The sequence below is a fragment of the Meles meles genome, chromosome X, assembly GCF_922984935.1.
Source record: "Meles meles chromosome X, mMelMel3.1 paternal haplotype, whole genome shotgun sequence".
NCBI classification, from domain to species: Eukaryota; Metazoa; Chordata; class Mammalia; order Carnivora; family Mustelidae; genus Meles; species Meles meles.
In genome coordinates this window covers 88,982,865-89,104,760 of record NC_060087.1, presented here as the reverse complement: position 1 = coordinate 89,104,760, position 121,896 = coordinate 88,982,865, and the positions used below count along the sequence as shown (strand labels likewise).

The 121,896-nt window shown below is 35.2% G+C and overlaps 1 protein-coding gene and 2 pseudogenes across 2 annotated transcripts; 1 reads left to right on the top strand and 2 right to left on the bottom strand.

Moving 5' to 3' along the window:
- Positions 1-612: 612 nt before the first annotated feature.
- RADX (RPA1 related single stranded DNA binding protein, X-linked) lies at positions 613-76,091 on the bottom strand. 2 transcript variants are annotated; one of them, XM_045996260.1, is made up of 14 exons: positions 75,346-76,091; positions 66,374-66,516; positions 65,038-65,230; positions 55,967-56,075; positions 55,681-55,772; positions 55,439-55,573; positions 52,412-52,516; positions 51,142-51,306; positions 49,504-49,664; positions 48,504-48,682; positions 46,070-46,110; positions 16,358-16,648; positions 7,714-7,881; positions 613-1,895 (listed from the first exon to the last, which is right to left on the bottom strand). In XM_045996260.1, exons 1-14 carry the CDS (start codon positions 75,986-75,988, stop codon positions 1,765-1,767), a joined length of 2,556 nt encoding a protein of 851 aa, XP_045852216.1. In that variant the 5' UTR covers positions 75,989-76,091; the 3' UTR covers positions 613-1,764. The 2 variants fall into 2 exon arrangements, with proteins under 2 accessions (XP_045852216.1, XP_045852217.1); XM_045996261.1 differs by having other exon boundaries at positions 55,451-55,573.
- On the top strand, positions 57,746-59,128 carry LOC123935225 (annotated as a pseudogene).
- A 13,308-nt stretch (positions 76,092-89,399) lies between the features above and the next one.
- LOC123935310 lies at positions 89,400-89,688 on the bottom strand (annotated as a pseudogene).
- Positions 89,689-121,896: the final 32,208 nt, after the last annotated feature.

Here is a 121,896-nt window from a genome sequence, read left to right as displayed (position 1 = left end):
ATAACATTTCACAATTTATTAATTGATCCCTTAATTTGAAGGTGACATCATGGTAATATATTTGTGTGGTTTTGGAATTAATGAACACGTTTTCACTTGAAGGTAAGTTCTCGTGATGGTAGTTTGGTATTTTTCTTAGGAAATGCTACCATAACTATCCCATTCTACAACAACCAAAAATGTGGACACAGACGTGTAACTCCAAATTTAGATAGAAATGCTTCTAGAATATAAAATAAATTACCAGGGAAGTTGTTTTTAAAGATCCTAAATTTTCAAAAAATTTTCATATTTCTTATTCAATATGAGAACAGAAATTACACCCATTAAGGTGTGTAGCTTTGAAATCTCAGCCTGAGGTTTTTCGTCAATAGACATGTAAGTATTAATTTTTCCCTTCCACAACATTTGCATGTCAGTAAAATTGAATTGCCTTTTAAAGTTTATGATAGTTTAATAGAGAAACCCAGATTCCATTTGATAAAAAAGTCTTTATCCCACATGGAAGAATTGTATTGGTTCATTTAACAAGTATATGTAGTCTATTATAGGCCAAAAAATATGGAAGAGGGATATCAAATACATTAAAAATGAGACAAGAGACCAAAAAAGTTATTGTGTTTTAACTTTAATAATACACTCAAAATTTTAACACAAGAATTCACTATTTTAATTAACATTTAAACACAATTATAAGGAACAAAATGCTGAATGCCTTGATGGACAAAGTACAGCATCTGTCTTTAGATTCACAAGCTGCCCAAAACATTTAAAATATATAACATATGAAGTCACAGAACCAGAGGGCTAGAAGAAAACCCCACAAGGTAATTGCTTATCTAGATTGATTGATCTTGACACTGAATACTTTTTAACTCATGTGATGGTCATTTTGGTCATGTAACTAACCACGTAACTGTCAACCACAGGGCTTTGCAAATGTGGAATGGTGATTTACAGTTAAAATGAAGTATAATAGATAACCAGAATAAAATCCCCATAGTCACTGTTTTATATTTTCAATATGCACACTTTAAATGTTAATATGAGATAAAACTTCACTATTTAAACTCACATTACATGTACCAAAACTACAAATGAATACAGCAAAAGTGGAAACCCACTGTAGCCTCTGGCTTTTAAGCTCACACACTGGTCAAAACACTTAGAAATTTGAAGGATAAAAGTCACAATAAAGAGTGAAAAGCCTTAAGACAATTTAACACACTCATTGTACAGCTGACCACACTAAGGACCAAAGCAACTGGATCATAACAATCCATTTTTGAAAATGACAGTAACCTTCACAATCATGAGAAATGCAGGTTGACCACTTTAGGAGAATTTAATCTTCAAATTAGCAATTCAGAATTTCCCACTATAGGTGAATAAAAGTGGAAGGATGTTAAATATTCACGAGAAGTTAACTCTTAAAAGTCAGGATGCCTTAGGCTGAGGCTTGAAAATAAAAGCACTTCACAAATAGAATAGTGAACACAAATCATTACAAGTCAAGATAATAGTTATATAGAAGTAAGGTAAATTTTCTTGATACACAAAAATTGTTTTGATGAACTTTTCAGTAATGAATTTAAAATGAACTGCATTAGCTTCAAACACAAGATGAATATAAACTACTTAATAACTTTAGAGCTTATGTAATATTCTTGCCGAAAAACAATCGCTGAAATTACCAACGAAATGAGAGAATATCTTTAAAGCAGTGCCTTCCTTATAACCTGTAATCATTTCACTTGCCAATTTTTAAGAATTAGTAGTTGGAATATAAATCCTGTGCAGGTAGACTTCTACTTTATTGTTACCCAAATTACAGATATCCAAGATACCGACGATATGCACTCTATCCAGTCTACTGGCAGCTTTTATAATATCACCTAAAAATAAAAAGCAGATGGTAAGTATTGTAAAATAGTTAAATATTTACTTGGATTTAGTACCACATAAGCTTACTTTTTTTCTTGTAACATTAACAAATGTCCCTCATCTTCCCTCCAATTTGTCACATATTCATCAAAGTTACATTATGGTAACTTCTGCACATAACAATGAATATATCACACACTATATATATACTACTATTAATGTCAAGATACGGGCTGGTATTCCAAAGCCATATTTAGTTATTGTTACTTTCCAAATCTTTTTGGTGGACTAAAGTAAGTGTATATTTTTTCAGGGTTATTTATATGGTACCAAGTAAGCAACTTACTGTTTACACTTCAAGGGAGCACAAAAATAATTTTTTCTATTTAGAATTTAATTATGAATTCTTTACAAAACTTAATAGATGTAAAGCAAACTATATGTAATTGAAGTTTTTTTAAAAGGATATTTCCTCTGAGACAGCTTTATTAACTAAGACTTAGCTTTGGATACTCTCAAGAAGCTCTACCAAAAATGGATCAGGCAAAGGACATTACTGTATATGGTGGAGTAGGCAGTTTCAGAGCTGCGTCCCTCCACTAAAGCAACTTATGGGCTGACAAAAACTCTCAGATCAACTTCTGCAGAACTCTGGCATCTATACAAGAACTTAAAATAATCAGGAGAAAGATTAACAGAGAAAGAGCTGCCGCACTGTGGTAAGAACGTGCTGAGGTGCTTTAAATTGCCCATGTACTCCCTGTATCAGCAGCAGCCAGGAAGACGGCAGCTCACACTCCTGGTGTAGGCTGTTAGTACCAGATGGTGCAATGCAGAACTTACTGTCAAAGACGTGGTTTTGAGTTTGGACCAACTGGGCAATTCCCTCAAGGGCAGATGCAAAAGCTTGCTTTCATTTCACCTGATTTGGGGTATTCCCACAACTGGGGTAGCTTCCCCAGTGGCTTTTGTTGAAAGCATATGGAGGCAAAAACATTAGCCAGAACAGCTGGGGCAAAGTATAAAGTTGGGATAAGCAACAGATCAAAAAGCCTGAGGAGGAAATGGTGGGGAAAAGACACATGTGGGGGAATAAGGGCTTTTTAAAACCTTCTGTGTACACTGGGGCCTCAAGAAGGCTACATGTATGCCCAGCGCTGGATGCATACTGAGAAAAGGCCTGAGGAAAAACCCAAATATTCACCTCTGGCTGACCATCAGGCTCTGCAGAGCAGGAACTGAAAGCTAAGGCAGGGCTGTAAATAGCCTGGATAAGCACTGAACACAGATCCAATGGCAAAAACTGGAGATCATTTTTGTCCCTGTTTTCTTTTTCTCTCCTCCAAATGTTTAAAGAAACTCTTCCAAAGCACTAACTGACCACTACTGAGCTTACGGATCACAGACTTCAATGGCTACACATGACAAAGACTTCATTTTAAGTACGAGAAAATGAAAACGTTACGCAGAGCCACATGGCTTTGGAATATCAGTCTATATTTTGACATTAGTAGTAGCATCTGTGTGATATTTTCAAACAGTATTGTGCAACCATCACTGCTATCCATTTTCAGAACTTTTCATCATCCCAAACAGAAATTCACATACCTTTAAAATCCTAACTCCCCATTAGTTACCTCTGCTTTACTTTCTGTCTCTATGAATTTGGCCTCAAGACATGTGCTCTTAACCTTCATAGGCTGTAAAGCTGTACCTAAAAGCCAGTGGTGGATCTAGGTTTTGTGGGGCCTGAAGGGCATACTGTTTGTTTGTTTATTTATTAAGACTTTTTTTTTTTTTTGGAGGGTTGGGAGAGAGCACACAGGGAGTGTGAGAGGAAGGCTCCCCACTGAGCCGGGAGCCCAATTTGGGGCTTGACTCTGACCCTGGGATCACGATCTGAGTTGAAGGCAGATGCTCAATCCACTGAGCCACCCAGGTGCCCCAAGGGCATACTATTTAGAATCCCCTTTTATACATAACAATACTGAAGCAAGTGAGGGCTTCTCAAGCTTAGTCTTTGTTAACTTCATTATTAAAGCCACCACTGTTAGATATGTCACAAAATCTGATGAATGATTTACAAATGCGCAAATTCACTAATGCACAATGAATATAATAATGACAAATATAGAAAATAAATATATAACTTTCTTCTACTTTGAATGGGATGAACTTTAATCTAGATGCTTTGGAAAGATTTCAAGATCTTTAGCTTTGATGTTAACAGCAACAACCCAAACCTTAATAATTCGAATTGTTATCATATATTGACTTTTATAAATAATGATTAACAGAGTGGCTGAAACATAAAGTATAAGTAAATCCACTGTTTGGGTAAGTGACTCTGCCTACTTGTGTTAATGCTTTGAGCAAATGACGACCTCTCAAACTACTCATCTGGTACTACATTAGAGAATGTGCAGATTAAACACTCAGGATATAGGGCACCTAGAATGGTGGCTGACACAAAGCTCAGGTATTAGCAAACAATCATTTTCTACTTAAGAAAACCTAATATGAAAAAAAAGAGAAAACCTAGTATGAAATTAGGATGTTATTTACATCACATAGGGATTCTCTTAGAAGCACCTTAGAATGAGCTTCTCTACATTTCTCTTTAAATTGTTAGACTTGTGTATAAAAACTGTACTTTTTGGGGCGCCTGGGTGGCTCAGTGGGTTAAGCCTCTGCCTTCAACTCAGGTCATCATCCCAGGGTCCTGGGATGGAGCCCCGCATCAGGCTCTCTGCTCCGCAGGGAGCCTGCTTCCTCCTCTCTCCCTGCCTGCCTCTCTGCCTACTTGTGATTTCTCTCTGTCAAATAAATAAAATATTAAAAAAAAAAGATGAAACAACCTCCCAGCTCAAATTTAAAAAAAAAAAACACAAAAAACAAAACTGTACTTTTTTTGAAACATCACAGATGCACACAGTGAGGGTGACTTCTTTTGCCATCAGTCTGCCAAAGAGTAACAAAAACAACAATACCTAGCATTTCTAAAGGTGTGAGTAAAGTGTGATTCTTGCTTTTGGTAAAAGTGTAAATCAGTATAAACTTTTTGGATGACAATGTGACAGTATCTGCCAAAATTTTAAATGCCTACATATTTGAGTCAGTGACTACTTTTCTAAGAATTCATCTTACAGATATGTGTATAAGTGCAAAAAATATGTATATACACACAGATAGATAGATAGATACTCATCGTGGTACTCTTTGCTGAGAGCCAAAATATTTGAAAATAATCTCAACACCAATCACTAGGGGACTGAGTAAATAATTTTGGTACATACACATAATTAAATATTTATAGGTATTAAAATGAATGAAGCAGCTCTCTATATACTAACATGAAATCTATTCAAGATATGTTGTCAAGAGGAAAAAGGTGGTTATGGAACTATATGTTTACTATAATTCCATGTATGTGTATTTCTTTAAGACTGTGTGTGTGTGTATGTGGGTGACCAAGTGAGATTTATTCCCAGTTGCAAGGGTGGTTTAATATTTGCAAATCAATCAACATGATAAATCACATCAATAAAAGAAAGGCTAAAAACCATATGATCACTTCAATAGACAAAGCATACGATCACTTCAATAGACACAGGTAAAGCACTTGATAAAGTTCAACATCCATAGATGATGAAAAACCTCTGCAAAGTAGTTCTAGAGAGAACATACTTCAACATAATAAATGCCATACATGGAAAACCCACAGCTAACATCATCCTAAATGGGAAAAAACTGAGAGTTTTTTCCCCTAAGGTCAGGAACACGATGAGGATGTCTACTCTCATCACTTTTATTCAGTATAGTCCTGGAAGTCCTAGCTACAGCAATCAGACAACAAAAAAGAACAAATGCCATCCAAATTGGTAAAGAAGAAGTAAACCATTCAGTATTTGTAGACGACATGAAAGACTCCACCAAAAAACTGCTAGAACTGATTAAAAAAATTCACTAAAGTCATAGGGTACAAAATAAACATACAGAAATCAGTTGCATTTCTATACAGTAATAATGAAAACAGCAGAAAAATAAATTAAAAAGACAACCCCATCACAACTGTAACCAAAATAATAAGATACCCAGGAATAAATCTCACCAAAGAGGTGAAAGATGTGTACTCTGAAAACTCTAAAACATTGATGAAAGAAATTGAAGATGACATAAAGAAATGGAAATACATTCCATACGCATGGGTTGGAAGAAAAAATACTGCTAAAATGCCTGTACTACCCAACGCAATCTACAGATCTTATGCAATCCTTATCAAAAATACCAACAGCATTTTTCACAGAACTAGATGAAACAATCCTAAAGTTTATATGGAACTTCAAAAGATCCAAAATAGCTGAAGCAATCTTGAAAAAGCAGAGCTGGAGGCATCACATCCTGGACTTTGAGTTATATCACAAAGTTATAGTAATCAAAACAGTATGGTACTAGCATAAAAACACACATAAATCAATGGACCAGAATAGAAACCCCAGAAATGGACTCACAATTATATGATCAATTGATCTTCAACATAGCAGGAAAGAATATACAATGGGAAAAAAATATCTTCAACAAATGGTTTGGGACATATTCTGCTTGAAACAAATCACCTTGCTTTTGATTACTACGTCACTTTTCTAGTGGTTCTTGCCCTTCATGTCTCAAATATTAACTGATTGGGCAGTATGATACTAGATTTTTTCAGGTGACCATGTTAGTTGTTTTGGAGAACAACTGGCATTAGCAACTGAGAATTTTGCCTTAATATTTCATACCAATAATAACATATACACATAGCAGAAGAAATGTGATGAAAGTAGATGTTGCATGCCGTAAGAAAATAAATACACAAATATTTAAACTATATATTAGGGCACTAATTAAGAAATCTGGACTTCCTGGAAGTGAAAAGAGCTGTAATGTAGAAAGTAATACTGCAAAGTCAACTACTATATCATCTCTAAAATAAACTGTGGTAAAAATAAAAGTCTCATAAAACAAGAGATTCAAGCTTAGTTTGCAGTACCCATTCCTGCCAAAAGTTACTTCATCATCAGGCACAATTCATAAGACTTGTTTAAAAACAATATGCACTCAAGAGTTTCATCAGCTTATAAAGACCCACCACAAAATCCCAAGATAATAAAGGCTGTCTTAAAAGCTCTTTTAAATGTAATATCCTTCTAAGCTCAATGAGAACTGCTAGAAACTTTACTACCCGCTCAGGAAATAGAGATGACAACAGGAAGTAGATAATTATAACTGGATACATAATTTTACAGGAATATAGAAATAATTTAGAGTTCAGTAAATTATGTAGCAGCCTAAACAATTAGTCGGTTGAAGTGTTTCACTATTGGGATTACATGAACTCCTAGCTGTCCTCAAGGAATTTATTGCATAGCACTTGAATAACTAAACATTTATAAAAGAAAACAACCATACTGTACTATGCTGTGGAGGTCTTAAAATTTCAGGCAATTGTAAGATGAAAGGACAGATCATTTCGCCTTAGTTAAAAGGAGAGAATTGAATTGGCACTGCTCCATGTTATACTACTTAAATCTAATGAATACTTACATTTAGAAATATATTATAAGAGAACATTTTTAATGTCTGCCTGGAATCAAAACCATTAATTTGTCCAATTTTATTTAAAAATATATTCTCATATATAAATCTTGGGGCACATTTACCAAACGCCCCTTTAAATTATATTGAATGTTAAAACTAGAACCATTTATATAATCACATCTTAAGATTAGAAGTGTTTACGATATTAATTTTATCTTCTGAGTGAAAGGAATACTGAAATTATCTTACTTGCAAGTGCTCTTGAACCTGCCAATGTGTCATTTGCTGTATCCGCCTGCGGATACACACAGCTGTAATTCATGCAGGTTAGTAATGTGTCGATTTGGGATGTTCGGAGATCTTCTGGACAATACATGGGCAGGAATGCAACATCAATTGCGATCTCATGGTTCAGACCTATATAGAAAAACCACAACTTGTTAAACGTGGGTTAGTCCAGGAAGGTAACGAGGCCAGGTTTGCTGGTTTGATCCTGACATATGCCAAATAGTTTCACGCATATAAATGCATGGTTTCAAAGCCAGGAACTAAACTCTTTGCTGTGCAAAACTTTATGAATACATGCAACTGGTTAAAGAGGAGGCACTTTACTGCAGTCTGTCACCACTCCTGGAAATAACAATCCAAAATGTTTTATCAAAAACCAAAAAAAGCCCACAAAAAATCATAACCTCCCCCAAATCCCAAAGTGTTTTACTTACTGATAGATGATTTAAATTTTAATATCCAGAGGATGACCTGGACACATAAATGAAGACATGTAGAATATTTTCTTGGTCATTATGTCAGGGGCCGTTACAGAATAGAATAATTCAGAGATAACTATTGTTCCCTTTATGCCATTTGGACTTAAGGATGTATGACTCAAGCAAAGCCAGGGATGGTAGTAACAAGGTCCCATCTGTCCTTAATTATACAATACAAACGTCATTTACTTGCCATTAGGGCTATAAAAGTTGCAGCAGAAAAGGGGCTATGGGGGGGCAACGAAGTAAATCCTGACCTGTGACTGTCATCTCTTTGTATGGATTAATGTCTACTAGGGTGGATATAAAAGACTTCTTAGGGGTGCCTAGAAGGCTCAGTCGGTTAAGTGTCTGACTCCTGATTTCAGTTCAGGTCATGATTTCTGGGTCCTGAGATTGAGCCCTGCATTGGGCTCTGCACTCAGTGGGGAGTTGGCTTGAGGATTCTTTCCCTCTGCCCTTTCCCCTGTTTTTGCATGCTTTCTCACTAAAAACAAAACAAAACAAAACAAAACAAAAACCTTTCTTTTAAAGACTTTTTAGAGGCAAGGCTTTGAGCTGTGTACAAAAGGTTGAATAGCATTTAAATAAACAAGAGAGAAGTTATTTCTGGCAGGGCAGGGAGTAGCCAAAATTATAGATCATAGTAAGGAGACCATCTTGACTGAAGGAAGGGCAAACACACAGAACATAGCTTGAACTCCATGAATTCTACCCAGTCACCCCAAACATAACCCTGGAGGTTATCCTTAACTCCTTCCTTTTGTTCTTCCCTGATACACAAGTTTTATAGATTCTATGACCTTATTATCTCCTCTACTCATCGCTATAGTGATTCTTAACTACTGGGCATGGGTCAGTGATAGGTAAACAAACTCCTTCCTGTTAAACTGCAAACTGATCCAGAAACACAAGGGCATTTTTTTTGCCCTTTAAAAAAATATTTTATTTATTTATTTGACAGGGAGATAGAGCCAGAGAGCACAAGTGGAGAGAATGGCAGAGGGAGAGGGAGAAGACTTCCCACTGGGCAGGGATACTGCTACATCCCAGGCCCCTGGGATCATAACCTGAGCCAAAGGCAGACGCTTAACCATCTGAGCTACCCAGACGCACTATATTTTTTTGTTTTTTATGGGCAAGCGACACTAAATCTCCACAGCTTTAAGTTAACATACAACTAAGAGCTCTTTAAAGGTTTTAAGGATTACTAAAATTTGGTATTCATAAACTGTTAATAGTTATGACACCCAGAATTTACTGAGGATTTCAATTCAGTATAAGAAGTGTAATTATCCCATAACTCTAAGCAATGTTGCAAAGCTCAAATAGAAGTACACATGCTGGTATCTTATTTCCTTGATTCTAAGACCAAATTTAACTCTAAGATATACCATCAACTTAATAATAGTTTTAATAAGAAGGAAACTCTGCATTAAGAGTATCCATTGACTGTAAGATGCATTCCAACTCGCAAGTATAAAAAAAAGAATGGGCTTAGAATTGAGAAAATATCAGAAGTTGGAAACCCTGATATTCTCAGAAATGTAGTTTTATTATCTGTGTGTCATTGATACTATTTTGAATTATTTTCTACATTATAAAATACAGCAAATTTAGCTTCATCATTACTCATGAAATTTGTCCTGAGCTCTTTGGTTAAAACTAGAATTCCGGGTACAAATGTATAAGTAAACAGGCCTCAGAGCCTCCATACTTGCTGTTTCTGTGCCTAGAATATTCTTTCCTCAGATAACCAGATTGTTCTTTCACCCCCATCAGGATTCTGTGAAATGTTACTTTTACATTTGTGAAATGTTAACCCTAACCCTGACCACTCTATTAAAATGTAATCCTTTCCCCAGGGGTACAGGTCTGTGAATCGCCAGGTTTACACACTTCACAGCACTCACCATAGCACATACCCTCCCCAATGTCCATAACCCGTTCCCCCTCTCCCAACCCCAACTCCCCCCAGCAACCCCCAGTTTGTTTTGTGAGATTAAGAGTCATTTATGGTTTGTCTCCCTCCCAATCCCATCTTGTTTCATTTATTCTTGGGTCAGGGGTGGGAGGTTGGGGGAACAGGTGGTGGGTAATAGGGAGGGCACGTTTTTCATGGAGCACTGGGTGTTGTGCAAAAATAATGAATACTGTTACGCTGAAAAAATAAATAAATTTAAAAACGAAAAAACAAAACAAAACAAAAAAAAATGTAATCCTATCCAGGGCGCCTGGGTGCCTCAGCTGGTTAAGCATCTGATTCTTGATTTTGGCTCAGATTATGATCTCAGGGTTGTGAGATTGTGTCCCAAACCAGGCTCCACACTGGGCATGAAGCCTGCTTAAGACTCTTTCTCTTCCTCTCTCTCTGCACCCCCTCAAAAAAGATAAAATGTAATCTTTTCCTACTACCTTATACTCAAACCCCTTTCTAGCATTTATCACCATCTCTTTTATCAGCAAGCTCTTTTTTTTTAAAGATTTTATTTATTTGACAGAGAGAATCACAAGTAGGCAGAGAGGCAGGCAGAGAGAGAGAGGGAAGCAGGCTCCCTGCTGAGCAGAGAGCCCGATGCAGAACTCGATCCCAGGACCCTGAGATCATGACCTGAGCCGAAGGCAGCGGCTTAACCCACTGAGCCACACAGGCACCCTCAGCAAGCTCTTTTATTTGTTGTGCTCACTCATGTAACCTTGTAACCTCAGGACTTAGAACAGTGCTGGGCACACATTAGATGCTCAGTAAGTATTTGTTAAATTGAGAAAATGAAAAAAAAAATTGAGCAAATGAATGTACATGTATGTATTTTTTACCTATAGTTTTCAAATACAAGACTTTAAGACACTTGTATTAAGTTTTCAAAAATGAATTCATCCGTATTCTTGTTACCAATGGAGATGAACACAAATATCCTTCTTACAGTGTGCATACATTTGTATTTCAATGGTGATTTCCTGTTTATGTGTTATTTCAGTAAGTAACTTACATTTTACTGTCTAGGTAAATGTGATCATGTAACTGGACTATATCCAAAATTAGAGGAAAATATAAAATCAACCAAGTTAGTTCTTATTATTCTTTTGTAGTGTGTGTTATATGCAATTTATATATCTTCTTCCTCAATTCTTTGTGACCACTAAATTTCTTTTCCGACAAAAAGTGTGAAAGTGTGTGTGTGTGTGTGTGTAGGCTCATGTGTGCATACACATGCACACGTTTGAGGGGAGACAATTTATAATCCTGGCACCTAGCATAATGCTTGCAATATACCATATTTTACTTACTCTAAGATGCCACTAAGAAAAATGCTACCAAGTGAACAAAGGCATGACTTCAATTGTAAGATGCATACCGATTTTTCAAAGAGGTTAAAATATGGGGGAAACGGGTGTCTTATGGTGATGAAATCTGATAGTAGGTACTTCGGGTTTCATACATTATAATTACTTTCTTTTTTTTTTAAAGATTTATTTATTTATTTGACAGACAGAGATTACAAGTAGGCAGAGAGGCAGGCAGAGAGAGAGGAGGAAGCAGTCTCCCTGCCGAGCAGAGAGCCCGATGCAGGGCTAGATCCCAGGACCCTGGAATCACGACCGGAGCCGAAGGCAGAGGCTTTAACCCACTGAACCACTCAGGCACCCCACATTATAATTACTTTCATTATGCAATGAAATTAGGGACAGAATTAAGGGTGGCAACAGTAACGTAGCTCTGGAACCCATATAATCCAGCATACTGCTCTACTGAGATATAAGAGTGGAGAAGCATCTCAGTGGGATAGGATATCCTGAGGATGTCATCAGTGAGGTAACCAACAGTGAGAAAACTCAGTGCTACTCAGTTAATGGTTCTGATAGGCTTCAGAAAGGAAGGAGGCATACTTTATGGGTAAAAATAATTGGCCCTGAGCCCGCAGCTAGTACCAAGGAGGGAAGGAGTTATGTTGGCCCGCTTGGTTGCTTTAATAGAAGAAAAAAGTCAAGGTAAGTAAATCCTTATTATTTCAATATAACCACAGCATATTAAATTGTTTTGATGTTATAATTAATGCTATTAAATTTTAAATTATCTTTTAGATGCATTTTACAAAAAAGGAAAAGAACAACCCATATAAAAATTGGGGTGTTTCTCTTGACTTGCATGAGACAAAGCAGATGACCTACAGAGGTTTACAAAAGACTGGCTGAATTATGATACTTATTGCCTAAGTCAAATGCAAACTGAAGAGAGGACTCTTAAGCTTTGATTGGCTCACAGGATTTCATGGTTAACTAAATCAGTGTTAGCAGAGCCAATGATATACTGATGCCATCTAGGAGTCTAATCTAGGTTTTGAAAACTGTTTTCTTATATTTAAAGGGGGAATAACTTAAAATCAGGAGAGACTGACCAATAGATTTCGTAACTGGGCCTAAAGGCCCTGAAAATTTAGTTTGTTACTTCATTCCAGTATCTTCTTTTTGGAATGTGTGTTATTTCATAATAAACAAAGGACTGAGGTTTTAGTGCTTACTAAAAATATCTATTTATTTGAGACAAATAAGATGGTATGGCAAGGATTTTAATATAAGAATCAGCATTTCTGGAATAGGTTTCTGATGTTGCAACAGTACCCTGCTGTTGTTGGGAGCTATTAGAATTGTATGTAGGAAGATTAATAATTCCATTCAATGTTCTCAATAATGATTCATCCCAGACCAGTCAGAGTTAATGCTTGTAACAGAGTTGTGGTATGGATAACCTTTTTAGCTCCCAGAATAAGACACTTCAAAATTACTGAGTCCTTCAGAGATCAGCAAGATACTGCAGAGGGATAATTAATCACTGGAAGATAGAAACAATGTAGGTGGACAATCTTCATGTCGGAAGAATTTTAAATATCATGTAGATTTACCTGTCTGGATTGGTTTAGCTAGTTTTATCTAAAAACAGAGGTCTAGAACAGGGGTCAGCAAACTATGACCTGGGGGGTTTAAATCTAGCTTGTACCTGGTTTTGTACAACCTGTAAGCTAAGAATATATTTTTTTTACAACTTAAATGGTTGAAAAAAAATCAAATGAATATTTTGTGATATGTTAAAATTATAAGCAATTAAAATTTCAGTGTCTATAAATAAAGTTTTATCCAAACACAGCCATACACATTCATTTATATATTGTCTATGGCTGCTTTCACACTAAAACAGGAGAACTGAGTAGTTGGGACAGATACTGTATGGCCTGCAAAGCCTCAAACATTTACTACTTGGCTCTTTACAGAACAAGTATACCCCCATGCACTGAACACATATAAGGTCATCTTTTAGTTTTAGGATTATATCTTTTAACAAATAGTACCATATTAAGAGATGTAATCGTTTCTTTTGAGTTCATTGCTCACACCATGCTTACGATGGTTTGCCCATTGTCTGGTCTCATAATACAACTTAGGTTTCATATTTTCACAAAAGGTATAATAAATTCACCACTTTCACATCTGATATTCACCACTTATTTTAACCAAAATCTGAGAATATCTGGGGCACCAGGGTGGCTCATTTGGTTGTGTCTGCCTATGCCTCAGGTCATGATCCCAGGGTCCTGGGATTGAGCCCCAAGTTGGGCTCCCTGCTCTGCAGGGAGCTTGCTTCTCTCCCTCTCCCTCTGATCCCCACTTGTGCTTGCTCTCTCTCTGTAGTGTTCTCTCTCTCTCAAATAAATAAATAAAATCTTTTTAAAAATCCCAAATCTGAGAATATCTATACTTCAAGTCCTATTAAGAGAGCAGTATTTCTCAATCTTAATTCTACTCCTGCATACCAGACAAGCAGGACATTGTCTTGTCATTGGCTCTGGTGTAGCAGTAAGTCTCCCTTAGGAGGTAAGGGACATTGAACAGGCTGCTTCTCTGCAGTGTACCAAAATTTTAAGGAGTGTGGGAAGGCCTCCCTTGGATGATTTTGATAGGTTACCTCTTCCCATCAAGGTTCTATAAGAATCAGTGGATCAGCACTAGGTGTTATATAAATGATGATTTGCTGGATTCTACTCCTGAAACTAATATCACACTATATGTTAACTAAAATTTAAATAAAAACTTGAAATATTAAAAAAATGAATCAATGGATCAGTACCATTTATTTTAGTTCTCTAGGTTTCATTTATGTATTAAAAGTTAGCCATTAGAGAGCTAAGTATATGGATTTTATGATAATTAAGGTGAAAATATACTCCTTTACAGAAATGTTACTAAGCTTTGACTAATTATTATATTGATTATATATTATAAGCTTGATGGAAGAATCAGTTACCTGAAGAACATTTCTGTATCTTTAAAAAAGAAAACTATAGATGAAAATATAAAACTACTGTTATTCTATCTTATTTATACAACAACTTCATATGGTAAAATCTGACTTGAGTTTTAATAAAGGAAAAAATAATAGGTTTTCTATATATGAGTGTTTGTTTCCTCTGTAATAGGAGACATGATTTATAATCATGGCCTTGGTTCTACCTAGCCAGGGTATAGGACTAGATGATATCCAAACTTCTTTTAACTTTAAAATTGAATACCTCATCAGGAAGAAAATCCCTTTCTTTCTTCCTGCCAGAAAGTTGACCAAAAATTACCGCCAACTGGTAACTTAGTTATTTGCAAGTATCTAGTAATACGTACTTTTTCTGTTTCCTTTTAAATGTTCTCTTTTGTTTTATCCATCTGTGATTTATTTTTCACTGTCTTTTATCCCTGTAAAACACCTTAAGTCCTTGAAAACAGGTGGGACATAAAACAGCATAATTCTAGTGTGGACTAGAGCTGATTGGATGGAATGACACATTTCACATTGGATTCTTGCTTTTAAGTGATGTAAAGAGACCAAGTAATGCAGTCTAGTAAACAGAAGCATTTGAAACAGGTCTGATATGTCTAACAGAGTCAGGAGAAATTAATACCTTTTGTAGATTGTACACATACACACAATTAAACATATATACGTATGTGTGAGGAGGCAGAGAAGACGGAATGGGAGAGAGTAAAAATGAAAAAGGAATCCTGATAAAAGTCAAGGTAATTCATTCTAGTACTGTAGATGTAAAACTCTATGAAATGTACTTTTTTCAGCCATTAAATCTATTTGCTAATGACTTTTCCTCATTTTTTAATTTTAAGGTAACAAGACCTTCCTTTAAGATACAAATACAAATAAACATTTTCTTTGACTCTGAGAATAGCTTTTTGGCTGAGTTTTTTATTTTAGAATTAGTTTTTTGATGTGTATGTCTTTCATTCTTTGGAAAGAAACATAAAATTAAATATAAGTTTAAAAATGTCTTGACTTTTTAAAAGTTTTTATTTCAATTCCACTAAGTTAACATACAGTGTAATATTAGTTTCAGGTGTACAACATAGTACTTCAGCACTTTCATACATCACCCTGTGCTCATCACAACAAGTGCACTCCTTAATCCCCATCACCTAGTTCACCCATCCCTCACCCCTCTTTCCTCTGGTAACCCTCAGTTTGTTCTCTTAAAAAAATGTGTTGACTTTTAAATTTCTGTAAGTTCCATGGCTACTTCTCAGGTTTGAATAACCTGAGAACATCCGTTTATTTTCCCTTATAGACCAGGGAAGTTTTTAGCTTCTTTCTGTTACAACCTGAGTTAGTTGAGAATTTCATTTTTTTCAGGGACTAAACAGAACTCTGTTTATAGAAGTTTCTCTCAATTGGTGCCCCTTTTCTCTTTAACATACAATTTACCTTTCAATGGTTCAGATACACTGAGAAAGAGGCAGAGTACCTGAGCAAGAAAGTGGTGGCTAAAGAAAACAAAATTCGTTTTAGAAGTAGTCAGGTAGTCAGGGGTGAGGAAACTTCTGTTGGTTCCCATTCTTCTCTGCCCAAATACTTTCCTAGGACTTGCCAATGTTTAAAAGCCCACAATTAGAGCTTAATGTATTCCAGAATTAGCGCTCCATGCCTCCATTTGTTTGAGCTAAACAGGAACTCTCCTTGGACTTTTTTTTTCTTTTTTTTTGGAGGGGGAGCTTATTTTTTTCCAAGCAAAATAGTATCATCTATATTAAAAATATATTAAATTAATGATATTCAAAGAAAAGAACACTTTGCTTACCTAGGATGGTTACTTCAAAATGTCCAAGGCTTAGGGCACTCTTAAAGTCCTCAAGGTTTGGGGGCCTTCCCTCTGGTGGTACGTACTTTGCAGGCTGAGAATTAAACTGCTCAATAAGAAACTTTCTCTGCTCAAAAATAAATCTTCGTGGAATACTTTCAGGATAAACATGGCTGTAATTCAGGTGATCAACTAAGCCAAACTTTTTCTCTTTCCACAGCTGACTTTCCCACCTTTCGGTTATAGTTCTTTTGGCTTTTCCTGCGGTACTGGTGCTTGCGCTTTCTTGACCTATTAAAGAAAAATGAGATAGATACAATGGACTTGCAAACTAATCAAATTAAATCACTCAGTACAAAAAAGTACAGATTAATGAGGAATAGTTTAATTAACTTTAAAAATCAAATAACCACATATAAAATGTAAATTGAATGTCCAAAAGATAATTCTTATTAAAGAGAAGAGAGAACTAAATTCATTTCAAAATAAATTTTCCTTCAAAATATTAAAAACTGATAGTTTTTCTCTGTTGCTGGAGTTATGAAGATTTGTAATTACTTTCCTTACATGTTTTCTGTATTTTCTAAACTCTCTTAAATAAGCATATTTTAGGGCGCCTGGGTGGCTCAGTGGGTTAAGCCGCTGCCTTCGGCTCAGGTCATGATCTCGGGGTCCTGGGATCAAGTCCCACATAGGGCTCTCTGCTCAGAGGGGAGCCTGCTTCCCTCTCTCTCTCTCTCTGCCTGCCTCTCTATCTACTTGTGATCTGTCTCTGTCAAATAAATGTTTAAAAAAAAAAAAAGCATATTTTATATTCAATGACAAATTCAAGTTAAGTCCAATTCATAATTGTTAGAGATGTGACCACCACTCACTATTGGTGGAATTTAAGCTTCAAATAAAATTTGTTAATCTTTGCTAAAAGGAGCCTGAACAGACACAAAATACAGTCTTCTTCATGGATATAATTCTCCTTCAAGAAAATCACTTATTATATATGATACTCCTTTCTGATCTAAATAACATGGAAGACAAAGAGGGAACTAAACTCAGATGAAAAATCCTTTCAGTTCTTAATTGTTTTCTATCATCAAGTCAATTTATCACTTATGTACAGTTTATATAACACATTTAGTTTCTAAGGCAGAATATAATTTCTCCCCTACACATCATGACATTCATTCATTCTTTCTTTCATTCAACAAATAATTAGTGAGTACTTCTTATATATATTCCAGATACTGTGCTAAAGAATTTGGTAAAATAATATTTTAATTGAATAATACACCCTGGGAGCTGAAGGCACATGACATAATCAGAAAAAATAGATATTGGAAACAGACTCTCATGTTGTCAGTTCTGCTAGCTGAGACAAGCTGACAGCAACTCCCTTCCAGAATTTACCAAGGCTGCTGAATTGCTTCCTTGCAGGTGGCCCATGCCTTGGTGCTCATTATTATCCTCCGTTAAAGAACCATGCTAGCACTGAAGGGGGTTTCAATAGCAAAGTTTCAATGTGGTTGATACATAACTTCTGCTTTTGAAATATGCCCTATTCTCACACCACTTTTTTTTAAACCTCCCCAGAGACGTACTAAAAATTTCTTATGGGGTAAAGTTCTAGACTGAGTTGTAAATGAAGATAAAGAAGTTGAATACACATTTCTCACTCTCCAAGAATTCAAACCTCTGCAATATTATAAGAGTTTAATTCAAAATTCAGCTGATGAACACACTTAATCTCCTATAATAATGCTTGATAACAAAAAGGATAAAAAAGGTAATCGCACATGAAAAAGAATGGAATTAATAAAAGCCAAGAGAAAAACCCAGTTAACAGGATTAAACTGAGAACTGTAGAATGATTTAAACTTTTTTATTTTCTAAAATAGGCTTCCGTTCCCCAAGCTGATGAAAGTACATAATTAGAACAAGTAGCTATCACAATGACTCAAGTTATAGTGAACATTTCTGACTTATTCTAAAATATAGCATGCAAAAAAACAAGTTATAATCTATTCCAATTTTTAAAAATTAAATAATCACATCTACCTTACAGGAAAAAAAATCTTATGACTGACCCCGTCAGGAATAAGTCAGAATATTTGTTATGTTTTGTTTGAGTACTGGTATCAAGGACGAGCAAGGTATAAATTTTTATCTGAAAAATTACTCTGAATATTCTGCTTTCTTTTTTATTTTAGTAACTTGGGACTGTAAGTACCTACCCTGATTATATGTTCACAATTATTACGAATGGGCATGATCTCAATACAAGAGATACTGTCAGTCACTGCTTGTGAATGGCAAGATTTTAAAGGCAATAATTAGGAGAAAAAATACATCTAGAATTCGCATTTTTCTAAAAATATGATGGAAAATTATGAACTGGAATTCTTTTATTTTTAGTTTGAATACTACTAAAATTACCATGTGTAACACATTATGTTTTTAAGCCTAATACACAACAAAGATACAGGTTAATTACCTAACAAAATTATGTTTTTGCATATATATGTGTACATATATATATATATATACACACACACACATATATACATGATTATATGTTATAATCATAACTTATTTTAATGATTCATTTTACCCTAATTTCTGGTGAGAGTAGACTTAGGTTTTAGTGGAGAAAATTTTAGTAGAAGACCACATTAAAGTTGTGAGGTTAAAAAACCCCCCAACATATTATAAACATATGTATGTAAGCATGGTGATTTTGTTTCTTCACAAAATCTACTCCGAGCATTTTATTATACAGATAAAAATGATGTGTAGGGATGTATGGAGGCATTTAGGAGGGTGAGGAGCTATTTTCTTTGCCTCTTCCCCGCTTACATCAACTAACTTCAACTTGGTGTAAGAGCTATAAGGCTAGAAAAGAACAGGGTATTTTTTCATTCAGTAGCAAGTATAAAATAGACTTTTTAAAAAAATGTGTAAGTCAGAGGCTACCTGTAATGTTTTGTGATCTCAGTAATACTGTTACTGTCATACTCAACAGTGAAAAATTGAAAGCATTTTCTCTAAGAACAGGAACAAGACAGGATATCCTCTCTCACCACTTTTCTTCAATAGAATATTGGGAGTCTTAACCACAGCAATAAGGCAAGAAAAAAAAGTCACCTAAATTGGAAGGGAAGAAATAAAACTGCCACCATTTGCAGATGATGTAATATATACATTCCTAAAGTCTGCACCAAAAAAACCCACAAAAAACAAAAAAACCCACAAAAAACAAAAACCAGTTAGAACTACAGAACAAATTCAGTAAAGATGAAGGATACAAAACCAATATACAGAAATGTGTGGTATTTCCATACACTAGTAACTATCAGAAATAGAAATTAAGAAAGCCATCTCATTTACAATTGCACCAAAAGGAAAAAAAAAAACACCTAAAAATCAATTTAACCATGGTAGTGAAAGACCTTTACTATAAGACACTGATGAAAGAAACTGAAGATGACACAAACAAATGGAAAGATAGTCTCTGTTCATAGACTGGAAAAATATTGTTAAAATGTCCATACTACTCAAAGCAATCTACAGATTCAATGCAATCCCCATCAAAATTCTAAGGCATTTCCCACAGAGCTAGAACAAGTACTTCTAAAATTTGTATGGAACAACTAAAGATCCTAAATAGCCAGTGTAATCTTTAGAGAGATAAACAAAGCTGAAGGTATCATACTGGCAGATTTCAAACTATAGTACAAAGCTTATAGTAATCAAAACGGTATGGTACTGGCATAAAAACAGACACACAGATCAATGGAAGAGAACTGGGTGCCCAGAAAGAAACCCACATATATACGGACAATTAATTTATGGCAAAGGAGCCAAGAGCATACATTGGAGAAAGGACAGTTGTTTCAATAAGCGGTGCTGAGAAAACTGGATAGCCCCATGGAAAAGATGAAACTAGACTGCTAACTTACACCATACAGAAAAATTAACTCAAAATGCATCCAAGATTTGAATGTAAGACCTGAAACCATAAAATTCCTAGAATAAAACATAGGCAATAAGCTCCTAAGGCACTAAGACATCAGTCTTAGAGACGTGTTTCTATATCTGATTCCAAAGTCAAGGGAAGCAAAAGAAAAAGAAATAAATGGGATTACATCCTACTAAAAAAAGTTTTGCACAGCAAAGTAAACCATCATCAAAACAAAAGGGCAAACTACTCAACGGGAGGAGATATTTGCATATATCTGATGAGGAATTAATATCTAAAATACAGAAAGAACTCATACAACTCAACAATAAAAATAAAACTGATTTAAAAGGGGCAGAAGATCTGAATAGACACTTTCTCAAAGAAGACATACAGATGGCCAATAGGCACATGAAAACAAGTTCAAACCACTAATTACTAGGAAAATACAAATCAAAACCACAACAAAATATCACCTCAAACCTGTGGAATGGATATTATAACAAAGACAAGAGATAAATATTGGAGAAGGTGTGGAGAGAAAGGAACCCTCACATACTGTTGATGGAAATGTAAATTAGTGTAGCTGCTAGGAAAACAACATGGAGCCTTTAAAAAAATTAAGAATAGATTTATCATACTGATCTAGCTGCTCCACTTCTGGATATTTATCCAAAGACTACAACACCACTAATTTGAAAAGATATATACATCCTTATCTTCATTGTCACATCATTCGCAGTAGCTCCAATAAACATCTTAGAACATGTCTCCTTGTGTACTCAACACATAGGTCAGAGGGTATAACATATTTGGTATTGTCAAATTACTTTCAAAAGTAGTAGTACAACATTTATATGAGAAAGGGGAGCATGACTCATTTTCTTTGAAATACACACATATCTGCTTATATTATAAAACAAACAATGGAAAAATACATTATAGAATGAATTAAAAAGTTACCTACAGTGGGTGAGAAGGAATCAGGTGCAGGGAACAGGGATAAAAGATAAACTTTTTTTTTTATAAACTTCTTTAAATATATATTCTTTTTCTATATTTGACTACTGAACTATGAAAATAATTTAGAAAATTAAGTATTTATTTAAAGAAATCAATCTTTAAACATCGAAATAAAAGACATGAACCTAAATTTCTATCTACTTGATAGTATACCCATATAGAGAGAAATATCACAAGTGGCTTTAAAGAATAATAATTCATGAATCCCTAGTTGGCATATTCAAAGACAAAATAATCGCAAAACAAACAAAACAAAACTTAAATTTTTCTAGTAAAATTGTTGTTACAAATGTTGAGTTGATTATTCTGGAACTATTTTTATATGTGGTGAGTGAAAGCAAATAAACTACTATGTTTAATATTCTGATTCTATCATCTCCAGGGTCTTCAGAGCCAGGATTCTTGCAATGGAAAGAAGCTTCTTCTATCTTTATCACCTAAGACAAAATTCTGCAGTTGTGAATTTGAATTGAAAGTATAAAAATGAAATCATGACATATTTTGTTTTAACTAAGCAACCAACCAGTCAGCTGAGTACATTTTCAAATTCTGTCCACTGCAAAGGCTTCAAAATAATAACTAGACCAATACCAATCAACACTCATAATGCATAATCTGTAGTCTTTAGATACCAGAGCTCTGTGGAAAAATAGCTGATTCTATGCCTGGAGCAGAAAATGTTCACAATGAACGTGGATATACTTTGTCAAACCAGTTATCAAAAAGCTATTAAAACAATTAGAGTCATATCAAAAGGACTCATAAGCAAATTTTAAGAGTTTCCTACTAGCCAAAGACAAAATAGCATGACCAGCAATGAGTATGGTAATTGCAACAGAAAGACACACATCAAATATATTTAAATCTATGAGTTCATAGCATTATTAAAAATACCAACAACAGGGGCACCTGTGTGGCTCAGTGGGTTAAGCCTCTGCCTTTCGCTCAGGTCATGATCCCAGCGTCCTGGGATCGAGCCCCGCATCGGGCTCTCTGCTTGGCGGGGAGCCTGCTTCCTTCTCTCTCTCTCTCTATGCCTGCCTCTCTCCCTACTTGTGATCTCTATCTGTCAAATAAATAAATAAAATCTTAAAAAAAAAATACCAACAACAAAAAACGAATAGGTGATCTTTGGAACATTCTAGGGATCCAACCCATTACTTTGAAAATTGATAAAGAGAAAGAATCAAGCATCTATCCTGCCTTTCCTCAATGAACTGTACATCTTAGTAACCAAATAATAAATTAGAAGTTTTTCCTTATAAGGCTATTTCAGTTACTAAATGAAGAAGGAGTGACAGAATTAGGTTATGACCATTTTACAGCCTCTTATGAATTAATGGACCTCAGCATTTATTATCAGCAGGCACTAACAATATCAAGAAACAACAAAACTTTATGAGTTGAGGAAAATGGCAGAGTAGGCAGCTCAAAGCTTCCATTCCCCCCGCCCCGGAACATTAAAAAGTATGTAGAAACTGTCAGAAATTACGTTGTCAGAAATTTAGAAAACAATCAAAGTTTACAGCAACAAAGTGAATGCCAAATCAAGAAAAAGTTCACCTTCAGGGTGCCAGAGTGGCTCAGTCAATTAAGCATCTGCCTTTAGCTCAGGCCAGGATCTCAGGGTCCTGAGATTGAACCTCCCATCTGGCTCCCTGCTCTGCAGGAAGTCTGCTTTTCCCTCTCCCTCTGACCTTCCACCCAATTGTTTTATCTCTCTCAAATAAATAAATAAAATCTTTTAAAAAAGAAAAAGATCACCTAAAAATATTAGGAAAACTTTGTGGCAATTTTACTTGCCTTTGTCCCACCCTCTCCCCAGCAGGGTAGGATTCCTGAAGAAGGAAACCTGCATTTCCCTAGTATGGGACCCTGGTACAAGATTCTAGAGGAAGCAGAACAGATATTATTCACAAATTATTGTGTTGTTCTGTTCTAACATGTCTGGAAGATTTCTGAAGGACTAATACAAGACTTCTGTCTCTGTTTCACCTAATCTGGAACTCAAGCAGGCTGGAATAGCAGCGGTCATTGCTAGAAAACATTAGAATGTAGACAGAGAACCCACAGACACCTGGGGCAGAAGATTACAGTTGAGACCCTAAGGCCAGAGAGGAAAAAGCCAGGGACAACATTTTTGTTGGGAAATTGGTGTATTCAAAAGCATTCCTGTATCTTGGGTAATTTAGAAAGGCAAGTGCACATTCAGGTTAAGATGCATATGCAAAAAAGACCTCAAAATGGATGAAAGACCTCAATGTGAGATAAGAATCCATCAAAATCCTAGAGGACAACATTGGCAATAACTTCTTCGACATCGGCTACATCAACTTCTTTCAAGACACATCTCCAAAGGCAAGGAAAACAAAAGCGAAAATGGGACTTTGTCAAGATGAAAACCTTCTACACAGCAAAGGAAACAGTCAACAAAACAAAGAAGCAACCCACGGAATGGGAGAAGATATTTACAAATGACACTACAGACAAAGGGCTGATAGCCAAGATCTATAAATACCTTCTCAAACTCAATACCCAAAAAACAAATAATCAAGTCAAAAAATGGGCAGAAGACATGAGCAGACACTTCTCCAAAGAAGTCATACAAATGGCTAACAGATACATGAAAAAGTGTTCATCATTAGCCTTCAGGGAAATTCAAATCAAAACCACATTGAGATACCACCTTACACCAGTTAGAATGGCAAAAATCGACAAGGCAGGAAACAACAAGTGTTGAAGAACACGTGGAGAAAAGGGAACCCTTGTTTACTGTTGGTGGGAATGCAAGTTTGTGCAGTCACTTTGGAAAACAGTGTGGAAGTTCCTCAAAAAATAAAAAATAGAGCTACCCTATGACCTAGCAGTTGCAGTACTGGGTATTTACCCCCAATATACAGATGTAGTGAAAAGAAGGGCGATATGCACCCCAAAGTTCATGGCAGCAGTGTCCAAAATATCCAAAATGTGGAAAGAGTTGAGATGCCCTTCAACAGACGAATGGATAGAGAAGATGTGGTCCATATATGCAATGGAATATTACTCAGCCATCAGAAAGGATGAATACTCAGCTTTTGCATCAACATAGGTGGGACTGGAAGAGATTATTCTAAGTGAAATAAGTCAATCAGAGAAAGTCAATTATCATGTGGTTTCACTTATTTGTGGAACATAAGGAATAGCATGGAGAATATTAGGAGAAGGAAGGGAAACATGAAAGGGGGAATCAAAAGGGGGGGGAACCATGAGAGACTATGGACTCCAAGAAACAAACTGAGGGATTCAGAGGGGAAGGGATTGGGGGGTGGGTTAGCCTGGTGATGGATATTAAGGAGGGCATGTATTGCATGGAGCACTGGGTATTATAGGCAAACAATGACTCATGGAACACTACATCAAAAACTAATGATATACTGTATGGTGACTAATATAACATAATACAAAAATTTAAAAAAATGTGTAAGCCAAGGATTCTATATCCAACAAAACTGTCCTTCAAAAATGAAAGAGAAATTAAGGCATTAGAAAATTAACAAAAGCTGGAGGACCTACCCCACAAAAAATGCTAACAGGAGTCCTTCAGGTTGACATGAAAGGACACTAGGCAGTAACTTGAAGCTTTATTTAGAAATAAAAATCTCTACTAAAAGTAACTACACGGGCAAATATAAAAGCCAGTATAATTGTATTTTTAGTTTGTAGCTCCACTTTTTTTTTACATAAAAACAAACATCTATAAAACAAAATATAATTATAAATCATGTTATAGAGCATACAATGTATACAGATGTAATCTGTGATAACAAGAACATAAATGGGGAGGATGTGAGAGCTGTATAGGAACACAATTTTTATAGCTTTTGAACTTACATTGACATCAATTCAAACTACATTGTTATAAATTTAGAATATAAAATTTCACCCCCATGGCAACCATAAGTAAAATATCTAAAATATATATAGAAAACAAAATGTGAAGGAAGTCAAACCAAGTCGCTATAAAAAAAATCTACTCAACATAAAAGAAGGCAGTAATAGAGGAAATGAGGGGCAAAACAGTATAAGAGAAACTGAAAACAACATATGGCACAAACATGTCCTTTTGTATCAAAAATTACATTAAATTCTATAAATGCAGAGACTGGAAAGTGGAAAAAAACACAGGCAAAGAGATGCTGCCTATAAGAGACTCAATTTAGCTTCCAGCACACTAATAAACTGAAAGCAAAGGAGTAGAAAACACTATTTTATGCAAATCGTAACCAAAGGGGAGCTGAGATGGCCATAATATCGGACAAACTAAAATTAGAATAAAAAAAACTGTTACAAGAGAAAAGGGGGAACATTATTTGTTGATAGGAGTCAATTTATCAAAAAGATATAACTATAAATTAATATGCACCTAAAAACACAGTCCCAAAGTATATGGAAAAGAACTTTTACAGAATTGAAGGAAGAAATAGTTCTACAATAATAGTGGGTGACTTTGGTACAGCACTTTGAGTAATGGAAGAATATCTACAGAGAAGGTGAATAAGGAAAGACAGGTACAGACAACACTATAAAACAACTGGAACATGTATGGAACACTTTACCCAACAACAATGGAATATACATTCTTATCAAAAAAACACATGAAACATCTCCAGGATAAACCATGTATAAGGCCACAAAACATGTCTCAATAAATTTATAAAGATTGAAATTATACAAAATATCTTGTTTATTTTCATTTTTTTCAGATTTATTGAGGCAGAAGACTAAATTTGTATATATTTACAGTGTACAATATGATAGTTTGATATAAGTATACACTGTGAAATGAATACCACAAGCAAGCTAATTAACATTCATTTCTTCACAGTTACCTATTTTGTTGTAACACTGAAAGTCTACTCTTAGCAAATTTAAAGTACTAAATATAGTATTGTAAACTATAGCCATTATGCTGTACATTAGATTCCCTAGAACTTAATCATTTTATAACTTAAAGCTTGTATTTATTGACCAACTTCTCTCCATTTCACACAGCCCTCAGCTCTTGGCAACTTCTGATCGCTCAGGTTTTCTGAGTTCTACTTGTTTAGATTCCACATATAAGTAAGATCATACAATCTTTGGGTTTCTATGTGTGGATTATTTCACTTAGCACAATGTCCTCCAGGTTTATCTGCATTGTCAAAATGGCAAAATTTCCTTCTACTTTATGGCTGAATGCTATTCCATTACATATAGATAGATAGAGATATCATATTTATTTTAAAGATTTTACTTATTTATTTGACAGACAGAGATCACAAGCAGGTGGAAAGGTAGGCAGAGCGAGAGAGAGGGGAAGCAGGCTCCCCACTGAGCAGAGAGCCTGATGCGGGGCTCGATCCCAAGACCCCGAGATCATGACCTGAGCCGAAGGCAGAGGCTTAACCCACTGAGCCACACAGGTGCCCCAGAGAGAGATCATATTTTTTTATCCATTCATCAGGCAATGAAAAAGAAAGTTGTTACCATTACAAGCTGCTGTGATAATGCTGTAATGAATACGGTAGTACAGATACAGCTGTGATACTGTTTTTATTCCCTTTGGATATATACTAGAATTAAGGTTTCTGAAGTGTATGGTAGGTTGATCTATGTTCAGTTTACTAAAAGACTTGCATATGCATACTGTTTTTCAAATAGCCATATAAATGTACAATTTACATTCCCACCAACAGCACAAAATTTCCTTTTCTCCATACCCTTACCAACACTTACAAAGTATCTTCTATGACCACAATGGAATGAAACTACAATAGTTTAAGGAAAACAGAAGAATTACCAAATATGTGGAAATTAAACAATACCCTCGTGTGTGTGTGTGTGTGTGTGTGTGTGTGTGTGTGTGTGTACACAGTCTGGGCTGACCACCATTATGGCTCTAACGCCTGACTAGAAAATGGGCAGTAGTTGCAGAGAAAACCTACATTAAATGTGGATTTCTTTAAATAATACACTTAAGCAACTATTAGGTCAAGAAAAAAATCACAAAGGAAATTAAAACTACCTGGAGATGAGTGAAAACAAAAATATAACATAAAACTTACAGAATGCAGTGAAAATGCTATCAGAGGGAAATTTATAGCTGAAATAGGAGAATTAAAAAAGAAGATCAAAAAAAAAAAAAAAAGAAGAAGACCTCAATTCAACTACCTAACATTATACTTTAAGGAATAAGAAACATAGAAAATTAAAGTCAAAGTTAAAAGAAGGAAATAATGATGCTTAAAGCAGAAATGAAATGGAGGATAGAAAAATAATAGAATCTATGAAACCAAAATTCTTCATTTGAAAGATCAACAGAATTATTCTTTACCTAGACTGACTCCCTAAAGAAGAGAGAAAACACAAATAATTAACATCAGAAATGAAAATGGGATTTATTACAGAAACAGAAAGTATTAGAATACTATGAGCAGTTCATATGCTAACAAATTAGATAACCTAGATGAAATAGAGAAATTCCTAGAAATAAATTGCCTAAACTCGCTCAAGAAGAAATAGAAAATCTCCAGAGATCTATAACAAGAGATTGAATGGGTATTCAAAAATCTTCCAAACAAGAGAAGACCAACATCAGATGGCTTCAACGGTGAATTCTATCAAATATTTAAAGAATTAATGCCAACCCATCTCAAAAATCTTCCAAAAAATAGAAGATGATAGAATAGAATACTTCCTAACTCATTTTATGAGGGCAGTATTATCCTGATATCAGTATTACCCTGATACCAAGGTCAGATAAAAAAAATCACTAGAAAAGGAAATGGCAGACTAACATATCTTAATAATATAGATGCATAAATACTCAACAAAATCCTAGCAAACCAATTTCAATAATTTCTTAAAAAGATTATACACCATGACCCAGTATGATCTAGCCAAGAAATGGAAGGTAGTTCAACAAAAAAAGATCAGTAAATATAATACATCACATCAATAGAATGAAGGTAGTACCACATAATCATCTTATCTGGTACCAAAAAAGGCATCTAAGAGCTTGAGTTGGAAGGTACATGTGGGAGGAGCACATTCCCTAGCTGAATGGGCATTGTGTTCCAGAATGGCTTAGATTATCAGAAATAAGAACACTATTAACTAGAAGCTAATAATTAATAAACCAGAAAGGTTTCTGATAAATTCTGCGAAGACATAAATTCCAGAAAGGAGAAAGAAGATGGCAGCAGAGTTGTAGGACCCTACGCATATCTTGTTCCATGAACACAACTACATAACCATGAAATTATCCTAAATACCCCATAAATAGACCTGAAGACTGACAGAACAAACTCCACAACTAATGGGAGAAAAGAAGCCACACCAAAGATGGAGCAGGAGACATGACTGGCTTTGGTAATGTACAGAAGGCAGAAATTTAGACAAAATGCCAAGATGGAGGAATCTTGTTCCAAATGATGGAACAAGGTAAGGCCATGGCCCGAGGTCTAAGTGAAACAGATATAAGTAACATGCCTGATGGAAAATTTAATGCAACAATCATAAGGATATCCACTGGGCTTGAGAAAAGACTAGAAGATGTCAGTGATATCCTTACTACAGAGAAAGAAACAGTTAAAAAAGAATCAGTCTGAGATGAAGAATAAATTAAATGAGATTGAAAATAGGCTTGATGCAATGAGCATTAGGCTGGAAGAAACAGAGGAATGAATTAGTGACCTAGAAGACAAAAAATGGAAACCAATGAAGCTGAAAAAGAGGGAGAAAGAAGAATAATGCAACAAGAGAACAGACTTAGGGAACTTAGTGACTCCATAAAACATAGTAACATTTGTGTTATATGTGTCACAGAAGAAGAAGAGAGAGAAAAGGGGGAAGAAAATTTATTTCAAGAATAGCTGAAACTTCCCTAATCTGGAGAAGGAAACAGACATCCAGATCCAGGAAGTACAACACCACCCATCAAAATCAATAAAAGCAGGCCAACACTAAGACATATTGTAATTAAGCTGGCAAAACAGAGTGAGACAGAAAAAATCTTAAAAGCAGCAAGACAAAAGAAGTCCTTAACTTAAAAGGGAAAACTCACAAGGCTAGCTGGAGATTTCTCAATAGAAACTTGGCAAAACAGAAGGGAGTGGCATAATATATTCAAAGTACTGAATAGGAAAAATCTGCAGCCAAGACTACTCTATTCAGCAAGGCTATAATTCAGAATAGGAGAAATAAAGAGTTTCCCATACAAACAAAAACTAAAGGAGTTTGTGAGCACTAAACCAGCCCTTCAAGAATACTAAAGGGTACTCTGAGTAGAAGGGAAAGACCAAAAGTGACAAAGACAAGAAAGGAACAGAGAAAATCTCCACGAACAATGACAAAACAAGTAATAAAATGGCACTAAATACATATCTGTCAATAATTACTCTGAATATAAAAGAGCTAAATGCTCTAATCAAAAGATATGGGTGTCAGAATATATTAAAAAAAAAAAGACCCACCTATATGCTGTCTATAAGAGACTCATTTTAGTCCTAAATACAGCTGCAAATTGAAAGTGAAGATATGGAGAAATATTTATCATGCAAATGAGTATCAAAAGAAAGTCAGAGTAGCAATATGTATCTTGGAAAGTCTTTAAACCAAAGACTGCAACATGAAATGAAGAAGGGCAGCATACATAATAAAAGGGACAATACAATAAGAAGATATAACAATTCTAAATATTTATGCACCCAACATGGGAGCACTGAAATATATAAAACAATTAAAAATAAAGGAGCTAATTGATAATAATATGATTATAGTAGGGGCCTTTAATACCTCACTTATACCAATGGACAGATTATCTAAACAGAAAATCAACAAGGAAACAGTGGCTTAGAATGACACACTGGACTTAACAGATATATTCAGAACATTCCATATTAAAATAGCAGAATATACATTCTGTTCAAGTGCACATGGGTCGTTCTCCATAATAGATCACATATTAGGTCATAAATCAGGCCTCAAAAAGTAGAAAAAGACTGAAATCATACCATGCATCTTTTCTGACCACAACATTATGAAACAAGAAGTCAACCACAAGAAAAAATTTGGAAAGACCGCAAATACATGGAGGTTAAATAGCATGCTATTAAACAATAAATGGGTAACCAGGAAATCAGAAAACAAATTTAAAAATACAGGGAAACAAATAAAAATTAAAACCCAATGGTCCAAATCCTTTAGGACGCAGCAAAAGCTGTCCCAAGAGGGAACTTACAGCAATACAGGCTTACCTCAAGAACCAAGAAAAATCTCAAATAAACAACTGAGACTTACACCTAAAGGAGCTAGGAAAAAAAAAACAACAAATTGAGCCTAAAGCCAGAGAAGGAAGGATATATAACCTTTATTATATAAAGGTTAGAGCAGAAATAAATGATACAGAATCTAAAAAAAAAAAAAACAACTAAGAGAACAGATCAGTGAAACCAGGAGTTGGTTTATTGAAAAAGTAATAAACCTCTAGCCATACTTATCAAAAAGAAAAGAGAAAGGACCCAAATAAAATCATAAAAAAACAGAGAAGAAATGAAAACCAATTCCACAGAAATATAAACAATTATGAGAATATTATGAAAAACTATATGCTATGAAAGAATTTGAAGAGGACACAAAGAAATGGGAAGATATTACATACTCATGGATTGGAAGAACAAATATTGTTAAAATGTCTATACTACCCAAAGCAATTGAGAGATTTAATTCAATCTGTATCAAAATACCAACAGCATTTTTCACAGAAATAGAATAAACAATCCCAAAATTTGTGTGGAATCACAAAAGACTTTGGATAGCCTAAGCAACTCTGAAAAAGAAAAAAAAGCTGGAGGCACACAATTCCAGACCTCAAGTTATATGACAAAGTTGTAGTGATCAAAATAGTATGGTATGAGCACAAAAATAGAAACATAGATTGATGGAACAAAATAGAAAACCCAGACAGGAACCCATAACTACATGGTCAATTAATCTTTGACAAAACAGGAAAGACTATCCAATGGGAAAAAGACAGTCTCTTCAACAAATAGTGTTGGGGAAACTGGACAAGGAACATGCAAAAGAATAAAACTGGACTACTTTCTTATACCATAACAAAAATAAACTAAAAATGGATTAAAGATCTAAATATGAGATCTGTAACCATAAAAATCCTAGAGGAGAACACAGGCAGCAGCCTCTTGACCCCAGCTGTTGCAACTTCTTACTAGACACATTGCTGGAAGCAAGGGAAACAAAAGCAAGAATAAACAATTGGGACTATGTCAAAATTAAAAGCTTCTGCACCATGAAGGAAAGAACCAACAAAACTAAAAGGCAACTTATGGAATGGAAGAAGATATTTGCAAATGACATGTCTGATAAATGATTAGTAACCAAAATATATAAAGAACTTATACAACTCAACAACTAGAAAATGAATAATCCAATTAAAAATGGGCAAAGACATGAATAGACATTTTTCCAAAGAAGACATAAAGATGGCCAACAGACATGAAAAGATGCTCAGCATCACTCATCACTGGGGAATTAGATATTAAAATTATAATGTGATATCACCTCATACCTATAGGAATGACTAAAATCAATTACAGAAGAAACAACAGATCTTGGTGAGGATGTAGAGAAAGGGGAACCCTGTTATGCTGTTGGTGGGAATGCAAACTGGTACAGCCCCTGTGGAAAATAGTATGGAGTTTCCTCAAAGAGTTAAAAATAGAACTATCCTATAACCCAACAATTGCACTACTAGGTATTTACTCAAAGAATATAAAAATACTAATTGAAAGGGATATATGTACCCTGATGTTTATAGTGGCATTATCCATAATATCCAAATTATGGGAGCAGCCCAAGTGCCCACCCACTGATGAAGGCATAAGGAAGATGTGGCACGTGCATGTGTGGGTGTGCACCCATGTGCGCGTGCTCACAAACACAATGGAATATTACTTAGCCATAAAAAAGGAATGAACTCTTGCCATTTGCAATGACATGGATGGAGCTAGAGAGTATTATCCTAAGCAAAATTAGTCAGAGAAATATAAATACCATATGATTTCACTCATATGTGGAATTTAAGAAACCAAACAAATGAGCAAATGGGAAAAAAGCGAGTGAGAGGCAAACCATGAAAGAGACTCTTAAGTATAGAGAACAAACTGATGGCTATTTGAGGGGAGGGGAGGGGTGGGAATGGGTGAAATAAGACAGGGGTTAAAAATTGCTCATATTGTAATGAGCACCATGTGTTTTATGGAAGTGCTGAATCACTGTTCTGTACACCGAAACTATTATTACGTTGTATGTTAACTTACTGGAACTTAAGTAAAAACTTTAAAAAAAGGCATCTGACAAAATCTAGCACCTGTTCATCATTTAAAAAAAACTCAGAAAACTAGCAGTAGATGGGAATTTCCTCAGTATGAAAATAGGCTTTTATAAAAACTGCACAGGTAAAATAATACTCAATGATAAAGTACTGAAAGCTTTCCTCCTAAGTACAGAAACAAGATAGGGATGTCCACTTTCACCACTGCTATTCATCATTGTAGTGGAAGTTCTATTCAAATAAATTAGATAAAAAAAGAAATAAAGGGGCGCCTGGGTGGCTCAGTGGGTTAAAGCCTCTGCCTTCGGCTCAGGTCATGATCCCAGGGTCCTGGGATTAAGCCCCGCATCGGGCTCTCTGCTCAGCAAGCAGCCTGCTTTCCTTTCTCTCTGCCTGCCTCTCTGCCTACTTGTAATCTCTCTCTGTCAGATAAACATTTAAAAAAAAAAGAAATAAAATCAATTCATATTAAAAAGGAAGAAATAAAATGACCTCTGTATGCATACGACATAATCCCATGTATACAAAATCTGCAAGAATCTGCAGGAAAGCAACTAGAGCTAATAAACCAGATCATAATATTTGTACATTACAAGATCAACACACACAAGTTAGATGAGATTCTATAAACCAACAATAAATAATCTGAATAGGAAAGTAAGAAAGCAATTCCAATATAATAGTAACTAAAAAAAAAAAAAAAGAATAAAATACCTAGGAATAAATTTGAGCAATAAGGTAAAAGACGTCTGTACTAAAGACTACAAAAAAAAAAAAAAAAAAAAAGACTACAAAACATCGATGAAATAAAATTAAGAATACCTAAACAAAAAGAAAGACATCACTATTCATGGACTGGAAACCTTAATATTATTACTTGATCAATATTATCTAAAGCAGTCTACATATTCAATTCAATCCCTATCAAAATTTCAAGGGCCTATTTTGCAGAAATGTTAAAAACTGGTCCATAAATTCATATGTAATTATAAGGAGTCCTGAATGCTAAAACAATCTTGAGTAAAAATAACGAAGTTGAAGGGCTCACATATCCCAATTTCAAAACTTAGTACAAAGCTACAGTAATCAAAATAATGTGATCCTGGCTGGCATAGAGACAGACATATAGACCAATAGAATAGAACTGAGAGTCTAGAAAAAAACACATACAATCTATGGCCATTTGATTTTCAAAAAGGGTATCAAGTCAATTCAATGTGGGAAAGAATTGTCTTTTCTATAAGTGGGATGGTGACAACTGAATTTCCACATACCAAAGAATAAAGCTGGACCCCTATTCCATAGCATATAGAAAATTAACTCAAAACAAAATATTTAGGTTATGTTCCTACATTTAGGACTAACAACCTAAATATATGAACTAAAACTATAAAACATATAGAAGTAAACAGGAGTAAATCTTCATGATCTTGGATTTGACAATGGAATATTAGATATAACACTAAAATCATGAGATTGAAACAAATATTTACTAAAGTATTGATAAAGTATGTAAAAAAAGAAAAATTAATAAATTACACTTCATTAAAATAAGCAAAAGTAAACGAAGAAGGATGTATTTTACCTTGTTGATGAGTTGGACTTTATTTTACAGATGGTAGGATGTTCATGAAATGTTTTAAGCAAGAAATATGAACTGGTTTTTAGTGTTTTGAAAAGATAGCTTTGGTGCCAGTGTAGAGGATGGATTTAAATGCTTCTTCTTATTACCGAAGTCTAGGAATTTTTATTCTGTCACTATTTTATTGTTTAATTGTCATAAGTAAACATTGATATGTGTAAAAAAACCCATTTGTGCATCACAGGACATTATCAGGGAAGTGAAAATAAAACATAAAATAGAAGAAAACATTTGCAAATCATATATCTGAGGATTTAATATGCAGAATAAAAAAACCCAAATCCAACAGCAAAAAGGCAAACAACTCAATTAAAAAACTAGCAAAGGAAGCCAATGTACATCTCTTCAATGAAGACATAAAAATGCCTAAAAAGCCCTTGAAAAGATGCTTAACATTGTTAGATATCAGTGAAATACAAATCAGAATCACAATGATATTTCAATTCTCACTAACCAGAATGGCTATGAGAGAGAGAGAGAGAGAGAGAAAAGAAAATAAATTCTGGAAAGGATTTAGAGAAATTAGAGCCCTCATACATTCTTTTTTTTTTAAAGATTTTATTTATTTATTTCACAGAGAGAGACAGTGAGAGAGGGAACACAAGCAGAGGGAGTAGGAGAGGGACAAGCAGGCTTCCCTTGGAGCAGAGAGCCCGATGGGGGCTTGATCCCAGGACTCGGGAGGGATCATGACCTGAGCTGAAAGCAGACGCTTAACGACTGAGCCACCCAGGTGCCCCACCCTCATACATTCTTTTTTTTTTTTTAAAGATTTTTTAAATTTATTTATTTGACAGAGAGAGATCACAAGTAGATAGAGAGGCAGGCAGAGAGAGAGAGAGAGGGAAGCAGGCTCCCTGCTGAGCAGAGAGCCCGATGCGGGACTCGATCCCAGGACCCCGAGATCATGACCTGAGCCGAAGGCAGCGGCTTAACCCACTGAGCCACCCAGGCGCCCACCCTCATACATTCTTAATAGGAATGTAAAATGCTGCAGCTCCTATGGAAAATAGTTTGGCAGCTCCTCAAAATTTAACAATTATCATAGGACCCAGCAATTCTACTTCTAGGTATATGCTCAAAAGAATCGGAAACAGGGACCCAAACAAATACCTGTTCAATGTTCATAGCAGCATTATTCACAGTAGTTAAAAGTGGAAACAACTCCAGGTTCCGTCAACAGATAAATGGATTAACAAAACGTGGCGTGTGTGTGTGTGTGTGTGTGTGTGTGTGTGTGTGTGTGTAAATATTATTCAGCCATAAAAAGGAATGAAGTGCTGATACACACTAAAACATGCATGAACCTTGAAAACATGCTAAGTGAAATAAGTAGACACAAAGAACAAATATTGTAGAAGATGTGGCACATATATACAATGAAATATTACTCAGCCATCAGAAAGGATGAAATATTGCCAGTTGCAATGACATGGATGGAGCTAGAGTATATAATGCTAAATGAAATAAGTTAGAGAAAGACAAATACCTTATGATCTTACTCATATGTGGAATTTAAGAAACAAAACAGATGAACATATTGGAGGGGGAAAAAGGAGAGAGGGAAACAAACCATAAGAGACTCTTAATGATAGAGAACAAACTGAGGATTGATGGAGGGAAGTGGGTAGGGGATGGGCTGGATGGTGATGGGTATTAAAGAGGGCATTTGTTGTGATGAGCAATGGGTGTTGTATGTAAGTGATGAATCACTGAATTCTACACCTGAAACCAATATTGCACTGTATGTTAACTAAAATGTAATAAAATTTTTAAAAAGAGAATCTGTAAGAGATTTATCAGTCACTTGCAATAGGAGTACTTTATTTGGGTCCTAATTCAAATAAATGAAAAAAAGTTTTTAATGACATTTATGAGCCCACTGGAAATTAGAACGGTAGATGGATATTTTATATTAAGAAATTCTGTCAATTTTTTAAGGTATGATAATGATATTGTGACCATATTAAAATAGTTCTTATCTTTTAAAGATATGCACTAAAATTTGTACAGATGAAGTGATATACTATGTGTTCAAGTAACATGGGATGAATAGGTGTTAAGTACAGATAAAGCAAGATTGGTGAAGAGTTGATAACTACTGGGAACTGGGTGAGGGATAACGTGTGTATTATCCATGTGGTTTTCAATGTAAGAATTTCCTTCATACTGTATTTTGCCCACCAAATTATTATGAAGAATTTCATATTTACAACAAAATTGAAATAATTTTACAAGAACACTATGTATCCATTATTTAGTTTCTCCCATTTTAATGCACCGACTATGTTTATCTCTATCCATCCATTAATCCACCTTATTTATATTCTTTTCAAATAAATTGCAGGCTTCTGTTTCTTTTCTGATAAGTGGTTCAGCATACATATCATTACCCAATTTAATATTTATTTAAAATATTTTCATATAAATTAACAATGAAATGCACAAATCTTAATTATGTGCATTTGACAAATATATATACACTCAGGTAACCAAAACCTCTCTCAAGATATAGAGCATTTCCATTACCCAATATTTTCTTTGTGCCCCTTCCCAGTCAATCCCCATACATCACTTCAACCTCTGTACTAAGGCAACTACTGTTCTGATCTACCACAGATTAGTTTTTCTTGTTCTGGATCTTAATATAAATGAATTCATACAGTATGTACTCTTTTGTGCAATGTTTCTTTAATCTTCATAATATTTTAGAGTTTCATCTACCCTGTTACATGTGTCAATAGTTGGTTCCTTTTTATTGGGGGACAGTATTCTACTGCATGAGTATACCACAGTGTGTTTATTCGTTCTCCCATTGATGAAGAACTGGGCTATTTCCAGTTTGGGCTATTGTAAGTAATCTACTATTAATATTTTTAATAAGCATTTTGTGAATATAGGGTTTTTATGTCTCTTGGAGTGAAATTTCTACGTCCAAAGATAGATATATGTTTTGCTTTTTAGTGCCAGCCACAACTTTGTACAATAAGATTGTATCATTTTACATTCACACTGTTGGTGTATAAGACTTCTTGTTGCTCCACATCCTCACAAACATTTGCTGTTATCAGATTTTGAATGTTAGCCATTCTGGTGGGCATGTAGTAGTATCTTACTGTGGTACTAATTTGAATTTTCCTGATGACTAATATTGTTGAATACATTTTCATATCCTTTCTGGCTATTCATAAATCTGTTTTGTAAATCATCTGCTAAAATCTTTTGTTCTTGTTTAATTGTGTTAGTTTGCATTTTTAATTATGCATATTAACAGTTCATTATGTCTTGCACACCAGTCTTTTGTCAGGTATATATTCTGACAATATTTACTCTCCACCCTCAGCTAGTCTATAAATTTTCTTTTTTTCCGTTTCTACTTTTTAATATTTTATTTTATATTTAAATAAAATTTATATATATTTAACATTTATAACATAATGATTTGATATACATATACACAATAATATGAGTGATTACTATATAATAAATGTGTCATCTCCTCACATACATGACAGGTACCTGAAATCTACTCTTAGTATATTTCTAGTATTCAGTATAGTATTAATGACAGTTATGCTATACATGAGATCTTTAGACTTACTCATCCTCCATAAATACAACATTATACTCTTTGACGGACATCTCCCCGTTTCCCCCACATCCCTACCCCTGGTAAACACCATTCTTCTCTCTGCCTGTATGAGTCTGACATTTTTAAGTTCTGTATATAAGTGAGATCATGTAGTATTTATCTTTTTTTTTAATTTTTTATTTATTTGACAGAGAGAAATCACAACTAGGCAGAGAGGCAGGCAGAGAGAGAGGAGGAAGCAGGCTCCCTGCGGAACAGAGAGCCCGATGTGAGGCTCGATCCCAGGACCCTGGGATCATGACCTGAGCCGAAAGGCAGAGGCTTTAACCCACTGAGCCACCCAGGCGCCCCCATGTAGTATTTATCTTAACCATGTGTTTCTGATGCTTTGACATCTGGGGCTTTGCTAACCCTGGACAGATAGCCCTTCCCAGGGCTAGCCAATTTTTAGAGACAGTAAACAACTTGCCTTGGAGCCTCACCTTTCATATGCAAACCAACTAACCCAGAGCCCACACCCCAACCACCTTTGTAAAAGGGCTCTCATATTTTAAGCCACTAATCCCCTATCCTAATCACCCAGGACAGGGACCAGACAACTAGGGTCAGTCTTTACACCCCAGAGCCTGCTGAAATTATTGAAACTAGTCAATCCTAAATCTGCTCATCTGCCTTGCTTGCTTGTGCTCACAGAAGCCACAATAAAGGCTCATGCCCTTGTTTTCCTGTCACTCTGCCTCCTGACTGACCCTGGTGCTTCCCATGGCATTGTGTGCTCCCTTCTCTTGGGATCTGGGAATATAATGACTATTTTTTCAATGGCAGTTGCCTTCTTATCTGATGGACTTGCCATACCTATATAAAAATAAAACTTATATTTTAAAATGAGGGTTCATTGTGCTATTCTGTTCACTTCTGTATATATGTGAAATTTTTAATAAGAATCTCTTAGTTAATGACATTGCTGCTATGAGCTGAATTTTATTATACCAAATTTATATTTTGAATCTTTAACCCCCAGTCCCTTACATTGTAACTGTATAAAGAAAATAGAGATTTTAAAGAGGTGATTAATTTAAAATGAAGCTGATAGTGTGGGCCCTACTAATTTGAATGATATTCTTAGGAGAAAATTTGGATAAACAGTGACATCAGGGATGTGTACACACGGAGAAACAAACAGGTCAGTACACAACACAAAAAATGGCCATCTAAAAGCCATGGTGTGAGGCCTCAGGAGAAGGCCTAACACCTTGGTCTTGGACTTGTAACCTTCCGAACTGTGAAAAATAAGTAAATTTCTTTTGTTTAAGCTACCCACTTCATGCCATTTTATGGCAGCCCTGGCAAACATAACAACTGCCTACCCCAACTAGAATACCAAGTCCATTAAATTAAGACAAGGAGTCGGTAAATGAGGCATCCTTGACTCTACTCATTTCCAGTTTTAACCAATACCTAGATATGATTGATTGTATTTTCAATTTTTTCTCTCATCTCTTCCTCTTCTCTTTTTCATTACCACTGTTCCATTCCTGGTCTTTATCATCATTCATTGGTGTCTTTGACCCTAGAGTTGTTTTCCCTAAGTCTGTCCTCCTGATGGCTATCAAAGTAAGCTATTAAAATGTAAATTAAATTATGCCACACCACTACTTAATATCTTCCAAAGTCTCTCCCTTAATGTCTAGAGAATAAAGTCCAAGGTTCTTCATATGGCATACCAGGTCCTCCATTAACGTCGATCTTTAACATTTCTTCAATCATTAGACTACTTCCTGCCTTACACTTTATACACCTCAACAGTTAGTGGTTACTTGAGATTTCCATGAAATGTCTTGTCTTTGTACCTGTGCTACATACCTGTGTTGTAGGCTTATATACGCTTAGCTAATTTGACAAAACTCTATTCATCTTTTAAGAATTAGTTCAGCTATTATCTGTACACTGTAGTGTTTTAAACCTACCTTTTACTTCCTCTAGACAGAAAAATTGGAAAAATACATAGAATACTATAGTAAATACCAGTACATCCAATACCTAGAAATACACATTTTCAGACTTATATTTTACCATCTTTGCTTCAAATATTTTAATGTTTTAAATTTTGTTATTGTGGAAGTTTTAAAATACTGAAACTAGATAGGAGAGTACAATGAATCCCCCTGTATCTATCATCCAGTTTTAACATTTATCACCACATGGCCAATATTCTTTCATGTATATACTATGCTACTCCCATCTCTACTGCTCTATTTTAAAGCCAATCTTTGAGATATCATTCCACCTATAGATAATTCAATGCGTATCTTTAAAAGATAAGGACTTTTAAAAAAGATTTTATTTATTTATTTATTTGACACACAGAAAGAAAGAGACAGAGAGGGAACATAAGCAGGGGGAGTGGGAGAGGGAGAAGCAGGCTTCCTGCTCAGCGGGAGCAGGGTTCAGTCCCAGGACCCTGGGATCATAACCTAAGCTGAAGGCAGATGCTTAACCATCTGAGCCACCCAGATGTCCCTATTGTGTAAATCTTTTAAAAGAACCAACTTTTTTCTGCTATTGTCTTTGTTATTTTATATTTCACTAATTTATTTTTAATTTTATTTTCATATTTTATTGAATCTAAAATGCTGTAGGGGCGCCAGGCTAGCTCAGTTAGAAGAGCATGCAACTTGACCTTGCTGTTGTGAGTTTGAGCCCCATGTTTGGCGTGGAGATTTCATAAAAATGAAATCTTTAAAAATAAAATAAAATGCTACAAATTGTAAAACAACATTATTTCATGTGCTACTAGGAAAAAAAAGTACTTTGCCAATGAAATCATGATGTATAATTCATTTTGGAATGTGCATCCCAATTTCAGAGATGTTAAAATATGCAAAAATGGATATCTAGGAATTGATGACATACAGAATTTCCTACCATCTATTTCAGTTTGCTTTTCTTCATTAGATTCTTTTAAACTTACTGAGACTTGTTTTATGACCACAATATAGTTCATCTTGGTAAATGTTCTATGTGTATTTGGAAATAATATGTATTATGCCATTGTTAGGTAGAGTGTTTTGTATTTATTAATTAGCTCAAGTTGGTTAATAGTGTTAATGTATTCTATATTCTTACTGATTTACTGCCTCGTTTTCCTATCAATTGCTGAGAAAGGGATGCTGAAGTCCTCAAACATAATTGTGAATCTGTCTCTCCTCTGAATTTGTTTTCACATACTTTGAAGCTTTATTGTGAGGTGCCTACACATACAGGATTGGCGCATTTTCTTGGACAGTTGTAAATAATGTAATATTCTTCTTTACTCCTTGTTCTGAAATCTACTTTGATGATATAAATATAGCCATTTCAGCTTTCTTTAACTTGTTATATATTTTTCCATCTTTTCATATTGTATCTTTAAATTTAAAGTGGGTCTCTTTTTTAAAAGATTTTATTTATTTATTTAACAGAGAGAGATCACAAGTAGGCAGAGAGGCAGGCAGAGAGAGAGGGAGAAGCAGGCTCCCCGCTGAGCAGAGAGCCCAATGCGGGGCTCGATCCCAGGACCCTGAGATCATGACCTGAGCTGAAGGCAGAGGCTTTAACCCACTGAGCCACCCAGGCGCCCCTCTTTTTCTTAAGCTTTTATTTATTATTTGAGAAAGAGCACAAGCCTGGGGGGAGCCTCCTGCTGAGCAGGGAGTCCAATGTGGGGCTCCATCCTGGGACCCCAGGATAATGACCTGAGCCAAAAGCAAGACGCTTAACTGACTGAGCCACCCAGGCTCTCTTAAAGTGGGTCTTTTATAGATGGTATATAGCTGGGTCTTACTTTTTTATCCAATATGATAATCTCTTCTTTTTTATTGGGGTGTTCATACTATTTACTTTAATGTAATTAACAAATGATGGGGCTTCAGTTTGTTATTTTGCTATTTTTTCCTATTTGACTCATTTGTTCTTTATGCCCCCTTTTCTCTTGTCCTGCCTTCTCTTGAATTGACTATTTAAAAAAAATAATTCCATTTAGCTTTACCATTGATTTACTAGCTATGCTTTTTTTTAGGGGTTGCTATAAGATTTATAATATACAACTTTGATTTATTACAGTCTATATCCAAGTGATGTTATGCCACTTTGTGCATATAGTGTAAGAACTTCGTAATGGTTTATCTCCATATCCTCTCTTGCCTTTGTGCTCTTGTTGTCATAACATTTCACTTCCATATAAACTACAAAGTTTATATTTTTATTATTTTTCATCTAAAAGAGATTAAAATTGAGAAAATTTATTTTATTTTACTTGTACATTTACTATTTCTGGTACTTTCCCTTATTTAGATCTAAATTTCCACCTGTATTATTATTTTTCTACCTAAAAACTTCCTTTATTATTTTTCATTGTGCAGGTCTGGTCGTGAATTTTCTCAGCTTCTGTTTTGATCTTTATTTTGTCTATTTTTAAAAGATATATTCACTATGCATAGAACTCTAGGTTTACAAGTCTTTTCTTTTTACTGTCTTTTGGATAATATGCTTTCTGAAGAGAAATTTATTGTTGTATTTGTCTTTGTTCCTCTGTATATAATGTGTCTTTTTTCTTTTCCCTTTGGCTTCTTTTAAGATTGTTTTTTTTTTTAATCACCTGTTTTCATCAATATATCTGTGCTTGCCTATTGAATAACTTTTTGTCTCCTTGTTCTTTTACTTTAAGAGAGGAGTGTGCTATGATTGCTCCTTTTAAATCTACTGGGTTGGGACGCCTGGGTGACTCAGTCCCTTAAGCCTCTGCCTTTGGTTTGAGTCATGATCCCAGGGTCCTAGGATGAAGTCTGCCTTCTCCCTCTCCCTCTGCCTGCTCCCCCTGCTTGTGTAAACACACACACACACACACACACACACACACACACACACACTCTCTCTCTCTCTCTCTCCCTCTGACAAATAAATACAATCTTGAAATAAAAAAATAAATCTACTGGGCTATTTACATGTTGAGGCTATATTTTTATATGTATACATTCCTGGTTTTTATTATCTTCTGGGTAGAATGTCACTTTTTTCATTCTGTATTGTTTTTTTTTTATCTTTACTTAAAGTTTCTGCTTCATATTTTATCTTATATTAATATTGCTATACCACTTTTCCTTAGGAGAAGTCAGGTATATTTTTTGCCATTCCTTTGTTTTACCTTTCTTTATAAATTTGCTTAAGTGTCTCTTCTCACAGCATATAACTAGATTAATTTTTAAAACTGATACCTGAAAGTTTAACATGTTTACATTTATTGAAATTATTGTTGTATTTGGAATTATTTCAGTTATGTTATTTTGTATTTTTATTCTTAATCATGCTTTTTCTTTTCTTTTTCCTTCCTTTCCACCTTCCATTGTCCTGATTAAATTTTCACAATTCCATTTTTCTGTGCTGTTGCTTTGAAAGTTATACCCTCTGAGATACCTACTCTTTTAGCATGTCCTTAAAATTTTAAATGTCATGTTTGAATTTACAAAGCCTAGAGTTCATCAATCACTACTTTTCTCCATAAAGATACAGTAACTTAGGAATGCTTTAATTCTCATCTTCCTACCCATCTTATTTTAAATAGTATTTTACTTTTACTTTATTTCAAATCCCATGAAATTATTTACCACTGTTATTAATTTTTACTGCCTCTTTTTATTTATATTTACCAATATTTTACCAACTTCATTGTTCACCATTTCTTCTTGCATTTTAATACATCTTTTTGGTTTCACTTTACTTCTTTCAAAATTCTTTAGTAACTCACTTATTGAGACAATATGAATAATAAATTTCACTGTCTCTGAATATCTAAAAATATGTTTATTTCAACCTCAAAATTCATTTAAACATAGAATTCTAGGTTGGAAAATATTTTCTTTCAACATTTTGCCAAGATATTATTCCATTATTTAAGGCATCTATTGTTGCTGACAAGAAATTTTCCAGTCTAATTATATTTCTTTTGTAGATAAATAGGAATTTTCTTTCTGGCGGTTTTTAAGATATTTACTATCTGTGATGCTGTGCAGGTTCACTATGATAGGTCTGCTTATAGATTTATTTAATTTTCATGCTTAGGATTCTTTGTGATCCTTCAACCTAATGATGCATATATACCCTTGAAAATATACCTCTTCAAATATTGCTTCTTCCTCATTATCTCTAGTTTGTCCTCCTGGAACTTTCATTAGATATAAATTGAACCTTCTCACTTATCCACCATGTCTCCCAACTTCTTTTTTGCCTTTCCAATCTCTTTACCTATCTTTGGTGTGATTTCTTCTGTATCTATCTTCCCAATGTACTAATTCTCTCTTCATTTGCATTTGCTTCCTCTTCAAAACATATATTTAATATATTAAATCAACATATTTGATTTAATAAATTATACATTAAATTAATATATTTAATTTAATAAATACACATAATTAATTTATATCTTATAAATATATATTTTAAATAATTTTATATTAAATACAAATCAAATTTATATATTTAATTTAATAAAAATGTATTAAATCAAATTTAAATTTAATGTACATTTAATATATATTTATATATTTAACTCATGGTTTATATTCATTCCTTTAACTTTTTAAACATGTCTTTATTTTAAAGCCTCTTAGTATTTCTAGTTCTTAAGCTATAAATTTTCCCATATATTACATCTGATCACATTGCCTCAAAGAAGTTCATTTTCTTGGGAAGTCTGTAATTTTTTTAACCATAGCCATTTTCTATGGGGCACCCTAGGTTGTAAGATTCCTCCCTTTGAGGCAGTTTCACACTTACCTTTGTCAAGACTTCAAGGGTTTCACTGATTTCAGAACAGATGTTACTGTTAACTCCTTAGCTCAATGTCGTCACCATTACAGTCAATTGAACTGTGACCACACCTCCATGTTGCGCAGGTCTGGAATTTCAATTTCTCTCAGGTGGGACATTTTCCCAACTATTGCCCAGAGGATACAGGAAGCTCCTTGACACTTTTTCACACTGATGGGCCTACTTTCTCCGGTCTTTCATAACCTTCCAATTCTATCAGTCTTACTTCGCACAAAGGACTTTCAGCCCACAGTCGTTTAGTTCTCTAGTTCTGAAATGCCTGAGAGCAGTTTTGGTTTTAGTCCTACTCACAGCTAAATTTAAATTCTTTTGCTTTTGGCATCTTAGGATTTTTCATTCTTGTTCTTAGGTTGGTCATATATTTGTGTTATAATGATTTTCCCCCTTATTTTCTATGCTTTATTTTTTGGGGGGGGATGCAGACTTTAGATCCTTTTGTGGGTTCTTGATCTGCCAGACTGACAAGGGGTCAACCTCAAAATAAGAATAACTCAAAAAGCAAGAAAGACAAAGTGTTAAAAAGTCTAGTCCAAAGAGTTGAGCCTTATAAGATCAGATTTAAACCAATCACTCTAAGGAACTAAATTGTCCTGTGAAATTTCTTCAGAAATGAGCTCAACATTCAGACCAGTCAAACTAATAGCAAAGAAAGGAACTACAACTATTTTTTAAGATTTACCTATATTTATTTTCAAATAAAAGTTAAACTTCCTACTTTATTCTTTTGGTAATTAAAAATTAAAGATCTCTATATTTGAAGGGATGTATTATCAAATAAACAAATTGGTAAGTATAGGTTTGTTTATATTTACTTTCACTTTGGGGATGATAACAAATTGTTTTAAAGTTGGGACCAGTACTTTTGACAAGGACCTAAGCTAATATAAATAAAAAACAAAAACTATATATCTATTTAAAGTACTTATGCTTGGGGCGCCTGGGTGGCTCAGCGGGTTAAAGCCTCTGCCTTCAGCTCAGGTCATGATCCCACGGTCCTGGGATCGAGCCCTGCATCGGGCTCTCTGCTTAGCAGGAAGCCTGCTTCCTCCTCTCTCTCTCTCTGCCTGCCTCTCTGCCTACTTGTAATCTCTGTCAAATAAATAAATCTTTAAAAAAAAAAGTACTTATGCTAGAGAGAGGCAAGACACGAAAATGCAGAATAAAATCAAATGACAATCTATATAAAATAATGTTCCATAGAGATGTCATAAATAATAATCATCAAAGCAACATACGTTGGAAAATGCTTGGCATGTCTGGTTTATTACCTTTTGTCTGTGCAGAAGTTTCTGGCTGAGGCACGGGAACTCTACAAAAGATGGAAAAAAGATAACCAATAATTACAAAAAGACAATTGAATGAAAAAAAATTAATTGGCTCCATTCAGAATATATTTTAATTCAGTAAGTTTACGAAATTGATAGGCTTAGTTTCTTAAAGTAATGCACTAAAAACTTAAGGAAAAGATATACAAGTTATGAATACACAAATATGCATATATAACCTAGTTCAAATACTGCAATAGATTTTTTAAAAGATTTTATTTATTTATTTATTTGAAAGAAAAAGAGAGAGAGTGAGAAGGGGGAGGGGCAGAGGAGGAGGGAGAGAAAGAGGGAAAGAATCCTAAAGAGACTCCCCACTCAGCACAACGCCCCACACAGAGCTTGTGCTCACCAGCTCAAGATCATGACATGAGCCAAAACCAAGAGTGGATACTTAACTGACTAGCTACCCACGCACGCCAAATACTACTGCTAATTTAAGTCTTTTTCTGTCAAATAAATAAATAAAATCTTAAAAAAATAAAATGTGGAAATGGCTTTGGAATTGAGTATAACATGGAAGCTGAGAGTTCTGAGAGAAAGCTTGTTCTCTTAGAGAATATATATGTTGTTATGAACAGAATGTTGCTAGAAATAATGAAAGTAAGAGGTGCTTCTGGTTAAGTCTCAGACAGAAATGAGGAATGAGTTATTGGAATCTTGATGAAAGGAGATCTTTGTTATAAAGTTAAGAGGTCTTGGCTGAACTGTGTTCTGTTGGATGGCAGGTGAAACTTGTATTCAGTGAACTTGCATATTTAGCTAAAGAGATTTTTAAGCAAAGTGTTGAAGGTGCAGCCTGGTTTCTCCTTGCTGCTTACAGTAAAATTCAAGAGGGGAGAGAGAAGTTGAAAAATTAAGAAAAAAGGAACCAAAGCTTTGACACTTGGAAAATTCTCAGCCAATCTATAATTCAGAAAATGAGAAACCTTGCTCTGGAGGGAACACCAATGGTGTTATTGGACAACTATTTGCCCAAGAGATTAGGTTTGTGATTTGTGGATCCCATCAACCATCTCAGTAGGCATGCTGTTAGCTTGGACTGAAAGGGATATAGGTGGGATGAAATGAAGAAAGGTTGTTGGATTTCTGGGATTCTACAGTCAGGAAATGAGTTGATAAGAGATAACCAGCTATGATCATATGTTATCTTTCAAGAAAAGGGACAATGATTCCTCAGTCCCAGAGGGCACAGGTAGCACTCAGGGCCAAGGAAGTGGGGCTGCCATCTTGGTGGGCCCAGAAGATACAGTATCCTGCCAGAGAGGGTAATTCTGGAGGCTTGAAATCAAATGGAATTTGTCCTGCTAGGTTTTGAACTTTCTTGTGACCTATGACCCACTTTGTCACTGATTTCTCCCTTTTGAAATAGGAAGGCTTATCCTCCTGTCTTATCATTGTGTTTTGGACAGATAATATGTCTAGTTTCATAGGTTCATAGATGTAAAGAATTTTGTCCCAGGATGAATCACCCTGCATTTCAATCATATTTTGATTTGGATGATGTTCAGTTGAGACTTTGGACTTAAGAGTTGATGTTAGGGGTGCCTGGGTGGCTTAGTCGTTAAGCGTCTGCCTTCAGCTCAGGTCATGATCCCAGGGTCCTGCTCCCTGCTCAGCGGGGAGCCTGCTTCTCCCTTTCCTACTCCCCTTGCTTGTGTTCCCTCTCTCACTTGTCTCTCTATGTCAAATAAATAAAAATCTTTTTTAAAAAAGAGAGTTAATGTTAGTATGGGTTAAGAGTTCTGAAATGTTTGGAAGGGTTGAATATATTTTGCATGTGAGAAGGACATGAAATTTTAGGGGCCAGATGGAAGACTGTTATAGGCTAAACCATGTCCCTATTAAATATCAATATGACTACCAATGTATTACCAATTACATCTTCAATAACCCTCAGAATGAAACCTTATTTGCATTATATGTTAATTAAAAATTAGAAAAAAAAGAATGAGACCTTATTTGGAAATAGGGTCACTGAAGATATAATTGATTAAGATGAGGTCTTACTGGAATAGAACAATACTCCACAATAGGTCCCTAAACTAACGTGTCTTGTGTCCTTATAAGAAGGGAAAATTTGAACACAGGTATGTATACAGGGAAAATGCCATGTGAAGATGAAGGCAGAGATTGAAGTGATGCTTCTAGAAGACAAGAAATGCCAAAGATTGCCATAAACCACCAGAAGCTAGGGGAGAGGCAAGGAAGAGATTCTTCCTCGCAGTCCTCAGAAGGAACTCACTCTGCCAATGCTTTGATCTTGGACTTTAGCAGCCCTACAAAACTAGGACCACTTCTAGTAAGATTGTTCATTTTACGTGGTAGAAACAAAAAAATTGAATATGCTATGTGTATATTAACACAAGTGACTTACAGTTTGGCATGTGGCCCTTGCAGAATTCTTTTCTTCTTGGTAGGGCTCAAACTTGTACATCCAGTTTGAAAACACTGAGAGTTTGTAGGATCATCATCTTGATGCCGTTTGTTATTATCTCTTTCCTGACTTTGATTTTCTCTTCTAGAGGCTTGGGATGTTGAGGGTTGGTTGGCATTCTAAAACCAAAAATTTAGAGAAAACATTTTAAACTAATTCACAAAAATTAATTTTCTTAAAAGACTATACTTTTAGTTTATTCATTTTTCATAATCTTAAGAGTTATGACAATATTTTTGCAATCATAAAAGTACTTTTATAAGGCTGATTGATAGACAGGATTATATTTATCCTAATGCATCTGGTATTAAAAATTTTTAAAGGAAGGTAAACAAAAGCCCTTATACTAGTATAACCAAAAAGTTGGACTAGATGCTCATTTCTATGTGAACAGAAGTCCTAGAAATAATTTTTAAAAAGATAAATTCACAGAAAAAATTAACTTATTTGTCTTAATTGTGCCTAGGTTTCAGTGGTGGTCTTTTCTGCTAGAGCCTTTATCCTAAAAGTGTCATTGCTATGTCTTAAAAAATCTGGGTGAGACTGCCATGCCAGATACAAAGATTAAAAATTTCCTATGAAAGTGTTCCTATAGTTCTGGCCTGGACAAAAAGGAATGGAATGAATATAATCACATACACCACCCAGGAATTTAAGTAAAGAGAATCATAATAGGCTCAAATTATGCAGAAAGCAAAAATAAGATACCAAGTGTTGAAGGCCTTGGGAAATATCAGAGGCTGTGACCTTCAGCCCAGCCGGCTCCAAAATAAATAACAGGAAAAGGAAACAAATGGAAAACATAAATGAATTTTTTCCTCTGAGGTTTACATCATTAAGCATCAATACATGTAAGTTCTGAATAAAATGTACAAGGTACCAATTGTAATTATGATCACAGTGCATTCAGAGATATACTATTAATTCTCTGGCACCATACCCGAAGTGTTTCTGATGCTGAGGCACTTTCAGTTGCACTGGTATGGGGGACATACTTTATAACAGTAATTATCCCCTGAATTGCAATGCGCTTTTGTTCCCTATACTGCAAGTCTTCAATCTCCTTCCTCACTTCACTTATAGCTGTCAAGAGCGACTCAACTGCAAAAGAATAATTCCAAGGAAATTGTAAGTTTTAAAGAACTGAAATGATAAAAATAAGAATTAGATTTGCAATGTCATTTCACAACATGAAATCATAAACTTGCTACATAACTTAAATTTGTGCAACTTAAGTTGATGCTTGGCATCATCTCCTTATGCAGTTTTTGCAAAATAGGCAAAATATAGTTATCAGTTAAATTCTGATACAGTCCTCTAGTCTGGAATCTTAATCTGAAACTAAAAATTTGCATACTGAATGTGTAGTTGACCACTGAACAACAGGGGGGTTAGGAGCACCAAGCCCCTTGCAGTCAAAAATCCATGTATAACTTTTGACTCCTCAAAAACTTACTAACAGCCTACTGTTGACCAGAAGCCTTATCGACAACATAAACAGTTGATTAACACATATTTTGTATATATATTATATACTGTATTCTTATAATAAAGTAATCTAGAGAAAAGAAAACATTAAGAAAATCCTAAGGGGAAAAACATTTATAGTACTGTATGTATATTTATTGAAACAAATCACATATAAGTGGATCTGTGCAGTTCAAACCTGTGTTGTTCAAGGGTCAACTGTAATTGACACATATTTCAAAGTATAAAGTGTTGCCTAGCCACTGCACAGAAACATACATTTTAATATATATGACCATATACTGCATATTGCTGCCATTATTTAGATAGTAGGTCAGTTTTCAAAAGTTTCTTTTTTTCCCCAAACCACGCAATTATCCCATTGCTTTTAAAAAATAATATACTTACATTAAACTTTTCAACCATCATATCTTAATTCTACTTAAATAAATTAATGTTAGGCCGCTCATCAGTACTTATTCTGCATTTTATTTACTTTGGTGTCATTTTTATTTAAAGGTAGTGCTCAGTTGTGTAATATCCAATATATGTCATTTCACAAGAGTAGCATAATACAGTGTCAGTATCTTTTTTTTTTTTTAAAGATTTTATTTATTTATTTGACAGAGAGAGATCACAAGTAGGCAGAGAGGCAGGCAGAGAGAGAGGAGGAAGCAGGCTCCCCACGGAGCAGAGAGCCTGATGCGGGGCTCGATCCCAGGACCCTGAGATCATGACCTGAGCCGAAGGCAGCGGCTTAATCCACTGAGCCACCCAGGCGCCCCCAGTGTCAGTATCTTGATATCAAATTATCTAGTGTCTCTTTGATATCTTTAGTCTCTGTATGTAATGTCATAGGAGTTTGGGACTATTAAATGCAGATTTTATCTTAATAATATTAAATCAAGATATGATGTCCAGTTAGTCGTCATCTACGTTCTCCCTTTTTCTAGTCTAATAAAATCCAAATATTAACCTTTAGGAGGTATGACATACATTTTTAGATCATGAAAAAGATAATTATGAGTGTTGTTATATATTGTAGCTCATGATATATATCACACATACGGCACATAAACATATCCTATATGACTAGTAATTACATTAGTACCTTTGATAGAACTACTGTACTTCGAAAAGTTCTCTGGCACTGGTGGATAGGGGTAATAGCCACCAATAACAGTATTCTTCACTTCCTCAGTCTCGGTCCTTGTTTTAATCCAATGAATAAAGTTTTTTACCTTGACGTCGTTGATATATGGCTGGTTTCTGTGACCTTTTTGCAAGAGGAGTAAAGCAAAAAAAAAAAAAAAGGAAAAAGGAAAAACAAACCTCACCGTAATAAACTGTATGGACTTTTTTTTTTTAAATAAAAACAGTTTAATACCAAAATACTCTCTTATGTCACCAAGAAAAGAAGTTCATTTATGCAATGTGTAGCAGATCACAATATGTATACAAAAATGATCAAAGACAGTAAACCCATCCTATGCTGAGAAGGAAATCAGACATATTACAATTTAAGAGGACAAAATCATAGCTGCCTAGAGAATACTGTAAAGTTATAATGAAAAGAAAACTAATAATCTGGATTTTTCTATCAAAATGCCTGGCATCTTCTTAAAAAATGGATTATTAAATCATGTATTAACCTAAAGGTATGGCACCATGTTTGAACTGAATTGCCTATAATACAGCTCAGCATTTAAATTCACATTCTTAAAACATAATTAACAGTGCCATTTATATCTGATATTGTTAGTGTTTATAAAATGAGGTATTGCCAAAGATGTGTATTAGATCCTTCTTAGGACTCTTCTATTGACAAATTTCTTAATTATCAACATGGTAGTATTTTAGTAAACACACCACTCCAAACTATTTCTTCATCTGGAAACTTTCATCTTTATTGTTTTGATCCCATTATCAGAAAGAATATAGAAAAATAATGTGCTTGTAGACAACTAATAAGACTCTTCTTGCTATATCAGTAAAATCTAAGATCAGGGACCAAAATATGACGAAAATTTTTAGTTAGTATTTAAAAATATTGTTTATGGTATCCATATTGTGATATAGGGCCTAAGTCTGCAATCTATCAAAGCAATTTATGATTATCTACTTTATATCAAGCAGGAATTAAAGTTAACCAAAGAACATAAATGCAATTCTCTAATGACTCACAAAATCATTGCTTCAGTCATAAATAATCTAGAAGCAATACATTTCATAGGCTAAATATTCTTTGCTAAATATTCTTTCAGCAATAAAGGAGGTTAAAACAAAGCTATCTTGTGGTTGAATGATGTAATGGAAAAGTTAATTTAATGAATGAAAATATATTACATCTCCAATAAAGTATAAACCAAGAAATTGCTCACCAGTAATAAACACTCGACTCTCATTTGTAGTGGTTAGGTAAAGCAGTTTAGGTACCCGAGTGTCATTCCTGACAACTTTCAACTGCGTACACACAAAATAGGTCACTGTAGAAAATGAAAACAGTTATGAAGAAATTTCTGCCTTTCAAAGAAGACTTACCAAGATCAGTATCTAACACAGTGCTTCTTGAACTTTAATGAACATAGGAATCACCTGAGACAATTGCTAAACTTCAGATTCAAACGCAGTAACCTGAAATTCTCCACTTCTTATAAGCTCTAGGTGATACTAGTGTAGCCAGTCCTTTGACAACACTCAGAGAAACAAGGATCTAATACTTACCTCCTTCTTCTTCAGATAAAGGATCTAACACTTACTTTTCCTTTAGAAAGTACAGTGGCTGCACCTAACTGAAGTTATTCCTTGCTGCACAGTTGAAGATTGCAAGTCTCTCTAATCAGGCATACAACTGAGTGTGAACAGTTATTTCCTACAGAGAAAAAAACCTCTTAGTTTCTCCAGGATGCTTTTACTGATTAACCTGATCTAACATTGATCCCTGAATTACTCTGACTCCACCAGATAGGGGTATTCACTATTAACCTGAATTTGCTTATGCAACTGTTTTACAGGTGTTTATCTTAATTAGACTTTAAGTCTCCATGACAGGGCTTATACAACCCATTCATTTCTAGTCACCTTGCTGAATTGTTTTCAACTGTCTATCAATCAATTAGTTAGGTAAAGTTTCATTAAGCCAACATTTTTTTTTTAGATTTTAATTCATCACATGCCAAAACGGTTGTGGTCTTATGAACTAGGAAATGAAGAAATGTAAATTCTTGTAATCTCACAATAATGGTAAGTTCTCATTTGAGATAAATACTTCCTGAGAGTATGACAATAATGATAAATTCATTTACTATATCTAAATTTTCCTAATTCTTTATCTTATAGCAACAAAAATAAAGGAAATCTGTTGAAATGACTAAGAATAATTCTCAATTTACATCACTCTTCCTTTGTGTAAAAATGGTACAAATATGTCACTATTCATGGTTAAAGATGTAGATATAGGAATATTAAAGAAACTTCTAATTCTCATTTCATGACTGTTAAAAATCAGACATTCTGACCTGACACCTTCTAGCTATTTGACATCCAAGAAATTACTTAACTCCTCCGGACTTTTGTTTCCACACCTGCAAATCTATAAAAACATCAACTTTTAAGGTTAACTGGAAGGACAAAATGAGATAACATGTATGAGCATCTGGTACATAGCAAACACTCAATGTTCATTCTCCTTAGTTTTTCACTCTCCTTAATCAAAAGTAAAAAAGATTCTCTACCTCCAAGGGATTCTGGTATTATTCTAGAAGACATTTGGTCATGTTCCCCTTCATGGGCCTGAAGCCCCCTTAATACTTACCATTCATTTGATAATTTTTTTTCACCTTGATCAAAATAACGAACATAACTTGTGACTGTTGTCAGCTACTGTACTAGAGTAAATCTCACCAAGGTCCGTATAAGGCTTTCTTAGTAAGACGTGTTTCACATTATCCGAAAAAATAGAACGTGTATACTTGGTAGCATTACTGTGAAGAAATCATTATCTAAAACTTGTGTCAGCTTATTGTTTTAAGTGGTTACAAAGAGAGAGGGTCCTGGCCATAAAACCCACCTAAAACGAGGTAATGGAATTGTCACCGGAAGTCATTACTATCAATCATTTCTGACCTGAGAGAAGTTACATGAGAAATCATAGCCCCCTCAGCTTGGAATCCCATACTTCGGTTTTGGCTAAAACTCTTTCTGCCCTCTCCTTTAATAGTTGAGGTGAGGTTTAGTTCCATCTAAAATTTTAATCTCACAAGCAGATGGCAGAATCTAGTAAGGTAATATCTGAATGGTGTGGAATGATGTTTTGCAATAACCAATAAAGGGGTAGCAGAACAGCTCTCTATATGGTCTCTAGGTATCCTGATGCTCTACAATTTTTACCTTGTTGTTGATTTTAAAAATTACATACGGTCAAGATTGGGAGTTTTCCTAATGTTGGCAAAAATTTAACAATCAGTATTTTATTAATGTAATCATTTGAAAAATAGTAAAAATAACACACTGTAGATATAATAGCTTTATGCTACAAGTTGATACAAGAAAAAAAACGACTGAGGGGTGCCTGGGTGGCTCAGTGGGTTAAGCCTCTGCCTCCGGCTCAGGTCATGGTCCCAGGGTCCTGGGATCGAGCCCTACATTGGGCTCTTTGCTCAGCGGGAAGCCTGCTCCCCCCACCCCTGCCCTTGGCCTCTCTGCCTGCTTGTGATCTCTCTCTCTGTCAAATAAATAAATAAAATCTTTTTAAAAAACCCACTGAAGTTGTTAAAAAGTATTAGATATACTTTTTTCTTATAAGGGATCTGAAGCTTACCTAAAATGTTCTCAAATGAATAAAATTAGAGGGAAAAATACCTCTGTATCTAAATGAATGCAAGGGAGAAATGTCAACACCAAAGTAACTAAAATTGACCAGTAACTAAAATATTGCCAATGTACTATTAATTTAATACTCAAATGAAATCATACTTACCACTGTCATTATTTAATTACACTGTCTGTCAATCCTCTACCAATTAATTCTATATTAGTAAAGTCTTCATTGTCTTTTTTGTGGTCTACTTAGTCAATGTCGAAATGGATACAAAGGGAAACGAATGCCTATGTTTTAGCTTCACAAAATGTTAAGCTTTTACACCTGAAATGCTAATAATGAGAATTGATAAGAGCATCTATTTTCTGAAAAATTGGTTTCAATCCCAAATTAATTCTGCACAGAAAACCAGAAGATGGTTAATATCTGTCATACCAAATATAATATCAATACAGAAAAAAATTTAAACATGCTATCACATTGCTTGAATTTGCTAACTCATTATCATGCCACTCCATAAGTCAATATACACTCTAACACTTTAAGTTAATGCCCCCCCACTCCCAAAAATTAAAAAAAATGCAAATACTGGATCGACTACTTGGGCAAATATTTTCAAAGATTTCTGGCTGAGATGTAGAAAACAGCTCCACTATAAATGGCTCTTCTGAAGTCCCATCAGCGATGTGAATCCAGCGATACGACCAAAAATCTTCACGGCTTTCTATATGGATAGGATATTAGAATAAATGAAGGTAAACAATTATTCATGTACAAGCACAGAACTATTCACTGAAATACTTTTTATGACTTTCAATTTTAAAAGCTTACCTTTCTTTTTTGACCGCTGGACCCTTCCTACAAAAACTAAAATGCCAATAACGTCACAGATGTGATTTTTTGGCATATCATCCAGTTCTGACCTAAAAAAAGCAAAATGGTTAAATACTATATCTTTAAACAGCGAAAAAGCATTCTGAAATTATGATTGTGAAAGTATTTATCTATATAATTGATACAGCATAATTTGAGGTAGATTTTTGAGCAACAATAATACACTGTTTCAGTGGCTAATGTTAAAAATTAATATTTAAGGTATTTTAGATGAATATTCTACCTTGTGATAAACCGGTGATTTAATTTTGGCAATCTCCATTCAGGTTTCACCTGCTTTTCAGGAATGATAATTATGTTATTTGGAGGATCTCGAAGGTTCAGGCAGATTTCTGAAAAACAAATATGTTACTTTAATTTAATTTAATACAGATAAAAGAATATACATGTGTATAAATTACACAGCAAAATATTAGCCTGAAGTCTTTTGAGCACACCACTAACTTTAAGAACCAGACCATTATCAATAGCTTCCTTCTACTTGTTCCTACATTATCATATCTACTTATCTCTCAACCAAAGGTTAGCCATTTCTTAGATTTTGTGTTTTATCATTTTTCTGAATTAAGAAAAGGTTTTTAAAATCATTTATATTTTTTGTCCAAAGAAAATACTGGTTTAGTTTTTAAATTTTATATGGAAGAACTCACAGCATATTTAGTATTCTAGGGCTAACCTTTTCACTCAACATTACAGTCTTAAAATTCACCCATGTAGCCACATGTAGTGTTTTTTTTTCTTACTCCCACTGCTGAATAATGTTCCATGGTGTTGATATATTACAATATTTTTTACCCATTATTGTGTTGATGGACATCTGGATTATTTCCTGCTTTTGCTATTACAAACAGGGTCACTATCAATTTTTAGTACATGTCTCCCTGTGTACCCAGGCAAAATTTTTCTAGGGTATTATACCCAGGAGGGAAACCCTGGATTGTACCATGTGCAAAAGTTCCACTCTACAGGCTAATTCCAAACTATTTTCAAGTAATTAACCTACTTACAGTTTTACCAGCAATGTGTAGGAATTCCCATTGATCAGCCTCTTCTCCAAATTTTGCTACTATCAAATTTATTTTTTGTCAATTTAGTGTCACAAAATGACAGTTTGTTGTGGCCTTCATTTGCACTTCCTTTATTACTAAGTATGTTGAATGACATTTCATCTATTTATGATTCATCCATGCATCCTTTTTAATTTTTTTTATTTTTAAAGATTTACTTTTATTTATTTGAGAGAGAGAGAGAGAGGGGAAGGGGGCAAAGAGAGAAGGAGAGAGAGTAAGTTTACTCTGCACTGAGCATGGAGCTGGAAGCAGGACTTGATCTCATGACCCTGAGATCAGGACCTGAGCCAAAATCAAGAGCTTGACACTTAACCAATTGCACCACCTACAAGTCCCTCACGCACCCACTTTTGTGAAATACCTGCTGTGTCTTTTGCCCACTTTTCTATTGAATTTCTTAATTTAATTCTTAAAAAGATTGTATTTATTTGTTTGTTTGAGAGAGGGAGAACACAAACAGGAGGAGAGGCAGGGGGAAAACCAGACTCCCTGCTGAGCAGGGAGACAGCCACTGGACTCGAACCCTAGGCTCTGGCAGACGCTTAACTGCTTACCAGGTTAACCACTGAGCCACCCAGACGACCCTGATTTTTTTTATTTAGTTGAAGGACTTCTTTTTATATATTGGATACTAATACTTTGTTTATTATATTATTGCAAATATATTCACCTATGTGTGCATTGCTTTTTATTCCTTTTATGGTGTCTTTTGATGAAAAGAGTTAATTGCAAGGTAGGTGTGGTGGAGGTCCCAGCTGATGGGGAGGGGCAGGTTCCCCTTGCAGCTCCCCTATGGAGGAGGAGGCACCCTCCGCATGCCCGGATGCTCTCATCTCCTCCTGTACTGAGAGGAAGGCGCTGTCCTTCCCCCCACTTCCAGCTCCTCAAGAGGCATGGCCCCTGAGGCCTGTGTGAGCAAGTAAGCAGAGGCAGCCAGGACTAGGGCCAGATAGTGGAGGGGAAGCCTCATGGCGAAGCCGCATGGCCGGCCTCCAATTGGAACTGGAGCTATTCTGCCATGGTTTAAAAACTTTAAATGAGAATAAAGAGTATTATTTACAAGGAACTGAGAATGAACAAGTCATCTCTAAGAGCTTCCAGGCTTTTTTTTCATAAGAGAGACCATATTAAATTTATATATTTAAAGATTGCATAATCCTGCCTCCAGCACCAGTGGTTTCTCTGTTTTGTGATCAATGTGACTCACAAGAACTTCTTTAGTAACAAACGAAATGATCCAGGGATGTGGAAAATATGACTTTTACATTGGTTTGGGATTGGCTATAAGTTCCAGCCTTTTCATTGACAGGAGCTTCACTTTGGGGGAAAAACAAAGTTTTCTGCCACTTGCCTGGAAGGGCTCCATGAGAGGAGGTCCATGCATATCTTAAAGAATGGTTGTGGTTGGCTGGATTGCTATCAATGGGAGCAGATGAGGTGGCCAACCTTGCTGCATAAGACTTCGCACCAGCCACCTTAGTGACTCGGGGCTCTCAGCATCCTAGTGCATACTATTCCTTCTTCATACTTTCTAAATGAAAGACTTAATCTCATGGGAAAATTGAATGTTTGCTAAGTATTCTAGGATCTACAGTTATGGTCATTCATGCTCCAAAAGAAGGGGAGGTCGAGACTTTAAATGAAATGTCTCAAAAGCTGGGAGATCCAGGTTTTGTGGTGTTTGCAATACTTGTGGTCATTGTGTCATTGATATTAATCTTTGTGGTGGGACCTCGCCATGGACAAACATTCTTGTGTACATAACAATATGCTCTGTAACTGGAGCAATTTTAGTCTCCAGTGTTAAGGGCCTGGGCATTGCTATCAAAGAGCTGTATGCTAGAAAGACTGTGCTGTGACATCCCCTGGACTGAATTCTACCGCTGAGTCTTATAGTCTGTGTGAGCACACAGATTAATTGCCTGAGCAGGGCCCTGGATATATTCAACACTAACATTGTGACTCCAATATATTACCTATTCTTTATAACATCAGTTTTAACTTGTTCAGCTATTCTTTTTATGGAGTGGCAAGACAAGCCTGTTGATGATGTCGTTGTTACTTTGAGTGGTTTCTTTACAATCATTGTGGGAATATTCTTGTTGCAATCCTTTAAAGACGTCAGTTTTGGTCTAGCAAGTCTCCCTGTGTCTTTTCGAAAAGACGAAAAAGCAATGAAGGCAAATCTCTCTAACATGTATGATGTTCTTAATAATAATGAAGAAAGCCTAACCCGTGGAACTGCGCAATACAGTGGTGAAAATATCTCCCGAAGAAATAGAAATCTCACAGCTTTTAAAGAAAAATGTAATTAGGGACTCCTGGGTAGCTCAGTCAGTGAAGCATCCACCTTTGGTTCAGGTCATGAGCCCAGGGTCCTGGGATGGAGTCCTGAGTCAGGCTCCTTGCCTAGCAGGGAGCCAGATTCTCTCTCTGCCTGCTGATCCCTCTACTTATGTTCTCTTTCTGACAAATAAATAAAATCTTAAAAAAAGAAAAATGTAATTAAAAGGTTTATCTATAATTGTGTTATAAAGTGAATTTGAGTATCACAATGTGTCTGAAAAAGCACTGTTCTCAAAAAAGTGTTCTCTAGAGACAATCCTTTTTAATGTTTCACTGATTTGGACCCAGAAATTACTTTTCTTATATTTACATGATGGTAGCTCACTAAAATGACCTCAGTACATGGTCCATTTCTAGTAACACTGTATTATTGTAGAAGTATTTTAAATTTTCCTTCACCAGAATCTAAATGCACTGAGTTCTAAGTCTATAAAAATGCTTTACTTTTTCATTGGTGATGAAAACCTGAAATGTACATTTTTCATCCCCACTCCATCAATCTCTGATCACTTGAAGGTTTTCTGATTTAAAAAGGAACAAAATTTTCCTAATACATTATCCTGTGATTTACCTTACATATAAAAATGACTCCTGTTTGATGGAATAATTTTAATTTTGAGATGTTAGTTTAAGAGAATCCTAAGTTAGAAGAAAAACTCAATTTACCAAACAAAAAAGGGTAGAAAGTTGCCTGATGGACATGTTTCTCATGCTGTGACTTATCACCACACATTTGATGGTCTTCCTATTCCTTGATGGCACCTTGCTAAACCAGCGCAACCTGTGTCTTTCAGGTGCCTGACTGGTTTAATTCTTCACTTTCTCTAATCCCTTGATATCTGGAACCTTGATTACCATTTTATATCAGCTCTTGTATTTTTCAGTATATTTTCATGAGTTAACAACTCTGGGAAATAAAGTCAAAAGACTAATTTCTTAAATTTAGCTCATGTTATAATAAAAAGACAAACTAAAACCAAAAAAATATTTCAATGTAGTTGGGTCTATTAATCACTCATTTACAAATGCTATTTCCTGTGTCTTATCCAAGAAAATCCTTCCTTATTCCAAGGTCAAATGCATACTTCTTTATAAGTACTTCTACAAGTTTTGCCTTTTATATTTGCTGTATCTGGAATCGACATTTTATATGGCATAAGATAGGGATATATGTCATTTTTTCCTCAAGTATGTAATTATTTTTTCCAATACTATTTACTGAATAGTTCTTCCTTCCTTGATGATCTTCATAGCACATCTATCATGTCACTTTTTGTACATTTAGGGCTATTTCTCGATCGTATTATGATTTGCTAGTCAGTTTGTTTATACCTATACTTATATTACATGGTCATAAATTTTTTATAATAACTCATAACATTTATGAGAGAAGTCTTCACTCCCTCTGCAGCCCCTTATTTTCTTCAGAACTATCTTGACTATTCTCAATAATTACGTGCCTCCATATAAATTTTAGAATCAATTTGTCAGTTCCAGAAAAAAAAAGCTTACAGAATAACACTGAATTTGCAGATCAGTTTTGGGGTACTTGATAAACTTATGAAACTGAGACTGACTTCCTACCTGAGAACAGGGGTTATTTCTTCATTTATTTAGAGGCTTTCTATCCCCTTTTATGCAGTAGGTAGTATTTCCTAAGAATTTGCTGTTTAGCAAACAAAGATTAAAAAAGGATGAAGAGGGGGCGCCTGGGTGGTTCAGTCAGTTGGGCATCTAGCTCTTGATTATGGCTTGGGTCATAAACTCAGAGTCCTGGGATCAAGCCATGCATCAGGCTCTGTGCTGAGGGTGGAGCCTGCTTGGAAGAATTCTCTCTCTCCCTCTCCCTCTGCACCACCCCCTGCACCACATGTTAGCATGCTCTCTCTCTGTCTCAAAAAAAAAAAAAAAAAAAAAGAGAGAAAACCCAAAAACCAGGATGAAGATACTTGATTTCTCATCTTGCCTATTCGCAGTCACGTGATTCGAAAATTCACTTTACCTTTAAGTGTTTCAGTCTTTTCACATACAAGTGAAGAAGTTTTGTGTTACATATTACCTTGTACCTACAAAATAGTCTGCATTTTACAAAGCACTTTCACAGTCATAGTTACCTGATTATGTTTAAGTTCCCTTCCAGCTCCAAAATGCTAGGATTTTGAATGAAATAAATAGTCCTTTCCTACCAAAACCCCAAACACTTGATTCTATTATCTCAATAGGTATTATATAATACAGTCCAAAAAAAATCTCAAGATTTTAAAATGTTTATTTGGGATGCTAGCTGAATATTATTGGATAAAAGATAGGATAGAATGATATGCAAAATGGCAATAACAAAACCATATATTAGGGGCGCCTGGGTGGCTCAGTGGATTAAGCCGCTGCCTTCGGCTCAGGTCATGATCTCAGGGTCCTGGGATCGAGCCCCGCATCAGGCTCTCTGCTCCACGGGGAGCCTGCTTCCTCCTCTCTCTCTGCCTGCCTCTCTGCCTACTTGTGATCTCTCTCTCTGTCAAATAAATAAATAAAATCTTTAAAAAAAAACACCATATATTACTAGCAAATATATCTTATGTTTTACAAGAGAATTTTCACCTAATAGGGTTCCATTTATTTTGTCTTTTAAAAAATTACATCTTAGTGTCTATAACTTGGAACTACATATGTAAATATGAAAAAATAAATCAAGATAAATTACCCCAATAGTTTGTCTTTCAACATCAATACCTGGAAGGCAGTGATAGTCCCACAAATCATTATTCCCTTACTGACCAACCCTAGCCCCCAATATATACTCTTTCTCATTTATCCTGTTCATAACATACCCTCTTATTTTTTTTTTAAGATTTTATTTATTTATTTGGCAGAGAGAGATCACAAGTAGGCAGAGAGGCAGGCAGAGATAAAGAGAGAGGAGGAAGCAGGCTCTCTGTTGAGCAGAGAGCCCGATGCGGGGCTCGATCCCAGGATCCTGAGATCATGACCTGAGCCGAAGGCAGAGGCTTAATCCACTGAGCCACCCAGGCACCCCTAACATACCCTCTTATTAATTGTAATCCCCACTCACACTTTTTCTATCCAATTCATTCTCCCACTCTCCTGGCCATTCATTCTTTTCTCAACTACATTTCTGCTCCCTTTTTGTTCATCACATCTTCTTACTGTTTATTGTCATTAAACCTTGATTTTATTGTAATCTGTTCATCTTACTTATCTGTACCATTAGACTGCTTTTCCCATGTTTTTATTTAAATTTTGGTTAGTTACCATACAGTGTAATATATTACCCTGTTAGACTAATTTTTTAAGGATAGTGCTCTGTATTACTTATCTTTGTATCTTCTGTGTCTAGCATGGTTTACAAAACTGTCTTCATTTCTCCTCAACAGATCATTAACCCATTTGAGCTTTTTTTTTTTTTCAAAGATTTTATTTATTTATTTGGCAGAGAGAGATCACAAGTAGGCAGAGAGGCAGGCAGAGATAAAGAGAGAGGAGGAAGCAGGCTCTCTGTTGAGCAGAGAGCCCGATGCGGGGCTCGATCCCAGGATCCTGAGATCACGACCTGAGCTGAAGGCAGAGGCTTAATCCACTGAGCCACCCAGGCGCCCCCCATTTGAGCTTTTTAAAGATCACAAATCAGTAGTTCTCAACTCTAGCTGTGCATTAGAATCACCTGACGATTTTTAAAGGCACACCAACATCTTGGTTCCCTCCTCAGAGCGATTAAATCAAAATCTCTGAACCTGGCATGCTTACCGTTTTTTCAGGCTCCCCAAGCGATACTAATGTCCAGCCAGGGTTGAGATCTGCATATATGTGTAGGCTTAGCAAATGATAGCCTGCAGATGGTTGCTTGATTTTGTAAATAAAGTTTCACTGTAACACAGCCATGCCTATTCCTTACATATTATCTCTGTTTGCTTTCACTCTATAAAGGCGGAGCTGTGTACTTATGACAGAAACTATGTTTATTGCCTTTATAGAAATAGCTTGCTGACCCCTGATAAAGAGGGAAAAAATCCTATTCCTTATTAAAAAGGCATGGGATAAAGAAGACTGATGCTGACACTGATAAAAAGTAAAACTGTTTTAAAGACTAAAAGAAACATTTTTTATATACTCTCATCCAAGCCCCTCATTTTAAAAAATAATTTATGTATTTGCAATTATTTACCTGAAAGTATAAATAGCCTCTCATATCTTAAAGAGAGTTTCCATTATGAAAATCTGGCCCTGTAGTTCTTTATAGCAGAGGTAGCATACTGCTTGATTCAATTTCAGTGTTCAGTTTTAGTAGCTGTTTATCTATTGACCACATGTTGTCTATTGTTCTACTTCCCATACGTTTTTAAGGTTTAGAAACAGCCATTAGTACCAGACACATTTCTAGATTTCTCCACAGCCATGTAAAAATTGTGCTTTAAATTAATTCTCGCTACATCAGGAAAACAGTGTATCTCATAAAAAGAACACTAGGTTGGGGGGCAGAAAAACTAGGTTTCATTTTTCACTATACCAGTGATTTATTACATGACATCAACAAATTTACTTACCTTATCTGTTACTGACAAACGTCTCAATTTTTACTAAAGCATTTTTTTCACCTAGATATGCTTGGTTGTGGAAAGGATTTACAAATTGATAGACATAATAATACATGTTGCGAATTAGCTTCTTTTCACCAGTTTTTTCCTATACATTCTCGAGTAAGTCCCAACATCAATATTAGTTTAATTTCTTACCTTTCTATAATAAAGAGCAAAGAGATAATGGACTAATTGTATCAAACTACTAGGTAATGACTTGTTCATCCAGCAAGACATGATTGATGTCTATCAAATCCTTAAGATTTTAATAAAGAATCATATGAGATTTTCCTAAATAAACATATATTTAAGGAAACAGTGAAAAAAGGCTATATTATCTGTACATTCCCCAAGTAATTAAGCTTAAATGTGTTAGTAGGGAATTTAGAAATACATAGAAATATAGGTCTAGTATAAAACTATCGTGAGCCAAAAACAATGCTTAAACTTGTTGAGTGATATAATCTACAATTTTGAAAAATAGAAAGGCAAAAAATCCATATCCACATCTGAAAACAACCACTTAATTTTAATGCTTCAAAATATTTAGGATGAGGCCAAGATGTCAAACTTTGATTTCAACACAATTAGGAAGAGCCTTTTCAAAATTGCAGCAATTCAATTGCATTTGAATACTGACTGTGGGCTAGATAACAGCAATTGTTCATTTTGAAATGTCCTGATTTTGATAATTGTACTGTGATTATAGTATAGAATGTTCTTGTTCTTACGAAATACACATTGAAATATTACTGAAATGTTCTGAAGTAAAGGAGAATGTGTGATGGCTGCCACTTAACTCTCAAAGGTTTCAGAAGACAAATATATAGAGAGAGAGGTGGGGAATGATAAAGGTAAATGTTAACAATTGTTGAATCCGTGTAAAGGGTATATGGAGTTCTTTGTATTGTTCTTTCAACTTTTACGTAAGTTTGAAATTATTCCAAAATAAAATGCTGACAAAGTCTTTTTGGATAGCACCTTATAGTAACAGAAAAGCATATTTAAGTCATTAATTTAGTATTATAATACAAAAATGAAAAGTAAGTACATCCTAAGTGGAGTTCATTCAGTAATCAATAAACATCTCACATTATTTTTTCTTAATAAATGCAATAATAAATAATTTATTGTGATTGTTTAAAATTTTTATAGATAAAGGAATTTAAAGGTTTACCAGGTTCTAATAGATTCAGCAATTTTTAAGAGCCTTTGACTGATATGGTACTTTGGAAATTTATACAAACAAAATAGCCATAAAACAATAAATTTATTGAATACTTAACCCATTGTAGAAATTAGTTTGATATCTGGATCCACAGGCAGAGGCTGCATCCTGAATGGATAACTCTTTTTAACAGAATAATCCTGAAGCAGAAGAACTAAACCAACCCGCAAACTTTTATACCATTCAGGACACAGGGCATTCCACATAATCACTGACACAGTGCCTGAACTGTCAGCAACTTCCAGAAAGGTCTAGAAAAAAAAGTGAAAAAGCACATGCATTATCTGTTACTTTTATCTACAGAGCATTCTAATTTTAAGAACAAGAAAGCAAAAATATAGGGTGATGACTGAATAAGTTATGATACAATCTGTAACCATGAAAAGCTATGAATGATTTCTAATGATAGAAAATACTTAAGGAAATGTTAAGTGATACAAAATTGTATGTACAATATGATTTCCACTTTGTAAGATAATTTAATATGACAGTCATGTAATATATGATATGTATCCATATACACAGATATGTGATATATATGACATACATATGATATAAATATGTGCATGTATATGCTATATATGTGTAGACATGATATATACATACAAAAAGGAAATAAAACACTTTAATATTAATACTGGCTCTGTTAGAATTTGGGGTGATATTACTTATCAGCTTTATTTATAGAGCTTTCTGCATTTCCCAAATTCCCTCAAAGTATATATAACTGTTTTAATGAAAGCTTAATAAAACATCTAAAATATTTTTTGATAACATGCAAAAATATGGTAAAATGTTAAATAAAAAACAAATGGGACAGAAATCAGGAAGGTAGTTTTCACTGGCATTATATGGCACAGAGTCAAGGTAACAGAAAAGTATCAGCTAGATTTCACAATTAGAAGGTCTCCAGTGAGTGACCAGCTGAAGAAAAAAGTCAGATCAATTGTGTTGAAAAGTAAACGGGAGGAAAGAAAGTAAAAACATCTAACAGAGACTATTTCTCTAAAGAGTTTGCCAGAAGAGAAGAAGAGAGGGAATAGAGGAATCCTGAGGTCCAAGGAGATTTTTGTATTTTTTCCTAATGAAAGACTAGAGTTTGTCTCTATGCTGGTGTAGAAAGCACAGTAGAGAAGAAAAGGTTGAAGATAAAGAAAAAACTGTGAAGGAGACCAACTGAATTAGGGAACTAAAGGTACCAATACAGAAAGATTTCTTTTTGCATAAGAAATTACATAGAAAAATACCTTGAAATATACATTTATGTATGTTTTAAACATTATTAAACTTATAAAATATTTTCTGAACATAAATTATCCTAATATGGAGTCAGTTCTGTAAACTATAATCTATAACCATTAAATTAACATGTAATATCTTGTCATTACTTATACCTGGTATGGCTCAATCATCTTTTTATCAGGTTTTCCATAGTATCGCAGTTTGGATTTATGCAAGATTCTCACAAGCAATGCAGGAAAATTCCTTCTGTTAGTCCAGGTCATTTCAAGGTGAGACAGGGAAATTATTTTGGTATCTAGAATAAAAAAAAATAGAATAGAAAACAGTCCTACTTAATATGTCATGATAATTTAAAAATTGTTTTAATGGTTAAAAATGGTAGCCAGATCATCCCCACAGCAATTCCTTCTCACCAGCTAAATCAGTCTATATACCTCCTACATAAAAAACTTAATAATACATGCTATCCTTAACAATAATAGCTAATATATAGGGGTGCCTGGGTAGCTCACTCAGTTAAGCAGCCAACTCTTGGCTCAGGTCATGATCTCAGAGTTGCTGGGCATGGAGATCCTGTTTAACCTGTTTAACACTTTTTCTCTCCTCCCAACTCTCTCGCACATTTTCCCTCTTTCTCTCTGAAAAAATAGCTAATATATAAATATGTCATACTATGTGCCCAGCACGAAGGTAAATATCTATATTAACTAGTATACTATTTCTTCTCGAATGCCCTCTGTCTTGTCAAACTGGGTAATTACTTCCTGAAAGACTTGGATCTAAACTCATCTCTCCCTGGGTGGGGGGATGGGTGAAACAAATAAAGGGGATTAAAAGAACACATATTCTGATGAGCACTGAGAAATGTATAGTATAGTTAAATCATTACATTGTACACCTGAAACCAATATAACATTGTATGCTAATTACACTTCAATAAACTCATCTCCCTTAAGAAACTTTGTGGGAAAAACTCAATGCCATGGAATATTTTCCCACTACCAAGCATGTACATATTTAATTTATAGAATTGTTTTATGACATATTTCTGTATTGCCCTCACCATAGTTTTATATGTGTAAGTTCTGTATTTCTCAAACATGCCAGACCAGGACCTTTGCACTTGCTCTTCCCTTTTGTCTGGAATCTATTCCTAGATACCAGAGTGACTTCCTTCCTCCTCTCCTTCAAGTTTTGCTCAAAGGTCACTTTCTCAGTGATGTTATTCCTTACTACCCTATTGAAAACTGATCCCTTTATTTATGCCTCATCCCACCTTATTTTTCTATATAGTACTCATTATCTTCTCATATGTCATATAATTTCCTTTGAAATTTTAATCTCCACGTCTGCTGGCAAATACAAAAACTGCTTAAAAGCTATTCACCATCTTTAAAATATTAACTTATATTTTTAATTTTATTCTTCTTTGGCTTAAGAGAGGTTCAATTGGTAATTCTGTCTACATTTTGCTCTTTCATAGTCTAGTCTCAACTGTTAAAACCTTAATTTGTATTTATTCCAATATTTTATTTCACAAGGTATCTCCCACTTCCATTTTAATTTACTAACGTATTATCTACTCAACATTTTGGCATGAAAACCATAGTTGTAATTTCTTTTTAATAAGAATTTAAGTGGAACGTTGTAGTTACACCTGTATCATAAAAAATAAAATACTAAAATACTGTTTTAGTCTTCAGACATCTTGTATAATTTTCCTTTTATAGTCTTCCAAAACATTAATAGCACAGTCATAGGTCCTAATATTTGCTTTTTAATTAGGTCAAATTGTGGATCAACTCTGAATTACCTGAAATGTATGTGGAACACTCTTGGTCAATGAAGGCACGTCTACTTGCACTAACTAGAATAAATTCAAGAGTTATATGCTTTTGTAAAAACAGAGTTCTAAGAGCCACTGCTTTCACTATAATTGGGTCCACAGAGTCAGCTATGATCAGACAACTGTCTGGTTAATGTTTTCCCAGTTTGGGTTTTCAACTCACAAACTTCATAGAATATACATATCTCTCAAATCCAAAAAAGAAATTTCAGGATATACACAATGAAGAATCTGTATAAATTCATAGAAATGTGTTCATTTTTATAAGAATGAAAATAAATAAACTAGATATTCAATATTAAATGTTAGATAGCAAATGATAGAACAGTGATTCTAAAACTTTCTGGTCTCAGGAGACTTTTACATTCTTAAAAATTACTGCAGACCTCAAAAAGCTTTTATTTATGTGGGTAATAACACTTGCCATATTATAAAGTAAAACTAAGAAATAAAATATTATTCATTAACTCCTTTAAAATACAATAAACCTATTATGTATTTTATATACAATATATATGTGTATATATATATCTCAGTCACTGGGCAATATATATATATATACATATACATGTATATATATACACATATATATAAAATACATAATAGGTTATGTATTTTATATATATATAAAATTTATTTTATATTAAATTTATTGTTTATATATGTATGTATAAAATACAAATTAGATGATATTCTCTAAAACATACATGAGATATATATGAGACTGTATTCTCTAAACAAGGAATCTAGTAAGAAGTAAGAAGTAAGAATCTAGTAAGAAGAGTGGCACTGATTTACATTTTTATAAATATTTTTAGTGTCTAGCTTAATAGAAGACACTGGATACTCATTTCTTTAGCATTCAGTCTGTTTCAATATCACATATCTTGTAGCCTCTGAAAGACTCCACTGTATACTTTCAGAGAATTAGAGTGCTAAAAAGTAAATGAAGTCTTAGTATTATTATTATGAAAATGGTTCTGATGTGAATCCTTTGAAAAGGTCTTCGGGATATCTCTAGAGGTCCTTGAAGCATACAGTAAAAACCACTGCAAAAGAATAAAAATAAAATGGCACCATATTCTAACTATTCATTTTACAAACATAGATAAATCCTGAAAAATTATTACAAATGTAGTACACAGGAAAAAAATCCATAAATCCAAATCATTTATCATGGCAAATATCCTCGAGCAAATACTTTCAAACGAAATACAGCAATATGCCAAATTGCATCATGTCCAGGTGGAGTCCTAAACACCTTGTATCATTCAAGAGGAAGATATAATAAACTGTGAATAATTCTGGATATTGACACAAAAATCAAAGTTTAAATAACTTTGTTAAAACATTAAGGGTAACCTCTAGAAGAATACAAATTAATGTATAGCTTCTAAAGCCCTGTAAGATAAAGGAGTTTAAATCTTGCAAAAGTAAAAAAAAAATAATAAAGCATGGCGTATAGCAAACATAAAGTAGTTCTGCAAGAAGAGGTATAAAAACATCATTAATGACTTTAAATTTAATTGGATTAAATTCATCTCTTGAAAGAAAAAGAATTGATTTGGGTCAAAAACCCAAAATCTTAGCTATGTATTTCTTTAAAAAGGCAAATGTAAAATAAAATAGAAAAAAGGAATGGACAAAGATACATACACTAGGTCAGTTCTCAAAAATGTGGCATTTGCACCACCAGGATCATTAACCACCAGTGAACTTCCTAGAAATGCAAATTCTAGGGCCCTGCCACAGACCTACTGAATCAGAAACTGGTGGTGGGGCCCAGAAATCTACATTTTAAAACGCCTGAAGTGATATGGATGCCCATTCATATGTGAGAACCACTGCCCAATATGCCAACTACAAGACAGCAGCAGTAGTAAATAGTACTATCAAGACAAAATAGAATTCCAGACACAAAAGAACAAAAAAATTCCATACTGATAGAAGACATGAACAGACATTTCTGCAAAGAAGACATCCAGATGGCCAACAGACACATGAAAAAGTGCTCCACATCACTCGGCATCAGGGAAATACAAATCAAAACCACAATGAGATATCACCTCACACCAGTCAGAATGGCTAAAATTAACAAGTCAGGAAATGACAGATGTTGGCGAGGATGCGGAGAAAGGGGAACCCTCCTACACTGTTGGTGGGAATGCAAGCTGGTGCAACCACTCTGGAAAACACATGGAGGTTCCTCAAAATGTTGAAAATAGAACTACCCTATGACCCAGCAATTGCACTACTGGGTATTTACCCTAAAGATACAAATGTAGTGATCCGAAGGGGCATGTGCACCCGAATGTTTATAGCAGCAATGTCTACAATAGCCAAACTATGGAAAGAACCTAGATGTCCATCAACAGATGAATGGATAAAGAAGAAGTGGTATATATACACAATGGAATACTATGCAGCCATCAAAAGAAATGAAATCTTGCCATTTGTGATGACGTGGATGGAACTAGAGGGTATCATGCTTAGTGAAATAAGTCAATCGGAGAAAGACAACTATCATATGATCTCCCTGATATGAGGACATGGAGATGCAACATGCGGGGGTAAGGGGGTAGAAGAATAAATGAAACAAGGTGGGATTGGGAGGGAGACAAACCATAAGTGACTCTTAATCCCACAAAACAAACTGAGGGTTGCTGGGGGGAGGGAGGGTTGGGAGAGGGGGAGTGGGGTTATGGACATGGGTGAGGGTATGTGCTATGGTGAGTGCTGTGAAGTGTGTAAACCTAGCGATTCACAGACCTGTACCCCTGGGGATAAAAATACATTATATGTTTATAAAAAAATTAAAAATAAATAAAAAATTAAAATAAAATTACATACTGATAAAAGGTTAAAAATTCACCAACAAGATTAGTATGTTATGAAACTTCATATGTTATAGTAACATCTAAATCAAAAACTTTTAGAAATAGAAAGAGAAATGAACAAAACCACATCGTAAAGAGAAGGCAATATTCCTCTTGGGGAAATGGGCAAAAAAATAGATTTTAAAATAAGAATATGGAATACTTCAATTAAAGTTTAAAAACTTGTTATAGGGGCGACTGGGTGGCTCTGTCAGTTGAGTCTGCCTTTGGCTCAGGTCATGATCCTGGGTCCTGGGATCAAGCTTCACATATGGGTTCCCTGATCTGTGGGGAGTCTGTTTCTCCCACTCCCCCTGTCCCTTCTCACCCCTCCTTGTGCTCTCCCTCTCAAAGTAAATAAATAAAATCTTTTTAAAAATTTAAAAACTTGTTATAATAGACTTCATATCTAATAAGTAAGCTTTTTCTAAAATTTTGAGGGTTAAAGAGGAACTCAATTTTAAAATCAGAAAATATAAATAATGAGAAAAATAAAATCTCTACACTTCAAAACCTAGTGTACGTAGCCAAAGCAGTTTCCATGGGAAATTTCGGAATTTCAAAAGCTTTTGGAAGAAATAAACAAAGAAATAAGTGAACCAAGCATTCAACTCAAGAAGGTAGTACAAAAAAGTATGAACAAAAGAAATACAAGAAATTAAATATGATAATGTTAATTAAGTAGAAAACATCTCCCCAATATAGACTTAATTAGCAAAGCTAAAAGTCTTTTTATAAAATACTAATAAAACAGACAAGCCTCTGGCAAGGCTGACCATAACAAAGTGTAAACACATTAAGAATGTAAAAGGGAATGAAACAAGACTAAAAAATTTAAAAAATATAAACTAAAATTTAAAAATAGAGACTACTGCATACAACTTGGAGATATAGGTGAAATGATATTTTCTAGTAAAATATCAACTCTCACAAATGGACTCAAGAAGAAGAGTTATTAATTTCATTACTTTTTCTGAGAAACTGAAAAGCAGTTATTCTCTCAACCCCCAATCCTGGCCCAAGGCCCCAGGTTCTAATAGTTTTAGGGATAAATTCTACCAAACCTTCAATGAACAAATATTTTCTGTAAGCACAGAAAAACAAGCAAGTTTCCCAACTCATTCTACTAGGCTAATATTAATTGAACTGATATCAACATGGAGCTAAAATAGTAAATCCCTAAAAAATAAAATCTATGGAATAAATTCACTTTAAATATACAGATGTAAATATAACAACCATGACCAAGTAGAGATATAAAAGTAGTTCAACATTAGAAAATCCATTAATGCATTCCTTTATTCAATAAACACTTATTGAAAGCACTCAGCAGACACTGTTCTGGGTATAGGAGAAATGCGCCACAGCAGTGAAAAAAACAGAAGCCTTGCCCTCATGAATCTTATAAACCAGTGGGAGGAAAAAGAAAACAGAAATAATAATTTCAGAGTGTTATCAATTCTATGAAGGGCATTTCCATGGTGATGCAATAATAAATAGGGAGGGAATACATATTTAAACAACGCTTTCTAACATGTTTTATATATTTGAGTTGAAACCTGAAGATGGGAAGGAACTTTCCAGAAAGAGGAAAAAGCAGGAGCAACTTACTAGAGGCAGGACAGAATAAGGAGGTTTGAGATAAAAAAAAAAGGCTCATATTTTGGAAATAAAATGGTGGAGGTGAGGGGTTAGGGAGGTGAGCAAGGGGATTCAGTAAGGCAGGGGTCTATAAACTATAGCCCCTGAGCTAAATCTGGCTTGCTGCCAGGTTTTGTAAATAAAATTCTACTATAAAACAGCCAGACCTATTAGTGTACATATTGCCTATGGCTGCTTTTGCTATACTCTAGCCAAGTTGAATAGCTGTGATTGGAGATTATGTGTCGGAAAAAGGCAAAAAGATTCACTATCTGGCAGTTTAAAGAAAGTTCATCCACACCACAGGGCCTTGCCCACCCCGATAGGAGGTCTGGATTGTCTAAGTGCAATGGGGAGCCACTGCAGAGATTTAGACAGGGGAGGGGCATGATCTAACTTCCATTTTGAAAAGCTGTCTTTGAGATCACAATATTGGTTACATTTGGAGTAGGATATTGACCAGGAGAGGGCATTAGGGAGACTTCTGAGATGCTTACAACGTTCTGTGTCTTGATTTGGGGTGGGGTGGGGTTTATTTTTTTTTTTTTTTCAATATATTTTTTTAAACCTTTATTTTTTTTAAAATTTCAAGCTGTATTTTTAAGACTTTAACACATTGTACATATCATGCCTTAATAGAAAAATTTTTAAAAGCACAAAAATGCACCATAAACAAAGAGAAAAGGGAGAGTGTGAGAATGTAATCTGCAATATATAACAAATACTTACTACCCATTAGCAAAGAAATCAGAAAAGTCAATAGATAATTTTAAATTAATACAATATGGGGAAATGGACATTCATACATATGTTAGTGGGAATATAAATCAGTAAAACCTTTTCAGATGATTTGTCAATATCCATTACATTAAACAATTTAAATACTCTTTAACCCAGCAATTTCACTTCTAGGAATCTTTCCATCTCATAGAAATACTTGAACATAATGAACAAGTATGTGTATACCTTAATGATGTTCTGTGTCAGATCTAAAACTAAAAAACCAGTAACAGCCTAAAATTGATAATTATCCATTCGCATGGGCATGATTATATAAATTATGGTACACCCATACTGTGGAAGTGTGTATGCACAGATATACATTAAAGATGCTTGAGTAAGTGCAAACCGCAAATCATGCCACGCCATAGAATTTTTTTTTCCAGTGATACGCACCAAACTACTGAACCTTTGGAGTTTTGAGATCAAAGTTGAAGTCATAGGAAAAGGAGGTAAAGGGGTCTTTCATTCCACCCCAACATTTTATTATTCAAAATTTTAAACATACAGCAAACTTGAAAGAACACCAATATATACCCACTTATAGATTTTTGTCATCAAAATTTTACTATACCTGGGTCTTACATTTTTAATATACGTTTCATGTTTGCACAAATAAAGTGCTTTTAATATTATCTTGCCCATAGGTGTTCAATAAGTGTTTGCTTTTCAGTCTGCATTGCTATTTTTCTTGCTAGCCGACAATATACTTTTAAATGTAGTTTGGATTTTTTAGCACCTAGACATTGCCTTTTGTAATAAAAATATGTATTCAATAATGGATATCACTTCCATAGTCAGAGAAATGAAATATATTTTTACAAATATTATTCCCCTCTTAATTCTTCTAGACATCAAATTTTTCATTTGTGTATTCAATCTTAAAAATAAAAATGGTCAACACTTAGAGTAGTAATGCAGTGCTGCCTTATTCCATGCTTGAGATAAAAATCATTCCATTATTTCATCTCTGAAATGACTATCTTGCTTTTAAAGCCTAAGTTATTTAAATCATCCTTGTCCACACGTTTTTATAAGATCCTTTTTTCCTTATTACTGGATATTACTTTAATTGCATATTTTTGATCCAGTTGTCTTTTCACTTTCAAGCCTGTTGCTGACACACGTCATAGCAAGATTACGTATGAGCTAATATGACTGCAATGCAAAAAGAAAAAAACCTGAAAAGCAGTAGATGTAGAAAATAACCATCTTCCTTCCTTAAGTACTTTGTTTTTTCATTTTTTTGCATTTAATTTGGTCCCCATTCCATACACGTACGTATCTATAGTACTATCATTCCCCTTCCATCTCTGATAAAATATGTTTTACAGCAGTTGCTGATGACGAACTGGCATTTTCAGGCTAACTTCCTACTTCTGGTACAGAAGAATTAAACTCGGGTCAGTATTGTCCGTGATACGCAATAAGAAACATAAAAATGAAAATTCCAAGCTTGTCCACAAAAATCACACATTCAAAAAAGCAGTATTTACATAACTGCTACACTCTAAGCCATAAAAATGGCGTTTCATTAATGCAAGTTATTACGGAATAAATCACAGAACATCCTTTTTCGAATAAAGGCTAAAACACGCAAAACCACAAATATTTATGACTTTTATGCCGAATTCAAATCTATGCACTCGCCAACCAACACAGAAAAGTACTAGTTCCACAAGTGGAATGGGAATGAAACGAAGATTATTCCACCGTAGGCAAACGCGCACACACAAGTATGCATGCCAGATTAAATCTGAGATGTATTCAGACACTTCCTAAATAGTCATTTGAATAATCAAAGCAAGGCACAGGCTGTGCAAATTTTATTAAGTGAGCGCCAATCCGACATCCAGGAGCATTGTTTATTCCCACTCGCGGCTTGAAATGAACAATACCTTCAATACGTCTCCTTTCCCACTAACGCAAGCTCCCGAAAACTATTTTTTTTAACCCCTCCGTCGTTCCCCCAATTACTTACTGTTAAAATTGTGTTCCTCAGGTTGCTTGTTGGTTAACCAGATATCTCCATATGGATCTTCGTTATTCCACAGGGCCAGGTAATGACTCCTCCCGCCTCTTAAAGGCCTCTCCGGTACCTCCTTGTGCGCACTATTTCTGAATGGAGTTTCTAGAGAAATAGTCTCTAGGGTCTTCCCACAGTGAACGTTATCTATGCACAGGATCCCCTGGCCTAATCTTTTTTCGTTGTAAAGACACGAGACTCTGCAAATTTTCATTTCTATGCCAACTTTAAGAATATTTTTATAGACGAGAAAGTTCAGGCTGGGGTCCAGGTAGCACTTCTCCTGGTACACCCCGTCCGAGATCGTTACATCATAGCAGTAAAGGGGAGGTTTGGGTATCGTGTCGCGCGGCTCATCCTCTAACAGGTACCTCTGGACGGCCAGCACAGCGACAGGCACCACCTCCGACGGGGTGACCCACTGCAGAGGTGAATCCGTTACCTGCTCGAGGACCTTTTGGATCCAGGACCTGCGCCCGTGGGAACCGGCCCTTCGGATCACCCCTCCCGGGACCCCAGCCCGATTTCTCTCAGGATTCGGAAAATCTAGCCCGGTTTGTGAGGGGCCCGCCTGAGGCTGACCTGACTCACCAGACATTGTCGGATAACTGCGTACTCTCTTCACTCCCCAAAGCTAGTCTGCCCCGTCCAAAGCTGAGGACTGAGAAACCGCGCGCTTAGGCGATGGTCGCTAGCTACTCTGCTCCCGCCGACTGGCAAGGCTCCGCCCCCGAAGCGAGGCTGTAAAGACGTGCCGCGTGCAGGCGTCAGCTCTCTCGCCCCACCTATCTCTCGGCGCGCTTCCAACTCGCAGGCACTGTTACTAGGCAGTCACACGCGCGGTTACGTAGCAGATCCTCCCACCTGGTGCCAGCCGGGTTGCCAGGGGAAGAGGAGGGGAGGGACAGTGTTGGTCGCCATGGTTCCCAAAACTTCGCATGAGGGAGGAGGAGGAGCACTCGTGGTCCTTCTAGAAAGGAGAGTGCTGAGAGGCAAGGGAAAAGAGAAAGTGGCTGGAATCGGGGTATGTGTAGTTCTAGCTCAAGTGTTTGGGGGTTTGGGCCTTGGGCCTGCTACAGAAAGTAAATTAGAGTTCATTAATATACATGAATTCCATACCACAGGTCTCCTGTAGTAGGAACGAAACCAGGTAATGTATGCATAGCCTTCGGGAAAGTCCCCAGCACAAAAAGTCCTCCATAAACGTTAGTTGCTATTGCTATGAGCATTAGCATAATTGTCTGTAGTGACTCCCTGAGTGCAGGGTTGGTGAATTAGTGATTAAGTGCAAATGAAAACAGAAAATTATAGAACTGGCTTGGTAAAGAGCTGCCTTTAGGTTAGAATTTTTAAAATGTACTTATATTTTATACAATACCTGGCTTAACAGACAACTAAGATATAGAATGTCAGAAACTGCATTTCTAAACTACAAAAAAATGTATGTGGTATGGCTATAAAGTGGAAAAGCTGATAAGATTTGTCCAAATTAAAAATAAGCCATTCGTTATATGTGCCCAGGTGTGCTAGTATACAGGCATACTTCTGAGATACTTCAGGTTCCGTTTCAGACCACTGCAATAAAGTGAATACAGCCATAAAGTGAGTCGAATGAATTTTTGGGTTTTCCAATGCATAGAAAGTTATGCTTATACTATACTGTAGTCTATTAAGTGTGCAAAAGCATCATGGCTAAAAAGAACATTGAACATACCTTAATTTAAGAATATCGCTAAAAACGCTGACCACAATCTGGGCTTCCAGCAAATCATTTTGCTGGTTGCCTCAGTGTTGATGGCTGCTGACTGGTCAGGTTAATGGATGCTGAAGGTTGGGGTGGCTATGGCAACTTCTTAAAATAAGACAAGAATGAAGTTTGTCCCATTGATTAACTCTTCCTTTCATGAATGATTTCTCGGTAGCATGAGATGCTGTTTGTAGCATTTTACCCACCATGGAACTTCAATCAAAATTGGAATCAATCCTATCAAGCCATGCCCCTGCATTATCAACCAAGTTTACATAATATTCTAAATCCTTCATTGTCATTTCAACAGTCTTCATAGCATCTTCACCAGGAGTAGAGTCCATCTCAAGAAACCACTTTTGCTCATCCATAAGAAGCCACCATCTGAAGTTACTTTTCCCTCTGAAGTCTTGAACCTTCAAATTGGTGAAAACAAAACAAAACAAACAAAACAGAATACAGTAAAGTGAATGGCAATAAAATGAGAGAACATAGTACTTGTCCTAAGAATACTTTTCAAAGATGGTTATATAGACTTGTTTGGATCATACTAATCTTCTTTTTCTATTTCATCATTGTTTATTAACTATTTATGAAGTCTCTGCTATGAGGCAGGCACTGTTCTAGGCCATTGGGAATAACAATAGTTAGGCTCCTTTAGTCGAGCTTCTTCTCATTTGCTTGGGCTGAAAACCCCGACGTTATTAATATTTAATAAATTCATTCATTCTGCAAATATTCTAGAGTATCTGCTCTGGGCCAGGTACAATCTTGCTATATAGACCAAAAAAACATAATAAGGGGAAAGGGAATGGAAGGGGCAGGAGTTAATATTGTACGTAGAGGAGTATGATGATTTGGAAAGGACTCTCTATTAAAAGGCTGAACAGAGTGGAGACTTACAAGAAGTGATGGAGTAGGTATATGGATATCTTGGGAAAGTACGCTTTAGTCTAAGGGAACAGCAAAAGCAGATTCCATGAAATAAAAGAATGCTTGGTATTTTCAAGGAAATGCAAAAGCTATTGGCTGGGTAGGAAAGGTGAGGGGAGAGTGGTAGGAGATGAAGTCAGAGAGGTAACAGGGCTCCTGTAGGCTTTCCTCTGCTTCGAGCAGGAAGTTGAACCCCACTTCCTTCAGGAAGACTCCCATCACCAATTCATTCTAGAATGATCTCCCACTCATCAGTATCACCTTGTATGTATCACTCCTTTAGCATTTACCATCTAATACCTTGTAATTAAAAAACAAAACTTCTAATGCATGTAGTTTGTCCCTCTAACTAGGGTTTCTCAGCCTGGGCACTCTTGACATTTGGGGACACAAAATTATTTGTTGTGGGGATGTCTTATACACTGGAGGATGTTTAGCAGTGTTCCCAGCCTCTACCAACCAGATGCCAGTAGGACTAATCCTGCCTCCACCCAGCTCATGACAACCAAAAATATCTCCAGACATGAACAAATGTCCCCTGAGGGACAGTATGATTCCTGGTTAGGAACCACTAATTTAACTAGACTGTAAGCTTTTAAAGAGCAAAAACTGATTTATTCCTTTTGTTTTGTTTTGTTTTGTTTTGCATAGTTCTTTCTTTACTGCCATGCATAAAAAGCACTTGAATATTTTAAATAAATGAAACATGTAATTCCCACTGCCTCTTCACCAAAGAGAATATATATAAGCGTGCCTTTCTATGAACAAATACAATAAACAAAAATCCAAACTCACGAAACAGAAAATAATTAAGATCCCTGAGTGTTGGCACTTTGTTATATTTGCTGTTGAATCACCAGTGCAAAAATAAGTATGTAGCCTATAGTAGGTGCTCAATACTAATTGTTCAATGAATAAATGAAGTTTTGAATTTTTATTGGATTTACTGCAAGAGACATTAAATATCAAGAATCCCATTATTTATCCAAGAAGAGCTGGTTCAAAAATCATTCAAATCTGCTCCATTAGCACCCCCTAAACAATATACTAGGTGAAGTTTATGTATAATAATATTGTAGCATCATATTCTAAGTCTTTCCAGCTAATTCAAATAAGGTGAATACTTGCAGTGGTACTCAGTAGTTAATTAGTGGAATCAGGAAAAAATAGCACCCATGTTTTTTGTTTTTGTTTTTTACAATACTACACACAATAAAGATGTACAGTGACTAAGGGCACACATCTGGAGTCTCAAATTGTTCTACTGACAATATGCTGATAGTGCCTATCCCTGAATTAAGGTGTCTGCTTGGGTAGTTATCATGCCTATGTATAAATGTTCCCCAGTGTGGCATTATAAGTGTCTGTTTTCAGGTTATTTACACAACAGAGTAATTAAATGACTTTTAGAGCCAATAATGGGTATCATTTAGGTTATTGATTTTTTTCCTCCCCTCAGATCTGGATTATCTGTTAACCCCCCACCCAAAGTGTAAAATAGTAAGAGCAGAGAAGATAATATTTAATTTTATCAAATGGTGATAGTCTAAGATATCTGAAACACTTTAAATACATAATGGAATCAATATTGGTAGTCACTAAATTTGGTGTGCAAATAACAGCCACATTTTCCTCAACTTAAAAATTGGGCTAATGAAAGTAGTCATGGTTGTTGAAAAATTAAGTTCATATAGATTAAAGTGCTTAAAACAGTGTCTAGCACAAACTAACGGTTCAATGAATGCTAGTGATTTTTAATATTATTTTAAAAAGGAGATAATGGCATAACATAAAATCATAAAATACTAGAACTGTAGGTGCCATTAGATAGGCACTAGTTCAGTGTTCTTCAGACTTCGTTGTGAGGCACTAATGAGGGCATGAGGTCAATTTATTGGGTCATAACCAGCGATTAAAAATATGAAAAAAGGGGCGCCTGGGTGGCTCAGTGGTTTAAGCCTCTGCCTTCGGCTCAGGTCATGATCTCAGGGTCCTGGGATGGAGCCCCGCATCAGGCTCTCTGCTCAGTGGGGAACCTGTTTCTCCCTCTCTCTGCCTGCCTCTCTGCCTACTTGTGACCTCTCTCTCTGTCAAATAAATAAATAAAAAATATTTTAAAAATATGAAAAAAATAGAACAGAAAATGTCAGAATCATCACATAAAACAAGGGTAAGTATTGTTTCATAAAATTTTTGTTTCAGATTTGTTGGTGTGTGTGTGTGTGTCTGTGTGTGTACACTAGGTTGTGATGTAAAATGTTTTACTTACTATAGATTCTGGCCAGAAAAGCTTAAAAAAACTGCTATAGTTTAACCCCCTTTTACTACACATAGAGAAATTGAGGCCTAGAAAAGGGAACTCACATGACCAAAACCACCCAGTGATAATTGACAGAGAATCAGAACTACTGATTACCAAGACAATGTCCTTTCCTGAATGTTCCCCCAAATAGATCGATGTTCTATTTGAAAAGGCTTATTTTATTATAATTTTGGTTATTTTTATTTGAATAATCTTGCTTAATTTTCTCATTCATTTCATTATTCTTTCATTTATTTGCATTTGGGAGGCAAATCAATATCATTTTCAGGCCTGAGGCATCGGGCACTGGAGGTACACTTGTAGGTTCGTCTCATTCGTAAGATTATGACAGTGTAGGTAGAGATGTGGGGGAGGAAGAAAAAGAAGTGGCATGACTAGTTGGTGTTAAAGGGATGTGGAGTGTTCAGATGCTATCTCAAAGAGTATTTAGGTAAGCTCTCTAAACATCACCACGGTAACAAAAGTGGGCCTGAGGGTGGCTGCCTGGCAACCAGAGCACTACAACCTCCAGCTCAGTGCTGCCCTTTTCCAACATCTTTCATTTTAAAGGCTGCTCTTGATGATTTTATTAACTACATATCTTCCGTGTGCAAGGATGAATCTGCATAGTTTACAATACCCCCTAGCTCACTGGAATCGAGAATGTTCCTATGTTCCCTTTCTATTTGATAGCAAATACGTTTTGATTTGTTTGTTGGCTATATATTTAGAAACAAAAGTCTCTAACACAAGCTCACTGTAACAGAGGTTTTTAGGCTCCTTCTGACACTCAGGAACTCAGATAAAGCTCAAATTTGTCCCCATGCTTTTGTTTATCCCATGTACATATTAGATGCACAATAAATAGTTAATTGATGCTCTTCCCCCTTCTCTTGTCCATTCAAATCGTACTGTTGTTTGTTTTTTTTTAAATAGAGCTCGGTATGTTAGCTTTTCTTCTGAATCTCAGTATTATATATGTGTAAGAGACCTGGATTTTAGCATATGGGTTTGATCAGTTTTAATTTATTAGGTCTTTGTTTCCCTGCTTGAGAAAGAGAGACTGCCAGTAAATTCCCAGGATTCTACAGATTAATTTATTCTTGTTTATCCTCAATTTGTGGTATCTAGCACACTTCAGTGTTTATATTTCTCCTCTCAAGAATTTCTGTTTGTTGAAATGTGTGGCTAAAATTTGATGACGTTTTGCAAATACAAACTTCTGTGTGTATACTGGGTTGCCTTACCTGAAATTGATCTGGGCCAGAAAGTTGGAACTCAATAGGCTATTTACCTAAAGATGTCTATAATTTTATTTTATTTATTTTTATTTATTTATTTTATTAAATAAATTTTATTTATTTAATTTATTAAAAAATAGCAGCTTTATTGAAATATAATTCACTGAACACACAATTCACCTATTTAAAGTGGAAAACTCCATTGTTTTTATTTTTTTTTAAATATTTTATTTATTTGACAGAGAGAAATCACAAGCAGGCAGAGAGGCAGGCAGAGAGAGAGGAGGAAACAGGCTCCCTGCGGAGCAGAGAGCCTGATGCGGGGCTCCATCCCAGGACCCTGAGATCATGACCTGAGCCGAAGGCAGAGGCTTTAACCCACTGAGCCACCCAGGCGCCCCAACTCCATTGTTTTTAGTATACTCAAAGGATTGTACAACCATCACCAAAATCTAACTATAGAATATTTTGTCATCCTATAAAGAAGCCCGATACAGGGGCGCCTGGGTGGCTGGAATTTGAGAACAAGAGAAAAAGAGTGCAAAAACAGTATTTGAAGAAGTACTTGTGAAGGCTTTTTTTTTTTAAACAGAAGAAAGTTCTCAAGATACATGTTCTAGATGCTGTATGAATCTAAAGCAGCATAATGACTGTGGCAGACAGACTAATTCATCCCCCAAAATGTCCACATCCTAATCCTCAGAACTGTGTGTGTATTATGTTACATGGTAAAAGGAATTAAAGTTGTAGATGAAGTCGGTGTTGTTCATCAACTGAATTTAAGATAAGAAGCATGTTCTGGACCTAGGTGGGCTCTTAAAAGTGGAAGAGAAAGGCAGCCATGAAAGATGTGAAATGAGGACTTGAACAGTCATTGTTGGCTTTAAAGATGGAAGAGGGGATCATAAGCCAAGGAACGCAGGTGGTCTCTAGAATTTGGAAATGGCCCTTAGCTTACAGCCTGCAATACTGGGCCCTCAGTCCTGTAAGAAAAAGGAATTAAATTCTGTGAACAGCTTAAATGAATTAAAAAAATGGATTTTCCTCTACGGCCTCCAGAATGAAACTCATCCCTACTGACAACTTTATATTAGCCATCAAGACACATAATGGACTTTTGGCCTACAGAACTACAAGACAACAAATTTGTATATTTTTAAGTCACTACACTTAGTAATTTTTATGGCAACAATAGAAAAGTAATATTGTGAGGAAGAAAACCAGATATAGGTAAATTAAAATAAAACTGATAGGTACCAGAAACAAAGAGAACAATTTTACAGTAACTAGAGAACAAAGACATATGATCTTTGCAGGAGCAACAATAATTTTGACAACTGAATTTTTCAAAGAAATAATGAAAGAAGAAAATGACCTGACATTTCCAAAGTGCTGAGCAAAATATGTTCTGACCACGCAAAAATTATTTCAAAATGAAGGTGAATCAAAAAGGTTTAAGAGAAACACAAAAATTGAGAGAATTTCTAACTATCAGACTTGCACTAAAAGAATACTAAAGGGAGTCATTTAGGCAAAAGGAAAATGATCCCAAATGGAAACAAGGTGATTTAAGAAGGAATGAAGAACACCAAAAGAGTTAATATAAATCTACATAAATATTGTCTATTCAAAAAAATAAAAACGGTATCTTTTGGAGTTTAAAATACATGTACAATTAAAATACATGATAATGCACAAAAGATGAGAAGGTGTAAATGGAGTTGAAGTGTTATGAGGATCTTACCTTGTTTGGAAAGTGGTAAAAGCACTATCTTAAGGTATATTTTACTAAGCCAAGAAGGATGTTGTAATTGTGAGAAACAAACTATTAGATAAAAAAAAAGGAATCACAGAGAAGCAACAAGTGTGTTAAAAATGAAATAATAAACAACTAGTTAATCTAAAGGAAATCAGTAAAGAAGAAAAAAAGAGAATAAAGAAGAGAGGGCAAATAGACAATGAATAGTAAAATGGTAGATTAAAACCCAAATTTCTCAGTAATCACATTAAATATAAATGGAGTAAGTACTGCAACTGAAAAACAAGATTGTCAGACTGCATTTAAAAAATTACAATTATGTGTGACTTATAACAGACATACTTTAAATAAGACATAGAAAGTTTGAAAGTAAGTGTTGGAAAAGTATAACATGCAAACATGAACAAAAATAAGGCAGCTATAGTTAAACTACTATAAGACAAATAAGACTTTAGGCCAAAAAGCATTATGAGAGATATTAGATATATCACAATGATTAAAAAATCAATTCAATAAGTTAGAGAAAACCTTAAGTGGTATGCATAAAATAAAATAGCTCCAAAATGTATTAAGTGAAAGCTGACAGAACTCTAAACATAAATAGATAAATCTACAAACATGTGTGGAGATTTTGAATAAGCAGACAAAATAAAAGGTATGGGTACAGAAGCATGAACAAGACTAACAAATATATCCTAACATATTTGGAACATTATATGCAATAAATGTATAATACATACTCTTTTCAAATTGTTCCTGGACTATTTATCAAAACTGACCATATACTGAGCCACAAAGCAATTCTCAACGAATTTCAGGTGGCTGAAATCAGAGTATATTCTCTGAGCACAGTGGAATTAAAGTAGAAATCAGTAACAAAAAGACTAGAACTCTCCAAATATTGAGAAATTAAACAATATGATTTTAAATAACCCAATATCAAAGATTCAAAATGGAAATTAGAGCGGTGCCTGTGTGACTGAGTCAGTTAAGTATCGAACTCTTGATTTTAGCTCAGGTCATGAGATTGAGTTCTGCATTGGGCTCTGTGATGGGAGTGGAGTTTGCTTAAGATTTTCTCTCTTTCTCTCCCTCTGCCCCTCCCTCCCTCACACACCTGCATGAGCTCTCTCTTTCTAAAAAATAAAATAAAATAAAATAGAAATTATAAAATATTTTGAATTGAATTATAATAAAACTATGATATTACAACTTGTCTAATGCATCTAAAGCAGTGTTTAGAGAGAGAGATTTAAAGCCTTGTATGTATATATTAGAAAGGATGAAAGGCTAAAAATCAATGATGTAAACATCCACCTCAATAAGGTTAAAAAAAAAACAACAAATTAAACTCCAAGAAAGGAGGAGAAAGATGATAAGAGCAGAAATCAAAAAAATAGAAAACAGACAATAGAGAAGATAACAAAGCCAAAAGCTGGTTCTTTGAAAAGACCAATTTAATTGAAGTCTGTATCAATATTATAAGAAAAACAGAGAAAATAAAAATTACAAGTATCTGTCATGAAGCTATAGATATTAAAAGATGAGGCGATATTATGAATAATAAATGTGATAATTTGCCTAAAATGCACAAATTATGTAAAAACCACAACTTAACAAAACTGATTTCAAGAAGATATATAAAATCCAAATAATCTTATATATATATTAAATAAATTTGTTCCATGATTAAATATATTCATACAAAGAAAATAACAGACCCAGATGGATTCACAGTGAATTCTCAATAATATTTCAGGGAAAAAAATAACATGAATGTTACTTGAACTCCTCCAGAAATTGAAAAAAGAGTGAGTGACACATTTCCTTATGTGTTTTATGAGGCCATTATAATCTTTTTATTTATTTATTGATTTTCAGCGTGACAGTATTCATTGTTTTTGCACCACACCCAGTGCTCCATGCAATACGTGCCCTCTCTATTACCCTCCACCTGGTTCCCCAACCTCCCACCCCCTGCCCTTCAAAACCCTCAGGTTGTTTTTCAGAGTCCATAGTCTCTCATGGTTCATCTCCCCTTCCAATTTCCCACAACTCCCTTCTCCTCTCCATCTCCCCATGTCCTCCATGTTATTTGTTATGCTCCACAAATAAGTGAAACCATATGATACTTGACTCTCTCTGCTTGACTTATTTCGCTCAGCATAATCTCTTCCAGTCCCGTCCATGTTGCTACAAAAGTTGAGTATTCATCCTTTCTGATGGAGGCATAATACTCCATCGTGTATATGGACCACATCTTCCTTATCCATTCATCCGTTGAAGGGCATCTTGGTCCTTTCCACAGTTTGGCAACCATGGCCTTTGCTGCTATAAACATTGGGATACAGATGGCTCTTCTTTTCACTACATCTGTATCTTTGGGGTAAATACCCAGCAGTGCAATTGCAAGGTCATAGGGAAGCTCTATTTTTAATTTCTTGAGGAATCTCCACACTGTTCTTCAGAGTAGCTGCACCAACTTGCATTCCCACCAACAGTGTAAGAGGCTTCCCCTTTCTCCACAACCTCTCCAACACAAGTTGTTTCCTGTCTTGCTAATTTGAGGTCATCATAATCTTGATACTAAAACTTATCAAGGACATTATAAGAAAGGCATACTATCGACTAAATCTCTTATGAATGTAGATGCAAAACTCCTACACAATATATTAACAATATAAATCCAGAGATTATGAGGATAGTACAATATAACCAAGTTGGATTTATTCTAGGAATGAAAGAATGGCTTAACATTTAAAAGACAGTGTGGTGATGAGCACTAGGTGTTATATGCAACTAATGAATCGTTGAACACCACATCAAAGACTAATGATGTACTACGTGGTGGCTAACTGAACATAATAAATAAATAAAAGGCAATAATGTAATTCATCACATTAACATAAAAGAATATATGATTATGACAATAGAGGCAGAAAAAATGTCTTTGATAAAATGCAACACTCACTCATCTGAAAAAAACTTGGAAAACTAGGAATCGAAGGAAAATTTCTTAATCTGGTATAGGGTTTTAAAACTTATCCAACACAAGGCATACTAACAGTAAACTATTGAAAGCTTTCCCTCTAAGATCAGAAATGAGACCTGGTTGTCTGTATTACCATCTCTAATTAATCTTGAACTGGATATTTGAGAAAATAAATTAAGAAAGAGTAATGGAACTTACAAAGATTCAAAAGGAAGAAATACATGTTTCATTATTTACAGGTGAAATGTTTGTAAGTTTGGAAATTCTAAAAGTATTTACAAAAAACTTATTAGAATTAATAAATAAATTTAGCAAGTTTGCCTGATATAAGATCACTGTATGTATTGGCTAGTGTTCTCTAGAGAAACAGAACCAATAAGATATAGGAAAGGATTTATTATAAGGAATTGCTTTACACAATTAGGGAGGTTGTGAAGTTCCATAATCTGCCCTTGGCAGGCTAGAGATCCTGGAAAGCCAGTGGTGTAATTCAGTCAATCTGAAGGCCTGACAATGAAGATCCAGGCCAGCAGGAGAAGACTGATATCCCAGCTCAAGCAATTGGGCAGGAAGGGCTAGATACTTCCTCTGCCCTTTTTGTTGTATTTCGGCCCTCAACAGACCGGATGACGCCAACCCATACCAAGGAGGACAAACTACTTCATGGTTCCACCTATTCAAATGTTATTCTCATCCAGAAACACTTCACAGATACACCCAGAAGTAATGCTCAGCCAAATATCTAAGCACCCTGTGGTGCAGTCAACTTCACATGTGAAATTAACTATCATAACATACAAAAGTGATTTATGTTTCAATGTTAGTGACAAGCAGAAAATAAAATGAAAAATACCAGTGGTATTAGTTTCCAAAAATTATCAAATATTGAGGATTAAAGTGAACAAAAGATGTACAATACCTTTACAAAGAAAATTACAAAAACGTTGAGAGAAATTAACAAAGACCTAAATAAAATAGCATTGTACACTGGTCATGGATTGGAAACGTCTCTCTCTCTCTCTCTACACACACACACACACACACACACACACAGTTATATATATATATATATATATAATTATACATAATTATATATATAATTATGCTTGGTTAGCCAACATATAGGAGATCAGTAGTTTTGATGTAGAATTCAACGATTCATTAGTTGTGTATAACACCCAGTGCTCATCACAACGCATGCCTTCCTTAATACTCATCACCTGTTTACCCCATCTTCCCACCCCCCTCACTTCTGTAACCCTCAGTTTGTTTCTTGGAGTCCAGAGTCTCTCATGGTTTGTCTCCCTCTCTGATTTCTTTTCATTCACGTTTTCCCTCCCTTCCCCTATGGTCCTCTGTGCTCTTCCTTATATTCCACATATGAGTGAAACCATAAGATAATTGTCTTTCTCTGCTTGACTTATTTCACTTAGTATAATCCCCTCCAATTCCATTCATATTAACGCAAAGGGAAGACTCTATATTTTAAAAATGGTAATTTTCTCTAACTTGATCTCTGATTCAAAATAATAATCCCAGTAAACTTTTTAAAATGAAAATTGACAAATGAATTCCAAGCTTTACATAGAATTACAAATGGCAATAACAGTATTAAAAATCTTATAGAAAAAACAGTTTGAAGATTTATAGAAATCAAATTGTTTTACAAAGCTATAAAAACCAGTGTGCTAGTGTTTCAAATGTAGAAAAAAATTGAACAATTATATAGTAGATTCTGAAAAGAGATCTACATGTATAATGTCATTCAATTTATGATTTAAAAAATCTATCACAATGAGATAGAGGAGAAAATGGTCCAAAGACCATTATAAATGGTGTCTCTGGACCAACTGGATTACCAAATAAAACCAAGTGATCCTTTTTATCTATTTCAAACTGTATACAAAATTTAATTCCAAATGGATCATAGATTAAAAGTAAGAGGTGAAACAAATTAAAAATTTCTCAAAGGTAATGTCTTAGTGATAAGAGGGTAATGTCTTAGTGATCTTAATATAATCAAGCATTCCTTAAAAAGGACAAAAAAATTCCACTTTATCAGAATTCAGACATTAAGAGAGTGAAAGGCAGGTTATAGAATGGGAGAAACTATTTTTAATACTTATATCTGAGAAAGGACTTATATTCAGAATTATACAGAACTACAAATCAATAAGAATAAGGGCAACCCAATTATTATTATTATTTTTTATTTTAAACAAGAGGTTTATTTAAACAAGATGCTTGACTTGAAGGGAAAACTATCAAAGATGCATTTTTTATCCCTACTTAAGGAGAGATTGTTCTATATGTAACAGCTACATACAAAAAAGCCATAAAATTGTCCTTGGTTTTACAACGGTAAATGAAAAGCATTAAAATTCTCCACTTGAACAAGGTATGCAAGCATTTTTATGTTGCTCTTTTTTTTTGTCAAACAGTGAGAGCAAAACAACTTACTGGAATATAAATATAAGAGCTGAATGAGCACGCCACTAATGGAGAAAGGGCATTTTCACAGAACCAGTATTTTTCCCCATCCCATCTCCATTTGATGTTGATCAAAACATACCACTGGCCATTTGGTTAAAAAATGCAATATTCTTGTGCACATACATAGTTACTTTATGTATAATAAAGCAATAGGGAGGGGAACATGAAAGAATAGAGAAAACTACACCATACTAGGCAGGATACAGTGGAACCAAATTGCAGTTTTCTTTCTTCTTTGCTTTCTTCTTCTTCTTCTTCTTCTTCTTCTTCTTCTTCTTCTTCTTCTTCTTCTTCAGAGGGAAGAAGAAAAGAGGGCGAGGCACATAGGGAGGAGGAGAAAGAATCTTAAGCAAGCTCCTCAGAGTGGAGCTGGATTATGGGAATCTATCTCACCACCCTGATATCATGACCTGAGCTAAAATTAAGGGTCAGATGCTTAATCAACTGAGCCACCCAGGGGCCCCCCAGATTGTGGTTTTCTAATTGAGAATGTCTTCTTGGTCTGAAGAAACAGTTCTGGAGTAAAGTAGCAGGGTCCCTTTTTAGTAGACACCTCTTGTCTGTTGTTGGAATACACCACTTGTATCTTTAGCCTCCATTTCCAACTCTGTAGGTGTGTCTGTTTCATTGTTTGGCTGCCCATCAAATATGAATCTGATCTGCCTCATTGACAAACCCTATCATTCACAATAAGCTTTCATTAGTTTACTAAGTGGTGTATGCTTCTTAATCTTAAACTGTGCCACAAGAACCATCCTGTCCTGCCACCTTCAAATTATTATGGTCATTGTTCTCAGTCTTGACTTCTTCCTTTGTCTTTTCATCGGCCATGGTGAGTGTCAGAGTCACCTCAGCTGCTGCCTCACAAAAAGTGTACCAGATCCACCTCTAATTGAGCACATAAGCAACACCAGGAGTGACAAAAGCAGGAGGCAACCCAATTATTTTTAGTGATAAATCTTGAACAGCTGCATCAAAAATACAATATCCAAATGGTCAATAAAACAATAAATAGGCACTCAGTTTTGTTAGTTATCAAGTAAATGTAAATTAAAATCACAATCAGATAATACTCTACATCCACTGAGGAATGATAAAACCAAAAAAATAGACATGTCAACAAGGATGTGTAAACTAATACATTGCTGGTGGGAACATAGATAAAATTACTTTGGAAAACTGATGGGTTATAGGTATCGGAGCTTACCATATTACCCAGTAATTCCAGTCAGTTTTATAAGTGCAACAGAAATCCTATTTATGTGAACCAAAACAAAAGTATGAGAATGTTCATAGCAACGTTATTTATAATAGTCCAAAATAGTAAATAACCCAAATGCCTATCAACAACAAACTAATGATGTTATATATTCATCCAATAAAATTATAGCAGCAGTGAAAAGGAATGAAGTACTATCACAAACAACATGGATACATTTCACATATAATATTGAACAACGGAAGTTAGATACAAAAGAATATGCATGTACGATTCCATTTATATAAAGTTCAAAAATAGGCAAAACTCATCTATGGTGATAGAAGTCCAAATAGTGGTTTACATTGTGAAGCTAATGACTCAGAGGGACATGGAGGAGTGCAGGTGTTGTTTTATTTTTAAACATTTTTTTAAAAGATTTTATTTATTTATTTGACAGACAGAGATCACAAGTAGGCAGAGAGGCAGGCAGAGAGAGAGAGGGGGAAGCAGGCTCCCCACTGAGCAGAGAGCCTGATGCAGGGATCATGACCTGAACCGAAGGCAGAGGCTTAACCGACTGAGCTACCCAGGCGATGTTTTATATCTTGATCTGGGCATTGGTTCCATAAGTGTGCTCATTTTGTAAGCAAACATATCAAGCTATACATTGATACTTTATATACGCTGTATTTCTTTAAAATATTTTTTTAAAAATGTGATTATATCTAGAGCTGGAAAGGATACGTGGAAATAGGTACTTTTGTACATTTTTATTGAAATTTGATTGCTATATCCCTTTTGAACTTTGAAAGTTATATTTATGGAAATTTCAAATATGTCTGTCACTAAGCACTTCTGGAAATCTTTCTATAGTAGTCAATATCATTGATTGCCTAATATTTCTGATTCTTACCCTAGGTGTGTGGCTGGATTTTTCTCAACATCCTTGGATTTAAGCATTGCCATAAACTGATTTTGGCCAATGAAATTTGAGTGGAAGGACATTCCCACAAAAAAAATAAAAATGACCAATCGTTATGTAAAAACCAAACAGCCCTCCCCTGCCCAAAGCCCCCTCCCCCACCTTATTAACAATTAACTAAATCCAAATATAAATAATAGATTTCATTTTTCATCTATTTGGACATGCAAATTAGAAAAAGAAAGACCTAGGGGCGCCTGGGTGGCTCAGTGGGTTAAAGCCTCTGCCTTCGGCTCAGGTCATGATCCCAGGGTCCTGGGATCGAGCCCTGCATCGGGCTCTCTGCTCAGCAGGGAGTCTGCTCCCCCCTCTCTCTCTGCCTGCCTCTCTGCCTGCCTCTCTGCCTACTTGTGATCTCTGTCTGTCAAATAAATAAATAAATAATATTAAAAAATAATTAAAAAAAAAGAAAAAGAAAAAGAAAGACCTAGCACAATGTTGCAATGGAGTAAGGAACTGAACACTGTTGGGCTCTTGCCCCGGGTCACATTGCTGGGAAGTGGGAAAGCCCAAATCAGAACCCATGTCTATCTGTATTTACAACAGGTGAGCCTGCTCTTCCTATCACTCATTACTCAGTCCTGTCATAGACTCTGAAGATAACCCTAAGCATGCTACGAATTGTGTCATGAGCTATATTTCAAGTCACAAATTCTCACTCTCCCTCCAAATCTGTTTGAAAAGTAGAAATTATGAATGTGTTGAAGTCATAACTGCAGCTTGCCTTGCTAGTTGGCAAAAAAAAAAATCAGACTCTGAACCAACATTCAACTGAAGCACTATGTCTATAATGCAGTCTTCTTGATTTTAGGGACAGTTTCTCTACCATAAGTGAAAAAACGGAGAGAAGGGTGTGCAACATGATGAGGTCAGTTTTTAGCATCATTTTTTCCAAAAAAGTAATAATTTAACCATGCTATTTTTGAATTTGCTTCTTTCATATAATTTACTATCACTCCATATCATTTTAAAGAGCTTCATTTCAATCATTTTATCAGGCAACTTTAGTATTGCTTTGTGTGTATATGTACATAGGTAAATAATTCATACAGTATCATAAACAGTAAGAAAAATAAAATTTAATATCTTCCCTCTCTCTTCCTCATCCTCTTTTTTTCTTTTCCTCTTCCCCTCCATGATCTCTCCTCTCTTCTTAGAAAGCATAGAAATACTGATAAGTAGCAGCTGCTGACCAGAGCTAGTCATCTACATAGGTAGATGACAAGGAAGACACTCCCAGGACAGTCAGACAACTATAGATGAAAGATGTACAGGCTGCACTGCTCAGCCATGGAAAATTCCATTCTAAGACAAGGATGTATATGTATTCATGTGTGAAGAGATGTGGTGTGTCTAACAAAATGGGACATAGCATTTTCAGTTCCTTTTACTCTGATTGTAATACTGTGATCTGAAGAAGGAACTGTTAAGAGAAACACACTCCAAGCAGTCAGACAACTCTTGACATCAAGTACATATGCAGTACTGTACTAACCAAACTAGCCCCCTGGAAAATTCCATCCTCACCTAAGGATAAGGCTCTGTGTGTGTGCGTGTGTGTGTGTGTGTGTGTGTGTGTAACAAAAGGTAATAGGCCATTTCAGCTTTATAAAGGTTAGTTTTTACAAATGTCCATTGAAAAATGTTAACAGATGCTGAAAATTTTAAAGAATGAAATATATGTAATCTGTATCTTATCATCCAGAAACATCTGGTATTTATATTTAGGTCTATAAACTTCCACAGTATTATTCTGTTGCTGTGGCTTGAATTGTATCCCCGCAAAAGACATGTTGAAGTCCTAACCCCTGTTACCTGTGAATGTGATTTTATGTGGAAATTAGGCCTTTGCAGATATAATCAAGTTAAGATGAGATCATACTGAATTAGGATTCAGTATTGAATCCTAATTGAATATGACTGGTGTCCTTATAAGGAGAGAAGAAAAGAGATAACAGAGACAGAGAGAAATGCCATGGGAAGACACAGACACCAAGGGAGAGAAGGCCATATGAAGATAGAGGCAGAGATTGGAATGATGCATTTACAAGCAAAGGAATCCGATAGTTGCCAGTAACTATCAGATGCTAGAAGAGGCAAGAAAGAATTTCACCCCTACAGTCTTCAGAGAAAGCATGGACCTGCTAACACCTTGATTTTGGACTTCCAGCCTTTTTAACAGTGAATAGATTTCTCATGTTTCAAGCCACCTACTTTGTGGTATTTTGTTATGACAGGCCTAGGAACTAATATACTGTTCATATATTTTTCAAAATTATGTTCAGTTAGCCAACATATAGTAGCACATCATTAGTTTATTTTTTTTCAGTTGAGGATATTTATTTATTTATTTATTCATTTTCAGTGAGCCAACATATGGTGTATCATTAGTTTTTGATGCAGTGTTCAATGATTCATTAGTTGCGTGTAATACCCAGTGCCCATCAGATCACATGCCCCCCAAAATGTCCATCATCCAGTTACACCATTCCCCCACCCCCTTCCCTTCTGCAACCCTCAATTTGTTTCCCAGGAGACAAACCATGAGAGACTCTGGACTCTTGCTCATATATTTTTAATAAACTATTTGAAAATAATTTTTAAAAAACCCTCCACAGCATCCTTCCATGTTGATATTGCCCATATCATTACTTCAATAGGTTGCAGAAGGAATAATTTCTGTATATCTTCAAATTCTTAATTTCATTTACTTTTTAAGTATAAAGATAGTATATGTTTTAGATAAGCAAATAGCAGGGAAAATCTGTAAAATAATATTTAATTGTCCTGTGACCCCACTCTTATGCCCCTTTCCAAGATATTATCTATAAAAGGTTTTGGTATGTATTATCCCAGATATTTTTCACTTCAGATTCAGTACAAGAGAAATGTAACTCTTTTCCTCTCCCTCTGTCACTGTGAGATGGATATTTTTTATTGATATAAGATATAAGCATAAGAATGCTTATATTTTTATTGAAATGTAGTTGATATACAATATTATGTTAGTTTCAGATATTCAACATAGTGATTCAACATCTCTATACATTACAAAGTGATTACCACAATAAATATAGCTACCATCTGTCACCATACAAAGTTGTCACAGTATAATTAACTATATTCTTTCGGCTGTACATTATATCCCCATGTCTTATTTGATTTGTAACTGGAAATTTATACCTTTTAACCCCCTTCCTCTATTTTGCCCAACCCCTACCACCTCCTGTTTGGCAACCATCAGATTTTTCTGTGTACCTATGAGTCTGATTCTGTTTTGTTTTGTTTTGTTGGTTCATTTGTTTTGTCTTTTAGATCACACATATAAGTGAAATCATATGGTATTTGTCTTTCTCTCACTTATTTAAATTAGCATAATACCTTCTAGGTCCATCCATGTTGTTGCAAATGGTAAGACATCATTTTTTTTTAATGACTGAGCCATACTCATTGTAGATACATACCACATCTTCTTTAGCCATTCCTCTACCAATGGACACTTAGGTTGCAATTATTTTGGCTATTGTAAGCAATGTTGCAATGAACATAGGAGTGCATATATATTTTCAAATTAATATTTCAGTTTTCTTCAGATAAATACCCAAAACTGGAACTGCTGGATCATATAAGAATGTTTATTGAAGAATTACCTATAACGGCAAAATATTAGAAACTAATATTCAATAGTGAGTGGAAGCCTGAACAAACTGTTATATATTCATAATAGAGCATTTTCTTCAGCAACCAGAGAAAGATTAAGTTATATCTATACTAATGACTTAGAGAGATACTCATGATATACCAAGTAAAATACATACACAGACACAGAATATTGAGAAAAGAATAGAACAATACACTGGAGTTTGGAGGTGAGGAAGGAAAGGGGCGTGTGTGTGTGTGTGTGTGTGTGTGGTAATTATATTTAATATAATTATATATATAATGTGGTATTTTAATCAGATCATTAACTATTTTATTCCATTGTTTTCAGTGAACACATGTTAATTTTATAATTCTTGAAGAATATTTGATCACAGATTGAAAAAATATACAAATTTGAAAACCTTTTGTCTGATATGAATATATCATTATAAGCTTACAACTTACAGGAAATTTAGTACCTAAAAGCAGAAAAAATAACATACTACATAAAACCTGAGTACTTAATGCCATGAACATACAAAATATGTTTAACTTATGAGTCATTTCACAGAAAAATCTCTATTTGTAATATATACTTATTTCATTAGAAGGGCCAAAACATCATTCTAGTAATATGAATTATGAAATTTTATTTATTTAAAAATCCTTATTGATGACAGATAAAGGTTGGATAAAATTACTTAGGAGGTGTTATAATAGCATTTGCTGAAGTCAGATAAAATGATATTACAAACACCTCTTTTGAGAGGCTCTTCAGGGTCATTTACTTGCTTTTGCTATGTGTTTCTTTTTCAGATTTCTATTTCACCATGTAATTTTGGAGTAGCTCCTGATTATAGTAAATGACCATTGTTCTACAAAATTTGATATTTTAGCAAAATGAAATAGCCTCTGTCACATTAATTTTCTTCTCATCAATACATTGCTGTCATCATGGTCTTCTATCTAATTTATTGTGGGGAGTGTAACAGTGTCAGTATTTTCCCAGTCTGTTGAAGACTGGTAAATGACTGAGAACTGTCATAAAGTGTATATTACAAGTGGTACTGGCATGCTGTCCCTGAGATTATCTGCAGCAGATTTTACTGGTCATGCTCACATCTTAGTGATCTTAGTGTCTTTATGCACCATGTATTATATAGAACAATAAGTTGAATGTTTCCTGTGTGCCAGGAGCTGTGCTAAACAATGTATAAGCATAATAGCATTTAAAATAAACACTTATCCAGCTAGATAGCTATAAGTATCTGTACTTAAAACCAAGTCTTAGGGTTTATTTTTCAGGTTCATTGCCATTTTTCAGGTAGCAAATATCAAAGCTTAGGGCTTGAATTTAGGGGTTTTGAACTCCAGTTGTACTCTTTACGTATAAGCTATAATATTTCTAATACTATCTGAGATATACATTATTGAAGTTCAACAGTGCCTGATTCTTCTTCTATTTTAGGCATACTGGAAGGGTATTTTTCCTACCCCTCTTGTAATTAGGGCCATCTAACTAGTTCTGGACAATAAGCTATGAATAGACATTATAATTTTTTGTTTTCAGATTGAAATATTTAATTGCTAAGGTGTTCATCATCACTTACTATCAGGGAAATGTAAATTAAAATTACAATGAGATATCACCTCACACCTGTCAGAATGGCTAAAATCAATAAAACGTGAAAGAAGTGAGGATGTGGGGAATAAGGAATCCTCTTGCACCATTGGTGGGAATGCAAACTGTTGCAACCACTGTCAAAACAGTATGGAACTTCCTCAGAATTTTTATTGTTTTACTTCCTCAGAAATTTAAAAATAGAACCGCCCTATGATCCAACAATCACACTTCTGGGTATTTACTCAAAGAATACAAAAACACTAATTCAAAGTGATACATGCAGCTCTATGTTTATAGCAGTGCTACATTAGCCAAATTATGGAAGCTGATCAAGTATCCACTGATTGATGAATGAATAAAGAAGAGGATATATATATATATATATATATATATATATATATATCGAATATTATATATCCACATATATATATGCGGAATATTATTCAGCCATAAAAGGAATGAAATCTTGCCATTTGCAATGACATAGATGGAGCTAGAGAGTATAATACTAAGCAAAATAAGTCAGTCAGAGAAAGACAAATACCATATGATTTCACCTATATGTGGAATTCAAGAAAAAAACAAATAAGCAAAAGGAAAGAGATCGAGCAATCAAGAAACAAACTCTTAACTATAGAGAGCAGTCTGATGATTGATGGTTACCAGAGAGGAGGAGGATGGGAAGATGGGTTAAATAGGTGATTGGGATTATGGAGGGCACTGTGATGAGCACAGGATGATGTATAGAGCTACTGAATCACTATATTGTACCCCTGAAACTAATATAACACTGTAGTTTAACTAACTATAATTAAAGTAAAAACTTACAAAAAGAGAAATATTTAACTGCTAATGTGCAACTTTCTTGCCACCTCTCTTCTCTAGCTGCAGCAACTGAGGAGGCATTGTGTTGAGATGCTAGAGCTTCAAGTTTAAAGTAGCTTGATTACTCAGTCACCATATAGAAGGAAGATAATCTGGAGAATTGCTTGGATCCACAATGTAATTTGTGTGAGTCAAAAGCATGATTTTGCTGTGTTAAACTACTGAGATTGTAGGACTGTTTCCTACCAGAGCCTAGCTTAACCTACCTGATTAATATAGAAACTGGTACTGAAATGTAGTATTGACTTAACAGAAACCTGAAGTGTGACATTGGCTAAGTGGTTTCATGGTAGGAGTTTTCAGTGGCAAAATCTTGGTGAAATTGTAACATTATAGACTTAGCACAGATGATTAGGGGATTTGTAAATATAAGGGAAGAGTTTGGATAACAATGCTAGTAGAGAAATATAGAGGAAAAGCCTAGAAAAAAATGTTAGTACTGTCCATAGGAGTGATAATTGTGTTCAGTGATTGCTGCTGGTTTTGACTGGTGTGATGGCTCACTTTATGTGTCAGCTGGACTGGGCTAAGGGATGCCAAGATAGCTGGTAAAACCTTGTTTCTGGGTGTGTCTGTGAGGATGTCTCCAGAAGAGATCAACATTTGAATCAGTAGAGTGAGCAAAGTAAAGTGTTGCTCTCACCACTGTGGGTGGGTATCCATCAATCTATTGAAGGCCTTAACAGAGCAAAAAGGTGAAGGAAAAGCAATTTGTTCTCTCTGCTTAGGCTGAGACATTCATTTTTCTCCTGCCCTTGTATATCAATATTCTGGTTCTTGGGCTCTCTGATTCAGACTGGGAATTAATACTATCACCCCCAAGTTTCTAGGCTGTCAGGCAAAGACTGGATTACACCACTGATTTTCCTGGTTTTCCAGCTTGTAGATGGCAGATTGAAGGACTTCTTGGCCTTCTTAACAGTCTTCCTCGGAGAGGGGTAAAGTATAGTTTCCCTGTGGAAAGAAGAATGAAGCAAATATTTGATAGACTATGATGGAGATTATTAGTGTTCACCAATATCAACTTCTCTTCTACCTCTTGGTCATACAGAATATCACATTTATCATTCCTTTGGATGTAAATAGAGCCTTATGACTAATGCTGGCCAATGGATTGTGAGGACAAATGACAGAAACATTTAATTGCTTTTGTGTAATTTCCTCCTGTTTTATGGCAAAAGAGGCAGTCTTAGGTTGAGATAGCAGTGCCACATCTCAAAGCAACATAAGAGTTACCACTTGGAGAACTTCCCTATGCAGCCATTTGATTATACTGAGTTGTTTGATGTGCTTGTTCCCTGGCATAGCCTATCCTATTCCTTTCACGTATATGAAACAATTGTTATTATAAAAATATTAAGTGTAAAAAGAAATTAGAAAGATTGTTAAATATCTCCTACACATCTTTGAAGAGTAGGTATCTCTTATGCTATAGAAACTAATCCAGGCACACAGAAACAAGCATAGATGTTAACTTTATGGAGCTAGCAAAACCTTAACACAAACCTGGTGAAGTTAACTAAGAATAATAGACTAATTGCAGTTTTGAGTAAAAGCACATTAATTTCTTTTATAATATTTTATTTATTTGATAAAGAGAGTGAGAGAGTGAGTGAGAGCACTGGCAGGGGAAGAGTAGAGGGAGTAAGAAGCAGACTCCCTGCTTAGCAGGGAGTCTGATGCAGGATTTGATCCTGGAACTCCGGGATTGTGACCTAAACCAAAGGCAGATGCTTAACTGAGCCATCCAGGTGCCCCAAAGCACATACATTTCTAATAAATATAGTAAATATTGTGGATTGATTAACTTAAACTCCATTCTACCCTCCTAATTGCAGTTAGAACTCTGATAGTGAGTTAGGTTCTACCAATTAGACAGACTTGTTGGATTATTTGTGAGTTAGAAGTGACATGGAGGACATCTTCCTGCTGTTGTTGCCTCTGGCAAGGTCATGGATAAAAGAATGGCAACTCCATTTATCAGAGACCACCTTTGAGTCCAAGGGCAGCAGGCACATTTGGATCTCCAAATTATATTACATTACAACCTTGTCTCTGACTTATTCTGTGCATGTCAGCCAGCCTCTGTCCTTTGTCCACCCCAGTGTTTGCACAATGGGTGTATGAGTAGAATAGACTTTATGGTAAGGAAGCAGGCAATACATGGGTTCAAAACCATGGAGTACTCACTGAGAATAGCCAGTATTTCTGTGGTCAGTTAATTACTTCAGACTATTCTGCCATAGAGGATGGCGTGATTTGTCCTTAACAGAATTGACACTTTCTCTAGATATGGGTTCAGCTTGTATTTCTGCTGGTATCACAATTTGAAGCTTACAAAATATCTGATTCAAGGGACCCATTCTATGGTGAAGAAGGTGCAGCAAGAGACACATGACAACTGGTCTGTAATATAACATATAATCCAGCATCAGCTGGCTCAATACATTGATTGAATGGCCTGTTAAAGTCTTAGGTAAGACACCAGACAGAGAACGACACCTTGCAGTGTTGGAATATTGTCCTATAGAATGAGGAATATATACTCATATATCAACAACTGATAGGTGGTACTGTATTCCTTTTTTTAGTGTTTGTTTTTATTTTATTTTGGTAATCTCTATACCCAACATGGGGCTTGAACTCATGACCCTGAGATCAAGAGTTGCATGCTCTTTTGACTGAGCCAGCCAGGGTGCCCCATGTGGTACCATATTCCTAATAGAATACATATGTATTGGAACCACCACAATGACCCATTTACAAAGTTTGTGTTTCTTGTTTCTACACGCTCAGGTTCTGCTAGTTTAGAGGTTTTGCTTCTCAAGAGGGAATGGTTCCACCAGGGGGCACTTTAAGGATTTTACCAAACTCAAACATGATCCATGAATATATCACTAGATAGATGAGTAAATATATAGATATAGGTAGTTAATTTAATCTAATTTTTTTAAAGATTTTATTTTATTTGTCAGAGAGAGAGAGAGAGAGAGCACAAGCAGGGGAAGCAGCAGGCAGAGGGAGAAGCAGGCTCCCTGCTGAGCAAGGAGCCAGATGTGGGACTTGATCCCATGACCTTGGGATTATGACCTAAATTGAAAGCAGATGCTTAACCAGCTGAGCCACCCAGGGGTCCCTAGGCAGTTAATTTTAAAATAAACTTCTGAAAAATAAAATAAAATAAAATAAACTTCTGGAAACCACAAACAATGACGTGTGGGAAGAGTTAATTGTTGCCAAAAGGAATCTTGATTTTTAAATGTGAAATATAAATCTACCTATTCTTTTTGTTCCGTTGTGCTCTTCGTCATTTTAAAAGAATGTATACTCAGCCCGTTATATACTTTGATGCTTGCTATTGCTAATGCTCCTCATCAAGCTTCTTTTAGTGGTTAATCTAGGAGGCTGTCATTATGTAAAGACTTCATACGGAGCCTACCTACTTATTGTCCCGTGTTATGCTTTTGTCCTCTGAAAATTCATATGTTGAAGCAGTAACCCCCAATGCAATGGTGTTTGAAGATGGAGCTTTGGGAGTTACAGTTAGATGAGCTCATGAAGACAGGCATCTAGTCTGATGAGATTAGTGCCCTTACAAGAAGAGAGACCAGACCAGAGGGCTTGCTCTTTCCTCCATTCCATCTCTCCACACACAAAAGAGGTCATGTGAGCACACAGTGAGATGGCAGTCATTTGCAAGACAAGAGGAGACCTCAGAAACCTACCATGATTTTAGACTTCCCAGACTGCAGAACTGTGAGAAATAAATTTCTGTTGTTTAAGCCACCCAGTCTATGATATTTGTTATGACAACCCAAGCTGATTAAGACACCCAAGTAGGGGGTGCCTGGGTGGCTCAGTGGGTTAAGCTTCTGCCTTCAGCTCAGGTCATGATCTAAGGGTCCTGGGATCGAGCCCCACATCAGGCTCTCTGCTCAGCAGGAAGCCTGCTTCCTCCTGCCTCTTCCCTGGCTGACTCCCTGCCTAGTTGTGATCTCTGTCTGCCAAATAAATAAATAAAATCTTTAAAAAAAAAAAGACACCCAAGTAGGCAACCATCAGTTGCAATGACTGGAGCAACTTTGCCACCAGGAAATACAATTGGACATTGACAGCCACCTGAATTCTAGTCAACCATTGGCTATTAAGCTTGGGCTAGGAAATAGTAGTATTTCTTTCCAGTAATTGAAAAGAACATTGAGGGGCGCCTGGACGGCTCAATTGTTAAGCATCTGCCTTCTGCTCAGGTCATGGTTCTAAGGTCCTGGGATCGAGCCCCACATCGGGCTCCCTGCTCAGTGGGAAGCCTGCTTCTCCCTCTCCCACTCCCCCTGCTTGTGTTCCCTCTCTTGCTGTTTCTATCTCTGTGTCAAATAAATAAATAAAATACTAAAAAAAGAAAAGAGCATTGAGTGTATATATTAGGAATTTTTGAAAAGGAAATCAAAATTACATTAATAATTTTGATTTAATTGATGCAGAGACAAAGAATCATAAAATCAGGCTATTTTACCTCATTCAATCCTCAAAAGAATATTATGAGTTAAAATTAACAAAAATTTTACATTATTGGGGATTTGTGAGGATTCAATGAAATAATATGCAATTGGTTACCAAAGTCTCCAGCCTAACCAATCATTAAATAAATGTCAATTGTAATAATCTAATATCAATATAATATTAAATATTTCTAATGCTCTTAAAAGAATGAAAACCTAGATAAAATGTTCAATAGAAGAGAACACATGAGATGGAGCAATCTAGAAGTATTCTAAGTTCTAAGCAAAAAGCACCATTTAATTACCCCACATTCTATACTGTATATTTCAACCTATGTATATATAGAATGTGGGGTAATTAAATGATGCTTTTTGCTTAGAACTTAGAATACCTCTAGATTGCTCCATCTCATGTGTTCTCTTCTATTGAACATTTTATCATTAAATTAGTCTTCAACCTATTGTTTTCATAATTGCATTATAGCCTGATTTTATGATTTTGTATTTTCTCTTGAGCTAGTGTATCTTATTGTCTCTTAGTGCATCTTTTGTGTCTCAAACTAGTGCATCCTTTTCAAGGTTAATCTAGTTGGATATCAATTGGTTAATATCAAATGAAGACATTAAATCATGTTTGTCAAAGTGATGTATTTGGAAAAGGGAATCAGTGGTGATTTTTAGAGATTAATTGACATTTTTCATGGTCCCACAATAAGTAGTGTGAATTCATTTATAGTTTAAGGAAATAATTAATTTCCCTAATCAAGTTCTTAAAGAAAACTATTGTTCACTCACATAATTATTCAGCCTAGGCAAATGCAAGAAAAAAAAACATTGTATATTCCATTGCTGTCTCTTAGTCAAAATCAGTTTTATGATTCTTTTTTTTTTTAAAGATTTTATTTATTTATTTGACAGAGAGAGATCACAAGTAGGCAGAGAGGCAGGCAGAGAGAGTGAGAGGGAAGCAGGCTCCCTGCCGAGCAGAGAGCCCGACGCGGGACTCGATCCCAGGACCCTGAGATCATGACCTGAGCCGAAGGCAGCGGCTTAAACCACTGAGCCACCCAGGCGCCTAGTATTATGATTCTTTGATATTTAAATGTTCTTTATTTTCCTCCCAGATTTAACTACACATGATTGTCATTGTATTTCACATATTTCTAAGTGGAGAAAGATAGCTTCATATTTTATGAGTTATATTAAATTAAGCCTCACTCTATATCATCATAATCAGTGAGTTGAAAGGGACCATCTCAATTCTGAAAATTCTCCTCTCCCATAATGGATTGAAAGGGCTTTCCTTCCAGTCCCTGTAAGATTTTCCCATCAACCAACTAAAGCATCAATAACTAGACATTTTGGTTTAAAGGAAAACAACTGAATAGTGGTGGTAAACTATCGCAAATAGAAACAGAAAAGAAAACATACATCCTGGTGATTAAGTAGGTTGAAAATAGGAAATGAACATGTCAATTATTTTTTTAGGTACAGAATTTTGCACTGTGATAATAATATTTATGAATTTATCTGTTGCTTTTCCAGTTCCGAAAGTATCTACTCATGTTGTCTGATGAATCCTCATGATAAACCCGTGTCTTTCAATTAGTACAAGAATTCAGTGATACAGGTTTTTTTTTTAAAGATTTTATTTATTTATTTGTTAGAGAGAGAGAGAGAGAACACAAGCAGGGGTAATGTGATACAAGTTTATCAAGAGGGTTAAGAGATAATCCACCCAAAAGCCCTCAAGACATTGTATACTTGGTAAGTTATCAGTTATGCATTATTGACTGATTTTATGATTTTTTATTTGCTCTTGAGCTAGTATATCTTATTGTCTCTTAGTGCATCTTATGTGTCTCAAACTACTGCATCCTTTTCAAGGTTAATCTAGTTGTATATCACTTGGTTAATATCAAATGAAGACATTAAATCATGTTTGTCAAAGTGATAATGTATTTGGAAAAGGGAATCAGTGGTGACTTTTAGAGACTAATTGACATTTTTCATTTTTCTTTTTCTTTCTCCTCTTCATAGAATTAATGGTAGCACAAAAGATATGACTACTACTACTTTTTAAAAATAAAAACACATTTAATAATCACCTTTTATTAGGTGTACAGTCTGGTTTGTCAGAAATGGGAATAATTTTGCTTTTAGTTGATACATTTGGGCCATGCTAACCACATGGACTCCAGACAAAACAGAGAGATAGAGGCACTAAACATGGGAGATGCAGAGTGAGTGTTAATCTTCACTAGTAATAACTTTTCAAAAAATAATTGTGTGTAAGTAATTTCTGAATAGGATATTACTGTCAATAATGAATTTGGGCTGGTGGGTATGGAAATAAATGTGGTGACAATGTAATCACTTATGTGTATTTTTCACATTTCAGGTAACAAAAGTATTTTAAATATATTGCCTCTTTCAAACAGAAAGCGATCCTGTGTTACAAAATGCACAGTAATTTTACATGATAAGGGACTATGGAAATTAAATGAAATAAGCCACAGGTCTGTATGATGTATGCTGTTTGATAAGACCTTGCTTATCCCTTGGTATAGGTACCTAATAAATTATGTAGTCCAGATTATAGTTCTTTAGGGAATGCTGCCTATTCTTAAATATCTGGAAAGAATACAATGAGGTTGTGCCTAGCAATCATATTTTTGCTCCTGTTTTTATTATGTTTGTATTCTCATTGTGTGTGCTGACTGATTTTTGATTGTGGACAGGTGACCTATTGATTTTTGTGTATTTACTTTTTGCTATAACATCTTATCTCTATATCTTTATTATTTTCAGGTGTTCTATTTGAATGATTATATTTATAGGTTTTCTGAAATAGTTTTAAATAAACATCTTGCCCCATAATTCCACTGTTAGGTGTTTTAAATCATAATTCCTTCTAATCCAGTTTTACCATGGGGGGTCTTCCTGAAGCACTAACATCTAGAAAACCTTGGATGTAGGAAAAAGATAATTTTAACTCATATTAAAAATTCCTGAGAGATTTTACTTTTTGGCAGTTAGATAAGTAGTTTTCAAATAGGAATTCGATCTGTCTTACTCGAATGGAATTTTGTAGTTATGGAATTTATTGTCGTTATACAATGATTGTTTTTGCATTTCTGCGGCTTTTCAGTTTCCAATGTATTTTCTACATGTTTCATCAATTAATTCTCATGGCAAATCTGAACTGTAGAATTATTAAGTGTCTCTTTGGTATTTTTGTTGTGAGCTTCAAATATGAAAATTCACATGAAAGTCCAAAGTATAATATCTGGAAAGAAAACAAACATTCAGCAAAATTTTATTTTTATTAATACCACTGCTGCTAATGTTACTACTACTACTTTTACTACTGCTACCACTACTATTACTACTATTATATCTAACTCTGTCTTAATAACACTATAATTATTTTTTCTAGTAATATGAAAAGCATGTTTGTCACTCCCAGGATGTGGTAGTTTCTTTTACATATACATATCAGAGCATAATCAATTTGCTTATTTCATGGATACCCATGCCAAAATAGATGATTTTTTTATTTTAATTCATGCATCAGAGCTATGTAGAAAGGGAGAAATTTAATGGTTGCCAATGATAAGCTTTCTTGATTTTGTTCATTTAAGTATTCAAAAGAAAGAAAGAAAGGAAGAAAGAAAGGCATATCAGAATACAATCAAGGACAAAATTGTTTTGGGATAACCTAGAATTAATTATATAATATACATTGATTAATGTATATGTATATGCATATAGACATATCTGTATCAAAACAAAAAATATCATTATAAATAATCTTAAAACTTATTATTCTAAATGTTAGTAATATTAATTATGACTGATTCACAATTATGACATGGTACAACACTTTAGAATCTCTTCCATACTTCACTATAAATAAGGCATGTAACTATCATCCGGGAGCTCACAATCAAGCCTCTGAAGTCTGAGCAGAACAAATGGTGTGCAGAAGGCAAGGAATCTTCTAGGAATTTACAAACATGGTGTTGTGTTAAAAGAATTACATCTCGGGGGGTGTGAGATTGGGCAAAATGGGTGAAGGGGAGCGCGAGATACGGTCTTCCAGTTATGGAATGAACAAGTCACGGGTGTAGAAGTCACAACATAAGGAATACAGTCAATGATATTGTAATAGCAATGTAACAGGACAGATGGTAGCTATAGGTGTAGTGAGCATAGCATAATGTCTAAGACTTGCCAAGTCACTAAGTTATACACCTGAAACTAATGTAACATAATGTGTCAAGTATAATAGCTATCTGTCTATATATCTACCTATCTTTTAAATCTAAAGTGCTAGGCAAATATAAATTACTATAAGATATAATACTTTTTTTTTATTTTTATTTTTTTTTTCCTTTTTATTAATTTTTTCAGCGTAACAGTATTCATTCTTTTTGCACAACACCCAGTGCTCCATGCAAAACGTGCCCTCCCCATCACCCACCACCTGTTCCCCCAACCTCCCACCCCTGACCCTTCAAAACCCTCAGGTTGTTTTTCAGAGTCCATTGTCTCTTATGGTTCGCCTCCCCTCCCCAATGTCCATAGCCCGCTCCCCCTCTCCCAATCCCACCTCCCCCCAGCAACCCCCAGTTTGTTTTGTGAGATTAAGAGTCATTTATGGTTTGTCTCCCTCCCAATCCCATCTTGTTTCATTTATTCTTCTCCTATCCCCCTACCCCCCCATGTTGCTTCTCCATGTCCTCATATCAGGGAGATCATATGATAGTTGTCTTTCTCCGATTGACTTATTTCACTAAGCATGATACGCTCTAGTTCCATCCACGTCGTCGCAAATGGCAAGATTTCATTTCTTTTGATGGCTGCATAGTATTCCATTGTGTATATATACCACATCTTCTTGATCCATTCATCTGTTGATGGACATCTAGATATAATACTTTTCATGGGAAAAGCAGAAAAAATAATGCATCGTGAATGCAATTTTTATGTGACTATGAATACACATTTGTGGAACAAATAAATATGTTATTCTTCCTGAAAAAATAAAATTACATTATAGTTTCTCTGTAAATAGAAGTCAAATGAATGGAGTAAAACTAAATAGTGAAAGTATGTTGCCCAGTGGGCAAGGAAAATGAAAGCTTTGGAAGATCTGAGATAAGGTTGTGAGTAGATTACATTCCAGGTCAAATAACTGGAAATCCAACATTCTAAAACTCTATATATCTACCTGCAACTAACTATAAATGTAACCAATTATAATTAATCATAAAGATACCCAACCAGAGCTAGCAATAAATAGCAATCAGAACTAGTTAGCATTCATGATAGTAATTGCAACTGGGTAGGAATCATAACTAGTAACCACAACTACTGAATAGATATAGTTAATAACTATATCTAGTTGAGAATCATAACCAAAAGCAAGCACAAAACCATAACTGAAACTAACCAGAATTACAAACTAACCATGCCTAGTGACTATAACTAGTTAATAGCTATATAATAACACACATATGTAGTAGTCACTATAACTAACAACTTTGACGAATTAGTAGCCATAACTAATGAAGATGAATCAACCACAAAATAAAGAACCACAACTATACCAAGTAATTACAACTAAACATACATAGCAACTAAAACTAGTTGGCCCCCACAACTATCAATGATAACCAGTTAGTAGCAGCAACAGAACATATGAACAGAACACATAGGACAAACATAGCCAAAAACAGAACTAGTTAGTAGACATAACTAATAAACACAAGTGGTTAGTAGTTAAGGCTAGCAACATCAACTAGGTAGCCAATCATAAGCATAAGTAACTGTAATTGTAACTAACCATATTGCAACTAACCATACAGAGTAAACACAAGTAGTTAGCAGCCATAATTACTACCCACAGCCAATTCTAGTCATAAGCGACCACAACTAATTAGTAGGCACAGCAAATAACCATAAACACTTAGGAATAATAACCATCCACCACCATGCCTAATAGAGGTGACTTTGTGTTGAAAGACATTACACTTTATGTTCTCTGTAAGTAACCAAATCAAACGATTGTGATTGAATAAAATAGTATTGCCCAGTGAGTATGGATCATGAAAACTTTGAAAGATCTGAAGATAAGTCTATGAGTTTATTATATTCTAGATCGAATAACTATAATTTGAACACCATAACTACCTGCCACCCACTATACCTATTAAAAGTGTACTCATACTTGACTACAACTAACCATAAATACAACTAACTACAGTTACTACCAAACAGCACCTGTAACTACAACACCAACCAAATCCAGTGGTCACAACTAGTTAATAGCCACAACTAGCTACCACAAATAGCCATGTCTAATAGCCATGACTAGTTATCAGTCATGAATGGTATCCATTGCTAATTAGTAGCCATAACTATTTACAATGAATAGTTAGCAATGTGACTACATATGGTTAGAATTAACTAGAATTAACCGTAACTGGGACCCATGACTATATTAACTGTAACTAACTATAGATAATCATAAGTAGCCTAACTATAACTAAACCATAACTTTAGCTATAGATAACTATTAGTAACTACAATGATGATAACAATAATAACTATTATTGACTATAACACAACCATATTTGAAGGAAAAAACTGATGACATAGAAACTATCAAAAGATGTAGATTTTCTATAACTGCATTTGATGTTGGGATATAAGAATGCAGCAATGTGGGGAAGAAGGGAATTTGGGGTGCTTTGGGAAAGCTGAAATGTGAAGCAAATATGTAGGTCCTGCTCTGAGGTTTATCCTCTTTTGGAGGAGCTGCTGCCTGGGTAAGACAAGAACAAGGTAACCAACTTTCAGCCCCTAATTGATTGACTGACAGCTGTGGATTCCAACTGCCTAGTAACATATAGGGCTAGAGGAGAATGAGTGACTGTCAGTTCTTGGAATGGGACTTGGGATAGAGGTTAGAACATGAATGTATTAGTCTAGTAATTGTAAAGACTGGTTTGATGAAGTAATACCATTCACAGAAAAACGTTTCTCAGTCCAAGAAGGCAGGAAAGGGCATATAATTGAGAGTGTGTTGTTGGAAGGCCTTATTTTTAAAAATAATGGGAGAAGAGTGGTAAGAGCAAAGGGTTGATTGGATGTGAACATTATTTCTCTCTGCATAGAGCCACTTCTGATTTTCTTGACTGTTTCCTTATCCTGGAAGCAGTTATGCAAACAAAAAAATGGCATGTGACATTTTAACTGTGCTGCAACAGAGATAAATAAATTTTCCACTGTTCAATGAGGTCAAAATGAGTTGGTTTACACTCTACGTTGGTTGGTAGAGGGGTGACTTTGATAACTGTGCTAGAGAAGTTTTCTGGATCTGTGGAAAGTCAGCCACCCAATGCCTTTTATCTGCTTGACACTGACTCTGCACCTTATTTCTCTGGAACATTCTGTCATCTACATATATGGCAGGTAGGCTTAGTAACTTGGACAAAGTGTTCTCATGCTCACTAACATGAGCTTGTAGCAACCTTATTTTAGAGTGGGGTGGCCACTTTTAAAATCTCATGTTCTAATTCCATGTTATGGTGAGTTGGTGTTGGAATATGTAATACTATTTGGGGTGGTGCAAGAATTAGAGATCACTGGTGGGTCACCTGAGCAGTGGCTGGGTTGTTCCAGCTGTGCACTTAGAGTAAGGGCTTGCAGACCTGGTAGACCAGTCATGAAATTGTAAACATTAGGCCTCTGATGGATTTAGTCCAGGGACTTCCAACTGCTTGGAAGCATAGGAAAGATGAGTGACAGTCAATCATTAAACTGTGGCCTGGCACAGAGGAACTATATTTGGAAGGGGGAGTGGGGAACATTGCTTAGTGGCTGTGTACACTTAGTGGGTTTTTTTTTTTTTTTACTATGTGTAATTGGGGATGTAGTGGTAAGATGAGACCAAAGCAGGGTCCTCCTGAACCTGGGTAGCTCCTGCCTGTGGGGATGTCATGGCAGCATTTCTTTATATTCTGTGATCACAAAAGAAGAAATTGGAATCACAAGTAGAAATTTAAAGTGTACATGTATTTAACACAAGGCACTGTTAGGGTTTCTCTGGAAATGGAAATGACTGCTTTACAAAGTTGTGAGCTAACTGTCACTGCTAAGTGCTTGAGCAAAGACTAGACAAATAATTGTCAGAGACCCTGTAAATAGGATTGAGTGGCTGGATTGGATGGATGGCCTTTTTTCTATCTTTCTAACTAACAATAATCCTTAGGCTGTATACCTGATAAAAATAAGGTAAAAATTCACCAAAGCAGCTTTATAATTAGCCACCAAATAGGATTCATGTATCTATATCCCAGAATCCATTCTCCTTACTCTGCTTACTTGATCTTTCAGTAGCAGTGGACACAGCTGATCATGCTGTTTCTTGAAATATTATCTTCACCTGAATTCTTGGAAACCATACTTTTCTAGGTTTTCTCCTTACCTCTCTTGTGGCTCTTTCTTTGTCTCCTTTGCTGGATCCTCCTCATCTCTCTAACATCTAAACAATGGAGAGCTCCAGGGATCAGCCTTTGGATGTCTTCTCTTTTTTACTTAAAGTCACTTCCTGGGGCACTTGGGTGGCTCAGTGGGTTAAAGCCTCTGCCTTCGACTCAGGTCATGATCCCAGAGTCCTGGGATCGAGCCCCACATATGGCTCTCTGCTCCTCAGAGAGCCTTCTTCCTCCTCTCTCTGCCTGCCTACCTGTGATCTCTCTCTCTGTCAAATAAATAAATAAAATCTTAAAAAAAAGTCACTCCCTATATGATCTTGTCCAGATTATGCTTTATATGATCTTCTCATGATCCCCAGGTTCATATACCTTGCCTAAACCCCTGTCTTAAACTTCTCCTTCATATATCCAGTTGCTTTCTAAGCATCTCCAATTAACTGTCTTCTTCTGGCAAGATGGAGTAGAAGTGATTTTCCCTATTCCTTTCACTAGGTGTGACTAAAACCCCTTGACATTATATACGAAACATACATAATCCTGAAATGTAGACAGAAGGCAGCCTGATTAAGGATCTCAGGACCTGAAGAACAACATAATAGTGGGGTCCCTGGTTTTCTTCTTGCCTTCTTCTGCCTACACCAGATATGTAGTGAAGAAGCCGGCAACCCAGAAAATTCAACAGATGCAGACAGAAAAGCTCCAATGAAAGCCTGCTCTTTCTAGCCAAAGGACCAAGAAAAGGACAGCCTAGCAAGACAAAATTTTTACATAATAAGTGCTCTACTCCAGCCAAACTTCACAGTAAAAAAAAAAAAGTGCCCCACTTTCACCATGCCAGCAACTAGTACAACACCTAGACTTTCACTCTCCTGGGATTATAACAAGTACCCCAACATCCCACTGAGGTGGGGTCAGAGAAGGTCAAGTAGGGACCCTACAATTTTCATTCTTGCTGGCTAGAAATGATCTAAATACACCAATTAAAGCAAAGATTGGCCAAGTGGATTAAAAATATGATATAATTATATGCTGTCTTTAAGAAACTCACTTCACATATGTAGTCATTCCTTAGAGATACTGCAGGTTCATCTCCAGATCACTGCAATAAAGTAATTATCATAATAAATTGAGTCAAATGAAATTTTTGTTTCCCAGTGCATATAAAAGTTATGTTTTCACTATACTGTTGTCTATTAAGTGCGCAAAAACTTTGTGTCCAGGGGCACCTGGGTGGCTAAGTGGTAAAGCCTCTGTCTTCGGCTCAGGTCATGATCCCAGGGTCCTGGGATCGAGCCCCGCATCGGGCTCTCTCTCTGCTCGGGAGGGAGCCTGCTTCCCTTCCTCTCTCTCTCTGCCTGCCTCTCTGCCTACTTGTGATCACTGCCTGTCAAGTATATGAATAAAATCTTTAAAAAAAAACTTTGTGTCCAAAAGAATGTATATATCTTTTTAAAAAATGATTTTTTAAATTTATTTGACAGACAGAGATCACAAGTAGGCAGAGTGGCAGGCAGAGAGAGGGGAAAGCAGACTCCATGCTGAGCAGAGTGCCCGATGCGGGGCTCAATCCCATGACTCTGTGAACATGACCTGAGCAGAAGGCAGAGGCTTAACCCATTGAGCCACCCAGGCACCCCAAGAATGTACATATCTTAATTTAAAAATATTTTATTGCCAAAAATTGCTAATGATGATATGAGTTTTCAGTGAGATGTAATTTTTTTTGCTGGTGGAGGGTCTTGCCTTGATGTTGCTGACTAGAGTGGTGGTTGTGGAAGGTTGGGGTGGCTATGGCAATTTCTAAAAATAAGACAATTAAGTTTGTCCCATTAATTGATTCTTCCTTTCACAAGTGATTTCTCTGTAGCATGTAATGCTATTTGATAGTATTTTACCCACAGTAGAACTTCTGTCAAAATTGGAGTCAATCCTGCCAAACCATGCTGCTGCTTCATCAACCAAGTTTACATAATACTCTAAATCCTTTGTTGTCATTTCAACATTTGTCACAGTATCTTCAGCAGGAGATGATTTTGTTTCAAGAAACCACAATTTTTTTTTGCTCATGCATAAGAAGCAACTCCTCATCCCTGAAAGATTTATCATAAGATTGCAGCAATTCAGTCACATCTTTAGGCTCTACTTCTAATTCTAGTTCTCTTGCTACTTCCCTTGAACCTGCAGTTTTCTTCCACTGAAGTCTTGAACTCCTCAAAGACATTTATGAGGTTTGGGATAAACTTCTTCCAGACCTCCATTAATGTTGATATTTTCACCTCTTCCCATGAATCAGGAATGTTCCTAATGGCATCTAGAATGGTGAATCCTTTACAGAAGGTTTTCAATTTACTTTGCCCATATCCATCAGAGGAATCACTGTCTATGGCAGCCATAGCCTTATGAAATGTTATTTCTTCACTAATAAGACTTGAAAATCAAAATTATTCCTTGATTCATGGGCTGTGGAATGGATGTTGTACAAGCAGGCATGAAAACAACATTAATCATTTACATCAGAGCTCTTGAAGGACCAGGTACATTGTTAATGAGCAGTAATTTTTTTCTCTTTTTTTAAATTTAAATTCAATTAGTGAACATATAGTACCTCATTAGTTTCAGATGTAGAATTCAATAATTCATCAGTTGTGTATAACATCCAGTGCTCCTCACTTCACACGCTCTCCTTATTGCCTATCACCCAATTATCCCATTCCCCCCTAACCTCCCCTCTACCGACCTTCAGTTTGTTTCCTATAGTTAAGAGTATTTCATGATTTTTCTCCCTTTTGATCACTTCCCATTCAGTTTTCCCTCCCTTTCCCTATGATCCTCTGTACTGTTTCTTATATTCCACATATGAGTGAAACCATAGGATAATTGTCTTTATCTGATGGACTTATTTCACTGAGGATAATACCCTCCTGTTCCATTCATGTCAAAGCAAATCTAAGTATTCATCCTTTCTGATGGCTGAGTAATATTCCTGTGTGTGTGTGTGTGTGTGTGTGTGTGTGTGTGTGTATTCATATCTTTATTCATTCATCTGTCAATGGACATCTGGGCTCTTTCCACAGTTTGGCTATAGTGGACATAGTTGCCATAAACATTGGGGGCGCAGGTGCCTGTTTGGATCACTACATTTGTATCTTTGGGGTAAATACCTTGTAGTGAAATTGCTGGGTCATAGGGTAGTTCTATTTTCAACATTTTGAGGAACCTCCATGCTGTTTTCCAGAGTGGTTGCACCAGCTTGCATTCCCACCAACAGTGTCGGAGTGTTCCCCTTTCTCTGAATCCTAGTCAACATTTGTTGTTTTCTGTCTTGTTAATTTTAGCCATTCTGACTGGTGTGGAGTGGTATCTCATTGTGGTTTTGATTTGTATTTCCAGGATGCCAAGGGATGTGGAGCACTTATTCGTGTGTTTGTTGACCATTTGTTATGTCTTTGGACAAATGTCTGTTCATGTCTTCTGTCCATTTCTTCATTGGATTATTTCTTTTTTGGGTGTTGAGTTTGATAAATTCTTTATAGATCTAGGATACTAGCCCTTTATCTGATATGTCATTTGCAAATATGTACTCCCATTCCATATGTTGCCTTTTAGTTTTGTTAACTGTTTCCCTTGTTGTACAGAAGCTTTTTATCTTGATGAAGTCCTAATTCTTTATTTTTGCTTTTGTTTCCCTTGCCTTTGGAGATGTGTCTTGCAAGAAGTTCCTGTGGTCAAGGTTGAAGAGGTTGCTGCCTGTGTTCTCCTCTAGAATTTTGATGGATTCCTGTCTCACATTTAGGTCTCTCATCCATTTTGAGTTTATCTTTGTGTATGGTGTAAGAAAATGGTTCAGTTTCACTCTTTTACATGTGGTTGTCCAATTTTCCCAACACCATTTGTTGAAGAGACTGTCCTTTTTCCACTGGATATTCTTTCTTGCTTTGTTGAAAATTAGTTGACCATAGAGTTGAGGGTCCACTTATGGGTTCTCTATTCTGTTCCACTGATCTATGTGTCTGTTTTTGTGCTAGTACCATACTGTCTTGATGATTACAGCTTTGTAATAGAGCTTGAAGTCCTGCATTGTGATACCACAAGCTTTAGTTTTCTTTTTCAACATTCCTCTGGCTATTTGGAGTTTTTTTCTAGTTCTATAAAAATGTTTAGGATTATTTGTTCCAGCTTTGTGAAAAATTTTGATGGTATTTTGATAGCTTTTGGCCAGTCTCATCTTTTGACCTGCCTTCCTCACTAAGCTTAATCATTTTTGGATTTTGATTTAGAGTGAGAGACATGTGACTCTTCCTTTCATTTTAACACTTAGAGGTCATTGTAAGGTTATTAAGTGGCCCAATTTCTCTCTCTCTCTCTCTCTCTATATATATATATATATATATTTTTTTTTTTGTCTCAAGGAATAGGGAGGCCCAAGGAGAAAGAGATGAGGGAATGGCCAATCAGTGAAGCAGTCAGAACATATACAACATTTGGTGGTTAGGTTAAGTTCACTGTCTTATATGGGTGCAATTTGTGGTGCCCCAAAACAATTATAATAGTAACCTCAAAGGTCACTGATCATATAATAATAATGAAAATTTTGATATATGAGAATTACCAAAATGTGACACAGAAACACAAGGAGAGCAAATTCTGTTAGAAAAATGATGCCAATAGACTTGCTCAATGTAGTTGTCATAAACTTCCAGTCTGTAAAAAAATATATATATAATATTTGCAAAGCATAATAAAGCAAAGTGCAATAAAATGAGGTATGCCTGTCTATATGTTTATAATTGTTATATATATAATATATATGATTGATGAATTAATCCTTTTATCAATATATAATGTCCTTCTTTGTCTCTTGTAACAATTTTGACTTAAATTCCTTTTTGTCTCATATTAATATAGCCATTTCAGCTCTTTTTTTGGCTCTTATTTACTTGCATGGAATATCTTTTTCCATTCTTCTACTTTCAACTTATTTGCATCTTTGGATACAAAATAAGTCTTATAAAGAGCATACAGCTGGAACACACTATTCCTTCTGCTGATTTCTGACTTTTAACTTAGAATTTAATTCTTTTTCACTTAAAGTAATTGTTGATAATGAATGAACTACTTATGACAGTTTGGTATTTGTTTTTTGTATGTCATATGTATTGTGTTTCTTAATTCCTTTATTACTACCTTCATTTGTGATTATTTATGGTATATCATTTTAATTCTTTTCTCATTTGTTTTTATTTTTAAGGGTTTTTTTTGTGGTTACCTTGGGCCTTACAATGAACATTTTAAACTAATAGCAACCTAGTTGAATAAATATCACTTTGTTTTAAAAGCATTAAAAACTCTCTACTCTATACACTACTGTTATTCCTCCTTTATGTTGTTATTCTCAGAAATTACATCTTTCTATATTGTATGCCTATTAATATTAGTTTATAACTTCAAATGCATTTGTCTTTTAAATCATATAGGAAAACAGATGAGTTACAAACCAAAAATATAATAATATTTGTTTTTATATGTACTTATGTCATTACATTTTCTAGTGGTTTTTATTTCTTTGTATGGCATGGAATTACTATCTACTGTCCTTTCATTTCTGCCTGAAAGACTCTATAGCATTTCTTTCAGAGAAGATGTACTAGCAAGGAACTTCCTTAGCCCTTTTTGTTTGTAATCTGGGAATGCACTAATTTGTATTTAATTTTGCTGGTTATAAGAGTTCTTGGTTGACATTTTTAAATTTCTCAGCACTTAAAATATGCCATCCACTGCCTTTTGCTTTACATGGTTAATAGCAAAATTTTTTTACCAGAAAACATGTAAGGCAAAAGGAGATTATGCTGAGTGAAGTAAGTCAAGCAGAGAGAGTAAATTGCCATATGGTTTCACTTACTTGTGGAGCATAAGGAATAACACAGGATGACATTGGGAGAAGGAGAGCAGTGAGTTGGGGGAAACTGGAGGGGGAGATGAACCATGAGAGACTGTGGACTCTGAGAAACAAACTGGGGGTTTTGGAGGGGAGGGGGGTGGGAGGATGGGTGAGCCTTGTGCTGGGTATGAAGGGGGGTACGTATTGCATGGAGCAATGGGTGTGGTGCATAAACAAATCTTGGAACACTGGAAAAATAAAATAAAAATAAAATAAAATACTAAAAAATTTGGCTATTAATCTTATTGAGGATCCCTTGTATATGAACATTCCTTCTCTCTTGCTGCTTTAATGTTTCTGTATTTTTTTTGACAGGTTGATTGAATGTGTCTTTGTGTAGATCTCTTTGAATGTCTCCTACTTAGAGGTATATGAAGTTTCTTGGATGTGTAGATTTGTGCCTTTTTTTTCCAAAGTTGGAAAATTTTCAGCCTTTATATCTTCAGATATTCTTTCTCCCCTTATTTCTATCTCCTTTCTTTCTGAGGCCCCTATTGTATATATGTTGATTCACTTGATGGTGTCATACAAGGCACTTAGGTTCTACTCATTTTTATTCTTTATAGTTTCTTACTGCTCCTCAGACTTAATAATCTCAATTGACCTATTCAAGTTTGCTGATATTTCTTCTGACTGCTGAAATCTGCTCTTGAACCTCTCTCGTGAATTTTTCATTTTAGTCACTGAACTTTTGAGCCCCAGAATTTTATTTTGTTGTATTTTATGATTTCTATCTCTTTATTAATATTCTGTTTTGTGGGGGCGCCTGGGTGGCTCAGTGGTTAAGCCTCTGCCTTCGGCTCAGGTCATGATCTCAGGGTCCTGGGATCGAGCCCCGCATCGGGCTCTCTGCTCCGCAGGGAGCCTGCTTCCTCCTCTCTCTCTCTCTCTCTCTCTCTCTGCCTGCCTTTCTGCCTAATTGTGATCTCTGCCTGTCAAATAAATAAATAAAATATTTAAAAAAAATATTCTGTTTTGTGAGACTCCATTCTTAGTTTCCTTTATTTCATTGTGAGTGGTTTCCTTTAGGTCTTTGAGTATATTTAAGACAGCAGAGTTTTCTAATAAGTCCTAGCTCTATTAAGTCCAATGTCCATACTTCTGCATAGAAAGTTTCTGTTAATTTATTTTTTCCTGTGAATGAGCCATACTTCTCATTTCATTGCATGCCTCATAATTTTTTTTTTGTTGAAAACTGGACATTTTAAGCATTATGATGTGTTAACTCTGGAAATAAGATGTTGCATCCTCCTTGTGATTTTTTATTGTTTGTCATAGGTTTTATTTGTTCACTGTTAGTGTTTATTCTAAGCAAATTTTTTGTAAAGACTGTACTTTGTCTTGTACTATCTCTGAAGACTTGTTACTTTAATGCTAAGCAAAGCTAATGGTTTGATAGAGATTTCTTTGAGTGCTGTGTTTCAGGGGCCTTTCTTCTAGTTAACTGTTTTGGTTGTTGTTTAATCTTTTAACTATCTTGTAGTATTTTGATAAGGTTGACTCTGATAATTTTTGCCTGGTTATTAGGTGTTTCAAAAAAGGAACAGGCACCGTAATTCTTATTCCGTCATTTAAATGGATGTCAATATGACAAGTCCACTTTTGAGTTTAAAAGAGAAAATTCAGAAATAGTTTATTCAAGTATGTATGTATGAAGAAAGTAAAAATTTTACGTATATAAACCCAAGTGTTAATATAAAATGTCTCTGAATGTTTGTCCTACTTATAATTTTTATCATCTTTTTAGATTTTCCAGTTACCATTTTTATAACCAGAAAAATTAAGCTAAATATGGCATATCTCATTTTCCTACATCATAATCTCTCCTCTCCCCATGCACACATAACTGTGTCTTTAGGTGAGGATGGAATTTTCCATGGATCTGGAGGTTGTTGCATATGCACTCAGTGTCAATAGTTGCCTGATTGCCTTAAGTGTTTTTCTCTTTCCATCTCACTGTTCAGACCACAGCGCTGGCTCCTATAAACAGGTAGCACTTATTTGTAGTTATATATAAGCTCAGAGGAAAGAGAGAGAGAGACGTTATTGAAATTTTTAAATGGGGTAATGAGTCATTGTGTAGCATGATACAAATGTATAAACAGTGGAATAGTAATGCAACTGTTTAAAATAATGATATGGAACTTGAAGAAGTTACATAGTATGGTGTCAAGTTGTATGAAAATAGCAAACTGCAAAATAATGTGAATTGAATGATCTAATGTCTGGAAAAAATGAACAATGGATATAAAAATAAAAAATAATGTAATTCCATAGGTTACACTCTCCCACACCTTTGTCTTTATCTATGGAAAGTGAGTCTTTCTGTTCACACAAGATATTTGTACATACATACAGAGTGTGTAAGTGGCTGGTGGTTCAGGTCTACTTTTTTACAACCTTGAAATAAAAGCTCAAAGTGTAGCTTGGATACTGATTTGTGTTTTCTAACTTTTGAAGAGAAATAATATTTTGAAATGCAGTGCATGAATTAGCACATAACATAGTTAGGGGCCCTTTCCTGGGTTCTACCACGAAGACTTGATTCTGTCTGTCTAGTCTGAAAAACCATATGTGACAGAAAATTCTTTTACTCTGATGACAAATTTATACAGTTCTCAACAACTTTACTTAATTTTATTTAAAATTTTTTACTATGATCTCTGACATCATTATCCATTATCAAAGTGTAAGTTTCAGCATTTCCTGTGAAATTCAATTTCCCCAGTGTGACGCATCAGATATTATCTCCCTGGGTCCCTATTACAAAGGGCACTGTGGGTGTTTCTCTTTAAGGGAATTATTTTTCTCGCACAACTATTTTCATATACATTGGTCTAGTTCTATTTAGAAATAGTAAAGGTCAGGCTTTTCTGCATATGACCTGTACTAAAGGGGGAATTATTTTCCAAATGCCACTGAAGATGAATTAGTAATTTCTGACTGCTGTGAAAAATTGGCTATGTCAGTGCTTGAGTATCTGGATTGCCTCTCTGAACCCAAGGAACTCATTCTCACTATGTTCTCTAATCCTTATATTATTCCAAAGTGGCCAGGAGTCCTCGGATATTCAACTTGTACAATCCTACCTGGCATCATGACAGACCTGTGGGACTGTTGTGACCAGAGAATCTCCTCTTCCTTCCTTCCTTCCTTCCTTCCTTCCTTCCTTCCTTCCTTCTTTCCTTCCTTCCTCCTTCCTTCTCTCTCTCTCTCTCTTTCTAGAATCTCTACGTTCTATACGGAAAGAAAATCTGATTCTCACATATTACTCAAGGTTGGCTTTCTTATTGGATTGGTTTCTATAAGCAACCAATTGATTGTGGCCCCCAAAGACATGTATTCATATTTTAACACCTGTATCCTATGAATGTTACATTATTTGGAAAAAGGTCTTTGCAGACATAAATAAGTTGAGGGTCTTGAGAAGAGATCATCTTGGACTACTTATGTGGGTCTTAAATCCTATGATGTCATTATGAGAGACATAAGGCCTTGTGAAAAGGGAAGCAGTGATTGGAGCTAGGCAGCCATAAGCCAAGTAATGCTTGGTATCACCAGAAGCTAGAAGAGAGAAGAAAGGATTCTCCCCTAGAGACTTTGGAGAAAATAGCCCTATTGACACCTTTATTTTTGACGTCTGAGCCAAAGATCCCTGAAGGAATAAACTGCTACTGTTTTAAGCCATTACGTTTATGGTAATTTGTTATGCAAGCCACAAGAAACTATTGAATATTAGACATTTTCTGTAATAACTCATTCATACATCCATCCATTCATCCATTCATTCATTCAGTTTTAGCATTGTGAAGCCTATGTGAGCAATTGAGGTGTTCTATAATGTTACAAGTCTGAGGATAAATCTAGGGCTCCATTGAAAAGTCCAAGGTGACTAACAACTGTATCAACCGGGGTTGCAGTATTTTTTTGTCTTGCAGTAGAAATATTGAGCAGTTATGCATTGACAAGATCCACTGTATACCAGGATCTGATACCAGAAATACCAAGTGACCCAATCTTTGTAGAAATGAGTGGGTGTGTTTGTTGTAGGGTAGATGCAGGGAACCAAAACCTTCTAGATAGAGATTCAAATTTGAGGCACTCAGTTAAGGACATTAGACATGTCTCATACATACTCTTATTTTCTACATCTTTGAGTTTCAGAGTCATAGGTGCCACCTAAATGGTGACAGCTGTGTAGAATTTGAAATGCATTATAGCTTGGCAGTGTATTATGTCGGGATCTAATGTGTTTCTAAATAAGGACTGGATTCTATCTCTGTCTCACGTTAAAGATACCAATCTGTTAACCATCCTTTTTTACTTCTATATCCCAGTGTTTAAAATATCCCCTCTCTCTCCAATGCATATTCATTGGTGAGTGATTGAAATTGCCTCTAAGATTTTATTTTTTCATTCATTCATTATATTGGGATGGATTTGTGTGACTAAAGTACAGTTAAGCTTTGGTCCTTGAGGATGAATTAGTACTTTCTGATTGCCATAGACAGGTGCCATCCAACAAAACATTATGATGACATTCTGGTTTCTATACCATTTGAGATATTTCAATGTATCTTGAAAGTAGGAACATTTAGCCAGTAAGTTTCGATGGAATAAAGTTAGAACAACTGTATCAATATCAGGACTTTTTGGTATCTACCATAACTTTTAGTTTTTATTTTGTGTGTACATGTGTTTAATGTGTTGTATGTGTATGCAACTGTGTGGTTTGGGGACAAAGGATTTAACTGGTAAAAAAGATGTCTGCATAGCCCTGTTTTGTGAGAGAGGATTTTAGAACCTGCTTTGTAGAGACTGAAGTGGCTGAGTCATCATTCATTATTTTTTATTTTCTGTATCTCCAGATAACGATTATGTTGTGGTCTTTGAGTCTTACAAATTAAAGTTTTCAAACATTTCTCATTATGCAGCCCTGAAATACACATATACACCTCCCCTCCCCACACATATAGTAAAGAAATATTTTCACATTATGAAACACACCAAATTTGAAGATTATAAAGGAATAAAGATGAAACATAATTGAAAATTCTAATATTTTCTTCTTTGAATTTAGTGGATCTTCTTGTGTATTCCCTGGATCATTCTCACTCTACTTTGAAAAATACTAAACTATAAATTTTTTCTTGTAACACCATTTATTTTAATCTTTAAATGGCTACCACTTAGTTTCAGACTTGTTAATACAAACCTCTTAATAACGTTCCTTACCTGATTGGTTTCTTTTCTTTTGTTTTTACTGAGGTAAAATTCTTACAACATAGAATTAATTTTATTTTATTGTATACAGTTCAGTGACATTTCATACATTCACAATTTGTGCAACCATCACCTCTACCTAGTTGCAATATATTTCCATCACCACAAAAGGAAACTACATACATATTAGCAGTCACTGCACGTTTTCCTCTCCCTCCAACTCCTGGCAACTACTGATCAGATTTCTGTCTCTATAGATTTACCTATTACAGATGTGTCATATAGAATCATCCAATATGTGGCATTTTGTGTGTGACTTCTTTCACTTAGCATAATGTTTTTTAAGGCTTATCTATGTTGTGGCAAGTATCAGTACTTCATTATTTTTTATGGCTGAATAACATTCCACAATATGGTTGTACTACGTTTTGTTTGGTCATTAATCCACTGATGGACATTTGGGTTGTTAATAGCTACCTTTAGACTATTGGGAATAGTGCTGTCGTGAGCATTTATGTACAAGTTTTGTTTGAATACC

Excerpts from the sequence above, each read along its gene's own strand:
- RADX (XM_045996260.1), bottom strand. The coding sequence starts at position 75,988 with ATGTCTGGTGAGTCAGGTCAGCCTCAGGCGGGCCCCTCACAAACCGGG. Across the intron at positions 65,231-66,373 it reads AGATGATTGAGCCATACCAG|ACCTTTCTGGAAGTTGCTGA; the intron begins GTATAAGTAATG and ends TTTTTTTTCTAG. Across the intron at positions 46,111-48,503 it reads CAAGGGCCACATGCCAAACT|AGTTCCCGTGCCTCAGCCAG; the intron begins GTAAGTCACTTG and ends CATCTTTTGTAG.